The sequence below is a fragment of the Chanodichthys erythropterus genome, chromosome 5 (genome assembly GCF_024489055.1).
Source record: "Chanodichthys erythropterus isolate Z2021 chromosome 5, ASM2448905v1, whole genome shotgun sequence".
NCBI classification, from domain to species: Eukaryota; Metazoa; Chordata; class Actinopteri; order Cypriniformes; family Xenocyprididae; genus Chanodichthys; species Chanodichthys erythropterus.
This window is the reverse complement of record NC_090225.1, coordinates 5,773,008-5,917,186: the sequence shown is the minus strand read 5'-3', so window position 1 is coordinate 5,917,186 and position 144,179 is coordinate 5,773,008. Positions and strand designations below refer to the sequence as shown.

Below are 144,179 nucleotides of genomic sequence, written 5' to 3'. Positions count from 1 at the left end.
AGTCATGTGATTTAGGGCATACGTTTAAGATTGTAAATGAAAAATGGAACAGGGTGGACTGGAGTTTGAGGCACATAAACTTATTTATTGGTTTACACACTAAAATGTATTTTATGTTGAAGATAATAAGTCAATGATTATTTAAACTAATACTCTAAATGGATAATTTAGAAATATTTTATTTCAAAATGAAGTTAAGAAAACATGATTACGGACATGGGAATTTGCCTGTCAAGTGCTTCAAAAAGAAATTATTTTTAGGTACTAATCGTAATGAATTTGTGTTAATTGGGGTACATGCATGAAAAACCATGTGGGATTAAAGTTGATTAACATTTTGTGTAAAAAAAAAAAAAATATGATGTTTTATAAACGTAGTTCAGGAGGAACAAGTCAAATAAGATACCCAATCATTACATCATCTTAATCATTATGTCATCTCAACCAGCTGTCAACAATCTGTAATCAACGTATCTACCCAATCGGCATGAGTTCAGGCCTGTATATAATCATAGTCAAACTCACCCAAGGATCCTCGACAGTTTCCAATTACGTTTACCAAATACGTTTACCAATTAATTTACCTGACTTATTTGTAAGTGTGAACTCGTGAAAGTATAGTTTCATAGGGACATACAATCCACCAAACTGTAGAATGACCCAACTATGCCAAGTAGTCATAATCATAATGGGAGTCATTTACAAGTCTTAAAGGTACAGAAGCAGAAGGTCAGAGAAAGGGTAGAAAATGTAATTGTAAAATGTAAAATGTTAAAAAATTATAATTGGTTTTGGTTGGAATTAAAGGGACAGTTCATTCAAAAAGTCATCATTTACTCACAGTCATGTAGGTCCAAACATGTATGATTTTCTTTCCTTCTGAGAAACATAAAATAAGATGTTTGAAAAATGTTGGCAACCAAACAGTTTCGGTTCCCATTGACTTAAATATGGTCAGTCAGGGGAGCAGCCCAAGCTTTAGCCAATCAGAAACAACCTCTGGCCATCTGGCTATTTTGTGCATGCAAGTTTGCTTACACTGGATTTGCTGGCATGTTTTTGAAGGACAGGGTTTTAGACAGAAGTGTATGATTGAAGTTGAAGCAAATGGCTAAAATCACTTTTACGAAAGCTAGTAGCTCCTTCTGTACCTGTGTGCAGCAAATACTGTTCATTGTCATTTACGGTAACACCAAAACAAACAGTAACAGGATGGATGAACGTACTCTGATCTGCTATATTACAGTATCACTGTTTCTAACATGCACCACTCTTATTCAGAACATTGTGCAGTTCAAGGGTCTCGGTAGAGCACCTGACTTTGACAGAAGCTTCAGTCTAAAAATAACAGAATTGAGCTTGGATCTTTTTCAGTAAGGACAGGAAGTGGCAGACCCTAAGAGTGCTGTCCACAGGAAGTGGGCTGATTTATGTTGGCCCATCATCACAGAGCGAAACGGCCATGTGCTACACACATGCTCATACTGAGGAAATGTACATCCGCTTGAAATATACAAATATTCCCTTTCATATCTCTCTCTTCTGCTGTCTGCCTTACTTCTGTACATCTCTCTTTTTGTAACCCAGTTTCCTGACTCGCCTGTTCCTGTTTCTCTGTAATGTAATGTTTTTGTGTAAAGACATACAGTATACAGACCTAGTATGTCTTAGTACTGTATATCACACTGTACATATAGTCACACGGGTCTGTGATTCATGTTGCAGCTGATACCAGATGCTACAATTACATGTGTCATTAGGAACGAGAGGTGGGGACAAATGAGTTCACTCTGATGGTCGGTGTTCATGGACACATAGAGACAGAGCGATACGCGTCATAATCTGAAAACCACGCCGACCGGGGGGGAAAACAATCCAGCCGTCTCCATTGACTTTGTTTTGCGTGAGGCTGCCTCCTTGTCATTTCTGACTTATAACAAAAAACAGAACAATGTCTAAAAGCTGCTGTGTGACAAGGTGTATAGCAAACAAGCTAAAACAGAATCAAAAACCCAGAAGTTTTTATAAGCTGTCAACCCAAAAAAAACGAGCGTTTAAAGGGATAGTTCACCCAAAAATGAAAATTTGATGTTTATCTGCTTTCCCCCAGTGCATCCAAGATGTAGGTGACTTTGTTTCTTCAGTAGAACACAAATGATGATTTTTAACTCCAACCGTTGCAGTCTGTCAGTCAAATAATGGGAGTGAATGGGAACACAATAAGAGTCGAAAAAACATGCATAGACAAATCCAAATTAAACCCTGCGGCTCGTGACAACACACTGATGTCCTAAGACACGAACTGATCGTTTTGTGCGAGAAACCGAACAGTATTTATATCATTTTTTACCTCTAATACACCACTATGTCCAACTGCGTTCAGCACTCGGTTAGTGAGGTCTGATCACGCTCTGACAGCGGCAGTGATGTCTAGCACTCATTGAAGTATAAGCGCGAGACATCACTGCCGTTGTCAGAGCCGCAGGGTTTAATTTGGATTTGTTTATGCAAGTTTTTTTGACTCTTATTGATCCAAGTTCCAGTTGTCATTTGACTGACAGACAGCAACGGTTGGAGTTAAAAATCATCATTTGTGTTCTACTGAAGAAACAAAGTCACCTACATCTTGGATGCGCTGGGGGTAAGCAAACATCAAATTTTTATTTTTTAAAACTATCCCAAGTGGATACAGGTGATTGAGACAGAGCGTGACATGTCATACTATGAGAACTACAGCCACTGGAGGGTAACGTAATCAGCGACAGGAAATCTAATATATAAAACTGACATTTGGATATTTGACTCAACAGTGACTAAATGTTTACTGCACACGCTTACTGAGGCATACTGAGTGTCAGGATCCCAAAATGTATCCATTCTTCCTGCTGATGCTTCACATCTTATTGCCTGTATCCACTTTTGTCTTCTTAAAGGCTGGCTTTTATGGTTCGGTAGCTTATAAAAACTTTTAGCTTGTTTGCTATACACCTTGTCACACAGCAGCTTTAAGGCATTGTTCTGTTTTTGTCAGAAATGACAAGGAGGCAGCCTCACACAATACAAAGTCAATGGAGACGGTTGGATTGTTTTCCCCCCGGTGTAGGCGTGGCCTAAATGTGCTCTGTCTCAGTTTCAAAGATAAGGCTTAAGCTAGTCCCAAACTAAAATGCATGTTTGATCTGTTTTAACTGAAAAAAAAACTTGCACTGACATATCTTAAATTATGTCAGTGCCATTGTTTTGTCTCAAGATGCACACAAGTAATGTGCTTTTCTAGTGAACGTTTATAAAAGCTACTTAAATGAACTAAGGCCTAAGCCTGGCTTAGGCTGAGCCCTGTCTGTAAAACCAGGCCATAGAGCACAGTACAATACATGAGCACTTAAAGAAACAGTTCACCCAAAAATTATCCCAAAATTTACTCACCCTCAAGCCATACGAAGTGTATATGACCATCTTCCTTCAGTCAAACACAATCAGAGTTTTTAAATAATATCCTGGCTCTTTCCAGCTTTGGATAGGCATTTTGAAACTCCAAAAAGCACATCCATCCATCATAAAAGTAACCCAGTAGGTTAATAAATGCCTTCTGAAGCCAAGCGATGGGTTTTTGTGAGAAAAATATCCATATTTAAAACTTTATAAACTATAATCACTGGCTTCTGGCAGTGGTACATGCATTCATGAGAGCTGAGTACATAGCGGAAGGGTGACTTCTGATCCAACGTATGATGTACAAAAACCATGTAACTCTCCCGTAAACACACGTACAACAGTTGCCGGAAGCCAGTGATTATGGTTTACAAAGTTTTAATTATAAGTTAAGTTTTATATATTATTTTCAGGATTCTTTGATGAATAAAAAGTTCAAAAGAACAGCATTTATTTTAAATATAAATATTTAGTAACATTATAAATGTTTTACTGTCACTTTTGATCAATTTAATGTTTCCTAGGTTAATAAAAGTTTTAATTATTTAAACAAAATAATTCTCACTGACCCCAAACTTTTGAACGGTGGTGTATGAATGATAATTTAAACTAAGAATGCATTAATAATACATGATTTTAATATATTGTAGGAAAAATGATTAATAAATTTCTGAAAAAATTATCCCACAATTTCTACCACACAGAACAAATTTTGCCTGTAATATTATAAATCATATGGAAAAGGGTTAGTGTGAGATGAAATACATGAGATGTGATGTGCGACAAATATAGACAAAATAAAGAGAGATATCATAGAATGAATATTCAATCTTTAATTTTCTCCAATTATGCAAAATTATGCAGCCTTAGTAAGACAAATGGGTCAAGAAAGTCTATTCACAACAGAATATTATTAAACTACATCATTTGAGATGTGATGGAAATGACACTGCTGTGGGAATTTTCTAGATGTTTCAGAAAAAATGACAAAATGGAAATAAATAAACTAGTGTACAGTAAAGTATGAAAAGCGTATATTATTCTCTAACAGCCAAAAGTGCCTCTAGTTGAAGAAACACCCCATATTCTCCAGCAAAATGCAATCTGAATCTAACATATACTCAGATGCTTGGTCAGACAGTACACAGAACTACTTTCTTCGCTTCCATTTTCCTCTTCTCTCGCTCCCTTTCTTCATAATCACAGGAAGAGAGTTTTCCCGCTCTCCATTCATCCTCAGCTCAACCCAAACAAGAACCCATTTCTCCTTAAACACTCTTATTCTCAAGCCTATAATTTAGATTTAACTTAATGTATCCACCAAATATTTCCCAAATTCAGCAAATCAAAATGATATCCTCCATCTTGGAGTAATTATGTGTTCATTTTGTTTTTTCCAGCACGACCACAGCTTGAGACGATATGTCTCGATCTCCACCATCAATTCCCCTGAGAAAACAAGCGTGTTTGCGTTGAGCGTGTATTGTATGTGTGTGTTTGTATGAGGTCACATCGCCCTCCATCGTTCTAATCCCACCTCTGCGAAGCGACAGATCATCAGAGGAAGACCAGAAGCATTCACAGAGCAATTGTGAATGAAACTTTACCCAGCACAAAAAAGTAGAAAGACGGAATGACAGAAAAAGAGAGGGAAAAAAGCAACTGCATGCTCGAAACCACAGCCGGGCTTGAGTTTTATGGGAAAATACTTCAGAAAAGTCTGATTCCACAAGAAACAGACTCACAGGCGAAGACAATACACACAGACACGACATTTTTGAAACCCTCAGGGCCGTAGACACACGCACTTTGTCACTTCACATGCAAAAATGCTAATTGAGCAACAGATGTTGCTAATTTAGAGATAATTACAACTGTCCAGTCACAAACAAACTTGAACAACAACTTGGAATGTTGGGAAATCTGTGAGGATTCACACATTTGGGATATTTGGGTTTTGTCATCTCACTAAACACAACCCATTTTGCCACAATGGGTGTGAAAAACATAAAATAAGAATGAAAAGCGTGTGTATGGCAGTGTTGGGGAAAGTAACTTTTAAAAGTAATGCATTACATTACTTTTGCGTTACTTTTTCTCACCTGCCTGGGCTTTCTTGTTTTTGTTTTTTTGTTTTTTTTTAAAAGACAAATAAAAGTTCTATTTTTGGCAAATGTTAAGGCCCTTTCACACCAAAAGTAAAATGAATAAGCCTCAGGCTGAAGAAAATGCATATTTACTCCTGTACAGTAGGGGGTGCAGCTCAAACAAACCTTTCAGCTGTGCTGCCATTCTGGATTAAAGAAGAATAGGATACAGGAGAAGGATTTCACCTTATTTCTAAATCTAATCTAAAGTAATTTTTGCTTATTAGTATGGTTGAATTAGATCATTGAGGGTCAGCAGCAAAGACATTGGTTAATAAAGTGAGATTAAATACATAAAGTATATTTGTGTAATTTAATATAGTTAATTATTACAGGTTTGCATAAAATTTCAAAATTGTATTTTACTGTTTTTATACATTTTTAAGGAATACTAAATGTTTTCATGCAGGTGAGATGAGTAAATGCATGTTCACATTACGTCTAGAACTACAGTAACCATCATGTTCTCAACATGGCAACAGGAGAGCTGTCAGTCAATAAATGAGAAAAAGTAACTTGCATTACTTATTTGAAAAAGTAACTTAGATATGTTGTTAGTAATGCGTTACTTGACTAGTTACTTGAAAAAGTAATCTGATTACATAACTCAAGTTACTTGTAATGCGTTACCCCCAACACTGGTGTACGGTAATATTAAAGGAGAGAAACGGAGAGCGATTCTGTGACAGTGAAGATGGGGGTGTGTTTTGCTGTGTGTGTGTGGTTTTAATTATCTAGACTGCAGAGCTGCGGGTATGCGTCTGTATCTGTGTCAATGTGTGCGCGTCTGTGTGTGTATATGTGCTGTGGGTATGTGACTTTGCCAGGACGTCCCATGAGGCAAAGCGCTGACGCCTCGCAGCCCTGCCAAAGCAGCCACAGACTCCCCCCCCCCCCACCCACCCCACTCACTCACAGACACACACACCCACACAGTGAAAAACAAGGCACGGCCCAGCCGCCGAACTCGGGTCGCCGTAGCGGAGGAGCAACGACGGGGCCACATCACATCTGACAAAACAATCATATAAGTTCAAACAAACACACACGGGTCTGAAGACTATACGAAGTCATTATAAAGGAAGAAATGTGTTTATACTTACGTCATTCTCTCTCTCTTCTCTGAGAGGTGGGACAGAATGAGGCAGACTAAACATTGGGAGGAATATTCGATATGCACTATCATTAAATCTGCTGTAAATGAACCCGTTCTGAGAGATGAGCTGGAGACGTAACACTTATCGAGTCTTGAACTTGAACTACAAAGCAGAGAGGCTATTTGATGCTCATGATATGCAGTTATAGGGGCTGCTATACATTAGGCGTCTCCTCTCGGGCTGGTAGATCTATAGTACTGACAGCTATAACTACAGATAGTCCAAATGGAGCTATTTTCGCACTAGCTGTGATCCGGTGACAGGCCTGTGTGTGTGTGTGTGTGTGTGTGTGTGTGTGTGTGTGGTATAGGGTGTTCACTAATGAATACCCAAGAGAGATTTTGCTTTTGGAGAGCAGACGAAAAGTATCATTGTGCAAATGACACTCATATATCCTTTTATGTGTGTAAATATGCTTTGCATACACACCACAAGCATACAGTATAAGAAAGAGAATTCGATGGAAGAAAAGGCCACACGCAAAAACAAGCGCATCCCTCCTCGCTGATTATATGTTTGGACAAACTGGTTTTGTTGTACAAAGCGAATCCAGACAGCTGTGGTGAGGCATTTCATGCTGCTTGTGTATCATATCTGTTTGTGACTGAATAACTAATCTAAACTTGCTTGTTGTTCATTTTATGGTGAATTGTAAATAAAGCCTGAAGCCGTTTGTTTGAAGTGTGCGAGCCAGTGAGCATGTAAGCATATATGTGAACAACTGTTTCATTATCCAAAAAGAAATACCATGTTGAGAATGTAGCTTTTGTCAACACATACAGTGAAAACCAGTTTCTGCTCAAATGCATTAGGGTGGTTTGACACATGGGTGGTGTTCATACTTTAAGGATGCACTGGGACAAAGAAACAGGCCGGGAATTAGGCAAATTTAACTATTGCCTGTTCCCTTATGAAACAGAAGCACACTTGAACATACTTCTCCAAAGAGTACTTATTACATAAATAATATACTTTAAAAGAACATATTTAAATACTTAAACATATAATTAAAATAATGTAATGTTTTAATTATTATATGCATTGTGTTATATTAAAGGGGACCTATAATGCCCCTTTCACAAGATGTAATATATGTAAGTCTCTGGTTAACCTAGAATGTGTCTGTGAAGTTTCAGTTCAAAATACTCCACAGATCATTTATTATAGCTTGTCAAATTTGCTCCTATTTGAGTGTGAGCAAAAACACACCCTTTTTTGTGAGTGTCCCTTTAAATGCAAATGAGCTGCTTCTTCCTGCCCCCTTTCCAGAAGAGGCCGGAGCTTTAACAGCTCACGCTTCGGTTGCTCAACAACAACAAAGCTGGAGAATCTCACGCAGACAAAATGAGGATTGTCAGTAACGGTGTTCAGCCTTACATTGTTCAAACCGGAGTCAACACTGATGGAGAGACTCAGAAAGAAGTTACAACTTTTAGAATGAAACTGGACGTTTCTGAACGGTTAGTGGATAATTATGTAGATGTAGTGGAGTTGATTCAACTCATCAACTAGCATGTGCCGTCATGTTCATCTTTTGAGCAAATCTAGCAATGATTTGACCCTCTTTGTTTGTGAAGCAGATGCACAATGATGAACAAACATGAAAAATAGTATATTTATAAATGTACATAATAATAAATGCTTATTGTTCATTGTTAGTTCATGATGCATTAACTGAAGTTAACATATATTAACCTTTATTATAAAGTGTTACCTTCAGGACTGTATTGAATATCCATCCCCCCTGCTTCTAGCAGGTGAGCAGAATCATGTGACTGAATTGATTTCATGTGCTCATGTGCAGACAGATAGCAACAGAAGTGGGATGTGGCAGCCGGCGTCGGGGAAGGAATACATCCGTCACTATGGTTTAAATGGCCGGCATTTTTTCCTCTCTTAAAAACCTTTTGGGAATTTACTTTATATCTAAATTTGGTTTTGACAGCCGGCAAGTTGACAGATCCAGGGCCTCCCAATTGCCAGTTGATCCATGATGTGACCTGACACATTGTGAAAGTCAGACAACCTAGGTTTGGGTCTGGCTTTTGATTTTATTATTCTTTCTTTTCCCTATATTTCCTCTCTCCTATAAATAAAAACATAAAAAACACAAAATGTCAAAGTGACAAGCAATAAAAGTAAATGCTTCACCCAATGTGAATTTTAATTAGTTCAAAATTCTGCTCCACGTAAGCGTATATTAATCAAGTATATTCTGATTGGCTGTGATTGTCCACACTGAAAGCAAAAATGCTGTATGAGTGTGTTCATCCGAGTAAACCTGTGATGAGAGGACTAAGAAAGGGAGAATAAAAAAATGTGGAGAGGATGGGAACAAATGGTGTGACAAAGACTGAAAGAGAGATTGATGGAAGAAAAGGGAAGAGGGAAGAAAAGCGAGACTGTTAGAAGTTGGCTGGCAGGGAGTATATTTCTGAGGGGGTGAATGGATCTTTCTTTATTCTGAGAGGAAAGTAAAATAGATGAGAGATACACAGAGGACAAAAAGAACAGAACAATAAGGAAGAGCCGTAACTCTGCTGTTTTATTCAGACAAGCATTAATATTTAACATCAGCCTGACACGTCAAACACACATGGATGTAATGAGAACGTGAGAGGCAGAGAGAAAGAGCTTTTTCCCAAAACCTATGAGCTGCCTCAATGCCTACTACCTAAATAGGCAGCATTCTGCCTTCTTAGGCAACATCCCAACGGAAATCTAGTGTAGCATTAGTTCTGGCAGGTCATGTTAGTCATGCTTGCATCAGCTGATCCACATCTACCTATAGGAATTCGATGCCACAGCATCCCTATATAATGTTCATTCAGTATTATCAGCAGCTTTATCTCGTTGCTCAGGAGATAATTACCCCCCTCCATCCCCAGCTCCTCCTCCCATCCAGGCAGGACTTGGCCTTCGGACTCATTTTCTTGAATTATGTTGTTACATTAAAATCATTGTCATTAAGAGCATTAATGATATCACAATACATTTATGTTGATTCTGTTCTGGGGGTTATCGCTGCTCTCCCTTCTCTTATCCATCCTAGGCTGCATGGATGGGCAGTGAGTTCTTGTTTTCACAGAACAGAACCATACCGCCAATCCAAACTATGTGCTAATTGTCATTCATCTTTGATGATAATGGTCCTGACAGAAATGGCTTTGGTAATCAACTTGGAGCACTTTACATAGATAGCAACTCTGTGTGGCACACAAATAACTCTTCACACAGGAGATGTGTCATTAATAGCATTTTTCATGTGGCTAAGATAATGCTGTGCTTCCTTAGAATTTGTCCACAATGAGGCAGCATAATTGCAATGCCTATACTTGGGCGTATTGAATACATTTTAATGTGTTGAGAAACAGTTATTCAACAGGTAAATATCTGTGTTTCAGTTGTTTACTCTACAAAGTAATGGTAACAGGTTTGTTCATTTTTGAAGGTCTTATGCAATAGTTCATTACTTTAAAAGTGGACGAATACACTGATCAGGCATAACATTATGAGCATTGACAGGTGAAGTGAATAACACTGATTATCTCTTCATCATGACATCTGTTAGTGGGTGGGATATATTAGGCAGCAAATGAACATTTTGTCCTCTAAGTTGATGTGTTAGAAGCAGGAAAAGTTGGCAAGCGTAAGGATTTAAGCGAGTTTGACAAGGACCAAATTGTTTTGGCTAGATGACTGGGTCAGAGCATCTCCAAAACTGCAGCTCTTGTGGGTGTTCCCGGTCTGCAGTGGTAAGTATCTATCAAAAGTGCTCCAAGGAAGGAACAGTGGTGAACCGGTGACAGGGTCAAGGTTTATTGATGCACGTGGAGAGCGAAGACTGGCCCGTGTGGTCCGATCCAACAGACGAGCTGCTGTAGCTCACATTGCTCAAGAAGGTAATGCTGGTTCTGATAGAAAGGTGTCAGAATACACAGAGCATCAGTTTGTTGTGTATGGAGCTGCATAGCTGCAGACCAGTCTGACCCATATTGACCCCTGTCCACCGCTGAAAGCACCAACAGTGACACGTGAGCATCAGAACTGGACCACGGAGCAATGGAAGAAGATGGCCTGGTCTGATGAATCACGGTTTCTTTTACATCACATGGATGGCCGGGTGCGTGTGCGTCTCTTACCTGGGGAACACATGGCACCAGGTTGCGCTATGGGAAGAAGGCAAGCTGGTGGAGGCAGAGTGATGCGTTGGGTAATGTTCTTGGGTCCTGCCATCCATTTGGATGTTACTTTGACATGTACCACCTACCTAAGCATTGTTGCAGACCATGTACACCCTTTCATGGAAATGGTATTCCCTGGTGGCTGTGGCCTCTTTCAGCAGGATAATGCCACAAAGCAAAAATGGTTCAGGAATGGTTTAAGGAGCACAACAACAGGTTTGAGGTGTCAACTTGGCTTCTAAATTCCCCAGATCTCAATCACATCGAGCATCTGTGGGATGTGCTGAACAAACAAGTCTGATCCATGGAGGCTCCACCTCACAACTTACAGGACTTAAAGGATCTGCTGCTAACATCTTGGTGCAGATACCACAGCACACCTTCAGGGGTCTAGAGGAGTCCATGCCTCGACGGGTCAGGGCTGTTTTGGCAGCAAAAGGGGGACCAACACAATATTAGGAATGTTATGCCTGACCGGTGTACGATGGCAACAGGATTACATTTTGGATAAAATACATGATCAAGATTACAGAAATCTACTATATTTCACTACTGTAATGGGTGGAGTCTTAATGTAAGCTATTGAATGTGATCCACACGAGGAGAGTAATCAGATGAACTAAATTTCATTTTTCTAGAACAAAGGGTTCAAAAGTTATAACCATTCGAAAAGTGAATTTTTGAACTGGTTATAGAGATGGTCCGAGAGACCCCAAAGATGGTCAGATAACTATTCATTGCCATCACTACAAGTGTGCCAATTTTATTCTTTTTATTTTTTTTTATTATCATTTTCATATGTTACATTCATAGGGCTGCCATAGACTCAATAGTATAATAAAGTTTAATAATAAGAAGAATGCGAACAGATACAATAGGGGCTTCGGGGTCCAATTCTCACTATTAACTAGTTGCTTATTAGCTTGCATATTGCTAGGATATTGGCTGTTTATTAGTACAAAGCACTTATTAATATCTTATTCTACATGACATTCTACATCTCTTAATCCTTCCCAATACCTAAACTTAACAGCGATCTTACTAACTATTAATAAACAGTAATTAGGAGTTTATTGAGGCAAACATATTAGTTAATAGTGAGAATTGGACCTTAATCTAAAGTGTGACCAATAATTATTATCATCATTATTAATATTAACATTACTTTCCACCATGGCATATTTGCTAAAATAACAAGGACAATTAGGAAACACATGGATGGGTCAGGCCAAGGACGTTAATGGCATCTGTTCTGTAGAATAACCCATCTATGATGCCTTGAAATGCTGAATGTGTAGGCAGCTCGCTAGGTTGCTGGAACACCGCCATTTTTTCATGTACTCTTTGTTCTTTATTTCAAAGAACAACCAAAAACTCATTGTGTGCAACTCATCCGGCTTCAGGTCAATATTTTTCTCATATCGTAGATTATCTGAAGAGAAGCACTTTAAATTAAAGCTGAGACCATGAGGGAGCTGTATAAACGAAGGTCAGACTGATCCTCAAACCTCAGCTAAGCACCACGATAAAGAAAAGGAGTTTTCCGAGAAGAGGCCTCTTCTCTTTCTTTTCTTTTATTTTTCATATCCCTCCTCACACCTGTTTACTACAGGAAGCGATGATGTCAGCCTCTCAACCCTCTGGCAATTGGCAAAGAGGGGAAAGTGTGTGTGTGTGCGCGCAAGGAGGGTTTATTTATCAGTAATCCTGGTTTTTTATTTCCTCTGCGCTCAGACTCGCACAATAACACTCAACTGTGCGAGTTTATGCTTTGCCCCTTTCCTCTCTCATTCTCTGTCTGTCTTTCTCTATCACTCTCCCTTTCTTTCCCCATTTCCCTCAAAGAAATGAATTTCTCCTCTTTACACGCCTCTGTCTAATTACTTTGGAGAGGAAGGAGGAAAAAAGAGGGAGAGACGAGAGAGGGGTTACATACAAAAAGAGAGTGAAAAAAGAATACGCCGCATTCTTGTACTGCTCTACACAAACGCAATAAAGAAATGGGGGCTTGAGGGGCACGACGGTCTATAAAAAAAAGACTCATTCCAGCAGGAGAGGCAGGGGGAGGGGGCTCTGAATAAATTAATCAGCACGATTGGCTTTTTGGAGGCTGGAATCGAGAGCTGTGATTGGTCGAATGACTCTGAGGAGCTGGCTCTGATTGGTCGATGGGGCTGTGAGAAAGGGGAGACCCTGACTAGCCTGTGTTACTCCGAGGCTACGCGGGCTGACCTTCAGCACACACATACGCCCATACAAACACGCAGAAGCATCACACCTCTGTGTGTCTGGAGAGGGGTAATTAAAACTTCAGGAGGAGGGAGGTGAAGAGGGAATCGGGAGAAAGGTGGCCAAAAAAAAGCAAGTGTGTGTGTGTGTGTGTGTGTGTGTGTGTGTCCCTGCTGTGTCAGCCCTGCAGACAGACATCTGCCTCATTATCAACAGCACTTCACTGCATGAGCTCCATTATCCCTCTCTCAAGTGTCCCTGTGTGTGTGTTCGTATGTAGTGGCTGTAAGCAAGAGAATGTTCCAGATAAATGAAAATATATCATGCTGATTTCCATTCATGCGTCTGTTGGAGTGCTAGTAACACATTTAAATAGGTTCAAATATTCAGAAAATCACTCCCCTCCAGCAGTTAGCTGCTTGTTTGTATGAGTGTTATGTGAATATCTAAAAAGTTTTTTGATGTCTGTATGTCATTAGATAATTAGGCCGTTAAACAATGACGCAAGCAAGTGCACTTCTGAGGATGACAACGAAAATGAATTGGTTAGACAGCAGCTGGTAATATTTGAATGTACTGGTTTTATTAAAGGGGACATATCATGAAAATCTGACTTTTTGGGTCCCCGGTGCATCTACCAACCCAAGAAATGTGAAAAAGGACAACCCTGTAACTTTGTTTTGGTAAGCCTTTCTCTGTGAAAAAGCACGTGAAAAAACGACCCACTCAGATTTCGCTGCCCTAGTGACGTATAAAGGGGATCTTCTTATAATATTACCACCCCTCAATCTGCACATTTCCACCCATGGTGCCGCTATTTTGTTTTCGCAAGCGACAACGGTGTACCAGTTCTAATAACGGCATGGCAAAAGTTCGAGCTAAGCATGCTAACTGTTCTGTCGCTGGCAGCACAGAACATTATTTAGAGTCTTGTTACCTTGGATAGCCTGCCAGTTGACCCTGGCAAGCTTGAATGCTAAAAAAGGAGCGTTTCTGTCAGAGGGATATTTTGGAAAAATATTAGACCATTCACAGCATTTGATAGCAATCATAAACCTTAGCCTGTGTGTATGGCTCTGTTTCGGCAAACATGTACACTATGTATTGTGGGCGTCCAAACGGGTTTTGCACAAAAGATTAACATGACGGCACATGCTAGTAGAGGAGTCGAATCAACTCCACAGCAACCACATATATTTATCCACTAACCATTCAGAAACGTACAGTTTCATTCTAAAAGTTGCAAGTCTCTCCATCAGTGTCGACTCCGGTTTGAACAATGTAAGGCTGAACACCGTTACTGACGATCCTCATTTTGGCTGCGTGAGATTCTTCAGCTTTGTTGTTGTTGAGCAAAAAAAGTGCGAGCTGCTAAAGCTCCGCCCTCTTCTGGAAAGGGGGCCGGGAGCAGCAGCTCATTTGCATTTAAAGGGACACTCACAAAAATGGTGTGTTTTTGCTCACACCTAAACAGGGGCAAATTTGACAAGCTATAATAAATGATCTCGGGGGTATTTTGAGCTGAAACTTCACAGACACATTTTGGGGACACCAGAGATATATTACATCTTGTGAAAAGGGGCTTAATAGGTCCCCTTTAAGATGATTTGATATTACCAAACAAACCTGAGTACATTGGGTTACATTAAGGAAAATCATTTTTGAAGGTATAGTTCACACAAAAAAGAAAATCTTTCATCATTTACTCACCCTCTATGACTCTACTTTTTTAGCACAAAAGGACTAAAGCTGTGGTCACATTAGACTTTGAGTTGTAATATGACATCACATCATCTTTTGGAAGCATAATTCATCATAGGGTACAATGGGGTAAAAGGCGCCTTTCATTTTATTTTCCTCTAAACCACTAGATGGCACAAAAACTTGCCGTAGCTCTTTTAAAAACATCCGCTTTTGCACATGCACGATCACGGGCAGCAGCGCAAAGTTGATTCTGTGCTAATTTGATATAATATTTGATGTTTTTTAAAATGTTGTAGATTTAGGTAGCAAATGAGGATCACTAAAAACATTGAATATATTTTGAGACAAAGGTTTTGTTAATGATTTTCAGTTTTGTTCAAGTTCAACAGTTTTTCAATAATGGAAGAATATGTAAGAGTATGGTATTTGGGGTAAAAAGAAATACCCCTGCTGTTGGGTCTAAAGGCACAATAATTAAAGGGTTAGTTCACCCAGAAATAAAAATTCTGTCATTAATTACTCACCCTTACGTCGTTCCACACCCTTTAGACCTTCGTTGCGTTGGACCGAAGCTCTAACGAACGAACCTGGAAGCGCTGAATGTAAACAATGTAGGATAATGACACAGAAGATATTGTTGAATAAAGTTGTTATTTTTGTTTTGTTTTTGCGCACAAAAAGTATTCTCGTCACTTCATAAAATTAAGGTTGAACCACTGCAGTCACGTCGACTGTTTTAACGATGTCTTTAGTACCTTTCTGGACCTTGAAAGTGGTGGTTAAATTGCTGTCTATGCGGGATAAAAAAAACTCTTGGATTTCATCAAAAATAACTTAATTTGTGTTCCGAAGATGAATGAAGGTATTACGGGTGTGGAACGACATGAGGGTGAGTAATAAATTACAGAATTTTCGTTTTTGGGTGAACTAACCCTTAACATAACAAATAGATGGCTGAATTTCCATTTGTTGACATGAGAAGGTTAGATTTAGATGGTAAATATCATATATTAAGTTGGGTGTCCACCTCCAGGAATGTGGTTGAGAACCTCTGAGCTAACCCCTTAAATTTCTCTTTCTCTCATAATACAGCATTATGTGGAAGGTCACTGCTAGTATATTCTTCAACATTTCTTCTTTCATTTAATCTTACTTAGAAGAAAGAAAGTCAGGTTTGGAATGTGATTAAATGATCCTAAGTGAACTATCGAGTCAACAACTGCATGTATTTTACAGTATACAGTGCTATTTTACACCCTCAGCTTTGAACTGTGATGTAGTTTTCTCATAGCTTTGTCATTATAAGATTTGCTTTACACTTTTTCTTTTTTTTTTTTCTTCTTTTTTTCCATCTTAGTGGTCACCGTACTGACTGAGACACCAGGCAATATCCAGCAAGGTTAAATGAATCAAATATTTATAATTACAGTTCTCATTTTGTGTTGTATTTCAGATCAATAGTTGCACCATAAAGATCATTGAAAGACATAAGTGCGTTTTCACACACCATATGTGATTTGAATTAGATAATAGATCTTCACACCTGATCACTCAAAAACTCTTAGATTTCATAAGAACGTTTTATATCGATTTTACCATTTCATATCTGCTAAAACTACTAATACGGTGGTGGTCAGGATTATTGGCACCCTTGATAAATATGATCAAAGATGACTGTAAAAATAAATCTGCATTGTCTATCCTTTTGATCTTTAATTCTTAAAATTAGCAAAAGTCTAACCTTTCATTGAAGAAAAAGAATTGAAAGTGGGGGAAAGTCACATTATGAAATAAAAACACGTTGGCCACAATTATTGGCACCCTTCAATAATTTTTGCAACCTCCTTTTACCAAGAAAACAGCTCTCACTCTTCTTCTATAACGCCTGATGAGTTTGGAGAACACCTGAGAAGAGATCAGAGATCATTCCTTCATGCAGAATCTCTCCAGATCCTTCAGATTCATATTATTGCTTCTTCTCTTCACTTCACTCCACTCATTTTCTTTAGGGTTCAGGTCAGGGAACTGGGATGGCCATGGCAGAATCTTCATTTTGGGCTCATTGACACATTTTTGTGCTGGTTTTGATGTTTGTTTTGGATCATTGTCCTGATGGAAGCTCCAACCATGGCCCATTGTTGGATTTCTAGCTGAAGCGGTCAGGTTTTGAATTTTTATCTGTTGGTATTTGATAGAATCCATGATACCATGTATCTGAACAAGATGTCCAGGACCTCCAGCAGAAAAATAGGCCAACAACATTAAAGATCCAGCAGTATATTTAACCGTGGGCATGGGGTGCTTTTTATCCATGTGTGCACCAAACCCATCTGGTGGGTTTGCTGCCAAAAAGCTCTTTTTTTAGCTTCATCTGACCATAGAAGCTGGTCCCGTTTGAAGTTCCACTCTTGACTGACAACTGAATATGCTGGAGATTGATTCTGGATGAGAGCAGAGGATTTTTCTTGAAACTCTCCCGAACAACTTGTGGGGATGTTGGAACTTCTCAATTATTGCCCTGATGGTGGAAATGGGGATTTTCAGTGCTTTAGCTATTTTTTTTTTACAGCCACTTTCTATTTTGTGAAGCTCAACAATCTTTTGCTGCAGATCAGAACTATGTTGTTTGGTTTTACTCATTGTGATGAATGTTTAAAGGAATTTGGCCTTTGTGTTTCCTCATGTTTATACTCTTGTGGAACAGGAAGTCTCGGCTGGACAATTTCATGTTCATGATCACCCTGGTGTGCTAAAAAAAAATGTAAATATGAATGGGAATATACTTCAGAGATATTTTACTCATAAAATATCGTAGGGGTGCCAATAATTGTGACCAAAGTGTTTTGGAGAAAAACATTTATTTCATAATCTGATTTCCCCCCCACTTTCAATTCTTTTCCTTCAATTAAATTTTAGATTTTTGCTAATTTTATGAATTAAAGATCAAAAGGATAAACAATTCAGATTTATTTTCACAGTCATTTTTGATCATATTTACCAAGGGTGCCAATAAGTCTGACCACCACTGTAAAACAAATTCAGAAGTGAAAGTGGTGTTTGATCTCAGACCGCACAGCTTAATAAGCCTAGTGTCAGTACAAACACTGCAAGCGCCTGAGATAAAAATAACTTCTTCCATGCAAAAGCCTTGAAGATGCAACTAGCAATGACATCTCGCTCAGAGCTGACGTCAAAACGACCGCGCTCCTTTAAAGGGCAGATTTGGTGCGAGCGTCGCTGCTGCCCATCTCAGTGAGCGTGTGTTAATGTGTCAAGGTACACTGAGCAATAGAGTAGAAAGAGGTTTTTGTAAGCATGTGTATATGAGTGTGTGTGGTGGAATTCTTTGCCGTCAGTAGAAAAGGAGCACTGTGAAGGTGAACTGGGGAGGAGACCAACGAAAACACCCCTTCCCACACGCACACACTCGGCCGTTGAGCGTCAGTAGTGTAGAGCTGACTCTCAGTAAGGCCCTCTGTCGAGGACCGAGTTAGTCAAAGGAACATTTCAGCAAAAAATGGAAAAAAGGAAATAAGAAAAACATGCCAAACTTCCCCTGTGGCGTCAGCTACCTTTAAAGGTGAAGGCTAATGGCTGAAAGGGGCTGAGCGTTCTTCTTCCTCAGGAAAAAAACCCCACAAACAAATCACCTTGGATTCCTAATTCATGTCTATAAAAAGACAACACTTTTAAATAAAGGACCTGATTGTGACTTGTTCATGGTTCAGTTTCTGTGCGTTGCTTATTTCCATTGTGATGTGACGGGAGCTGATTATGTCTGACTGGTGCTTTATTTCATTGGGAGGCGACTGAAGCTCCTTTGAGTTTGGGTTCGTTTGGGCAATTCCGTCTGGACCCTCTCCACACTCCTGCAGTGTTCACAGCCTCCACCGAGACAGAAGGAGCCCACACGGCACCATTAAATATCCAGCCTCAGAAATTCACTTTATATCTCACTTTTCAACTCTTTGTTCTAATGCTTCAAAGCTTCTTCTAGCTTCGTTTTGAAAGATGGTGTGAGAGAGGTGTGTGTGTGTTTTGTCTGAAGTTGAGGAGAGAAAGGCCACTAAAAATACAATATAAATTCAATATATGCTTTAAAAAACATGAAGGCCATGAACAAACATGGTAGTGTTTCTGAAAAACAGGGAGATGTTTTAATGTGATTCTATTAAAAAAAATCAATTTAAAGAGCAAAATGTCAGTGGATGAGGAAAATGATTTATTTGCGACAACATGCTTTTGCTGTTTCCTTTGGTTACATTTATTTGACCTTTCATTACAGGACCAGGGGAAACAAGAAGCGACACATTGATTTTCATTTAATCTTTGTTTTTTCCATTACAAGTTTTGATTACCAGGAACAAACTATAGCCATATCTCCAAAATATATATTTTTTAAATAGATTATTTCAGACTTGCTTGTTTCGAAGTTGTCTGTCATGTTGAATCCTCTAATATTGCTAGGAAAAGTAACGGCTGTGTCAAATGCTTATTCCGTCAAAACACATTGACATTGCTGACTCAATTTAAGTATGTAGGTCTCAGCTGTTTTTGCCAGGAAGACATCAACTACCCTACAGGCGGTTTATGAAGGATTGTTCAATTCTGATCAGAGTCTTTGCTGCAGTCCAGGACAAGCTTAGCATGAGCTCGTTCTCTCTCTCTAAGCATTTATTTACATTGACATTAAGTTCTAAACCTATGCTTAGTGACATGAAGTGAATAAAATGAATGCATCATGTTAAACAGCAAATATGAGTTGGTTCAAAGTCAGGGCAGCAGCCATTTTGGTAACAAACAGAGCAGCTACACTAGTGTTCTAGAGTTTAGGGTCGGTAAGATTTTTTTGTGAGATTTAGGAAGGACACATTCAATTATGGAAGCTTGTTTCTGCCACTGCATAAAAAATGTAATTGCGACTTTGTATCTCGCAAATTTGATCTTTTTTTTCCTCAGAATTGTGCAAAATAAACTCAATTGCGTGTATAAAGAGAAAAAAGTCAGTCTTTTTTTCTTCAGAATTGGACTTTATGACTTGCAATTTCAAGTTTATATCTCACAATTATGAGAAAATAAGTCAGAATTGCGAGATATAAACTCACAACATGTGAAAAAAAAGTCAGAAGAATTGTGAGATAAAAAGTCACAATTTTCTTAAAAAATGTATTCTGTGACAGAAACAATTTTTCATATTAAATTAATCAAAAGTGACGGTAAGGACATTTATAATGTTATAAAATATTTCTATTTCAAATAAATGCTGTTCTTTTGAACTTTCTATTCATCAAAGAATCCTGAAAAAAATGTAATGCTGTTTCCACAAACATATTAACATTGATAATAATAAATGTTTCTTGAGTATCAAATCAGCATATTAGAATGATTTCTGAAGGATCATGTGACACTGAAGTGTAATGATAATGAAAATTCAGCTTTGATCACAGGAATAAATTACTTTTTATAACATATTCAAATAGAAAACAATTATTTTAAATTGTAATAATATTTCATAATATTACTGTTTTTTTTAATCAAATAAATGCAGACTTGGTGAGCACAAGAGACTTCTTTCAAAACATAAAAAAAAATGATTCATATGATAATATCTAAATTAACTCAATTTTTCATTAACTCGATTTTTACTCAAATCAAAAAGTTATTTAAATCAACAATATCATTTCGACTACAATGGACCTTTTTCACAGACTGTGATCAAAAAGGCTGGATTTAGCAGGTTATGGCTAAATTCATCTTACTCTTTAAAAGTTTTTAAAAACATAAAAAACATAATTTAATGATTTTCAAATTATTGTTCTGCTTTTCCACTGTACATGTCGTCAGTCGGTGGGGCTCACAACGGGTTCAGCTTTATTGCCAGATAGTATGGATGCAACATGGAGAAAGAAGGAATGGGAGAGAAGCAGAGAAACAATAGAAAGTGTGCAGCATACACAATTCATCAACATTCCGAGAAAAAAAAAATCTCAGTGGTTTATAGCACCCCTGGGTTACCAGCACGCCAGAAACGCTTCCACTGTACGCTTGGCACTGCCAGCGTGTCAACAACACGTACACAAATATGCACACAGCAGTAAAACACAACACTCCTACTTGTGTGTGTGCCTCTATATCTTTTTTTTATTCTGTTTGTGAGTGTGTAAAATGATATCCGAAATTGCTTCTGAATCTAAATGTGTGTGAGTGTGTCTTTGCCTTGTTAAAGTTAATGGGCTTAAGTTGAACAGCAGCCCATCCAGAGAAACAGCTGTAAAATGAAGCAAATTACATCACACAGGAGCCATAACAGCTACACACACACTCTCTCTCTCTCACACACACGCATACGCAAACACACACCCAATGGGGTCAAATGAATTAGATATATGCTGCAATGCACACTTAATATCCCTTGCAAAGAAGTACACTACTTTTTAAAAAGAGTTATAGAAATCATATATTTTCAAAGAATGTACACTCTAAAAAATGCTGGGTTAAAAACAACCCAAGTTGGGTTGAAAATGGGCAAACCCAGCAATTGGGTTGTTTTAACCCAGCGGTAGGGTTAAATGTTTGCCCAACCTGCTGGGTAGTTTTATTTAACTCAATTATTGTTTAAAAATTACTGTATTGCTTATAATTAAAATTAACCCAAAGTATGTTGGAAATGAACATTTATTAATGTTCAATGAATAATTATTAAACAATAAACATTAATTAAATTGCTTATTAATACATTTATATTAATAAACAAACTATTAAATTTATATTAATAAAATATTAAATCTTATTAATAAACATTCAGCTTTTGTCTATTATTGTTGTCTCTAATAGCATCTGTTTTTAATTTCCCAACTATTTTGGGTTCATTTTAAGCTAGCCATATAGCAATTTTTAAACAATAGTTGGTTTAAATAAAACTACCCAGCAGGTTGGGCAAACATTTAACCCAACCGCTGGGTTAAAACAACCCAATCGCTGGGTTTGTCCATTTTCAACCCAACTTGGGATGTTTTTAACCAAACATTTTTTAGAGTGTACTTAAGTGTGAATTTAATGTAATGTTTTTGAACATTTAAAGAGACAGTTCACCAAAAATTGAAAATTCTGTCATCAAAATGACTTTTGTTCATTTTCAGAACACAAATGAAGATATTTTTAATGAAATCTGAAAGTTTTCGGTCTCTCTGTTGACAGCTATTCAATTACCTAGTTCTGCCATGAAACTCTAGACGGTTCAGGGTAGCGTTTCCCAAAAGCATTGTAAGCCTAAGTTGATCATAGCTCCATTGCTTTCAATGGAGCTACGATCAACTTAAGCTTACGATGCTTTTGGGAAACGCAGCCCAGGCTGACAGGTCTTTAACTCATTTGGTAGCGATCACATCATTATCTATACAGCACAGCTGATTGGTTGCAGTTGCATCAACGGCCAATGAGCTTGTTGCTCAAATAATGAAATACTTTTTTTTGCTTTGTTTGCTGTTAGCAATCTGCAGCTCGCTTTTCCTCCTTCCCTAGCTCCACCTGTGTAGATCTGCTACGGGGGTTAATTCATGTATGTTACATGTGCAGCAGCATCAACATGTCTTACATGCTCACAGTAATGTCTGTGAATGTATTGGCAGTAGCAAGTCTCTTTACTTGATCTGCAGCAGCAGCAGTGTAGCAGATCTATTATGCCAAGACCAAATACATCAACATTATCATATCCATTAACATGCCAATCTCAATTACCATACCAATCTCCCAAGAGTCGTCATGACAGAACTACCATTTTGACGCTTTAAAAAGGTCATAAAGTGTTCGTAAACTAATCCATACGAATTGAGCGGTTTAGTTTAAATTTTCTGAAGCTTTGTTATGTCATAAACGAAGTGAAATTTTAATGGTTCATGTGACTTTGGCAGTTTGATACACCGAACCACTGATTCGAAACAAAAGATTCGTAAAGCTTCGAAGCTTCATGAAGCAGTGTTTTGAAATCGCGCATCACTAGATATTGTTGAATAAAGTCATTATTTTGTTTTTTTGGCGCACAAAAATTATTCTCGTCGCTTCATAACATTAAGGTTGAACCACTGTAGTCACACGAACTGTTTTAAATATGTCTTTAGCTTTCTGGGTATCTGAAAGTGATAATTAACTTGCTGTCAATGGAGACCTCACTGAGCAGTCAGATTTGATAAAAAATATCTTAATTTGTGTTCCGAAGATGAACGAAGGTCTTGCGGGTGTGGAACGACATGAGGGTGAGTAATTAATGACAGAAATTTCATTTTTGTGTCAACTAACCCTTTAAGTAGAACTTTAAGTGCCCCTATTATGCTTTATCGAAAATTACCTTTCATGCATAATATACTGTAGCTGTTTGTGAATGTAAAAGGTCTGGAAAGTTTTAAAGATCAAAGTACACAACAAATAAAAACTTAGTGTCTCCTAAAAGAAAGAAACAATTTTGAGCGCCCAAAACGAGTCGTCAGCAATTCCAGTCTCACTTACGGTCACATACCTACTAAACAATGTAACAGATTTGCATAATTCCAGCCTGTGGTCTTCATTGGCTGCTTGAGAACGATGTCTACTTTGACCTTTAAACACTGTAGTTGTAGCTGAGGCCTGGAAGAGTTTAGTTTGTCTTGTAAGTAATTATCTGCAAGTACATTTTTAAAAAAAATTTACTTTTTAGAATGTACACTACAAATGCACATTCAATACAACTAAGCTCACTTCTTTTTCACAAGGGATATCATGTACTAAAAAGCAATTTACCAGGGAGTGTGATGGAAATTATTTGTCTACAGTAAAAGTGCATAAAGAAAAATAAAATGAAATGCTTTTATTGAGCATATTTATATATATATATATATATATATATATATATATACACTCTAAAAAATGCTGGGTTGTTTCAACCCAAAATTGGGTCAAATATGGACAAACCCAACTGTTGGGTTAAAAAAATGCATTTAAAAATTTAACCCAATGGTTGGGTTTGTCCATATTTGACCCAATTTTGGGTTGAAACAACCCAGCATTTTTTAGAGTGTATATATATATATATATATATATATATATATATATATATATATATATATATATATATATATATATATATATATTTATATATATATAAAAATATATAAAAAAATATATATAAAAATAGAAAAAAGAAAGAAAGTTTGGTAGCCTGGGAGGTTTAAGATTTGTATATTCGAGAAAGACACAAGACAAGAAGAGCAACATTTGCTTGGCCCAATCGACACACACTCACACTCACAACCGGGCACCTCATGTGCCAACCACTGTAAATATTTAGAGGTCAGCAGTCACTGAGTGGAAAATCAAAGCTCTCAGACATGTGTATGTGTATACGCACATCGTGAACCGCTCTCACTTTCAAAGAGTTCTTTTTAACTCCCTTCACTGACAGGGAAAGAAAGCAGTTATCTGTCTGGATGTGTGTGTGTGTGTGTGTGTGTGTGTGTACTTATCTGCACTGTGCCACAGCACTCAGGGCACCACATTAATCAAAATGTTAGAAAAACGTTTCCAGTTTAAATAAACAACACAACCCAGAGCAAGACTAAGTGCACCAAAGCGGACAGACATACACACATTCACGAACCACTAATCTCTTTGGTGTAGCTCTATCTCGGCAGAGACGGTGTGTGTACGTTAGTGGCCAATATCTACATTGGAAAAAAGAAAGACAATGACAGGGTCTGATTTCAGAAAATGTGTAGAGCAGAGTGTGTGTGTACTGTATGTGGATGTTTCAATGTTCAGTAAAGAGTTTATGTTCTTATTAGTGCTGCTTGTGAAGCAAAGCATCAATACAATTCTTTTTTTTCACTACAAATCTTTTTTAGGACCAAACTTTTGCATATAACTCATCCCACGAGGTTTGTATACAGACATCAGTGATACCTCAAATCATGATGCTTTTTAAGCAGAAATGTGCTTGATCGGCTCTGCGATTTTCACCTGGCGAAGGAAAAAACAGAAATAGATTTTAAAGTCCCCCTGTAGTCAATAAATGTATCCCTTAAAACTCATCTTTGATCACCAAAATGACATTATTTAAATATTTTTTCCTGTGAAAAAAATTCTTCATACCTTTAAATGGCTTAAATGTAACTCTACACCCTTGCTTCATTTAGTATACACGGTTCCATGAATATGCAAATTAGCCCAACCTCCACTCACTCACACCAGCTCAGAGATCCACTCAGTCAACTTTACTGTAGTAAACACTGCACAATTGCAAGTGGAAATACTGGTTTAATTCAGCCATATATGTTTGAATTCAGAAGAAGTGGAAGAGTGAATTACACAGGCTCGTCTACAAAGTCGATGTATCAGAATTGTAATGCATATTATGTATCGTTCTTTACAACGTCGGACACATAACGGTAATTGATATTAGACTTTGGCTTGACTACGTTATCAAACAGTTAATAATGTGATGCTGTTAATGTGTTCCTGTTCGTCATCTCAGAGTCAGACAGATGACTTTTAAATATCAATATCCTTAGAAAGTTAAACAACAAATGGAGAAAGGCATACAGTTCATCATAACATCATAATATACATCATATACATAATTCACCCACTACTGTATATTGCTAAATGTACCCGATTTTTCATATCAACAGAAAAATATACAGAGATATACTGGCTTCTCTTGAGACTCTCCTGCTTCAGAGCAGTCATAGTTAAAGGTGCTAAAGAGGATGTTTTGTTTTATACATTTTTGCAATATTACTTGAAACTGTCTTTACTAACTGATAAAAGACTATTTATTAGGTGCACTGAAAGGAATAATATTAATATACATCATCTGTGCATGAGGTAGGGCCTTAAAAACATCAACCAATCATTTATGCAATGATTGACCCTCTGGCTTGTCAATCACTGCCGTGACGTTCCTTGTGAGAGACGTGCGCGGCTGCGCGCTCCAGTAACTTTCCACACTCCACAGGCGCCGCATGCAATGTTTTTGTCAGGAGACAGGAGTAACAACTGCAGATTATGAGTTACCTGCGGTGAGTCCGACATAATGAATCCACTTACACGACACAGCGAATGCCGGTGGTAACACTCGTGTTCCAATACTTGTGCATGAGTTTTGGGAGGCGTTCCCTTGAAATGAGCTGTGAAGGAGGGGGGCTGTTCTTACGCATGCGCTCATTTCAAAAACTCACTAACAGTCTTTGGATTCTCAGTCGACGAAAAGATCCTCTTTAGCACCTTTAATGATATGCCAAACCCGCCCACATGTTGACGTAATTGGTTACAATGTAGTTTGTGACGTAAGAAACAGCAGCGATTTCAAACTGCGATTTGAGTCTGTCTTTGGTCTTTAAAACTAGCATTATTTTTTTTATAGATTATGTTGTTACAATAGAATGTTTTTTATTTGCACATATAGCATAGCATAAATGTAGCTACATTTACTATATTTATTTTAATAGCCTTCAATATGAACATTGTTTATAGGATACATTGGGCTTATATGTGCATATATTTCAACATTGAGATACGTACCATATACGTACCAGAGATGTGATTTTTGACCATATCACCAAGCCCTGCTGACCAACTAAAACACCCTAGCAATGACTAAGATAAACCACCCATAACACCCTAACAACTATCCAGAACATCCAAGCAACTGCCCAGAACACATTAGCAACCACCCAGAAGATACAAAAAAAAAAACTGCACACTTTAACATCTGGCCATTAACACCCTAGCAACCCCTCAGAGCACCTTAACAACCCCCAGAACACCATAGCAACTCCCTTACAATGTGCCAACAACTGCTAAGCAACTGCCCAAACATCTGATGTCTTAGAGGTTTGCACAGACAGTCTCCACTCACATGGTCTTCTAGTCCTACATGTCCCTCATACGTGTACGTCGACTCAGTTTTGCATCTCTGGCAGGCGGCTAAGTGAAAGGGTGCGTGTGTTCTCTGAACCCCACTTCACCTCCATACATTCTCCATCCGTCATAGCCACCATTTAACCATGTATGTTTAATGTATGCCACAACTCAGGAAAATCTAAATGCGGTGTGTATGTTTATGTGTGGAGTTTCAGGGAAATCTAAATGTAGTTTTATATAGGCATATGTGAGAGTGTTTGTGTGTGTGTGTGTGTATGATTGTCTGTTTTTTTGTGTTGCGGCAGGTCACCCTCTCTCTCGCTGGACCTCTCTCTGGAAGCCTACCATATAATTTACTTTAAGCCAACCAGTCGCTATTTTTTTCCAACCACTAATTAATTATAATTCTGCGCAGTTTCATACAGTCAGTAAAAAGGCATGCAAGAACCTACCAAACGAGTTCAGAGAGGGAGAGAGGAAGAGAGAGAAAGGGCTCTTGTGGTTTTGTGTTAAAGCATTTACCCTGCCTGTCGTCTTTGTGCCTCAAACACAAACTCGCTTTCAAGACTTTTCACATATTGCAAAAGGGCTTAAAGCAACTGCAAGATAACCAACTGAGACGGCGATGAAATCAAGCAGAGAGAAGCAAAAAAAGACTGTGTAGTATATATAAACAAACTGTGCACTGACACACAAGCAAACACAAGTCTCAATGAAAAGGGAAAGTAGTTGTTTTAATATGTCGTTGGTAAGGAAATGTGCAGATTTAGACCCAAGTAACTCATAATTATGCAAACCACTTACAAAACAATCTGGTACGTGTACAAACAAACCACATTTTCAGATGTTATTCATCTCATATCAGTTATGTAACTACCATTGTTCCAATTAATATGACATTTAGCCCGATCTGGAACATGTCTAAAACTCTGATTTGTCTTATTTTGTTATTTTCTAGCAATAAACACTGAGTTAAATATCAGATAAACAGTCAAAATTAGGACATTATTGTATGATTTTGTGTCAGACCCAAAATCCCTATTTTAAGGGGAACATTTTTTCATTATACATTCATTTTCCATGTATTTATTTATATAAACTTTATTAATACATTTTATGGATGGATGTTATGCCTTCATATGTCTGTAAGCTCTGAAAGTGTTTCTCCGTTTGTGTGACACCCAGTCATTAAAGTTTGAGTGTCTGTAGGTCCACCTCTTGAAAGAGATTTACTGAGCTGCTTCCCTCAACTGTTTTTGTCTTGATTCATCTGTCAAAGCATAAGCTGACAGATGAGACTAAGCCTAAATATTTAATAATACTCCTAAGCTGCCACGACAAACATCAATGACATTTAAAAAGTGAAATTTGTTGACTCTACAAATACCTGCATTTTAGAACTGACATACATCTAAATGAAGTTGAAACTCAAAAAAGATCTCTGGACTAGCATTGCAAAAATAATATGCATAAATAAAGTAAAATTTGTCCCAAAAAAATGGATCACTGTCTAATCGAGGGAAAGATCTACAATCCCATAAAACACTGCAAATTACATAATCAAAATAAAAACAATGGATAAATATAAAACTATTGATTCAGTAGGCTATATTATACATTTATTGCAAAATGTGCATATTACCCATACAAATATTTAAGTGCTTTGCGAGTGTAGAGAGACTGTTATTTTCAGTGCTTCATAGGAGTGGGTGGGCACTAAAGAGTCCACGGTTTACTTGTTTTGACTCTGATTGGTGTGGATTTCTATGCAGAATCATGGGTAATGTAGTTTTTACCTGGAATTCCACTGATGGACAAGATTAATAAGTTGAAATGATGCAGGCTGATGGCTTCACCAAAAGAATATACCATTGATTAACAACCTTGCTGCTCACAGTAGTTCTGCTTTAAATGTTTATAATTTATCGTTAAAATTCAGTTCCTCTATGGAGAATATGAATGGCATTTTTACTTCTGGATCCCAACCTAATTTCTAATGTAAGATCAGGTGCAGCCATTTGTAACTTGAATGTGTGAAGTTTGCGGGTGTCATTCGCTTCCAGTTATTTTAGCTGTTATTTTAGCTTTTTGATATTGCAAACTGGTATTTCTTATCATACTATAATGTATTATCGTAATTATAAACACACTGGCTTACAACGCCAATATAGTTTTAGTTTACTGCACTATTATTCATCTAGTTATTTACCTATAGCGACTAATGAACTGAAATCTTGCACATTTACAGAAAGTAGCTTACTTCTGCGTTGCAAAATAAGGTGGATATTAATGTGGCAAGTGATTGCTTGGCAACCATAAATTTCCTTTATTAAAGTCAGCATTAAACGGAAGTTGCAATAGTCTTTTTTTCCTCTGTTGTGACATAAATGTGAAATGGCTTCTTGAACAAGAAAAAATGTTGGACGGGACTTGGTTTTGTCCATTGGGAATCGATTGGATGGTTGTGGTTTGCTATTGCTGTGATCTCATGTGAGAGACAGCTGCAAGAGTGAGGGGAAGATATTTTGATTAAAGATTATGAGGGCCCAAGAATTAAATAATAATAATAATAATAATAAAAAAAATAGATGCGAGCAGCAATTATTGCGGTTTAAAGTATTTAAGCACATGCATAAAAAGGTATTACTGTATATTTTAATTATAAAGCCTGTAACCATCTCGATCATAGATGGAAAAGATAATTTACAGCCAATTTACCATAGTAAATACATGGTTTATAAAGCTTTTTAACAGTTGTTGAAGTTGAGCCAAAAACCTAGGACTAGTTCACCAATGTAACGATGTATGCAGGATATCCAAAGAAGGCAGAGGAGTCAGGTTATCAAAAACTCAAAAAGCTTTAATTCAAATCAAAGGCAGCCAATTTAACAGTCCAAACACATCTAAAGACAACAGAGACTAGACAAAGAGTGCAGGGAAGAGTGAAGGTTAGACAGAAACGAGACGATTAATGACGAACAGCTGAAACAGCTAAAATAATGATGATGGTAACTATGGATGGACACAAAGTAGTGGCAGTAAACTGAACAAAGGAGCACAGGAATGAATCAAAATACAATATACAATCCTTTAAGTACATGAAGAATGTCTTGAGGGCCGTGAGTTTAGGGCCGTGACTCAAACAGGCCCTGCGAGTTTCGTTCCGATCAGCTTCCGACTTCATTGGTCGTCGCCGGCCCCATTTTTCGAGATGCGTGAATGTCCTCAAAGGCAGTTTTGGCAGCCTTGTCAAAGACACTGCGTGCCAATTTTGGGTTGCGTAGTTATAGCCATTTCATTCCATGTTATAGCGCCACCAAGTGGCCAGTCGCAGCATTCTTTTTTCAAACAACCACAGAATGAGTTCTTACAGACGTGTACCAAGTTTGGTGAAAATATCTCAATACATTCACAAGTTAAAGCCATTTTAGTAAAAGTGACTCCGCCAACTTTGAACGTTTTGGCGGCCCTTAGAATCGAAATTTCAACTTTTTTTAATAATTGATGACTCCAGGGAATCTTGCTGCACTAGTTTGGTTTCGGTCGGGCCAAAAACCTAGGACTAGTCTGCAAAAGTAGGTTTAACAGAAAAAAAAATCCAAAATACCCGAAAATTTCACGACGATCGAATCCGAGGCGTGCATTTTGTCCGTCTTGAGTCAAGGATACCAATAAGACACTTGAGGTTCGGTCTGCCTGATAACTTTTAGAGGAGAACGCTGATCCTTGGAAATGGTGTCTTGATGTCTTATTTAACACAGCCTCTCATAGCTTATTGCTTTAGTAATGCTCATAGTTGTCCTGGTATAGTTTGAACAGATAGCCTATATATAACTTGGCCTGCCACATAGATGTGCCCACAGCCTACACAGATATTGAATGTTGTTTGGCTTTTGATCAGCTAATACAACCGGAAGAGTCAGAGGACAAAAGAATGGTATATTGCTTTGAGCCTACATTTTGCATCCTATATAATAATGCTGAAAGCGGCAGTCCACCCACAGAGGCTCCGCTGAAAGCACTCAATATTCCATGAGCACATTGAGATGTTCAAAGTGTTCAAACTCGTAGGAATAAATCAAAGTGAGTCCATGCAGTTTGGAGAGGATTCAGCTGTTCTGCCCTAAGCTGTGCCTGAAGACATTAACAAGACGCACTTCCATCTGTACCTGAGACAATGACGGCACTGGGACAGCCTGTCAGAAAGACCTGTAGAGCTCATATGTCCCCGTGAGGACATGATACTTTGAATGCATCTGTCCAAAGTGTTGGCTGTGCCTTTTTTAAATACACAGACCGTTACACCTCAGTTAACCACTTTTTATGGTGACATTAAACTTTTTTCCATCTTAGCACATAACAGCCCCTGCAGTGAGAGAAAACAAGAGAAAAAGAGAAAGAGAGAAGCATTTAAAATATTTATTCAGTAAATCTCCTTCCCTGAAACACATTCCCACACTGTAATGTCATACATCAAGCTGTAAGCACACAAAATACAATTTAACTCTCAAATATGAAAGCTTGTCTTCATTTGGTTACCTGTGCCAATACTCCTCCATCAACTTTATGTCCTTCTCTCTTCATTTCTCTTGCTTTCCTCCTTCTTAAACATTCAGGCCCCCTCCTTTTCCTCATATACTAGTCTTTGCTAATGCTGCTATTAAGTAAATATGTGCTGCTGTTGTCAGAATGTTCTGTGACTCATGGGCCACAGAAGAGGGCAGAGCAAGTGAGAGTAAGCTGTTTGTTTGTTGAGTTTCCATTTGTTTGTTGCCATATTTTTTTCTCTCCATAACTGTTTAATGTGTAGTTCCTATTCAGTAACGTCTTATATGGAAAACACAGTGTCACATAAAATTCTGGCATGTTAATGCATGCATTCCCTTGTGAAAAAGAAGTACACTTCTTTAAAATGATTACTTATTACAAAAATAATAAATTTAATATACTTAAAGGTGTTAAAGAGGATCTTTTCGTTAGTAAGTTTTTGAAATGAGCGCATGCGTAAGAACAGCCCCCCTCCTTCACAGCTCATTTCGAGGGAATGCCTCCCAAAACTCGTGCACAAGTATTGGAACACGAGTGTTTACCACCGGCATTCGCTGTGTCCTGTTAGTGGATTCATCATGTCGGACTCACCGCAGGTAACTCATAATCTGCAGTTGTTACTCCTGTCTCCTGACAAAAACATTGCATGCGGCGCCTGTGGAGTGTGGAAAGTTACTGGAGCGCGCAGCTGCGCACGTCTCTCACAAGGAACGTCATGGCAGTGATTGACAAGCTAGAGGGCCAATCGTTTACGCGATTGGCTGATGTTTTTAAGGCCCTACCTCGTGCACAGATGATGTATATTAATATTATTCCTTTCAGTGCACCTAATAAATAGTCTTTTATCAGTTAGTAAAGACAGTTTCAAGTAATATTGCAAAAATGTATAAAACAAAACATCCTCTTTAGCACCTTTAAGTGCAATGTTGGCTGTAATGCATTACTAAGTAATTAATTACCATAATTAAATTACTCTTCTCTTGAAAAAGTAAAATAAGGGATTACTCTTAACTTTTCTGTAATTTAATTACAGTTAATAATGATGAAATTACATTAAATACTAGACTATGAAATTTTCTGTGGATTTAACATCAAAATTTAACGCCAAATGTTAAAATGTATGTTTTGAATTAAAATTCTGTCATTTATTACTCACCCTCATGTCGTTCCACACTCGTAAGACCTTCGTTCATCTTCGGAACACAAATTAAGATATTTTTGATAAAATCCGATGGCTCAGTGAGGCCTCCATAGACAGCAAGATAATTAACACTTTCAGATGTTCAGAAAGCTACTAAAGACCTATTTACTAAAGAACAGTTCATGTGACTACAGTGGTTCAACCTTATGAAGCGACGAGAATACTTTTTTGCGCTCAAAAAAACAAAATAACGACTTTATTCAACAATATCTTGTGTTGGCCAATTTCAAAACACTGTTTCATGAAGCTTTGAAGCTTTACGAATCTTTGTTTCCAAACAGTGGTTCGGAGCGTGTATTAAAATGCCAAAGTCACGCCCCCCAGTGGTGAACCATTGAAATTTCAAAACACTTATCACGTAGCGAAACCTTGTCTACTGAAATCACGTGACTTTGGCAGTTTGATATGTGCTCCGAACCACTGATTCGAAACAAAAGATTCGTAAAGCTTCGAAGCTTCATGAAGCAGTGTATTAAAATCATTCATCCTTAGATATTGTTGAATAAAGTTGTTATTTTTGTTTTGTTTTTGCGTATAAAAAGTATTCTCGTATATATAACTGTCTGGTTGTTTTGGTTTCAAAATAATAAAAAAACATAAATGTTAAGATGCACTAAATGTGTTACTGTGTCCACAAATCCTTCATTATAATCTTACACCTTATTTATAAATTAGCATGAAAATATAAATGCTGTAAAAAAAAAAACATACTGTACATACTGTATAAATGCATATGCAAACCATTTAATGCATATGTAATATACAAAACCTTATTGTAAAGTGTTACTGAGCTTTCATATTAGATCATTTTCTCATGTCAAATTATCAGCATTCAATATTGGTTGAATGATATTACAAAGTGTGCTTTTTTGTTTTTTTCTTTCTCTCATTTCAGCTCCAGAAAGGATCATCTATGACTAAAAACCCCCATGTGATGGAAAACATTTTGTTCACCTTACGTAAGAGTGCACAATATAACCTAGGACATCAGCAGATTACATCAAACATCCCTGCATTTAGCACTAAACTTTCACCTGACCTTTGACCTCTCTTTTGACTCACTGAACAGCGGCGGGTTTCTTTGCAGTCTCCCGGTTATTTTGAAGTGGTGAGTTATCATGTCACGGCTAATCCCTGGAGGACAGATGCTTTAAAATAGTGCTTGGCACTGGATTAAAACAGTCAGCTAGTTCCCCGCGGTGGATTGAGACGCCCCTTGAGAGTGTGTTTTTCACCTAAATTTGGTTTATATTTAGCTGTAATTGCCTGAAGTACAGTAGTGTTGATGTCTTTTATAAACACTGTAACCTCTCACCTCTCAGACTGCAGCAGTAATCAGAAAGGAATCTGTTGGGTGCTAGTCGTTAGCTGAGACGCTAATGCTGGGTATGAGGAGGCAGGGCCTAAGTGAACCGTTTGCCAGAGATAAACTCAGGGAAACCTCTCCATATCTTGCAACCACATACTCCATAAAGGGCACATATCATGAAAATCTGACTTTTACCATGTTTAAGTGCTATAATCGGGTCCCCGGTGCATCTACCAACCCAGAAAACATGAAAAAGGACAACCCTGTAACTATGTTTTGGTAAGCCTTTCTCTACAAGCATGTGAAAAAACGAGCCGCTCAGACTTTGTTTGACAACGGTGTACCAGTTCTAACGCCATGGCAAATGTTTAAAGGTGCCATAGAATGTGTTTTCAAAAGATGTAATATAAGTCTAAGGTGTCCCCTGAATGTGTCTGTGAAGTTTCAGCTGAAAATACCCCATAGATTTTTTTAATTCATTTTTTTAACTGCCTATTTTGGGGCATCATTAAATATGCACCGATTCAGGCTGCAGCCCCTTTAATTCTCTCGCTCCCCGCCCCCGGAGCTCTCGGCTGCCTTAAACAGCATAAACAAAGTTTACACAGCTAATATAACCCTCAAAATGGATCTTTACAAAGTGTTCATCATGCAGCATGTCTAATCATGTAAGTATGGTATTTATTTGGATGTTTACATTTGATTCTGAATGAGTTTGATGGTGCTCCGTAACTAAAGCTAACATTACACACTGTTGGAGAGATTTATAAAGAATGAAGTTGTGTTTAGATTTATATAAGGAGGAGGAAACAATGGTGTTTGGGACTCACTGTATGTCATTTCCATGTACTGAACTCTTGTTATTTAACTATGCCAAGATAAATTCAGTTTTTAATTCTAGGGCACCTTTAAGCAAAGCACGCTAACTGTTCTGTCGTCGGCTGCACAAAACATTATTTAGAGTTTCGTTAGCTTGGATTGCTAAAAGAGTGATGTTTTGGAAAAATATTAGACCATTCACAGCATTTGATAGCAATCAGAAATGTCAGCCTGGTGTGTATGGATCTGTTTAGCAAACAGGTACGCTATGTATGGTGGGCGTCCAAACGGGTTGTGCACAAAAGTCTCTCCATCAGTGTCGACTCCGGTTTGAACAATGTAAGGCTGAACACCGTTACTGACAATCCTCATTTTGTCTGCGTGAGATTCTCCAGCTTTGTTGTTGTTGAGCAACTGAAGCACAAGCTGTTAAAGCTCCACCCTCTTCTGGAAAGGGGGCCAGGAGCAGCAGCTCATTTGCATTTAAAGGGACATGCACAAAAACGGCGTGCTTTTGCTCACACCCAAATAGGGGCAAATTTGACAAGCTATAATAAATGATCTGTGGGGTATTTTGAGCTGAAACTTCACAGACACATTCTGGGGACACCAGAGATATACTTATATTACATCTTGTGAAAAGAGGTCCCCTTTAAGATTAGACAATCAGTAAATTTTGCTTTGTACCGACTCAACTTTGAACGGATAAGACATGTAGGGAGTTAGATAAGTGAATGAAGCTTAAATACATTGTGTTTTAGTGTGTCACAGCTGAAGTTGTGCTCATTACACTGAGTGTTTGGTTTGCCAACTAAAGCTTGTTTGTTTTCCAAATCGCAGAGCGGCATTACCGTATTCAGCATTGTATATATATATATATATATATATATATATATATATATATATATATATATATATATATATATATATATAAATATAAAAGTGTGAGTGCTGTGTTTTGAAAATCTCATTTTAAGAGATTATGCGAAATGGATGTTGCAATATTAAATTGAGCTCGCAGCTGCATTAAAATTGCATGTTATAAACTGTCTCGCCACACTTTTTTGCCTTTCCTCCCCCTGTTTCTGTTTCACTCCTCTTCTCTGTCAGAGCGAGAGGAGATATATGTGCCAAGCAGACATAATAAAAAAAGAAAGTCAGGGGAGGGTTGGAAAAACTTGAGCGGGACACACTTTGTCGTTCTGTTGCACATTTTGAGTTTCGGTGTCCATGAATCAAATCATTATTGAAGCAGCCGTCACACAAGCCAAACAGACAGGAATGCTGTCTTTTTTAAGGCCTTTCAGGAAACAACTCAGAACCATTAACACGTTTATGTATGTTTCATAAGCACGTTTTATGACAATGAACGCTGTGGTTTCAAAATGCATTCAGAACAATTATTATAATTACAGATGACACAGAGACTGTATTGTATTAGTGTGTTCAAGGGAACGGTTAATATGAGTTACATGTAAACAAATGAGGCTAATGGGGGAGACTGAGGCTTGATTAGAAAGGTTATTAGTTAGGAGTGGGGGGAGTGAACACGAATGAGAGGATGTTAATTTGTCTTGGTCTACATCTTTCTTCGCATAGCGTGTTAATCGCCCAGACGCCATGCTAACGATTTTACAACAATAATGGGGCGGTTTAATTGAAATAAATTGCCATCATTACAGAGTGAGCGCTGCCAATCTGATGGCTGTGGGCAGCAGTGTTGGGGTCAGTCTGAGCGCACTCTCTCTACCTTCCCTCAATTCACTCTTTCTCTCTAGTTTTCCTTTCTTTTGCCCCATTTCTTAGTATTGCATTGCTTTTTTTAGGTTAATTTCTTTTCCATTTTCTTTTATTTTCTCTCGTGAGATGAGATATCCTTTGGTGTTGTTATGCTACTTCATTAATGCTTACTATTTATTTTTACTGTTTATTTAGGGTTTTAATTTGTTTTTGAATTTTTTCAAGAAGGGTGGCTCATTATTGGCCAGATTTTGTGTCAGCTTCACTAACATGCGTCATTGTGGTCACGTGAACAGTGTCGGCCAATACTGAGCCGGCGTTCTGACGTAGAACCTGGAAGCACCGCACTGTGTTTACTACATCAACAGCATAGGAGACTGACAGGAAAGACATTGTTGAATAAAGTCATTATTTTCATTTTGTTTTTGTGCACAAAAAGTATTTTCGTTGTTTTATAATTAAGGTTGAACCACTGTAGTCACATGGACTATTTTAACGATGTCTTTACTACCTTTCTGGGCCTTGAAATTAGTTTTGACATTGCCGTGTAAGCTCTCGGATTTCATCAAAAATATCTCAGTTTGTGTTCTGAAGGTGAACAAAGGTCTTGCAGGTTTGAACAACACAAGGGTGAGTAATTAATGACAGAAATTTCATTTTTGGGTGAACTAACCCTTTAAATCCTGCCAAAGCCTAACACACTTTATGACTGTTTTCAAACAAGTTTCCTTAAACACTCCTCTCATCTGCCATTGGTTAGACAAACAGAGCCACGCCTCAAACTCACACCATTTGTTGATATTGTCAGGCAGGTTGTAATGAATTTGATAGCACCACAGAGACACAGTGTTACTCCTTTCAGGGAAATCAAATCTTATATTTTCTCTGCATATTAAGGTATAGGGGAATTATTTAAACATGAGAAAAAAACACTTACGCTTAAATGTAGGGCAAGAGAAAAGCAGCTTTCATAATTGCTACCTTTTCAGCTTCTGTAGGAAGTAACTTCAGAGTGAAAGTTAAACACCAGGAAAAAAGTAGGAGCTATAAATAGCTGTGTGTTTTTAATCTTTCTGAACAGCTAAGTTGGCATATCGTGTTTTGTCACAATTCAAGTATTTACTTTGTTCAAACAGGCTCCTTCATGTTATTTTTCTGTTTTATCTGTCTCAGACAAGAACTAATGAACTGTCAGCTAAGACTTTCCAACAGGGTGCAAGACAGAAACTGTTAATGAATGATAACTGTGAATACAAGCACAAGCACGCACACAACGCACACTCAGAAAAATAACAATGAAACAATTTCACCATGTATGAATTCCTATTTAATTTGCAGGCACGGCTCGTCTTGAATGGTGTGGAAACACCACATTCACGACTTACAGTAAGTCAAGGTCAGATCTCAATAACGCAATAATGCAGTGCGACCTGCCAAAACAACGTTTGGTTTCTGCACAGCTCAGAGAGTTTTTTAACCATTACAATGTAGTAAGCCTAGTTGTGTCAGGTGGTAATATGGGGGTACTTTAATGGACATCATAGTAGTGAATAACTACCCTATATGTACATCAGACTCCAGATTTTAAAAAATATATACACACACACATATATTATATATATATATTATATATATATATATATCATTGCAAATAAGCATGTTTTTAGCACGGTGTATTAAAGGTCACACTTTAGTTTAGGGTCCTATTCTCACTATTAACTAACTATTAACTACACTTTTTGCTTCAATAAACTCCTAATTACAGCTTCTTAAGAGTTATTAAGGTAGTTGTTAAGCTTAGGTATTGGGTAGGATTAAAGGAACACTCCACTTTTTTTGAAAATAGGCTCATTTTCCAACTCATTTTCCAACCCTAGAGTTAAACAGTTGAGTTTTACCGTTTTCGAATCCATTCAGCCGATCTCCGGTTCTGGCGGTACCACTTTTAGCATAGCTTAGCATAGTTCATTGAATCTGATAAGACCGTTAGCATCGCGCTTAAAAATGACCAAAGAGTTTTGATATTTTTCCTATTTAAAACGTGACTCTTCTGTAGTTAAATCGTGTACTAAGACCGGCGGAAAATGAAAAGTTGTGATTTTCTAGGCTGATATGGCTAGGAACTATACTCTCATTCAGGCGTAATAATCAAGGAACTTTGCTGCCGTTCCATCGCTGCAGCAGTGCAATGATATTACGCAGCGTCTCTCACAAACGTCTCCATGGTTGCAAGGCACGTTCCCTGTGCAAGCAGGGGCTCACGGGCGCTGCGTAATATCATTGCACTGCTGCAGCCATGGAACGGCAGCAAAGTTCCTTGATTATTACGCCAGAGTATATAATTCCTAGCCATATCAGCCTAGAAAATCACAACTTTTTATTTTCCGTCGGTCTTAGTACACGATTTAACTACAGAAGAGTCAAGTTTTAAATAGGAAAAATATCAAAACTCTTTGGTCATTTTTAAGCGCGATGCTAACGGTCTAATCAGATTCAATGAACTATGCTAAGCTATGCTAAAAGTGGTACCGCCAGAACCAGAGATCGGCTGAATGGATTCGAAAACGGTAAAACTCAACTGTTTAACTCTAGGGGAGTTGGAAAATGAGCCTATTTTCAAAAAAAGTGGAGTGTTCCTTTAAGAATGTAGAATAAGATCATGCAGAATAAGGCATTAATATGTGCTTATTAAGTACAAATAAACAACCAATATCCTAGTAATTTACATGCTAATAAGCAACTAGTTAATAGTGAGAATTGGACCCAAAACTAAAGTGTTACCATATTTTAAAAAAACAAAAAAAACATATTACCATGGTTCTACTATGATACATTCAACATGATTCAGTGATAAGTTTTAATATGATACGTGGATTAGTGATGAAATTTTTGGCCGATGCGATAACCGATAATTCTTCACATTTGAAAGCCAATAACCGATATATTGGCCGATAAATCTAAATTATAAATCATTTTTATGAAATTTTTGAGAGCCTGGTAACAAAAACAAAAGTCTCACCATTAAAAGCCATGTCCGAAGAATACAATTATAATGTTCTCATCATAATTTTAATTAACATAATTAGCCTATATGACTATACGATTTTCAATCATATTTCAAGCAGTTCAAAATTATCATTGCGAAAAGTGTGCATCTGAAGTGTCTCAGCTGAAGGAAGTAATCCATTGTTTATCGAATTTAATATATCGGCCACATGTTCTTATTAGGCCGATAACATTAAAATTAACATACATCGGCCGATACCGATATTGTGGCCGATATATCATGCATCCCTATTGATTTAACTATGGTACATATAAAAATGGGGCAGTATCTTAAAGGATGGGTTTACTTTTATACGTCTATGCTGTGCTACCTTTTTGTTTTTTTGTGCTGCGTCTTGCCCAATCTCAGAGCTTCAATCATTGCACAATCACACAAGGGTTCTTAAAGGGATAGTTCTCCCAAAAATGAGAATTCTGTCATCATTTACTCAGCCTTGTGTTGTTCCAAACCTGTATGACTTTCATTTTTTAGTATAACACAAATGAACATATTTTGAAGCATGTTGGTAACCAAACAGTATTGGTGACCATTTACTTCAGTTGAATGAGCATTAAAGGATTAGTTCACTTCAGAATTAGAATTTCCTGATAATTTACTCACCTCCATGTCATCCGAGATGTTTATGTCTTTCTTTCTTCAGTCAAAAAGAAATTAAGGTTTTTGAGGAAAACATTCCAGGATTATTCTCCTTATAGTGGACTTCAACATGCAGTTACAAATGGGTTGAAGGTCCAAATGGCAGTTTCAGTGCAGCTTCAAAGGGCTCTACACGATTCCAGCCAAGGAATAAGGATCTTATCTAGCGTAACATTTGATCATTTTCTAAAAAAATTTAAATGTATATCCTTTTTAGCCACAAATGCTCATCTTGCACTGCTCTGCGATCCGCCACTCATTACGTAATCACGTTGGAAAGGTCACGCGTGACATAGGCGGAAGTACCAATCCAGTGTCTACAAAGCAAACGTGCAAAGACTAAGTCAAACGGCCTTTACAAAAAAAAGGTAAAACAACAATGTCAGATGATTCTGAAGTTGGAGGAGAAAATGAACTATTCTTTTAAAGACTTTCACACTGCTGATGTTAATCTCAGTCATTTGGCCCATATGTTGTACATGCGCTGCGGTGGGAGTCTGTGGACCATTGAACAGCCTGAAAGTGGCGAGAATGTGCAGAAGGCATAACAGTCATGGTGTACCATATACACTACGAGTTTATCTTCTGGAGAAAGGTGTTTATTAGCCAGCAGAGCCCGAGGGTCTGTGTTTACTGCTGGCCCTCACACTGAGTAAACACACACATGGATGAATAAATATACCAAATGAAGAGAAACAAAGAGAACTTGCAACATTCATTTACAAGTAACCCGTGGCATGATTTTTGCTTTACTTTTTTCCATTCCTGTACAAAACCATGCAAATAATATGCAAAACAGCCCTAGATGATGTATTAAATGAACCCTCTCTGTGTCCTACTTAGCTGACTTTCTTTCTGAAAAAATGCATTCCTCTTCCATTTCATGATGAATGAAATCTGGTGAGATAAAAAAAAATCTCTGCAGGCAACAAACTTATTTGCTACAAATTACCAGTCAGAGGTGTTAAAGTGATTGTTTCTGAGACAAATTGCAAGTTTAATAAGATCTTCAAAGAACAAGCAGCCCATTTAAAGCCCACTGAAGTGTTTATTTTGTCAAATGACAGGTAATAGCAGACGTATTTTGCTGCACGGCATGTCAGCGCTCTGACATTAAGGTGTATGAATTTCAAGAATGAGGAAAATGTCTTTGGCTTTTCACAATTATTTCCCCAGAGATAGGTCTTAAAAAGGTCTTACGTCTACGGATGAGGTGTTGTGCAAGGAAACATATCCAGACTTCTTCAATGAACCAGCGAAATCACTAAAGAAAACCCACAACCAATACTGCAAACAGGAAAACATTCACACTATAATTAGCAAAGAGGTGGAAAGTGTAACATAATTATGCTTGCTATGTGAGTTACAAAGGGTACAACAAAGCATAAACACACACACGAACAAACAGCCGACAAAAACCTTGAGGCTTAATGTTTTTTTAGAGGTTCCGTTTTTATGTTTGAGCTCAAAGGGAATCAAGAACAAAGAAATAAAAATGGTCTCTTAATTTCTCTGGGGCAAAATTATCTTGTGTACTGTGAAATTTAAACAAAGGGATTGTGTTTCTCAGCTTACAGAATTTACAGAAACATTCAGAAACCTCAAATCAGACTCAAAAGGGTAATCTATCTAGAAATAAAAATTCTGTCATCTTTTACTTTCTCTCATGTCATTCAAAGCCCAATGATCTTTTTTGTCGTGGAAAAACAAAAGGAGATGTTTTGCATAATGTGTGAGCTGCACTTTTCAATGACACTTTGAGAACCTCTGGTTTACCTGCACTGGATGGAAAAGTGCAAATCAGGCATTCTGTAAAAATCTGTTTCATAGAACTGTGGGTGAACTGTTCCATTAAGACTCTCTGTTTCAATTACTTGTCTCAGACTAAAGCTGATGACTCTTTAAAGCTTTGTCATAGGCCATTTTTCATTTGGACAGGTGCAGCAAATAGAAAGAACAAATTTGCTGTCTGGATTTGTTTGATAGTGAACACTGTTACCAATTAGCGATTTGTCAGTACTTCTATCAATATTATTATATTCATCACAACCACACTGACAACTCATTTGTCATTAAAAGCTCACAGGTACACAATTACCCAAGTACTGCTGGCATCTTGGACCTTGTTTTTGCACTGGGGCCCAGTCAGGCTGGAATAGAAAAGGGCTTTCTCCAAACTGTTCCCACAAAGTTGGAAGCATAGTATTGTCCAAAATGGAAGTAACTGGAACTTCACTAGAAGTAAGGGGCCAAGCCCGACCCCTGAAAAAGTCCCATACTTTTATCCCTCCTCTATCAAACATTACAGTTGGCACAATGCAGTCAGGCAGGTAACATTCTCCTGGCATCCGCTCATCAGATTGCCAAAAAGAGAAGTGTGATTTGTCACGAGTCCAGTGGTGGCGTGTGTGACGAGCAGGGCGGGCAAGAGCCGTGAGGGAACGGCGCGAGGCCGGTGACGCAAGTGATAATGAGCATTACCTGCGAGGCGTGCCAGCCTCGAGTCTCTCACGGAGGAGCTCCGGAGGCATAAAAGGAGGAGCGACGACAGTGAAGGATGACAGAGGACCAGGCCTGGACTTTATTGTATGTTTTATTATGTTTGTGTGGCCGGCAGACGTCCGCGAGGGTCTGCCGGCATTACTTTCGTTTTGTTCTTTGTTTATTTACATATTAATGTTTTGTTGAATGTTCGCCGGTTCCCGCCTCCTTCCCACATCTACGAACCACGTTACATTGGTGCCGAAACCCGGGAGGAAGGAGGGACATGCTGTCGGAGAGCCCTCGCTGCTGAGAGGGATCACGGTGCTGCGGAGTTCGGGCAGTGCAGGAGTGAAGACCGCGAGAGGCTGCCCGAGGCGGTGGTGCTGGAGCCTTGTGAAAGGTGGGACGGAGACCCGGATGCCGTGCTCCTGGGACGAGGTGGGGGGGCTGCCGTCCAGAAGGGAGCGGAGGAGTCGCCGCCGTGGGCCGCAGCCTGCTGCCGTCTGCCATGAAGGGGAGGAGCAGGGGACAGGGAACTAGCTGCCGGCTGCCCTCAACCGGAGGAGCCATCGCCGGCCGCCAGGAGGCGGTCGAAGATCGGGCCGTCCACTGAGCGTCCAGTGCCACCGCATGGCACCGCAAGGAAGAGCCTCTTGGCAAGCTGAGGATCGAGAATACGGACCCAGAATTATTTTTTTTTGTCTTTTTCCTCTCTCCCCTCTCTCGTCCTCTCGTTCCCCTTGCTTCCGTCTCCTTTCTCTCATCTCGTCTGTCCTTACCCCCAGGTGCTGCGGCCGCCGAGACAGGCCCCGGGGGGGAGAAGAGCGCAGTCTCGGGAGTACCCCCCGGCCTGCGAGGGGCAATGGGGGTATGTGGCGACCAGGGCGGGCGAGAGCCGTGAGGGAACGGCGCAAGGCCGGTGACGCAAGTGATAACGAGCATCACCTGGGAGGCGCACCGGCCTTGAGTCTCTGACGGAGGAGCTCCGGGAGCATAAAAGGAGGAGCGACGACCGTGAAGGACGAGAGAGGACCAGGCCTGGACTTTATTTTGTTTTATTATGTATGTGTGGCCGGCAGACGTCCGCGAGGGCATTACTTTCATTTTGTTCTTTGTTTATTTTGAATTAAAGTTTTGTTGAATGTTCGCCGGTTCCCGCCTCCTTCTTCCTGTATATACGAACTGTGTTACAGCATGCTTTACACCACTCCATCAGACGCTTGGCATTGAACTTGGTGATGTGAGGCTTCCATGCAGCTGCTCGGCCATGATAACCCATTCCATGAAGCTCCCGCCGCACAGTTTTTGTTCTGATATTAATGCCAGTGGAAATATGGAACTCTTCAGCTATCAGCAGAGCGCTAGTGACCTTTACATATGCATCTCAGCACTCAGTGACCCCGCACTGTGACTCCTCCGACGTGGTCTTCTGCTTCGTGAACGCCCATTTTTTCACAAATGTTTGTAAATGGAGACTGCATGACAAGGTGCTTTATTTTATATAACTTTGACAGTGGGTCTGATTGAAATACTGTCATACATTAAAATAATTTAATGTACCGCTAGCCATGGATTATCCCTAAATAACCTTCAGTTGCTGCCTTAGATTTTTAAGGATAACCAAACTGGCTCTGCAAGTCATTTCAACTTAAATTATATTAAACTGACTTCAGGATTTAATCTCGTAGAATTTATAAAAAAAAAAAAAAAAAATGAAACTGCTTAAATTATTTTGATGAGTTAAAGTAATGTAAAAACATATGTTGTCATGACTTGGCTACATGGATGAAATACTATGTAGCCCCAGACATGACATGCAGGAAAAAAATAGTAGGCTAAATCCATTCCCTCAATTTACTAAATCATGTGTATAATTTATAAATTGAGGGAAAGAAATAGTAAACCGTGCGCATGATATAGCAAATCGAGGGAACAAAATAGTAAATATTCCACATGATGTAGCAAATCAAGGGAACAAAATAGTAAATCGTGCGCACAATGTAGTGAATAGAGGGAACAAAATAGTAAATCGTCCGCATGATTCAGTAAATCGAGGGAACAAAATTGTAAATCGTGCACATGATTTAGTAAATTGAGGGAACAAAATAGTAAATCGTGCACACGATGTAGTGAATCGAGGGAACAAAATTGTAAATCGTCCACATGATTTAGTAAATTGAGGGAACAAAATTGTAAATTGTGCACATGATTTAGTAAATTGAGGGAACAAAATAGTAAATTGTGCACATGATTTAGTAAATTGAGGGAACAAAATAGTAAATCGTCCGCATGATTCAGTAAATCGAGGGAACAAAATTGTAAATCGTGCACACGATGTAGTGAATTGAGGGAACAAAATTGTAAATCGTCCACATGATTTAGTAAATTGAGGGAACAAAATTGTAAATTGTGCACATGATTTAGTAAATTGAGGGAACAAAATAGTAAATCGTGCACACGATGTAGTGAATCGAGGGAACAAAATTGTAAATCGTCCACATGATTTAGTAAATTGAGGGAACAAAATTGTAAATTGTGCACATGATTTAGTAAATTGAGGGAACAAAATAGTAAATTGTGCACATGATTTAGTAAATTGAGGGAACAAAATAGTAAATTGTGCACATGATTTAGTAAATTGAGGGAACAAAATAGTAAATCGTGCACACGATGTAGTGAATCGAGGGAACAAAATTGTCAATCGTCCACATGATTTAGTAAATTGAGGGAACAAAATAGTAAATCGTGCGCACAATGTAGTAAATTGAGGGAACAAAATAGTAAATTGTGCACATGATTTAGTAAATTGAGGGAACAAAATAGTAAATCGTCCGCATGATTCAGTAAATCGAGGGAACAAAATTGTAAATCGTGCACATGATGTAGTGAATTGAGGGAACAAAATTGTAAATCGTCCACATGATTTAGTAAATTGAGGGAACAAAATTGTAAATTGTGCACATGATTTAGTAAATTGAGGGAACAAAATAGTAAATTGTGCACATGATTTAGTAAATTGAGGGAACAAAATAGTAAATCGTGCACACGATGTAGTGAATCGAGGGAACAAAATTGTAAATCGTCCACATGATTTAGTAAATTGAGGGAACAAAATTGTAAATTGTGCACATGATTTAGTAAATTGAGGGAACAAAATAGTAAATTGTGCACATGATTTAGTAAATTGAGGGAACAAAATAGTAAATCGTCCGCATGATTCAGTAAATCGAGGGAACAAAATTGTAAATCGTGCACACGATGTAGTGAATTGAGGGAACAAAATTGTAAATCGTCCACATGATTTAGTAAATTGAGGGAACAAAATTGTAAATTGTGCACATGATTTAGTAAATTGAGGGAACAAAATAGTAAATTGTGCACATGATTTAGTAAATTGAGGGAACAAAATAGTAAATCGTGCACACGATGTAGTGAATCGAGGGAACAAAATTGTCAATCGTCCACATGATTTAGTAAATTGAGGGAACAAAATAGTAAATCGTCCGCATGATTCAGTAAATCGAGGGAACAAAATTGTAAATCGTGCACACGATGTAGTGAATTGAGGGAACAAAATTGTAAATCGTCCACATGATTTAGTAAATTGAGGGAACAAAATTGTAAATTGTGCACATGATTTAGTAAATTGAGGGAACAAAATAGTAAATCGTGCACACGATGTAGTGAATTGAGGGAACAAAATTGTCAATCGTCCACATGATTTAGTAAATTGAGGGAACAAAATAGTAAATCGTGCGCACAATGTAGTAAATTGAGGGAACAAAATAGTAAATTGTGCACATGATTTAGTAAATTGAGGGAACAAAATAGTAAATCGTCCGCATGATTCAGTAAATCGAGGGAACAAAATTGTAAATCGTGCACATGATGTAGTGAATTGAGGGAACAAAATTGTAAATCGTCCACATGATTTAGTAAATTGAGGGAACAAAATTGTAAATTGTGCACATGATTTAGTAAATTGAGGGAACAAAATAGTAAATTGTGCACATGATTTAGTAAATTGAGGGAACAAAATAGTAAATCGTGCACACGATGTAGTGAATCGAGGGAACAAAATTGTAAATCGTCCACATGATTTAGTAAATTGAGGGAACAAAATTGTAAATTGTGCACATGATTTAGTAAATTGAGGGAACAAAATAGTAAATTGTGCACATGATTTAGTAAATTGAGGGAACAAAATAGTAAATCGTCCGCATGATTCAGTAAATCGAGGGAACAAAATTGTAAATCGTGCACACGATGTAGTGAATTGAGGGAACAAAATTGTAAATCGTCCACATGATTTAGTAAATTGAGGGAACAAAATTGTAAATTGTGCACATGATTTAGTAAATTGAGGGAACAAAATAGTAAATTGTGCACATGATTTAGTAAATTGAGGGAACAAAATAGTAAATCGTGCACACGATGTAGTGAATCGAGGGAACAAAATTGTCAATCGTCCACATGATTTAGTAAATTGAGGGAACAAAATAGTAAATCGTCCGCATGATTCAGTAAATCGAGGGAACAAAATTGTAAATCGTGCACACGATGTAGTGAATTGAGGGAACAAAATTGTAAATCGTCCACATGATTTAGTAAATTGAGGGAACAAAATTGTAAATTGTGCACATGATTTAGTAAATTGAGGGAACAAAATAGTAAATCGTGCACACGATGTAGTGAATCGAGGGAACAAAATTGTAAATCGTCCACATGATTTAGTAAATTGAGGGAACAAAATTGTAAATTGTGCACATGATTTAGTAAATTGAGGGAACAAAATAGTAAATTGTGCACATGATTTAGTAAATTGAGGGAACAAAATAAATCGTCCGCATGATTCAGTAAATCGAGGGAACAAAATTGTAAATCGTGCACACGATGTAGTGAATTGAGGGAACAAAATTGTAAATCGTCCACATGATTTAGTAAATTGAGGGAACAAAATTGTAAATTGTGCACATGATTTAGTAAATTGAGGGAACAAAATAGTAAATTGTGCACATGATTTAGTAAATTGAGGGAACAAAATAGTAAATCGTGCACACGATGTAGTGAATCGAGGGAACAAAATTGTCAATCGTCCACATGATTTAGTAAATTGAGGGAACAAAATAGTAAATCGTGCGCACAATGTAGTGAATAGAGGGAACAAAATAGTAAATCGTCCGCATGATTCAGTAAATCGAGGGAACAAAATTGTAAATCGTGCACATGATTTAGTAAATTGAGGGAACAAAATAGTAAATCGTGCACATGATTTAGTAAATTGAGGGAACAAAATAGTAAATCGTGCACACGATGTAGTGAATCGAGGGAACAAAATTGTAAATCGTGCACACGATGTAGTGAATCGAGGGAACAAAATTGTAAATCGTCCACATGATTTAGTAAATTGAGGGAACAAAATAGTAAATCGTGCACATGATTTAGTAAATTGAGGGAACAAAATAGTAAATCGTGCACACGATGTAGTGAATCGAGGGAACAAAATTGTAAATCGTGCACACGATGTAGTGAATCGAGGGAACAAAATTGTAAATCGTCCACATGATTTAGTAAATTGAGGGAACAAAATAGTAAATCGTGCACATGATTTAGTAAATTGAGGGAACAAAATAGTAAATCGTGCACACGATGTAGTGAATCGAGGGAACAAAATTGTAAATCGTGCACACGATGTAGTGAATCGAGGGAACAAAATTGTAAATCGTCCACATGATTTAGTAAATTGAGGGAACAAAATAGTAAATCGTGCGCACAATGTAGTGAATAGAGGGAACAAAATAGTAAATCGTCCGCATGATTCAGTAAATCGAGGGAACAAAATAGTAAATCGTGCACATGATTTAGTAAATTGAGGGAACAAAATAGTAAATCGTGCACACGATGTAGTGAATCGAGGGAACAAAATTGTAAATCGTGCACACGATGTAGTGAATCGAGGGAACAAAATTGTAAATCGTCCACATGATTTAGTAAATTGAGGGAACAAAATAGTAAATCGTGCGCACAATGTAGTGAATAGAGGGAACAAAATAGTAAATCGTCCGCATGATTCAGTAAATCGAGGGAACAAAATTGTAAATCGTGCACATGATTTAGTAAATTGAGGGAACAAAATAGTAAATCGTGCACACGATGTAGTGAATCGAGGGAACAAAATAGTAAATCGTGCACATGATTTAGTAAATTGAGGGAACAAAATAGTAAATCGTGCACACGATGTAGTGAATCGAGGGAACAAAATTGTAAATCGTGCACACGATGTAGTGAATCGAGGGAACAAAATTGTAAATCGTGCACACGATGTAGTGAATCGAGGGAACAAAATTGTAAATCGTCCACATGATTTAGTAAATTGAGGGAACAAAATAGTAAATCGTGCACACAATTTAACAAATCAAGGGAACGAAATTGTAAATCATTCTTTTTTCTTGCATGTCACGTGCGTGGCTCCATAAAATACAAATCAAAATGGTGAAAGTCACAGCACCTAAAAATACACTTTCTCTAATACATTGCCAAGATTTTACCCAAAAAATCTGATGTTAATTTTTTTTTTTATTTGTCAACAACCTGTTTGTAAAATACAGTAAACGTATGTAAAACAGAAATGCAATTACATTGGAAATCTATTGGGCAAATACTGTCCGCTTGCCTAATAACTGTTTTTTCTGTGCTAATTAGCAGCATGCCACAAATACTGCTGATAGGGCTTGCATTGACAAAGTCAACATTCAATTAAAACTGACCCTATTTACTTTCTTAATACATGCATGCTAAAAACGGCTTTGAAATAACTTTTCACCCGATGTCACCAAACCCTCTTATTTTTCAACCCATCTAAACTCCCATTTTTACTTGACGATATGTCAGAATCCATTACTATTTCACATTCCTAAAACTGATAATGCACCGAACCACAGACACACACACAGAAAAAGAACATGACATGTATAACAGAACTGTTTTATTGATTTCCCATTCCCATTATTCAGAGACTTTAGCTCCCACTAAGGCCTACTAATTGTGTCCACACACACAGTGTTTTCTCTGTGGGGACCCAGTATTTCAGGAGTAACTGGCAGACACATGTGCTACTGTATGTTATGGCCTTGGTCATGCAATACTCCCAAAGTGACATTAATCCAGGGGCACACACACATACACCGAGACACAGACCGCTGCTTCACTAAAATGGCTCCGGTAATAAGACACTCCCTCAGAGACCCAACACACGCAGGTAGACACACATTTTGGAAACATGTGAGAACATGCACATGCATGCAGATACTGACAGAGAAGCTCTTTACTTGAGAGACCATCCACTTCAGTATGCTTCGGAGAAGAGTTGTTTAAGTGCGGCACAACGGCAGACGGGGGGCTTGAGTGGAGGAGTGAAAGATGGGGGAACCGGAGGTGTGGAAAGGCAGTAAGTGGAGCTGAATTCAGCAGGACAGTAATTATTTCTCACTGCTGGTATTTGACACCTGCCAGGGAACGTCTGTAAAAACCCTGTAGCAAGTAGAACAGAACGACACCGAGAGAGAGAATCTCAGTGCTTAGGGTTTGATTGATAACTGTACTTACTCCACTCGACCTTTTACCCCCGGGCACTGAAAAGAACAATGAGACACTTCTTCACAGTATGTGTAAGTATCTGTGAGAAAAAGTGAGAGAATCCGCCTCTGTGCGAGTGTGTGTGTGAGCGGCCTCGTGCACATGCATGTTTCCGTAGACGTTTGCTTTCTGGATTGTAAATCACTATTACACTCTGCTATTGCAATTTTATAGTGTCACCTCACAAATCCCACCCGCTCAATTCAATCACACCTATTGTTCATTGGCGGGTCCTGCTGGGGACGTGATATTCCCAGCCAACACGACACTTCTGTCATGCTGGCTTCATAAAGAGCTGTACAGCAACATTTCTCAAAAACACAATTTGGATAAGATTCCCGCAAGCAGCAGTCTTGAAAATAGCAACACTAATCTGTAGTTTGGTAGCTGACATGACATTTTAAACACTGCATAGTTCAACTAAAATTAAGATAGTTTATTTGACCATGAAGTTTTTTGCATTTTCATATGACACACATTTGACCATTAAGTTGTGTGAAGAGTTTATTCTGCCAAACTGTTTGTTTTCTTATGTGAGGTTTTTTGCATTTTACCATGAAGTTATTTGTGTGTTTTTTAAGGGGTGTAACGGTACATGTATTCATCCCGATCCGTCACAGTACGGACGTCTCGGTTCGGTTCATGCAGCCAGACAACGAATACAGTCAGTCACCACACTCCAATCCAGAAGGGGGCGCGTGCAGTAATACAACACTGTTTGCTAACCGCCACAACAGGAAAAAGCACAGAAGAAGAAGAACAGATGATCTAGATATGCGTGTAATCTCTCAACCATTAATAAAACAGCTTGAAAATAATATCTCACATAGCATAACATTTACCTCAGGCAAGTTATTTAGTGTCCACAGCATGTTAGATCACTAGAGAAATTAACTCTAGAGAGGGGCATTTCACGATATATGCACTATATTACCTTATATATTCATTATATTTGCTTTACCTGTCTTAATTATCTAATATATGTTTAAATAAATTTGTCATGAAAACAAGTTATGACAGTAACTGTGTAAATCATTATATTTCAAAAATTAATTGGATTAATCATTTTATAATTAGATTTATAAGTTACTGCAAAACCTGCAATTTACACGTTTGTTTTTTGTTTTGTTTTTGAGTGTTGATTATTATATCTAAAAATAAATAGCAACTGAATTGTATAGCTTGGGCTCTGATATTAATTGTAACCTTTTAGTTTATAGTAATGTGCAAGAAAGGGATTCCTGTATGTATGTATGTATATATATATATATATATATATATATATATATATATATATATATATATATATATATATATATATTGTCCTTAAGGAAATGTTAATTATAATTTAATTTATTTAAAAGAAATACACCATTTGTTCAATAAACCACTGTTTAATAAAAAAGAAGGAAAAAGAAGCAATTTTATGTTTAGTTGTGTTTAAAGAGTATGTTATTTGTGGATAAATACTTACATTTTCTTAGTTATGAACCATAATTATTACAATTTAATCCTTTAAATTATACGGTTATGAACTGTAAAACAGACAGTAAACCTGAAATGTTGCTACCGTATTTTTGTGATAAAGTTCTGGCAACCACAGCTGCCGATTTTTTTACAGGATTATATATATATATATATATATATATATATATATATATATATATATATATATATATATATATATATTATATATACATACAGTGGGTATGGAAAGTATTCAGATCCCCTCCATGGAGTCCTTCAGGTGTTTTTTAGCAAACTCCATGCAGGCTTTCATGTGTCTTGCGCTGAGGAGAGGCTTCCGTCGGGCCACTCTGCCATAAAGCCCCGACTGGTGGAGGGCTGCAGTGATGGTTGACTTTCTACAACTTTCTCCCATCTCCCGACTGCATCTCTGGAGCTCAGCCACAGTGATCTTTGGGTTCTTCTTTACCTCTCTCACCAAGGCTCTTCTCCCCCGATAGCTCAGTTTGGCCGGACGGCCAGCTCTAGGAAGGGTTCTGGTCGACCAAACGTCTTCCATTTAAGGATTATGGAGGCCACTGTGCTCTTAGGAACCTTAAGTGCAGCAGAATTTTTTTGTAACCTTGGCCAGATCTGTGCCTTGCCACAATTCTGTCTCTGAGCTCTTCAGGCAGTTCCTTTGACCTCATGATTCTCATTTGCTCTGACATGCACTGTGAGCTGTAAGGTCTTATATAGACAGGTGTGTGGCTTTCCTAATCAAGTCCAATCAGTATAATCAAACCCAGCTGGACTCAAATGAAGGTGTAGAACCATCTCAGGGATGATCAGAAGAAATGGACAGCACGTGAGTTAAATATATGAGTGTCACAGCAAAGGGTCTGAATACTTAGGACCATGTGATATTTCAGTTTTTCTTTTTTAATAAATCTGCAAAAATGTCAACAATTCTGTGTTTTTCTGTCAATATGGGGTGCTGTGTGTACATTAATGAGGAAAAAAAATTAACTTAAATGATTTTGGCAAATGGCTGCAATATAACAAAGAGTGAAGAGTTTCAGGAAAAATACTCATGTTGTTCAGGTCAAGTGGAGTAGCCCTGAGAAAAATTAAGACCAATTTTTCATCAGGTTTTACCTTGAAAAAAAAAAAAAGGTTTTGAAATTAATTCACTCTCATGCAGTCAAGGTGCAAGAAAAGTATGTTAATAATTTTTACTTGATAGTTACACCAGTTGACATTTGTAGAGTTATTAAATCAAACTTTTTTTGTGGAAAATGCTATTAACATTTCTGAAAAATGTACAAAAACCAACAAAGACTACATTTCTAAAAACCTGGCTAATGCGTCTAAAACTACATTTTTAAAAGAATATTCTCAAAAATCCTTATTTGGCCTTGACACTTGTGCTGTACATTCATGAGGATTATGCAGCAGAACAGAAAACATGGTGTAATCCTATCTTTCCCTTTAGAGCGTTACAGATAAACATGAGAATTAAAAATGTTTCTACTATTCAGTGTTTAATTCAGTACATTTGTGTGCATTTATATACGTGTGTAAATCTGGGTGCTTTTGTAATGCAATAAAGATTAGGTTTTCCACAGTGCTGCTGAAAGCTGCTTTTGTCTGGAGCAAGAATGACACACACACATACACGCACACGCACACACACACATACAGATGTGTGTTATTCTTTCTTCCAGACATATTTTTTGAAATGTGATCATCCTGTCAAAACATGTGCAGATTGCAGCATGCACAAAAATATAAATGTCTGTCTTTATTAAATATTATGTTTCCCTCTCAGTGCATACATACATGCTTACTGTAACACTATTTTTAAGTTTTCTTGGTGTTTAGCAGCGCAGAGATGGTCAGAAGATCCTCAAGTGACATTTGTTGATGGCTAGGGATGAAAGAGATTAGTTGAAAATTAAAGGCTTTCATATTTACTCTGCTGGTGTTTTTCTCTTGTTGTGCCGCTCTATAAACCCGGGCGCTTTGCAGAACGTTTCTTCAGAAGTTCGTAAGCCACTGCCTCTGTATGTGTGCTTGTTTTTGCAATCAGAGCCTGTTCTGTGGCTTATTGGTTTAGTGTAATTTGGGAGTAGCTCTATTAAAAGAGATGCTTTTGTTTACACAACATTTCGACAGCGTTCCCCTGCCCCTCCCAGAACATTATGGTTACCGTGTGGGATACAGGCTTCATATAGCTGCATGAAGACAGACTTGAGGAAAGTGACCACACGACCATCCCTCTGACCATACTTAGACACGGTAACAGTGACTTTACTGCAGGAGAGAGCATGTGTGTGTGTGTATGAGAGAGAGTACAGTAGCAGTAGCTTTCTTGCTTGGGTTGGCATGGTCTTGGTGAGCGAGAATTAAACATAGCTCTGCTGACAGAGAGAAATGCCTTATACAAACAAGATCCACTCTCAGAGAGATGGCGCAAGGGAAACATCAAGAGGAGAGAAATAAAATGACCAATGACCAGTTTTTTAGATCATAATCCTAAAATGCCCACAAAACAACATAATTAGCTAAAAAAAAAATGTTGACCTAACTAAAAAAAAATAAAGCAACATATTACAGTCAATTTGTTAGGTTAACTCAACTTTAAAGACCCCCTGAAGTGCCTTGAAATGCACAGCTTTATTCAGTGTGTTGACGTAATTTCCACTGAAACATAAAGACATATCGAACAGCTCCTCCCCTTTTTTAAAATAGCCAATAGCGCTTTGTTTATATCACAGCTCAGCCAGAGCTGAGCTCGGTAAAGCCGCACTTTCCTCCTAATCTCATCCATATTAGTTTAAAATAGAGCATTCTGTGCAGAATTCAAATTGGTCTGATAAGTTTTCTGGTAATGCGCCAACTTGCACATGTGATCCGCTTGCTGCGGCGGTTTGCGTGACACTAACATGAAACCAGACTTCATTTTCCCCAATGGAAAGCATATTTACACTGTCTGAATTGTTCCCTATCCCCTATATAGTAATAAGTAGTATAGTAGTATATTAGTATAGTAATTAGTAGTATAGTAGAAATTAGTAAATGTGTGAACAAGTGACCAATTTTAGCCGCAGCTTCTGCGTCTTTTTATAATGTAGTGGGCGGTACGCTTTAGATTCTAGAGAGCATTTGATTGGACAGAAGATTTGATGAGCAGCTGAAGTGCAGGGTGATGTCATCAAAATCATTGATCCCTATTGGCAAACTGTAAGTTTTGAATGCTTATATCTTTTTAAAGGATTAATTCACTTTAAAATTAAAATTACCCTATAATCTACTCTTCCTCAAGCCATCCTATAGGTGGTTGTATATGACTTCTTTCAGACGAACACAATCGGAGTTATATTAATAATCACCCAAATGCTCCTAAGCTTTATAATGGCACTTCACGGAAACCACCTGTTTGACACTCAAAAAAGTGCATCCATCCATTATTTTTTTAAATTATTTTTTTATTTTTTTTCATCCATCCATTATAAACGTACTCCAGGGGGTTAATAAAGGACTTCTGAAGTGAATCTTCAGTTACATCGGTTATGTAGTTATGCTTATTTCGTAAGTTTAACAGGGAAGGGATGTAGAGTAAGCGTTTTGAACTGTGAGAGGTGTTGCACTTTCTTCCTAAGTTGAATACGGAAGGCAGTCTGGCGGATTTTTTTATAGCGTGTTATTTTATAACGTGTTAAATATGGATATGGATATTTTATAACACAAATGCATTGCTTCACTTCAGAAGGCCTTTGGATCCAAGTTGGATTTGTTTTACAGTACAGTGGTTATTTGGTTGATTTTATATTCATGCTTTCAGTTAACAATAAGACCTGCAGAATTTCCTCAGAATCTAAAGCTTATGCTTGCATTTTCTATGCTGATTTCAGTTTAGATGCATTCACTGTAACCTTGGCTCCAGGACGCACTGGGTGTATAACCTCTGTATGATCAATAAATTGTTCTGTCATGGATTTATATGATATTTAAGCCCTCAGCATTTTGAAAGAATCATTTTATTCAAATTAGTCTTCAAAGTGAGACAAGGACAAATCCAGCTGAGGAAAGTGACAAGCAAAGTGATCATACTAGACACTTTAATTGTGTGCACCAGGAAGATTGGTATAAGGTGTTTTAATGTGGAACACTAAAGGAGATTTGAGTTTATATATTTTTGATATATATATATATATATATATATATATATATATATATATATATATATATATATATATATATATATATTTATATATTTATATATTTAAATATATATATATATATATTTTTTTTTTTTTTTTTTTTTTTTTCAGTTTAATGCATCCTTGCTGAATAAAAGTATTATATTTTTACTGACCCTAAACTTTTGAATTGTGCAGCATATTATTCTGAAAAATTATTTGTTTTATATCATAACATTTCACATTTTACATTTTTTAAGAACCAAAAACGTTCACTATTTTTCTCCAGGATTCAACAACAATTTAAATCCCATATTTCCAATATAGTCTCAAAAACTTCTACCACTACACCTGATTTTGCAGATGTATACATCTTTTAGACAGTGTAGATCATTTAATATGTTCTCACTATATTAGTGAGGGCATTGTTAAAATTTGTATAGCCAAAATTTTATGCATCCAGAAGATACAGCACATTTACATGAGAGTCATTCCTCAGTTCCAGTGTATACTTACTTAAGCTCTGTCTCTTTCCTTTCCCGCTCTCTCTCTCTCCCTGTCTGTCTGTCTGTCTGTCTGTCTGTCTGTCTTTCTCTCTCTCTGTCACACACACACACACACACACACTCAGGCATATAGTCACACCTGGTCTTCATCAGTCAGTGGGCTCTTCAAAGAGCGGCTAATGCCCAAGACTAGGAGAAAAAACACAGACCTAGACAATCTGGCATCCAACAGCTTTCTCTCAGGTTGGCACAGAGGTGAAAGGTTTACAGAGGCTCAGACAGCTCTTCCCTCTGCACCTCCGTCTGTGTGAGTGTCTCCATGCGTTCCTGCTTTAATAAGTGTATGCAGGATACGGTCTTGCTTCATACACCCCCACAGCCGCATCAGTATGGATCAAGGACACCTTCATAAACACAAGGCTATAGAAATGTGTTCCTTACTCGTGTTACATTAAAAGAGGAAATCCGCTAAAATAGTGCCATTTATTTGCTCATGCTGTCTATGTTATGAGGTTGCTAGGTCATGGAGGATGCAGCAGACTGCCACACTGTGCCAGTAGGTTCAAACAGAATACACGTAATAGTCAGGTTAGATGCTATACTAAATGAAAACAAAGGCCCATACTGTATAAAGGTCCTACAGCCCTTACAAAAAAATAAGTATACTTCACATTTATTATTTAAGTATATTTAAAGTATGCTTCAAAAGTATACTTGAACTTTACTTATGCAGCAAGTATACTGATATCAATGCATTAGTAGGATAATTACTTGGGACTAAATTGGCCCACTTTTTAGTGTATAAAAGTATACTTTTAAGTATACGTTATGTAACAGTAGTAAACTTTGAGTACCTAACTTTATATCGCAATCATACTCAAGTGAATTTAGGTATACTCATAGTTTAAATGCATTTTTTTAGTTTATGAAAATAAACTTTGAAGTATACTCTTAGTTTTATACTGCAAGTAAGTTCTTGTTAGTGAATCAAAGACATACTGCGCAAGTTTAACAATCAAATGGCTCTATTGAGCCGGATCTCTTAATAAATCATTCGCAAAGATTCATGTAGAACCGGTTCGATTCTCGATTGATGAATCTTTCATTGAATAAGTCCAGTGTACTGAATAAACAAACCAAATCAGTGTTAGGTTACTGAATCAACATCTGACTATTGTTATTTTAGTGATGTCCATCTCAAAACTTGACAAGCGTCACAACTCAGAAACCTATAGGTTTTTTAAAAGTGTGCTCCACTTCACAGCACGTCAGAATATATGTTATAGCCTAATGCTCTTTGTCATATGATCATTATTTAATGAATTACTGCTGCCATGATCAATAGAAAATTCACTCAAAAGTCTCTTTAGAATGAAATTTTCTTTAACACCTGCTTTCCGTGGCCATAATAGCACTATGTTAATTAAAATAGTGCTGAATTTTCTCAATTAGGTGTGATTTATAATGAGCCTAATTTACATCGAAAGGAGTGTGTTTGTGCTTTATTTAATGACTTTATTTACATACTCATATTGCAGCGCTATTTCAGCACATTTTGCGCATATTAAACTGGATTGTGAATGGTTAATGATTAATATTCTGATTATTTGAGCCTTTATATTGCAGTTTCTGTTTATAGTTTTAACAAAGTAAATCAAAATCTTACACCAAAGCACAATTAAATGGTTAGTTCACTCAAAAATGAAAATTCTGTCATTAATTACTCACACTCATGTCGTTCCACACCCGTAAGACCTTCTTTCATCTTCGGAACACAAATTAAGATCTTTTTGATGAAATCCGAGAGCTTTCTGTCCCTCCATTGACAGTCTATGCAACTACCACTTTGATGCATCAAAATGTTCATAAAGAGATTATAAACTAATCCATATGAATCAAGTGGTTTAGTCCAAATTTTCTGTAGAGACTCGATTGCTTTATATGATGAAAAGTTTGAATTTAGGCTTTTATTCATATAAACATTCATCAACTCACGCATCAATTATGGTAAACGGAAGCTCAAGCATGTTCAATTCAAGAGCCAATGAGGTTCATTCTCGTGTTATGCAGCACATTTGAGCTTCCGGAAGAGGTTTGCTCTTGTCGGTGAAGCAGGTTCAGTTAAGCTTTTCTTTACAGCTTGCTGATCAATGTTTACAGTGGGTACGGAAAGTATTCAGACCCCCTTAAATTTTTCACTCTTTGTTATATTGCAGCCATTTGCTAAAATCATTTAATATTGACATATAAAACACAGAATTGTTGACATTTTTGCAGATTTATTAAGAAAAGAAAAACTGAAATATCACATGATCCTAAGTATTCAGACCCTTTGCTGTGACACTCATATATTTAACTCAGGTGCTGTCCATTTCTTCTGATCATCCTTGAGATGGTTCTACACCTTCATTTGAGTCCAGCTGTGTTTGATTATACTGATTCGGACTTGATTAGGAAAGCCACACACCTTTCTATATAAGACCTTACAGCTCACAGTGCATGTCAGAGCAAATGAGAATCATGAGGTCAAAGGAACTGCCTGAAGAGCTCAGAGACAGAAGTGTGGCAAGGCACAGATCTGGCCAAGGTTACAAAAAAATTTCTGCTGCACTTAAGGTTTCTAAGAGCACAGTGGCCTCTATAATCCTTAAATGGAAGACGTTTGGGATGACCAGAACCCTTCCTAGAGCTGGCCGTCCAGCCAAACTGAGCTATCGGGGGAGAAGAGCCTTGGTGAGAGAGGTAAAGAAAAACCCAAAGATCACTGTGGCTGAGCTCCAGAGATGCAGTCCGGATATGGGAGAAAGTTGTAGAAAGTCAACCATCACTGCAGCCCTCCACCAGTCGGGGCTTTATGGCAGAGTGGCCCGACGGAAGCCTCTCCTCAGTGCAAGACACATGAAAGCCCGCATGGAGTTTGCCAAGATGGTGAGGAATAAGATTCTCTGGTCTGATGAGACCAAGATAAAACTTTTTGGCCTTAATTCTAAGCGGTATGTGTGGAGAAAACCAGGCTCTGCTCATCACCTGTCCAATACAGTCCCAACAGTGAAGCATGGTGGTGACAGCATCATGCTGTGGGGGTGTTTTTCAGCTGCAGGGACAGGACGACTGGTTGCAATCGAGGGAAAGATGAATGCGGCCAAGTACAGGGATATCCTGGACAAAAACCTTCTCCAGAGTGCTCAGGACCTCAGACTGGGCCGAAGGTTTACCTTCCAACAAGACAATGACCCTAAGCACACAGCTAAAATAACAAAGGAGTGACTTCACAACAACTCCTTGACTGTTCTTGAATGGCCCAGCCAGAGCCCTGACTTAAACTCAATTGAGCATCTCTGGAGAGACCTAAAAATGGCTGTCCACCAACGTTTACCATCCAACCTGACAGAACTGGAGAGGATCTGCAAGGAGGAATGGCAGAGGATCCCCAAATCCAGGTGTGAAAAACTTGCATCTTTCCCAAAAAGACTCATGGCCGTATTAGATCAAAAGGGTGCTTCTACTAAATACTGAGCAAAGGGTCTGAATATTTTCCATACCCACTGTATATGTGAATAAAAGCCTAAATTCAATCTGTTCATCATATAAAGCAACCGAGTCTCTTCAGAAAATTTGGACTAAATCGCTCAATTCATATGGATTAGTTTTATAATCTCTTTATAAACTTTTTGAAGCATCAAAGTGGTAGTTGCGTAGCTGTCTATGGAGGGACAGAAAGCTCAAAAAGATCATTAAGATCTTCATTTGTGTTTCAAACATGAACGGAGGTCTTACAGGTTTGGAACGACATGAGGGTGAGTAATTAATGACAAAATTTTCATTTTTGGGTGCTATCCCTGTAAGTAATGGGGTAACTGGAAAATATACACCTCTGGTGATTACCATGCATGTCAAGACAATTAAAATCTTAAAGGATGAGAGGAGATTATGCCCAGAAATGTCAGAATTACATTTGATTCATTTGAGGTCGTCATTCTCAACCTCTTTTTGTGGCTCGTTCTCCTTTTTTTAGGGAGTCAAGATAGATGAGGAGTGAAAGGGAAATTTTGATGTAGACCACTGGGAGAAGCCCCGGAGGGAGGGAAAGACAGACAAAAGAAGTGAATGAAAAAGAGAGGGAGAGTACTGGGAGATGTGTAATTTGTATTTTGCCAACAAAAGCTCTAATCCCTATACAGTCCACCTTCATGAAGCCTGCAGTTCGCACCTCCTACTATTGTTGGCCAGAAAGCAAAATACTGAGTGAAGGAGGGAGAGAGGCTGTGTTAAACAGAAAGAGAGATTTGGGACTGAGGTTGCTTCATTGTCAGCCTCCTACCGTTTTCTGCCTGACAGAGTTTATTTAGAGCTAATCTCTGCTCTTTCATCCCCTCTGGACTATCTTTCTTTTTTCTCTCTCTCACGCTCTCTAACACACTCTTTGGCTTGCTGTTTCTCCTGTGGTATGGGGTTAGAGGTCGGTGGGAGGGTCGCAACGGTTGTTGGACTCGTTTAACACGAGCTGCTGATGAGCTTTGTGACAGGAGGCGGTCAAAATAAAGTTGCCAAACTGTGACACAAACATGTGCACCCAACCAACAGGTTCAAACAGGTCTTGAATTAAGGGGAGAGTGTGTTTTGCACCCAAACTGTGAATACGTTCTCACAGCAACAGAATACAGTTGTGTACACTGCTATGAAATCCTATTCTTCATGAGTATTTTTGTCTAATTTTCCAACATAAATTTTCTTAAGAAGCGACACAGCATAAGATGTAAGCTTCCATCACTTGCAGCTGCACATGCATTGTGGTAGCAGAAAAACAGTGGTCACAAGTTGGATGTCGGAAAAGATAGTCTTTTTTTTAACTGCCTATTTTGGGGCATAATTAGAAATGAGCCGATTCAGGGTGTGTGGCCCTTTAAATCTCGTGCTCCACACCCCAAGAGCTTGCGCTTGCCTTAAACAACATAAAAAAAGTTCAAACAGCTAATATAACCCTCAAAATGGATCTTTACAAAGTGTTCGTCATGCAGCATGTCTAATCGCGCAAGTACAGTGTTTATTTTGATGTTTACATTTGATTCTGAATGAGTTTGAGGCTATGCTACGTGGCTAAAGCTAACATTACACACTGTTGGAGAGATTTATAAAGAATGAAGTTGTGTTTATGAATTATACAGACTGCAAGTGTTTAAAAATGAAAATAGCGACGGCTCTTGTCTCCGTGAATACAGTAAGAAATGATGGTAACTTTAACTACATTTAACAGTACATTAGCAACATGCTAACGAAACATTTAGAAAGACAATTTACAAATATCACTAAAAATATCATGATATCATGGATCATTATTGCTCCATCTGCCATTTTTTGCTATTGTTCTTGCTTGCTTACCTAGTCTGATGATTCGGCTGTGCACAGATCCAGATGTTCTGCCCTTGTCTAATGCCTTTCATAATGTTGGGAACATGAGCTGGCATATGCAAATATTGGGGGCGTACACCCCGACTGGTACGTAACAGTCAGTGTTATGTTGAGATTCGCCTGTTCTTCAGAGGTCTTTTAAACAAATGAGATTTATAGAAGAAGGAGGAAACAATGGAGTTTGAGACTCACTGTATGTCATTTCAATGTCCTGGACTCTTGTTATTCAACTATGCCGAGGTAAATTCAATTTTTGAATCTTTTGAATCACAGCTCAAGCAGACGCCACTTTCAAACCAAGCAGCATCCTGTTGAGGGAACATTTTTGCCCTCACACGAGACTCCCGAATGTGCAAATTCAATGGAATGACTCGATTTCACCCACAAAATTTCACCAAGCAACAGTAAATGTGACTGCACCTTAATACAGGTCAATTTGAATGATTACAGCTGTCAGCTCCAAACACTGACTGTGTGAACATAGCCTGCTGTAGGTAATAAACTTGTGATATTATTTTTGAAAAAGCCCAAAAGTGATGGACTCAAACTGAATGATGGGGCACTGGGACAAGCTGTGTCATCTGAACCAGATATCTCAACCAATCAGATAAAACAAACTCTCAGCTCCTCTTCATATTCGTGTATGTGTGGGTAAGAGGTGAATAAAAGGAGCAGAGAATGGGGTGATTGCAGCTTTTTGAGTAAAGAAACAGAACGGGGGAAGAGACGTGGCTCTTTGTCCACCCCCTCAGTCATTAGTAGTAAGAGAAGAGTCCTCTCTCAGCCTCTTTCAGTCTGTTTCATCTAACTCCCTCTCTCTCTCTCTCTGTCTCCCTCTCTCTCGAATGCGGCAGATTGCATGTCACTTTCAAACTCCTGTTCTCTCTCTCTCTCTTTCTCCCTCGCTCCCTCCTCTATCACTATTTCTTTTTGATGTTGGCCTGATCAGTGGGGTTTGAACTGAAAAATCCAACAGCTAAAAATAGAACTTGAACAAGCTGAAAATTGGCTTTAATCTGCTTGCGTTTTGTAAAGGATGTGTGTGTATGCGAGTGTCTCTCTGTGTGTGTGTGTGTGTGTGTGTGTGTGTGTGTGTGTGTGTGTGTGTGTTAGGTTACATTAAGAATCCTAGTGTGTAAACATGCATAATAATCATAGATTAATTCTGACCGAGAGCAAGGTTATGAGTTTACATAAACCTCAATAATAATTCTCATGTGTCTTGTGGAAGAGCCAAGATTCTCTGTCTCTTTCATAACCGTGAAAATGAATCATTCAGCATTAGCTGCATGTGGGATATGTGGTAGCAGTAAAGGCTGGATTTATGGTACAAGAAGCATCAAAAGCAAGGGTATACTGTTGTATTAGTAGCCATGTATATACAAGCAGCAGAGTATGAGAATATAATCGGTGTACCAGAAGTACAAGGATGCATGGAATCTGTTCGGTATACTGTGTCTACGGCATTGCATACATGTACATTTCATACATGCATACACAACAAAAATATACTTCTGTCAGGACCACTATCATCAAAGATGATTGACAATTAGCACACAGTTGGATTGGCGGTATGGTTCTGTTCTGGGAAAGAACTCTATATAGGGCATGCCTAGCATAGATAAGAGCAGAGAGAGCAGCGATAACCCCCCTTAGGGTAAACAGAACTGAACCAACAAATGTATTGCAGATATCATTATTATTCAATAATTTAATGTACTACATAATTCGAGAAAAATTAGTCTGATTCGAAGAGGAATATCAGAATACCAAGTTCTGGACGACAGGAGGAGCTGGGGATGGAGGAGGGTAATTATCTCCTGAGCAACGCGATAAAGCTGCCGATAATACTGAATGGAGCTTATATAGGCATGCTGTGATAGGCGTCATATTCCTATAGGTAGATGTGGATCAGCTGAGAGTCAGCTGGTGTGAGCTGCCAGAACTAACGCTAAGTTTGATATTTCACACACATATACTTTCTAATGCTAAAGCAGAAAGTATACTTTTTTTTTTTTAATGTAACTCTACACCCTTGCTTCATTTAGTATACGCGGATATATGAATATGCTAATAGGTTGTTTGCAATCACGTGGTTCTGCTGACGCGCGAAATTCCGGTGGAGGGCAAGCAGTGAAAACTAGAATGGAAGAGATGGGGAAAAGTCCTTTTTTTGTTGGTTTAGAAAGGTATAAACAGAAAATCACAACATATGTTGGACACGATCCTTATGCTATGAAGAGGAGCGACTTTTCCACTTGAATTAAAATACTTTCCTGCCATCGAGGAGGCAGATATAGAGGATGTGAAGCTGCCCTCATGCCATGCTCAGTTCTAGTCTGGGTTTGTTTATATCGCGCTGCCTTTCTACTAGTGAAGTTAGAGCAGTATTTTGATTTTCTGTCGTAATTGTGAAAAATGTCGCCATCGTAGGTCATTTATGCTGAATCGGGAATTGTAATAGGAACTCACGATATCGTTCGTGGAAAAAAAGGACGGTAATACATTTTCGCCTTGGTTGAGAAGGTGAGGGAAGACGACTAGCAAATGTAATAATGTCACTAAATAAACCCAATGCCTTTCACTCAAAATAATCACACACTTTGCTTAGTTTTGTATTTGGTTTTTGTGTAATAATTAACATGTTTTAGAGTATGATCACTCGGCTTGTGAATGATTATAACTTGCACACAGCCACTTCAAAACTGTTCACGAGCTTCTATGGGATTTTGGTTGTCATTGGTGGAAATAAATACAAAAATACAGCGTGTCTGTGTCCTGAACGTGACCCTCCGATTCTCCTCCGTGGTCATATGGGAAAGTGAATATTTACAAAAACAACATTTAAACTAGTTACATTTACACGCTTCCAACAAATAAATGGATCAACTTCTGTCAGCTTGTTGAACAAATTTATTTTATTTGGACATTTTCTACCATACGATGGCTGAAGCAGCAGCGCGTGACACTGTTCTCATGGTAACCAGATCAACATTGTGAACAGAATACTACAAAACTGAACTGAAAATACCAAATTATAATAAAATATCTTCTCCCTGCAAACGGTAGCATGAATGTGAATATTTAACCAAGTCAAAAAGGTAAGCAAGTATTCATATGCATTTACCTTAAGTATCAGCAGACGCAAAACGCTATAAAAGGCGACAACTTTTAAAATTAAAAAACGAAATAAGTTATAAAAACCGGTATAAGTTATGTAAACGATATAAACACCTTCTGGGTTCTCGATTGTATCGATTTGAGCAACCATAAACGATGCAAAACATGCGAATTTTGAGTTTTTGATAGGATTCCTATATAGAAACATCACTCCCTGCCCTCCAGACTCATTCGCGCTGCTGCTGTGAGGTCATGTGCAAACAACCTATTAGCCCCGCCTCCACTCACTTGCACAAGCTTAGAGATCCACTCGGTCAACTTACTGAGGTAAACGCTGCACAACGGTATCACTTTTTACAATGTCGGACACATAATGGTAATTAATATAATTAGCCTTTTGCTTGACTATGTTATCAAACAGCTAATAATGTGTTGCTAATGTTACACGACTCCCTTGCTTCAGAGCGGTCATAGTTAATGACATGCTAAAGCCTGACCACACGGTGACGGGATTGGTTACAAGGTAGTTTGTGACGTCACAAACATCAGCGATTAGATCACTGTTTTAAAGACAAAATACGCAGCAATGGTGATGACTTATGAATTTGCACATGGTTTGTCTAATAGCATATTAAAAACACCACATAGACATATACAACATTAACTTGATTTTCACCACAGGGGGACTAAGAGAAAAGACAGGTATAATCCAGATATATAAACCACCTAGTGAGGTATAATCAATCTCAAGACCCACCACAAACTGTTTAGAGTGAATTTTTTATTTATTTATTCTCTTTTAGTTCAGTTTGTCATATTATTGTCATAAATATTGAAGTAGACTAATGATTCATTGACATGGAACTTGCAGTTCAGTGAGTCATATGTTGGATTCAGTAGCTGCTCTGATGGATTAGGTGAGTTTATTCAGTGAAGTATTTGTCAAACTGGCAACTTATACATTTGTGAGCCTTTCTGAATGATTAATTAAAAGAACAGAGTCATAAAAATCATTTGTTTGTGAAAAAAGCCACTGTGTGACTCAGTGTGAAAATTGCTGTTAGTTTGTACTACCACAGTAGAATGAGCTGTTACACTTTCATATAGAAATGTCTTACATAAAACAAGAGTGAACAGATGACAGATGAAATCAAATCCTTCTCCATCCTAATGTATTTATCAAACTATAATTGATAATATTCACCTTCAGGTGTTTATGTACCTCAAAGACGTCATGCACAGTGCTAAAAAGACATGCAAATAGATGTGCTTTTGGCATATTGAATGTTAACATGAACATGAACATGATGTTCTGAATATTTTACAAATGTAAAGTTTCCCAGTTCAGAATCTTTGGAAATCTTTTTTGTAGTTTTGCACTCGTGATGTGAAAACCAAACTTTGAGAAGCAAAAATACTTTTTTCATAAAAGATCAGATAGAACTGAAATAACTTTAGAGAGCTGTGAAATATTTAAAAGGATGATGTCACCGGCTTATTGGATTGGCTGTTAACTGTGACATGGTTGGCGCTTCTTCAAAGACAAACACACATACACAAGGACATACTGTAACTCTCCCACCCAGTGCATGGTTAAAAACAGAATACTTGTCTGTACAACAAAGGTAAACACTGTATGCAGTGGAGATTAGTGCTGTATTTGCATTCTGCCTCATAATTCACTGCTAGCACGATGGCCATTCATTTTACTATAACTGCAGATCATACTGGAGAGTTACTCAATACACCTGTGACTGTACTGATCACAACTAAATAACAACTTAAAGTGATAGTTCGTCCACAAAATGAGTACACTGTAGCATACCTTTAATACTTATTTCAGACACTTACTTGCTTGTTATTTGCAATTAAATGAAAATGCATTATGGTTTAAATGTATCTTAAATGCAGTTAGCTGAACTTTAAAGTGTTTTTGACCCAATTAATTGAGACTTAAACATATCTTTATGTGTAATTTCATAATTAGTTTTCTTTGACATATGGTTAAAGTGTACTGCCGAATGTCATTTCTATTGAAACTTGTATGTCATGTATTCAAATATACACCGATCTGGCATAACATTATGACCACCTTCCTAATATTGTGTTGGTCCTCGTTTTGCTGCCAAAACAACCCTGACCAGTCGAGGCGTGGACTCCTCTAGACTCCTGAAGGTGTGCTGTGGTATCTGCACCAAGATGTTAGCAGCAGATCCTTTAAGTCCTGTAAGTTGTGAGGTGCGGGGCCTCAATGGATCGTACTTGTTTGTTCAGCACATCCCACAGATGCTCGATTGGATTGAGATCTGAGGAATTTGGAGGCCAAGTCAACACCACAAACTCTTTGTTGTGCTCCTCAAACCATTCCTGAACCATTTTTGCTTGGTGGCAGGGTGCATTATCCTGCTGAAAGAGGCCACAGCCACCAGGGAGTGCCGAAAAGGGTGAAAGAGTGACCATTGTCTGCAACAATGCTTAGGTAGGTAGTACTTGTAACATCCACATGGATGGCAGGACCCAACATTGCCCATAGCATCACACTGCCTCTGCCGGCTTGCCTTCTTCCCATGGTGCATCCTGGTGCCATGTGTTCCCCAGGTATGTGACGCACCCAGCCATCCACGTGATGTAAAAGAAAATGTGATTCATCAGACCAGGCCACCTTCTTCCATTGCTCCGTGGTCCAGTTCTGATGCTCACGTGTCCACTGTTCCTGCTTTCGGCGGTGGACAGGGGTCAGCATGGACACCCTGACTGGTCTGCAGCTATGCAGCTCCATACACAACAAACTGATGCACTGTGTATTCTGACACCTTTCTATCAGAACCAGCATTAACTTCAATTTGAGCTACAGTAGCTCTTCTGTTGGATCGGACCACACGGGCCAGCTTTCGCTCCCCACGTGCATCAATGAGCCTTGGCCATCCATGACCCTGTCACCGGTTCACCACTGTTCCTTCTTTGGAGCACTTTTGATAGATCCTGACCACTGCAGACCGGGAACACCCACAAGAGCTGCAGTTCTGGAGATGCTCTGACCCAGTCGTCTAGCCATCACAATTTGGTCCTTGTCAAAATCGCTCAAATCCTTACGCTTGCCCATTTTTCCTGCTTCTAACACATCAACTTTGAGGACAAAATGTTCACTTGCTGCCGAATATATCCCACCCACTAACAGGTGCCGTGATGAAGAGATAATCAGTGTTATTCACTTCACCTGTCAGTGCTCATAATGTTATGCCTGATCGTTGTAATTACATATTTACATATTTGTACTGATGAACTTTTTAATGTAATGTAACACAGTGAAAATTATTATAAAAATAGAAGTATTTTGTGTTTCACTATTTTAGTTAACACATCAAAATATGTGTATTCTTTAAAGCAAAACATTATAATTTAAAGTGTACTTTACAGTAAACATTTAAGTATTTAAGTGTGTTAAGAAACAGTCATGAAAGTGTGCTCAGTTTAAGTACACGAAGGTGGCCTTTTAGTTCATTAATATTATATTATCTGCAAGTACATTTTATACATTTAAGATTTGCACATTAAATAAAATGATACTGTATGCTTCTTTTTCACATGGGATCCCTCTAAACTTCAGTCTGTTCCTCATACTGAGCTATTCAGAAAACTTAATATACAGCGCATGAATCAATTTCATGTTGCTTTTATGTTTCTATATCTTTTTTAGAGCTTGATTGACCTTAACTGTCATAGTATGACAAGAGCCGTTAATAAGTAAGACATTTGCACCAAGTTATTTGATAACAAGCGAGTCTATCTCAGATATTTAGAGCAGCAAATTCAACTTTTAATGGTTTTAATCTCTTTCTCTCTGTTGTGGCAGGTTTTTGTCAGGCTCTTTTAAGGCCGAGCACTGTGTGTACAGTGGGGTCTATAGAGACCGGCCAGTAATCCTGCTCTCTCTTAAGGCTCAGTCTGAATCTCAATAGGAATGTAGGGGGCAGATTTACTCCTAATTCCGTTGGTAAACATCGCACCGACGCTGCTCTCTGAGTACCAACAGGTCTCCTGTAATTGTTCTCTGTGTGTATTTGTGTGTGTCCGTGTGAGTGTGTATACAGCGGAGGGTGTTTCTTTGTTTGTTCTGGTGACTCAGAGTTCTTGGCCCACTCGCTTATTGAGTTAGATGCTAGGCTAAGCTAATCTCTGCGAATGGAACACAAGCACATGGAGAAATGCATTTGTTCTGCTTTTTTTTGCTGTTGTTGTGGAGTTATGTGACCCTTACAACTATACGTTCTGTGTCAGTGCCATGGTAAAGTCACGGTATCCATGTTATATGTCCAAAAAACATGGTAAACATACTTTTTTGTTAATGAATGCTAAGCTAGCAGGACAGCACATGGATTGCCTACTGGTATGTACCTGTACAGTGTTGGGGAAAGTTACATTTAATAAATAATCCATTACAATATTGCGTTACTCCCTAAAAAAGTAACTAATTGTGTTACTTAGTTACTTTTTTTGTGTTACATTACTTTGGCGTTACTTTTCTCACCTAGGCTGGGCTTGCTTGTTAGTTTTTATAACGACAAAAAAAGTTGCCAAATGTTAAGGCCCCTTCACACCAAAAGTGAAATGAATAAGCCTCAGGCTGAAGAATATGCATATTTATGCCTGTACAGTAGAGGGCGCAGCTCAAACAAACCTTTCAGCTGTGCTTCCATTCTGGATTAAAGAAGAATAGGATACAGCAGAAGACAATACTTATTTCTAAATTTAATCTAAAGTCATTTTTGCTTATTAGTATGGTTGAATTAGATCACTGAATGTCAGCAGCGAAAACGTTGGTTAATAAAGTGAGATTAAATACATAAAGTATATTTTTGTGTAATTTAATATAGTTAATTATTACAGGATTGCATACAATTCTGAGATTGCATTTCATTGTTTTTATTCATTTTGTGGAGTACTGAATGTTTTCGTGCAAGTGAGATGAGTAAATGCATGTTCACATTTAGTCTAGAACTACAATAACCATCATGTTCACACAGCGCACACAACACCTCTGTGCTTTATTTCTGTCAACATGGGGACAGGAGAGACAATAAATGTGAAAAAATAACTTGTGTTACTTATTTGAAAAAGAAACTGTCGTTAATTGAAAAAGTAATGCGTTACTTTATTAGTTACTTGAAAAAGTAATCTTATTATGTGTACCTGTAATGTGTTACCCCCAACACTGAGTACACTTGTGTGCCATAAGATAGTATAAGGGCAGGTCAAATCATTAAACGACATGACGTTGCATCATGCATTGAAAAAGATGTGGTATTTGTGTGCGAAAGCCGCAAGCATGTGCTCTAATGGTATCTCAGATATTGAGCTACAATGACCATAGATGCAACATATAACATCTCTGCTCCTCATCAGCGCTGCTGACGTCCGATGCTTCAGAGACATGCATTAAACTCTTATCAGTGGAGAATGTGGCGTTAATTCAGGGTGTCTGAGTGGGAGATTAGGAGGAGATGGAGCGGGGCTTTAGGGTGAGCGGGAGGACGGGAGGGGAGCAGAAAGCCGAAATTCCAGGGATGCCTACTGGATCAGGGCTGAGGGCTGCTGTGTTTGGATATGGATCAGCAGCAGTTGCACAGGCCTGGGACCAGTGTCCATCTGCTCTGTTTTAGATGAACAAATCCAGCTATAGCCTTTAATAACAGTGCATCATCGGGCATGATAACACACGTCTTATGAATCCAGTGGAAACTGAATATTATTAAATCATTTGACTCTTATAAGTCGTGTTGAAGGGCTGGATTTCAGTGCAAGTGAAGGTGACATCATTGTGATCTCCTCCCTGTATTGTGCAGACTGCTTTGCTTGTCACTGACAGATTTATAGGGCATCCCTGCACAAATATGCATCCTCAGAAAGACCCTTGAATACATACATACAAATTGAGGGGTGAGATGAGAGTGGTGCGTCTTTCAAAAGGATAATGGGAAACAGAGTGGGAGATGGGAAAAAAGATGCTGATGGGAGAGATGATATGTGAAGGATAAACAGGGGCTCTCATGTACACACCAGACACCAGTGACGCGTGGTCAACTTCTGAAATGGGAAGGCAAAGTCCTCTATTTGCCTTTGGGGTTTTTTAGTCTAATGTAAATTATTATTTTCTTTGAAGTTTACATGGTTTCTGAAAGGCTCGTAGGAGAATATTTTCCTCACACTGTAAAAAAAACACACAAAAAAAAAACAAAAAAACAAAACAATACTATACTTTTTTTTATTGATCAAAAAGTGACAAAAACATGTATAATGTTGCAAAATATTTATATTTCACATAAATGCTGTTCTTTTGAGCTTTCTATTCATCAGAGAAACAAAATAATAATAATAATTATCACAGTTTCCACAAAAATATTTATGAGCACAACTGTGTCCAACATTGATAACAATAAAAAATAGGATCTTGTGACACTAAAGACTAGAGTAATGATGCTGAAAATTCAGCTTTACCATCACGGGAATAAATTACGTTTTAAAATATATTAAAATAGAAAACATTATTTTAAATTGTAAAAAATATCTCACAATATTACTGTTATTGCTGTATTTTGATCAAATATGAACATAAGGAACTTGTGCTGTCTTTGAGCACATTTTTTATTTAAAAAATAATAAATACAGTAATACTGTAAGAGTTTTTTTAGTTCAGTTTTCCCTAAAGCCAGATTAACTAAATGGGGCAAATTATTCCACAAATGCACCGATGGGAGAGGCAAGTTTTGCGAATGATCTACTGCTGACGTGCAAATTAAAGAACACAGACGCAGTCAAATCATTTACATAACGACCAACGCAATCTACCAAGAGCAGCGCAAATTAGCATTGGGTCGCAAATAAGCAGAACTGATGCTCATCAGGTGTGGGTCGACACAGGTGCAACTTGTCACATGTAATCTGACAAACACGTACATATATATATTATATAATTTTTTTTTTTTTTTTTTTATATAGGCCAACATGGCTTGGCAAACGATATGTTTGGATAACGTTTTCCTCTGGCATTCCAAAGAAATTAATACGAGTGGAAAATATTTTCTCCCTTCTAGTACAAGCTCTCTGTCCTCTGCATTGTCTCCTCCTAGCAGCAACAATTGCAGCCATGTCGCAAAATGGGTTAAGACATGCTTTTTTTGGGCCTTAAATAATGGCGCAAATACCAGTAAATTGACGAGCACAAACATTAGTAAATTGCTTTTCATGTTTCATTTAAATACTCTCTTCCCATAAATTTTGCATCTGAAAGAGAATCGCCTATAAATGCATATGAAATAAGGCCAGCCACAAAAACAACTCAGTCGACGCCATTTTAGCGCTAATTTTGCACTGTGTGTCTTTAGTAAATCCCGACAGTAGTTTATTAACGCTAAAAGGGGGTTTGTGCTGGTGAAAGCTGTTAGTAAATCTGGCCCATGTTTCTTGTTTGTTTCCATGGTTTCTAACTGAGTTGCACACCTGTTCCCTGTTCTGTTGATTTTCTTCCCCTTTAAGCCCTTGGTTTTCCTCACTTCCTTGTTCTGCATTAACGTTATGTTGAAAGTGTACAGTTATTCTTGGTTCCTATATGTTTATTAAAAGTCTATATTAGTTGTTCTTCCTGTATCACACTTGTCATTGGATTATTTAATATTCTATTCCATTACATATTATCTTTTATTTATTTCTACTAACTGTTGTTTGGATAATGTTAATAATAGCATTTTGTATTATTTGTTTTGACATTTACCCTTGTCTCCTTGGAAAAGTGGAAAAATACACCCCTGCCAGAAACTAATTTCAGCACTTCTGTCCTTTATGCTCAAACTCTTTTTCACATCTCACTGATACAGTATCTAATTGATTATTCATTACAGTACCAGCAGGTAACAGCGTACATATACTGTATGCAGAAATAGAACTAGTGACACAGATATGCCAGTTTCCTCTCTGTATCGGGCAGAAATGCACAAACCCAAGTCCAAAGACAATACCTTTATACTCATTTTCCATGAGAGCATTGCACACGGATCCGGGTGTGTATATGTGTGTGTGTTTGATTTTGTGTATCTGTGTGTGTGTGTGTGTGCAGGTAATGGTCTATAGAGGAAGTATAGACTATGTATACCTTCATGAGCAATACGCCTTGCGAACGGTAACTGAATTCAGATTGGGAAGGTTTGCACAATGTTTCTCAGTATATTCTGTAGCACTGGTGTCGACTTAATTAGGATTGGGATAGAAAGTAAAATGCAATCATCTTCACTGCTGCTGTCATATCTGACACGTCTGTCTTCGAACATGACTCGTTTTAAATTAAAGATTTTTCTCTAAAATTAACTTATAACCAATTCACACACATACACACACACACACACACAATCAGTCAAATACTTAGTCAAAATGGAAAGAAACAAAAGAAAACAAACATAATGTTATCAGCTCTTTAGGTTATCAGTAAAAGAATGCACACTGATAAGAGCCGAACTAGATCTTAAATGCTCTCTCTCTCACACATACACTCTACAGACTGTCTTACCTCTCCTGTCTTCACGTTTCACACAGTTTAAAAGCCCATGTGGTGTACCGATGCTTTCAATCTCATGCTCAACCTGGACTGTTTTTAGGGATTTAGCCACATCTGTAATCAATGTGGGAGTTATTGATTTGTGATTATCTCCTACCGCTCACAAAATCACAGCTCTCTGATGTTGTGAAACAAAGCCAGTAGGTGCTCACAAAAGACCTTATGGATTAGAGGCATCCATGAAAAGTGTTTTTCAGGGGATAAATGCAGCCCAGTTTAATATTCAACCTCTTGTGAAGGGAGCCCCTCGTCCTCACCTCCGCTCCATTGTGTGTTGTAGCCAGAGGCTGGGGTTAGACTGAGGGGTGAAGCTGGGGAGAGAGTTCAGGGGTTCACTCGGCCCTTGGGGTGGGAGGTCACCCATTCGTTCTGTTCCTCAGCTCTCAGAATGTCTGATGATGCATTCTGTAAGGCCTTGGGCTGTTTATTCCCCCATACTACACATATGTATTTTTAGGTTTAAAAAATGTGTGTGGGTGTGTGTGTATAGATATATTATATAATATTAGATCATGAAATTGTCATTATTATCTATTATTAACATATTCTATTTGATATTATATATTTATTTACTATTTTATATTTAAAAATGTAATTTTCAGCATCATTACCAGACATGTGTCACATGATCCTTCAGAAATCATTTATTCTTATGTGTTGAAAACTGTTTTTTTCAGGATTCTGTGATGAATAGAAAGTTCAAAAGAACAGCATTTATTTGAAATATAATTTTTTTGTAACATTATAAATGTTTTTACTGTCACTTTTGGTCAATTTAATGCATCCTTGCTGAATAAAAGCGTGAATTTCTTTCCAAAAACAAACAAACAATCAAAAAAAAAAAAAAAAAAAAAAAAAAAACTTACTGACCCAAAACTTTTGAATAGCATTGTAATATGTTACAAAAGATTTCTATTTCAGATAAACACTGTTATTTTGAACTTGGTATTTATTAAAGAATCCTGTTTTCAACATTAATAATAATCAGAAATGTTTCTTGAGCAGCAAAACATCATTTCTAAAGGATCATTCATGTGACACTGAAGACTGGAGTAATGATGCTGAAAATTCAGCTTTGCATCACAAAAATAAATTATAAATAACTATTTATTCAAATAGAAAACAGTTATTTTAAATTGTAATAATATTTCACAATATTATTGTTTTTACTGTATTTTTAATTAAATAAATGCAGCCTTGGTGAGCAGAAGAGTCTTCTTTGAAAACATTTTTTAAAATCTTACCAATCTCAAACTTTGTGTATATATATATATATATATATATATATACATATACACATATACACATATATATATATATATATATATACATATATACATATTATATATATATATATATATATATATATATATATATATATATATATATACATATATATATACATATATACATATACATATATATATATACATATATACATATACATATATATACATATATACATATACATATATATACATATACATATATATATATATATATACATATATACATATACATATATATACATATACATATATATACATATACATATATATATATATACATATATATATATATATACATATATATATATATACATATATATATATATACATATATATATATATACATATATATATATATATATATATATATATATATATATATATATATATATGTACATATATATACATATATACATATACATATACATATATATATATATATACATATATATATATATATATATATATATATATATATATATTAAATTAAACAGTTTACACTACACCAGATACAGGGCTAAAAACAGTCCTTTTTTTTTTTTTTGTGATCAAATCACTGAAACCACATCCATTCAAGTCATTGAAAATACATTTTAGTCATTGACCACATTTCGTCTCCCTCTTTCCGCCTTTATGCTTGTAGCAGTCATTTTTACCACATGCTGCCAACAAGCCACTAAAATTCCCATAAACACCCTTGCCGGGGTCAGAAGTCCTCACTTGGAGCGCTGCATCCAACTTGTCAATCAATAAAATCAATATTCTTTCTCAAGCCTCTAATAGATATAATGATAGCGACACTGCATTAGTATTCACAGAGGATACCATTTTGAAATAGGCTAACAGGGGTTATTATTGAATGGGAGATGTTTATGTGTCTTTTTACTGAATGTCTTTAACCCTGGTGTCAGAGAACAGAGTGTTGATGTGACTGAGGATCCTCATGTTTGCATGCTGATTTTACCACTTGCAGGCTAACAGCCCTCCTCTTAAAGCAAACACAGATGGACAGCTACTAAGGACGCTCTGTCTCTGCTTCCCTCACACACACAAGACTCCTCTGGTAATTAAGAAGAGGTTTCTTCTCTTTATGGTCTCATAAAGTTCTCTCTGCAAACACGTTTGTAGCTTTAAAAGTAATTGAGTCTTTGTTTTGGTGCTTATTCTACAGAATTACGGCTCTCGTCGACACTTGGCGCACTGCTAATCAGCCTTCGGGAGACACATGACAGCTTTATGAGACGAAAAATCAACACACACTGACAGAAACACACACCTGCACAGATAAATAGGCAGAAATACCTGATCACACAACCTGTAATTACACACACTTGCACTTCTAGTTTCTGTTGAAGAAATGACAGCAGCATGAGATGTCTGCAGGTAAAAGAATCAAAACAAAAGTTTGGGGGTATAACATTTCATTTAAATCTAAGTAGGCTAATTGGGAGAAGAAGAACAAAAGGTCCAATAAATGTTCAGCTTTGTGCTTTTATTCTCTTCAGCATGTGATTTGTCAGTACATTAGTCAGAAACATGAAATGACAGATACAACCAGAAACATTTTTGCTTTTTAAGTTCATTTTACCGAACTTAAATAGGCAGACTCTCCTGTGAGCGACAGGTTGTCCCGCCCCACGGTTTTCCCGCGGAATTGGGCTACTTTTACACTGTTGCCGCGGTTTGTTTTTCGTGTCCGTGGGTTGAATCGACCCAAAATAACGCGATATTTAGTCCCTGGAATGAGAGTTTTACCAGTGGAGCCCTGCCAAAAAAAGCTAATTTTACCCCTGGAACCCAATTTTTACTGTGGGGCCCCCCTGAAATGTCATTGGGCTAGTTTTGGGTTAGTTTTGAGGAGCAATTGACCCTTTGCAAAGACCCACCCCCCTTAGTTACTGTTACTGTTGCTTTGTCCGACAAACCCTGGCGCTGTCACACCACACGCAGTGAAAAATACATCGTGGAGCAAAGAGGACACTGACAACACATCGACAGGCAAGACAGAGTAGGTTACTTATAATATTAAACAATGTCCCAGCTTCCAAACTATGTAGTTTTTAAGAAATTCAAACAATAAAAACCGCTTTGCGGCTCTTTAATGTGTCGTGACAGATCGCTGTAGCACCTCAGCTCAAGCGGCTAGTGATCCGATCATCTCTTCCTACTAGTTCATTTATAGCATCAAATAAACATGAATGAACATGAGAATGAATGTTGTTTCAAACGTGGAAAGACGTCAATACACAGCATTTTTCAAGTTTAAATCCACCAAGGTTAATCTTCTAACTCCTGACTGCTTTGTCGGACAAAATGGCGGATTCGGCATTCTGACTGGTTAGATCGCTTGTCAATCAAACTCCCTGTGAAGGGTCAACCTCGGTGGACTTAAACTTGAAAAATGGTGTGTACTGACGTCTTTCCTCGTTTGAAACAACATACCTTCTGATGTTCATTCATGTTTATTTGATGCTATAAATGAACTAGTAGGAAGAGATGATCGATTCACGAGCCGCTTGAGCTGAGGCACTACAGCGATCCGTCACGACACATTAAAGAGCCACAAAACGGTTTTTATTGATTGAATTTCTTTAAGAATAACACAGTTTGAAAGCTGTGACTTTGTTAATATCATAAGTAACCTACTCTGTCTTGTCTGTCGACGTGTTGTCAGTGTCCTCTTTGCTCCGAGATGTATTTTTCACTGCGTGTGGCGTGACAGCGCCAGGGTTTGTCGGACAAAGCAACAGTAACTAAGAGGGGCGGGTCTTTGCGAAGGGTCAATTTGGCGGGTTTTGTTGTGAAAACCTGGCAACCCTGTCCCGCCCTCGCACCAATTAACACGTCATCAGAGAAGAGAAAGGATGTCTGCAAGAGGGAGGGGAAGTTATTAAATTTATCACATTAATTTAAAAAATAATTATGTGCACAATAAATAAATAAGGCTATAATAAATACTCCAATATTCCATAAAAAAAATTGTCAATTTTGATTTCATGGTGACTTTAAAACATGAACAGTGTGTGAATTATATAATGACTGTCAGAGGGATTTCATTTTCACTCTTTTGTCGCTATTAATGCAGTTACAAATCGCCTTAAAGTTGCTTTAACTACACATTAATTTTTGTGATATATTTCTGCTATGTAAATCTATAATAACTTGATAAATAACAAACAATGGCAGAGTCTTCACAGGTTGTTAGCCCTGACTGACTTGTATTTAGTGCTTACTGAAATGTTGTCATACCCCTCAAACCCCGCTATAATTCGCACCATGAAAATAGTATGAACAGCAAAATCTTTGCTATTTTTAATTGTTTTTCTGCTGACTCGCTCCACGGTCCATAGCGCGGTTTGGGTTCGCTGAGCGCAGCTAATTTGACAGTGAGTAAGTTGATTGAATATTCGGGTTTGGTGTGGGAGGCGCCTGCGGCTCTCTCTCTCTCTCTCTGCCCTGAACTCGCGAGGGGGGCGGCAGGCGGCGAGCACCGCACTCGCAGCAGGGACGCGGTTTGAAATCCGATCCTAGTTAATTTTTTTCCCCCTCTCTCCAGAGCCCGGTGCTCAAACTGTTAGTGGGAGTCTGTGAGCCAAGCTTTCACACAGCACCAAACGCCCTGCACTTCACAACCGACCCAGCGGCGCAACGGAGCAGTTGTGCCCGGACAGCTCAGCGGAGAAGAGCGGAGCCCGATACTCTCTCACGACCAAATACTACACTGGCGCTCCTTTAGATGATACATTATAGTGCGGTTTTGATACACTTTTGAAGGGTTTAAGGACTGGACAGAGTCGGACAGCTCAAGGCTGTGTGGTGAATACAGCTTCTTCTCAAACACTCCACTGACTGACTTCACGTCTGTTCAGATTTCCTTTACGCCTGGATTTGAAAACTTCAGTGTATTTGGATGATTTGCCCCCTGAATGTGATTCACGAAACATCTGGAGGGACTTCGCACACCAACCTTTCTCGAAAAGCCGATCAACACATTTTATTGTGATCTCGAAAAGGATTACTGTCAAGAAGGAATTTGGTGAGAAGTTTATTATTATGATTATTTATCATTATTATTTTGTATTTACAATTTCAGAAAGAATATTAAGGAATGCATGGTATTACATTACGAATATAGCCTGATTATGACATTAAAATATACAAAAATAAAAATTGTAAAATAACATTTAAGGCTGCACTCATGCTGCATCATTCAGCTACATGGACGCAAAGCCGCGTCAGAGCCATCTCTAGACTACTATAAGGGCTGAGGTGGATCAAATCTGCATATTTTACTAGTTTTTATGTGGCATTGCGTTTTGACACAGAGGGAGACCCTTAATTCAGCGGTGTAAAAAGACGCATTTGGAGGTATAGGAAACAGTCTTATTACTCATATGTCGTTGTTTCCTTGTTCCAGCTCCAAAGCGTGTTTTTCAATTAGTCTATTGATTCAATCAAAGCCTTCCGAATGGAAACAAAGTTTTAGTGTAGAAGTGAGCTGCGGTGACATGTGGTGTGTGCCCGTATCGCTTACAGTCGGACAGGTGTTGCGCGGTGTGTGTGTGTGTGTGTGTGTGTGAGAGAGAGAGTACCGCGTGCTCGAAAGCTGCTCTACCAGTCGTGAGGAGCAGCCGCACCTGTGCTGAAATACAGTACATTTTCATTAAGGCTCAATTAAAAGTGTTTTCAGTGTCGATTTGAGCTGTGAAGCTTGACTACTCCTTTCCTGAAACGCGAATCTAGCCCATAACTGATCAGCAGCCGGTCTTTGTCATCTAGTTGTAGGTGTTTCAATGGTGCCGAAACCCACCGTGGGATGTGAGGTGACGGAAAACACAGTCAAGGGCGCTTATACTGTATCAGCAGATCTTCCCGGTGAGCGCTCGAGCGCTTTTCTGCTGAGCTTAAACAAAAAAAACTGTTTAGCTATTCCCTTTAGACAGCTTATATAGCGCTATTCACAGTACAGTATGTTTTTACCTGTTGTAAACTCCACTCGTTAACAGTCACTCGGTTGGCGTGTCTTTCAGATGAGAGACTAAGCCCTTTACAGCTTGGCGTATGACGCATTTTAAAACCAAAATGACATCAATTTCTTCTGCGGCCACCTCAGCAGGCTTCATTTGTGTTGTTTTTAGCTCACGCTGAAGCGAACCTAACCAGTTTTTCATCCGCTGTACCCACGGGCCATCTGAAACCAATTGTAGCTATCGGAGTGAATTAGAGTCTCTGGAGGTGTTAACGCGGGCTACTGGGGGCAATTAGCCACCTCATGTACCGGAGTCATTCAAACCCGACTGGAGTCCATGGTGAGAACTCAACTAGGATGTAAACTGTTAGGTTTTCACCTAATCTTGATCATTTCATTACTTTTAGCAAATCTATTGGTCTTTTTTTGGATTTAATGGCAGATTGTCAGGCTATCCCGATGACATTTTGTTGTTGAACTTAAGCCTTGTAAATCATTTTAACCTACTAAAATTCAAACGTTTAATAGCTGCCTTAAATTTTTAAGTGCTGGTTACAGTCATAATACTTCTGTATCTTAAGTTGAATCTCTGAAAAGTCATTAAAAGAGTAAAAACACTAAGATGTTGAAACCCAATGAAGGCTTTGTCTGCAGTGTTTGTCATCTCCTACTTTTAGAAGTTAATTTTTGGAGACTTTTCTAGTCATGTGTCCCCTGCACTTTTCAAACCAGCTCTGGTTGATCTAGTAAAGGTCTCTCTAAGACATTCACACAACTCAAATATGAGAGGTCGTGTCAGCAGGGAAAAAAGAGTCTCTTTTCAGTTGAAACCCTCTACTAATTGTGACCCTAAGCGGACCAGTGCCGGCTCAAAATCAATACACGGCTCTGTGGACTGTCAAAAGTTTGAGAGTTGAAGTCCTGAAGAAGTGTCATTAAACTTTCTCTCTCTTTTGCTAAAGTTCTTCATTCAAAAAATGTGCACAAGATCATTTTAATGCACAATGCAGTTTAAAAGGGCTAAAAACAGCATGAATGAAAACGAGCAAACAATAAACAATGTGCTCTTTTATTCTCCTGTTTTCAATACCCATATGATTTTCTTTTTCTGTGAACGGTTTAGTGGACATGCCATGTAAGCATATAAGAAGATGAGTTTAATGCTAGAAAACACAGCAAAACCCATAATTTCACAGTGACAAATATCTGTGGTTTGTGAATTGCTCTTGTGCATGTGATTTGTGATGTGTTCCTCTCTGGGGATGTTTAAAAAAATGGGTTAGTGAGTTCAATTCTCACCTTTATGCAGTTGTCTGTACACTGAAGCATTGCACAAACCCGCAGCCGCACACAATCCCACACGCACGCTGACAGAGCTGTGAGAGAGCCGCAGGAGGGCGAGTGAAGTCCTTGGAAGAGGATTACAGCCAAACTCTAATAGAGACACCTCAGACTTCAGCTTTTCATCTGCTGTCTCTCTCTTTTACTTTATCTCTCTTTTACTCTGTCTCCCTCTTAATCCCTATTTTCATTGGCAGATTTAGGCTGGGCTGGCCGTTGACATGGCTGCACAATTACTGGAGATTACTGACATTTTTGAGTCCCAGATTTGTTGCAAGGTGTGACTAGCGTGTGATGGGATTCCATTAAAACCCTCTTTCACCCGAAACTATTAGACATTACACGCATAAATGCCCAGGATATGACAGCATATCCTCGCATGGCCTTGTTCAGGTCTGTGGTTGTTTGAATGTCATAGAAAGAGTGTTGTATTTTTTAGACTTAAATATCACAATTGAGTGAGGGGTCTAAAAGTAAGAGACAAAGAAAGGGAGATGCAGACAGTAAAAACATAGTAGCTAATGTTGATTTACTGACTCGACTGATAATCATAAAATTTCAATGGAGTCCAAATCAAATTCTTCAGTAATCCCATAGATAAACACTGACTCTTCTGAGAGAGTTTTACACACCACACGGCAGCGCACTCCTGCATATCAGTCATGTCACACAATCCCAGCTGCCTTTAAAGTTTAATCTGCAAAAAAGTATATACAATTAAGTTTGGGATCATTTTAAAGAAGTTAATACTTTTGTTGTGGCAGGATGCAGTGACAGCAAAGACTTTACATTGTTACAAAAATATTCTGCTTGTTTTTAACTTTATATTCATCAAAGAATCCTGAAAGCAAAAATATTAAGCAGCACAACTGTTTTCAAATTAGTCTTCAGCATCAAATCAGCAAATGAATCCAGCTTTCCACCACAGAAATAAATTACATTTTAAAATATATTAAAGTCCCCCTGTGGTGAAAATCAAGTTTTTTAATCAAAATTGTAATGTTGTTTATATGTCTTTGTGGTGTTTTTCATATGTTTTAAGACAAACCATATGTAAATTCATAAGTCAGCATTGCTGAGCATTTTCTCTTTAAAACCCACAGTAAACCAAAGTCAAAGCGGTTTGAAATCGCTGGCGTTAGTGACGTCACAAACTACCTTGTAACCAATCGTGTCAATGTGCCGGCGGGCTTTAGCATATCATTAACTATGACCGCTCTGAAGCAGGGGAGACTCAAGAGAATATATCTCGGTATATTTTTCCGTTTATATGAAAAATCAGGTAGATTTAGCACCCGCTATGTGTATGATGTATATTACGATGTTATGATGAACTATATGCCTTTCTCCACTGACTGATGTTGTTCAAAGCATTTCTAAGGACTGATGTTTAGAAAACAGCTGTCTGAGTCAGATGGCGTACAGGAACATGGTTTATGTAACGTTAGCAACACATTATTAGCAGCTGTCAAGCAAAAGGCTAATCACATTAATTACCGTTATGTGTCCGACGTTGTAAAAAGCGATACCATTGTGCAGCGTTTACCTCAGTAAGTTGACCGAGTGGATCTCTGAGCTTGTGGGAGTGAGTGGAGGCGGGGCTAATTAGCATATTCATAGATCTGCGTATATTAAATGAAGCAAGAGTTTTGAGTTACATTCAGGCTATTTCAGGCTACATTAAGGCATAAAGATTTTTTTTTTTTTAATATGTCACTTTGGTGATCAAAGATAAGTTTTAAGGGATAAAATAATTGACTACAGGGAGACTTTAAAATAGTATTTTAAATTGTAATTATATTCCACAATATTACTGTTTGTACTTTATTTTTAATCAACTAAATGCAGCCTAAGTGAGCATAAATGACTTTTTCAAAAATATAAAAAAATCTTACAGAATAGTAATGGTGTTAAAATGAATACATGCAGGCAAAGTTCGATGCTCAAACTACAACATGTTGGTTAAGTAACAGATAATACAATCATTATTGCAAAATAAACTGACAGGGTGATCAGGGCTGTCTTGTATCACCCCAAAGAGGTTTATTTTGCGATAATGACTGGCTGACTGTACATAGCTTCTCGCCAAATAAATAAATAACTGGACATCAAATGCTGATCTAAGTTGAAATCATAGCATTAGAAACTGTATAGTTTGTCTAGCAGAACTCAAAGATTTGTTGCCTGGTCAAAAAAAAGTCGATTATACAGCATAGTGGTCCTTATTTATAAAAAAAAAAAAAGAAAAAGAAAAAAAAGTGACCACAGATTGCTGTGATTGACCAATCAGAATCAAGTATTCCAAAAAGATGCATGATGCATAATAATATAAGGCCATTTCTAAGAATATATCAAAGTTTATTAAGGCCTCTCTCCCATTTAAAGCTGTGTTACTGTAAGATAGTATGGCTCCAGAAACATGCTCTAAAAACACACCTACGGTACACACTCCAGAAATACGCTCCACAAATAAACCCTTCTCTCCTACAACAGCCAGCGCTGATACACTATCAGCCCACGGCGCAGTGCACACTCCTGCTCTGCCGGCCAGAGAAAACACTGAGTTACTCAACACACCGACTCGGCTTCTCTCTCTCTCTCTCTCTCCACTATGTGCTGACCAAGAATTAAGCGTCTGCTCGTCAAGGGAAAGAAAAACAGCGCCACACTAGCCTCAGGAGAGTTTGTGCGTCCGTTTGAGAAGAATGCCACCGTTTAAAGTTAACGCAAACATTTTGTGTGTCTAAACCAAGGCTGTTCTGAAATAACAGGAGTTCAAGTTTAAAGCAACACAGAGTTCTCTCATATTCTCAACGTCTTTGAGAGAAAATCTCTCAGCGGGGAACCAAACCGTATAGCCTACACTACAGTATGTTTGTGTGTGTGTGTGTGTGTGTATTTAAAGCACTTTACATTCCTTTTATTGTGACTAATGTAAACTCTCTACGCGGCAAGACAGACAGACACACACCCAAGTCACAGAGTGTGAGGGGAGCATATGTTTTCTTTAGAGAGATAAGTGTGTTTGTGTTAGCTTAGTGAAAGACGTGTTTCAGAGTAGCCCAACCAGAGAGAAGGAGAAAAAAAAGGGAGAGTAAGAACGCAAAAGAGAGTTTACAACAAATCCCAGTCTCGTCTAAACTAGCGCAGGACACAAAATATGAAATCACTCCATTTCATGCGCTCGTGGCAGTTGTGTGTGGTCGTCGCACTTTATTTTTCAATTTACAGTATGCGCAGAGAGCCTGCTGTAGACATTTGCACGTCAGCATGGCATCTCTATAGAGTGCTCTGAACAATTTGTCAAAATAACAAGAAACAGGCATATGTTTATTGAATATAGGTGACCGTTATTATTCTTCACCTCCTAATAAAATGTTTGTTCAGTGTTCCTTGTCTGTTAGACCATCTCTTGTAATTGTTTAATGTGATCTTGCATTTCAGGTTGGGGACAGGCAGCGTTTCTGACAGGAGTGAGTTTGTGTGTGGCAGTGCCACATTGACAGCATGTGTGGAAAGGTGGAGAATGTCTGAGTCTGGTCTCCGTAGTGAGGACACTCGTCCCCGCGTCGCTCTGCCCGGGATGGTCCTCCTCCTGTACCTCGTGTCCCTCATCTTCCCCTCGGTGTACAGCGCCCACCTGCTGTCCCCAGAGCCCACAGGTCAGACATTACACTTCACCTTCTCTGTCTTACTGTCTGCAGGGTTCCCACAATCACAAAATCCTGGAAAAATGTACACTGTTTTCTATGCCTGGAAAAGTTACAGTGTTGTTTAAAAGTTTGGGGTCTGGAGTCTCTGATGCTCACCAAGTCTGCATTTATTTGATCAAAAACACGGTTAAAACTATGGAAGCGTGTTTCCGCTATGAAATAACAAAATAAAAAAGGTAACTGAAGTCAGAATTGCGTGATGTAAAGTTAGAATTGCAAAAATTGGGAGATAACATCGCAATTTCCGTGTTATAATGTGCAATTGTGAGGGAAAAAAGACGTTTTTCTCAGAATTGTGAGTTTCCAGCTCACAATTCTGACTTTATAGCTCAAAATTGCATGTTATAAAGTCACAATTGCGATTTTAAATCTTGCAAATCTGACTGAGACAAAATTGCTAGTTTATATCATGCATTTCTGAATTTCTAAGACACAATTGTATATCTTGCAATTCTGAGAAAAAAAAGTTAGAATTGTAAGATATAAAGTCAGAATTGCCTGATAAAAACTCGCAGCTGCAAGAAAAAAATTCTCTTGCAATTCTGAGAAATAAAGTCAGAATTATGAGATAAAAAGTCGCAGTTACCTTTTTTATTTAGTGGCTAAAACAAGCTTCCATTAAAAACAAATATTGTTAAATATTTATGCAATTTAGAATAACCTTTTTCTATTTTAATATTTTAAATTGTGATTTGCTTTTGGGATGAATTTTCAGCATCATTAGTGTCACATGATCCTTCAGAAATCATTCTAATACACTGATTTAGTGCTCAAGAAACATTTCTTGTTATGTTTAAAACAATTATGCTGCTTCATATTTTCAATCAATTTATTGTGTCCTTGTTGAGTAAAAGTATTAATTTCTTTCAAAACAAATCTTATTGACCCCAAACTTTTGAACAACAGTGTATATTTTGCTCTGAAATATGTGGTTTAGATTTCTCTAATAATTCTTGATTTGTCAGTGTATTATTCTTGTAAACCGAATTTTTTCAATGAATCTGTGAAACCACTAATTGGTCTGAATGATTAATTAGTAAATCATCTAAATCTGAATTATTTTTTAAAAAACATTCAAAGTTATCCCAAATGACTGGAAAGGTCATGGACATTTCTATAACGAACATTCATTTTTACAGTTAGAATTTGCTCTGAAATATTATGTTGTCTAGATATACAGTAGGTCTTGTATAATAAAACTTGTTTGCAAGCCACCGTGATGTTTGATTGGTAAATGAATGTGTTGATGAATCAGTCAAACTGTGTTCTGGTCTGAATGATTCATTTTAGTTCATCTGAATCTTTGCACCTCCTCCTTGTGAAACCTTCTTGAAATACTTAAATTATCCTAAAAAAAAAACTCCTTCAGAATCAGAGTACTGTTTGCTACTATTTATCACATGCTGAAAATGAAAGTGTTGTCAGTGATTCTGTTTTTAAGGAGCTCGAGTTACAGCCTCTTCGATTGGGCAGTGAGTTTGTACAGTGGCACAAAGTGGGTATTGTTGCAATGAACACTTGTGTAGCTGATATTATGTAAACACACTTTGTCCTTGCCATTGATTTATTATCCCACAGTTGACGGATGAGGCCCTGCAGAGTGGATTACATGGCAGCTAAGTGTGTGTGTGTGTGTGTGTGTGTGTGTGTATTGAATAAAAGATTACCACTCCAGGCAGGTAGTGTCTGAATTTTCTGCATATGTGGGCAGGTATGAAAGCCCATAGTGTTGAGAGAGGTGTTGATCATTATCAGTTGTTTGTTAAAGACAGGTTTCTTGGCTGAGTTCACCTGAGTCTCTGTTGTGTTTGGATTCTAGATGGGTCTAGCTCTACTAAACACGTTACAGTCACTTAGAAAATAGAAAGGAGCTTGATGCTTTCTTGGCCCATTTCTCAGCTTTTGGGAGAGATCGTCTGATTGCCGGTGGATCTGATTTCTCATACTGATAGCAGGTAAATATTAGGAGACAGCGAGAGAATTACAGTTAATGTTCACACATGGTCCAAAGGAGTGAAAGTCTTCAGTGAAACCACAGAATAAACAAAGAGGGATCGTTATGAGACAAGAACCTGCAAACACTTCACCACCCAGCTCTTTTTCACTCTTAATCCTAACCACCAAATCCCCTGTTTTTCTCTCTCTTACTTTCTATTCCTCTATTTATCCCATTCTGTGTATCCAGTGACAGTTAGTTTAAATTGATCATTTCAGACAGACAGATTAAAGCAATAAGCCACAAGAGGCAGTGCATGTGTTCTTAGGCACAGCACGAAGCATGGTAAAATGGCAATTTTGCAATTTCCTCTGATTATTTATGGACCCTTTGCACATGCATGTGAATGTTTTCTGTTCTATGCTATTAGTTGGGGTTTGTTCACCTCATTAATGATCTCTGAAACTCACTGCAGGTCATCAGACTGCCGTTTATAATCACCTGTTGACACACACTTGGAGAGACTTCCTTATACCAGTACCTGCACAGTAATGTACACACCTACACACAGACTGAGGCAGAGGCGTGTGAAGCACGTACACACTTGCTGGCCTGTCAATCTGTAGGATGGGTGTCTTCAGTGTAATTATCAGTTCCCCTGAAGGACATTACTTGGATACTTACATAAAAGTCATAAGTGGTAAAACAAACGGCTCAGTGTGTGTGTGTGTATATATGTGTGTATATATGTGTGTGTGTGCATCAGAGAGCAGCAGGACTTGCTTCATTTCTGACAGACACCACAGGTTTGTGCTAAAATGTTGTTCCTCTTGTTAGAAAATGTTGTTTTTGAAAGTTACTTTTAAAAGGGTTAGTTCACCCAAAAATGAAAATTCTGTCATTTATGACTCACCCTCATGTCGTTCCACACCCATAAGACCATCATTCATTTTCAGAACACAAATTAAGATATTTTTGATAAAATCTGATGGCTCAGTGAGGCCTGCAGTGACAGCAGTTACAAAAAACATATTTAAAACAGTTCATGTGACTACAGTGGTTCAGCCTTAATGTTATGAAGCGCCGAGGATACTTTTTGTGTGCCAAAAAACAAACAAAAAACTAAATAACGACTTTATTCAACAATATCTGATGGGCGGTTTCAAAACACTGCTTCATGAAGCTTTGAAGCTTTACAAAACTTTTGTTTTGAATCAGTGGTTCAGAGCTTGTATCAAACTGCCAAAGTCACGTGAACCATTGAACGAAGCCTCGTTTACTGAAATCATGTGACTTTGGCAGTCGATTCACGCTCTGAACCACTGATTCGAAACAAATGATTCGTAAAGCTTCGAAAAGTATTCTGATTACGTAACTCACATTACTTGTAATGTGTTACCCCCAACACTGTTGATTTGTATGTTGAAATGCTGTTCTTTTGAACTTTCACAGAATTCTGGAAAAAAAAAATGCATCACAGTTTCCTAAAAAATATTACGTAGCACAACATTGATAATAAAGAGAAATGTTTCCTGAGCAGCAAATCAGGATCACGTGACTCTGAAGACAGAAAAATGGCTGCTGATAATTAAACTTTGCCATCACAGGAATAAATTACATTTTAAAATATATTAAAATTAGAAAAAGCTATTATAAATTGCAATAATATTTCACAATATGGCTGTTTTTGATCACATAAATGCAGGTGAACATAAAGAGACTTTTTTTCAAAAACATTCACAAATCGCACCAACCCCAAACTTTTGAACGGTCATGTACTGTTCTAAAAGGTTTTCCTGTAAGGGTTTACAGAGTAAGAGTTAGCCTATATTAATTATCATTAGGTTTTATATAAAAACAATAGAGGTCTATGGTATGCCGTCACTTAGCCAAGTCAACGTGTTTGTGTGTGTGAGTGTTGCTGATTTCCCTCAGCTCTCCTATACCACTTTTGGCAGTCATGAACAGATGGCAGAAGTTATGTGCTGCAAGAAGTCCGACAAACACACACAGAGACATGTACACTTCTCCTTTACCACCCATGGAATGAACCTCTGCCTTGGCAATATTCCTGGTCTAACACATACCATCTCACACAGACACATCCACGACAAACCAGCGCTTGATTTGTCACAAAAACAGCAATCCATCAATCAATCACCTCGGTTTGATTTAAGCTTTAGGTTAGTCTCTTGTGTATTAGAGTCCTCAGGAACACAGAGAGTCCTGTGTGGAGGACGCTTTCTCTCCTGGGATGCTTATGAATTGTTTATAACGCATTAATAATGTATTTATTACAGTGTAACAAAGCTTATGCCGCACACTGATCAGTTTGTAACTGAAAGTGATCAAGTGCTGGCTTTGTTTAGCAGTGTGAGAGCATAATAAACTGTTATAATGTTACACAGGGACAGCGGACCCTAAGAATTTTTTGGTTTCAGTTATAAGCAGTTTATACTGTGCGATAGACTAAACAGTCTGTCACATGTTTAGGGGAATCTGTTTTTGTTTATAATTTTGAGTTATAAATGGTATTGCATATTCATGTTAATACACTCAGACTGTGTGTATGTGTGTGTGATTTGGGATCTTTCGGAGCAGCTGTTGCCAGTTGCTTCTGGGTATCATTGGCTGGAAGGAAGCAAGGCAGAGGATTAGTACTTTTCCTGCCCAGTAATACCCCATCTCTCTCTCTCTCTCTCTCTCTCTCTCTCTGAAAATGCTATATTTCTATTCATAATAAAAGACAGAGGGGATAAAGGGGAAAGGGCAGAGGCCATGGAGAGGTGATGTGTTTGTGTGTGTATTTGTTTGATCTCTTGTGTTTTCCTTGAGGGCAATTTGAGGTCACAGAGTTGAAAGAGTAACATCTCACTCAACTCATTTCTTATTCTGTCATCATCACAATGACATTATTTTGCTTTGTTCAGAGAGTTCAGACAACATATCTGGCTTTACAGCACACATTTGGCATACAACAATTAGTGATAGACCAATATACAGTATTGGCCAGGACGATGAATCAGACAATGATTCGCTATTTTGAGGTTATCAGCAGTGTTATTTCACCTTTTTGAGTTCACACAATCTTCCAACAGCTTAGTCAATGGATAAGAAATATGCTCTATATCAGCATTATGTTGGTCCTCGAAATGTATATTATCAGATATAGTTATTAATCTGCTCCATTGTTAAATAAGACTGTATAGTCTGGATTCTTAAGTGGTGACTAAATAATCTATTGGGCACTTGATCACTTTCAGTTACAAACTGATCAGTGTGCGGCATAAGCTTTGTTACACTGTAATAAATACATTATTAATGCGTTATAAACTTTTCATAAGCATCCCAGGAGAGAAAGCATCCTCCACACAGGACTTTCTGTTCCTGAGGACTCTAATATACAAGATACTAACCTAAAAATAAATATTGGGTTACACTTTTTGGTAACACTTTATTTTACAATGCCTTTGTTACATGTTACATGTAGTTACTATAGTAATTACTATACATTGTGCTTAATTACATGCAACTAACCTAAACCACATAACCCTAACCCTATAGTAAGTTAAATATTACTACTCAGTACTTAAATTATTATAATTACACTGTAACACGGAAACCTTAAAATAAAGTGTAACCCACTTTTTATGCTGTCCTTGTTACTGTGTAATTATACAATGAAGTATTGAGTAACATTACTTAACAACATGTATTTAATTACTATAGGGTTGTGGTTAGGATTAGGCTTTAGTGTAGGGTTTGTTGCTTGTATTTACATGTAATTTACTGTTATTGCTATAGTAAGCACATGTAATATGTAAAATGTTACCAAATACTACATTCAAAGGATGTCACCAAATATTCAAAATTGGGGTGGGACCAATTTCATAATTGTCAAAACCCATATTAGTTGACTACTAATGTGAATATTGAGAGCATGTCCTAATGTATTGAACAAGAACAAGCCTTAATTTCCACTCCTTACTAAATGTTCAAAAGATCACACAACAAGTTTTGTTAACCCCACTTAAGAGACAAATTTTTTGGGAAAAAATAAGATTGTGAAATATCCAAAGATTTGCTGATGTTACTTTAGATTAAGAGCATGTGTTCATTATTTTACAAGCTGCTTCAGTGTGTTTTGAGTGTGTGTTCTGTACAGTGTGTAGGGTTTGAAACTAGGCCAGTTCGTCTATGGAATGACAATTAAGATGGTCCAGTCCCTGATTACAACCTGTGTTTGCTGCAGTGTGTGTGTGTGTGTGTGTGTGTGTGTGTGTGTGTGTGTGTGTGTGTGTGTGTGTGTGTGTGTGTGTGTGTGTGTGTGTGTGTGTGTGTGTGTGTGTGTGTGTGTGTGGCTCGTTGACACTGTAGATGTGTATTTTGTGTTAAAAAAAAAAAAAGATGAAGCAAAGTACATGTATATTTATTTAATATTTGGATGTGTATGTTCTAAAAGAGTTTGGCTCAAACTCTGGATGGGGTCTGGATGTTCAGAACATCCAGCTTCCGTTACTAATTAGAGCACTGATGCGGGAGCGTTTGTGTGTATGTGTATAGACAAGGCTTTATTTTTGGAAGCAGCAGCTTTCTTAAACTTTCCTCAAGGGCACACTGTCTCTCACACACACACACACACGCCTCAACAGGACAGAATAAAAGAGGTAACAAGCTGCAAACTCTTCTCCGCCCACCCCACTTTTTGTCGTAATCCTAATCGCTGATTGCTTCTTTTTCTTTTTCTCTCCTGCCAGTCTCATTTAGAGGAGGATCTGGCTCAGAAACATGAGAGGTTTACATATGGCATCTGCATCTCAGTGGACGCAGACTTCAGCTCCAGAAAGATAGTCCTTTAACGCAAGCAGATTGTAAAATGTTGAGATTGAGGGAGCGGAAAGGAGACTGCATGTGAGAAGTGTGCATGAGACTGTGTGTTGTGTTCAGTCTGAAGGTCAGATGACTGTAGGGGTTGTTAACTGAGTGTGTCACGCCAAACGACTGAAAGCAGCGGGAAACGGCAAAAGAGCAGACTGGCACAGCTCAGGTTGGTGTGTGTGTGTGAGTAGATAAAGGTGAAGACTAATTACCTGCTATATATCAGCTGCATGTATTGATTACACTGTGTAACAATGGATCATGTACCTGTGCTTTCAGCCATGACTGTGACTGAGTGTGTGTGTGTGTGTGTGTGTGTGTGTGTGTGTGTGTGTGTGTGTGTGTGTGTGTGTGTGTGTGTGTGTGTGTGTGTGTGTGTGTGTGTGTGTGTGTGTGTGTGTGTGTGTGTGTGTGTGTGTGTGTGTGTGTGTGTGTGCTCTCTATCCTCCCCCCTAATTCTCTTGTTTTAACCTGTCGCTTTGCTGCAACACCCAAAACAATTGGAACCAAAGACTGTTAGTGGTTCATACATTTATCCCATGCTGTCAGCCATTTGTGTGTATGTGTGCGTATGAGAGAGAGAGAGAGAAAATGTTGAGACTAACAGCATAGCGACTCACTGTACTCTCTAAAAACAACCAAATATATCAAGAGGCCACATTATCCCTCCTCTCAACACAAGTGTGTATATAAATATATATTTTTTTTATTCTAAGAGTCCGAAATGCTTTGTTTTAGGGTTTTAGCTTAATAACAACTGTTTTCATCATTGATGAAAATAATATATTTTTTTTCTATAATTCTTTTATAAAAGCATCAAATCATCATATTAGAATGATTTCCGAAGGATCATGTGACACTGAAGACTGGAGTAATGATGCTAAACATGCAGCTTTGCAATCCAGGAATAAATTACGTGTTATATATTAAAATATTTATTAAAATAGAATGCTGATTTTACTGTATTTTTGATCAAATAAATGCTGCCTTAGTGAGCATAAGAGACTTCAAAAACATTAAAATCACACAGACCCCAAACTTTTGAACGGAAGTGTGTAAAAAATACTAAAAAATGCCCTTCTCACTCAAACATACAAAGTGTTGACCTGTTTCATGTTTCATAAAAGCAGTCAGATATATTCCTGCTGCTGTGTTGCCCATGGCAGCAGGTTTAAAAATCACATCTCACATATTACCCCTCACAACTCTGGCAAAACACAAAAAAACCTTTCATCTTTTCCGCTTGATCAAAGGAAAACTGTCCTCAATACATGCAAGTGTGTGTGTGTGTGTGTGTGTGTGTGCTGAATTTAAATTGGTGCTTGAATCTACAGTGATTATGAAAATACATGAAGCTGATTATTAGTGGTTCAACAGATCACAAAACTCATGGTTTGGATCATATCACGGTTATTAAGTCATGGATCGGATCATTTTTTGGATCAGCACCAAAAAAAAAGGGGGGGGGGGTAGTAACTTTGCATTTATTACTTAGCCCACTTTAACTACTCCGATACCACAGCAGAAACTACTAGCCTAACTAATACATTATTAAAGGAAAGTGAACAGACTGTAAAAAGAAAAAAATACTGTACACCAATTACAAGCATAGATAAATACAACTTAGTTACAAATAAATTACACAGTAAAATCCCCAGAGTTAAATAAACTAGGCTCAGAGTACATATGGTCCCTCTCTAAATAGTGTTAAAGTAACACTGAAGCAGAGTTAAAGTTAATGAGATAATTAAGCAATTAATAAGGCTGTGACTGAAGTCAGTTCTTGTGTTTCTCTTTTCTTCAGTGATTCTGCTTGCTAACAGCAGGTGTTCATCACTAATGCACAATCATCATGTAATTAATTGCTTAATTATCTTATTAACTTTAACTCTGCTTCAGTGTTATTTACACTATTTAGAAAGGGGCCATATGTACTCTGAGCCTAGTTTATTTAACTCTGGGGATTTTGCTGTGTATAAGGTCTAAGGTCTGTAGTATTAATTTTCGTGCACAGAAATGTAATAATCAAATGTGAAATGACACTGTTCGCTGTATAAATTTAATATAGATTAATCTTTATTAAAGCTGTGTTTTGTTGTTTGATTTACATGACACACAACAGCAGTATTTATAGGTTGCTGTCACTTTAAGAGTAAGACCCCATGCACACACACATCCGAATTCTCACCTCGTTCAATTAAGACATAACCGAATGCGTTTACGAGAATACTTGTTGAGAGGGGTATTTTGACTGACATAATGCATGTATGTGTCCATCCAAGTGCATTGAGGATGCGAAAGAGAAATCAATTCGGAGTTCGTAAGCTATCTGAAATGCGCCTCTCTCTCGCTCTCTGTGTGTGCGTGCGAGCCTTGTATGTATGTGTGTCTGTGCGCACCAATAACAGCGTGGTGTGCGATACCAAATTAAATCTTCTTTTGCCTCTTCTTGCGCTGGAATGGTTTTATATCTATTTAACATGTAAACTAGCAAGACAAAACACGTGCATGATAACCTTTCACTCTATTGTGGTTAAACTTGCAATTGATCCACGAATCACATGCGTGCCGAACCGTGGGGCTTGGTCCGTACGGATCACGGATCAACAACGATCCGTTTAAACACTACTGATTATAAAGTATGATTACAGGCTTTGGAGGAAGGTAGCATTGTGGTCACATGGACATTTGTGTGTTTTATGCCAACGGATCACATCCAGGATGGTTGACCACTGCTGAATTCTAGAGATCTAGTCTTGCCTTTAGCCAATCAGTGTTGTCAAGATGTCATAACCTGTGGCTCCAGAGTGATTAATCACATGGCATTTACGACTCAAAAACAGCAGATTTACAATCACATACTTCACCTGAGCAACTGCATTAATGGAAATGCTAACAGATACATACTTTGCAACACATGAGGCTTGAGTAGCCTTATGAAGCCAACCAAGGCTGTAAGTCTTCATTAAAGCCAAAATCTTGCCTGATCTGTGGCCCTCAAGAGGTTTCTATATCAGCCCTGTAAAACCTCAGCGCTCACACTGGCTCTATTCTCCACACTCCTCCTGGGAAATATGGGAACACACAGTAGCCATTTATGATATTTATTTATAACCCCTTCCCCCACGCACATTAGTGTCTTTCACTGCATATGTTATACAAACGCACACACTCCCTCGCTTTCAGAGGATATAGAATGGACACACACACACACACACACAGCGGCATTTTATTCACTGAAGGAGCCGCCATCTGATGTCAGCACTGTGGTACCTTTGGATTTGAGTGGTATAGAGTGGGGAAGAAGTAGAGAAATAAGTGAAAGACTAGATGAAAGGTAGAAAAAGAGGACGGAGAAGCAGATGTGACAGCGTCAAGAGTGAAACACACAAGAACTGATATGAGAAGTGATCAAAGAGATATTAACACTTCACGTGGCCTTCAGACAGCCTCAGACTGAGTGGTGTTTTTGGACTTTGCACTTAACAGCATGTGTGTATGCATTCACATGTAGCGGGCGATCTATAATTCATATGCCCAATTCTGTATTCCACTCAAGCTTAGTCTTGTCTGCAAGCCGTCTGCCAACACACTCCTGACCTCATACACATACATACACACACACACACACAAGCGTAACATCTATCAAATATATCAATCCTTTGTAAGTCTGTCACCGCTCTTCCCAGAGATGAATGTCACTTTGAAAAGAGAGAATAAGAGAGTGATAGAGACGCTACAGAAACCAGGTTTTATGGAGGAAAATGAAGGAAACTGTCAGGTGGGGTCTCCATGGTGTTCACCGGGGTGGTTAATAAACATATTTGTTTGTTTATTTTTCCTGGTGTGCATTTGTGTGATTTTAGATTCGTCTTGTAGCAAGAATGTAGTGATTTTTTATTTTATTTTATTAATCATAGTAATGATGGAACTTTGGGAAACACACCCCTGCCTGTCAAACTCTACTACACTCTTAAAAATAAAGGTGCTTTATTTGCATTGATGGTTCCACTGAGAACCTTTAACATTCATGGAAACCTTCCATTGGACCAAAGTTTCTTTATAATGGAAAAAGGTTCTTCAGATAATTAAAATGTTCTTCACATGAAGAAAAAATGGTTCTTTTAAGAACTGTTCACTGAAAGGTTCTTTGGGGAACCAAAAATGGTACTTCTATTGCATCGCACCCTTTTTGGAACCTTTGATTTTTAGAATGTAGATTACAACAGTAACTATGGTAATAAAGGGTTCGAGTGACATGCTGGTAGAGCATGACGCTAACAACGGCAAGGTCATGGGCTCAATTCTCAGGGAATTTATAGAAAAATGCTTTGTATGCGTATAACTTATCATTATTAAATTAGCTACTTAAATGTTAAACCAATCAGCTGCACTCTATAGAGAATTATGGGATTGCAATAGACTTGTGCCGATATTCGGTAATGCGATAAATCGCGATAATGAATATGAACGATATTGTAATCGTCGGCACTTCAGAATACCGTAAATAATAATTTATTACCAATTATTCATTTTTTTATAAGGCAATTAAGAATACTTTACCCATCAATCGTATAAAATGCACAACACCGCTGTATTCTGCGTCAAAAGAACACGCGCTCAGATGTAAACAATCCCAACGTGCACGAGAAGCACATGACTGAACGAGTGAAGGAGACGCGCTGAATGAAAGTGCGCGTTCACTCTCTGACAGCAGAGGGCGCTGATGGAACAGCAGTGTGCAGCAGTTACCACGGAAACCGTGCAAACAAAGTAACTGCGCTAGTGAAGTTTTTAAAATGCTTCAAACAGCCATTCATTGTTTTGTAATCTCAGTGTTGTTCATCACAGCACCAAATACTGAATACTTAAAAAAGACTTAAAGGATATTTATTTTCAAACCTAAACATTTTTATATTTTAATCTGGACTACAACAAGCCCTAATGATTAGAAATGTTCTGATTTTTTGTTATTGTTCAGTAAAACTTTAAAAACATACAGCTTCATTAGTTAACATGTTAATTCATTATCACTAAACTGACAATAAAAATACTTATAAACTATTAATTATTATTAATTAATGTTAATTTCTTAGTTACTATTTAATAACATTACTAAAATCAAAATAACTTATTTAATGGACCTGAGATAAAACTAACAATGATCAGTTGTGTTTCTAAACTAACACTTACAAAAAATAACACTTTCTGTAACAAATGTAGCTATTGCTCAATCTTAGTTAATGCATTAAATAGAGTAAAGTGTTATCTGTTGTTCTTTATAGCCTAATTCTTTTGCATTTTAATGTTTGAAAATTTCAGTCAGAGTTGTTTTTGTTTTATTACAAAAACAGTTCTTAAACCTGTTAAACTATGACAAAAATGGTTTTGCAACTTATTTTAATATCGTGATAATACCGTATACCGTGATAAAAGCTTCATCAATTAATCGCAACATGAAAATTTGAGACCGTCACATGCCTAGATTGCAAGCAGATTGAGTTAAGGACGTATCAGCCTACTACGCCATCTAGAGTTTCATGACAGAACTTTGTATAAATGTAAATATAATTTTAATTATCGGTACTTTCGTTAACTGCAGATTGAATTTACTCTCTCTCTTTTTTCTCTCTGTTAGACTGGGTGTCGAGTGAGATGGAAGTGTTTCTGGAAGACTACGTGGCAGGAGTCGGGGACACCGTGGATCTGTCCTGCACACCGCATGACTTCCTGCATCCCATCGTGTGGCAAAAAGACGGCAACGCCGTGTCTCCTAGCAACCGTACGCGGGTGGGGCAAAAAGTGCTTCACATCATCAACGTCTCCTATGAAGACTCGGGGGTGTACTCCTGTAAACACGCCCACAGTAGCATGCTTCTAAGCAACTACACCGTCAGAGTCACTGGTCAGTCTCTCCTTCTCTCTCCTAATAATACTTAAGTGGCAGTCTTGTTGTTCTTTTCCTACAGTAGACTTCGGTGCACAAGCTCAGGCATGCAGTACATTAATTGGAAACTCACCAGTCAGACTTGTTCCCAACAGGCAAACAGGTCTTGAGACATACTCTCAGCACACACCTTCAGGCTGACTTGACGTTTATCAGACAAGCACAATAACACACACTCAAAGGCAGAATGTTGTTCAGTATTACACAGTAATAGGGCTGTTTTAAACTGACTATGGCTTTGCCTGGATAAGAATAAAGGTGTTATAAAAATCCTTGGGGAAGTAGGGTGGAAAATAGCATATTTAGGTCAAAACATATCAAGTTGGGTTGAAAATGGACAAACCAAGCAGTTGGGTTAAATGTTTGCCAAACATGCTGGGCAATTTTATTTAACTCAAATATTGTTTAAAAATGACTATATGGCTGGCTTAAAATTAACACAAAATAGGTCAGAATTTAAAAATCAGACATATAATTACTAGAGGCTACAATAATAATCAAAAGGTGAACATTTATTAATTTAATAAATGTTTATTGTTTAATTATTATTCATTAAACTTGTTCATTTATTAAACACATTAATACATGTTAATTTACAACATATTTTGGGTTCATTTAAAGCAATCAAAACATTAATAGTTCAGTTAAATAAAACTACCCAGCATGTTGGACAAACAATTAACCCATTTGCTGGGTTTGTCCATTTCCCCCCCCCCCCCCAACTTGGGTTATTTTTAACCCAGCATTTTTTACAGATCAGATAAAAATCAGTGTGATTTTAGTATATTCACTAGACTTGTTGTTTGTAAGTGCATCACAACATTGAACCGGCCTGTCAGGTATTATTATCTTTTATTATACAAACATTTCACTTGTCACTGGTTATGTTCAGAATGGAATCTGAACACTGATTACTCCATGAAAATACTGTATAATGTCTGTTATTATATAAAAATAGTATGTGATGCAGTTTGTATTATGCAGTGCTACACATTTCAATGCTGGCATGCTACATTTCTGACACAGGATCTCAATTTAGCAGGTGCTGTTTAGTATAGACCTAGTGTAAGTAATTAATTTTTAGTTCATTAATAATTAATATATAATAATTCATATAATTAATTAGTGTTAGTTAATTATTTAAAATAAGAACATTTGTTTATTAGAATTAAATAAACAATTAAAAAAAGTTAATCTTTTTAATTATGTAAAAATAACGTTTGGCAGTCCAATCACATGAGTAAAAACAAAAAAAAACATGTTGAAAACAATGTTGAATACTGCAGAATAGTATGGTAGTATGCTATTCCGAACATGTTCATACTTTAACAAAAAAAAAATCATTAAACTCTTAAGACAAACAGACATTACATGATTGAATGCAGATTTTTTTTTTTTTTTTTTCGTGGGGCGCGTGGGTGTGTTTGTAATGTGTGTTTAAATGGTAGTATGGAGTGATCTTTGGTTCTGTAAACTCGAGGACACAAGCTGAGCTGCTCATTGACAACTAATTAGAATCTAATTATCTGGAATCTCCTCATCATTTAAAGCAGATGGAAAAAGTATGAGCACAGGGAGAGAGTTTTTACCAACATGTGTTTGGCGTTAGGCCGGGGCAAATCGGCTCTCATTCTCGCCAGCGTCTGGAGAAAGACCGTCAAAAAAAGTGAAACAGGCACACAACCTGCACCAATTATGGCATGCCGATAAAATGTCCACAAGACAGCAATATCCTGTTCTGCACAAGACACAGCTACCAGAAACACTGACAGACAGCAACATGCAAACATCTTTGCAGCGATAGTTCGTATTAAAAAAACATCACTAATTACTGACTTTCATGTGTGGAACATGTTTTACAGAATGTTCAAGCTGCTCTTTTCCATACAATGAAAGTGAATGGGGACTAAAAATGACACTAAAAGCAGTGTACACATTCCACAAAACAGTCCATATAACTTGTGTGCAACATTCCAAGTCTTCTAAAGCTTTTTGATATGTGTGAGGAACATACAGAAAATAAAAATGTTATTTGCTTTTATTCCTCATTTGGCCTTGCATATATTATTGGCCTTGCATATATAATTATGTGCCTCAAGATACTTCGTGCCAGGTTTGACGTCAGTGACATGAAACATCATTTTAACTTTTAGGTGTATTAAACCTTTAAAAAACATGTAAAACCACAGAACAACACAAACCATCATAACTCAAAACATTTTATAACAAACCCCCAAGAGCCAATGAAGATTTTGAAGCCACAGAAATGTGAAAATATAGCATAAATCTGATGATTAGGTGCAACTAACACTGTGAAAGCCAGCACACACACACACACAAAGAAAGCTTCAGTGTCCCAGTAACAGCATATCTTTAGCACTAAATAGGCCTAGTGTTGGATTTCACGCTCCGATGGTATTTTAGGAGTGTGTGCTGTACAGTTTTACCTGTGTAAATGTTCAGAGAGGAGGAGCTGAAGACAGAATAATCTCTTTTTCAGGGTCACAGCGTAGTTTTTTCTCCTTCTGAATGAGTTCATTTAGAAGCAGGATACGGGAGTGTGTGTTTGTATGTGTGTGTGTATTTCAGGACATGTGTGTAAAAATACAGCTGTTGTCAGAAATCTCAGAGACGTTTTACTCACTGAATCTCTGCAAACATCTGCCATCTATTAACCGCTGTGTGTGAGTGTTTGAGGGTGTGTGTGTGTGTGTGTGTGTGTGCACGTGCAGTAATTGGTTTTGATTTGTTATCAGTTTATTTTCCTCATTCTGCAGATCATATGAATAGGTTCATTGTTCATACAGAAAGCCCACTGTGCTGTGTAGTAATAAGATCGCTCTCTCCATCACCCTGTCTCTCTTAGATTCGCTGTCCTCTGGTGATGATGAGGACTATGATGAAGATGAGGACGATGCAGGTAATGGAAATGGTGTGTTTCACCTTCTTATTTCTCATTTCATTCCTCTTTTTTGATTGAGATTTCATGAGGTCTCTCTGTTTTGTAATAAATGCATGCGATTGCTGCCTTTCTTAGCTGGGGATGGGTTGCATTTCATTTCATCAGCTGCTTTTCCCCTCACTTGATGCAAAAACACAAATTCTCACGAGAGATGGAGATAGAGGAAAGGAAAAGAAGAGAAATAGTATAAAGTCTAATGGCATCAACTGAAATGTGACTAAAATCTCAGAAAATGCCACAATATCTTCAACTATGTGTGTAAGAGCTATAGAAAGAAACTAGAGGAAGATTTTATTTCTCAGTGTTTTAGTGTTAAGTCCTCATTTCAGTGACCCAACTGATATTTTACACACATTAAACACATTTTGATAAATGTCTATGTAGGAAAACATGTTAATATACTGTAGCAACAGAGACAGAATCACTGATTTTATCCATATTTCAAATCAGTTATGACCAAAGAACGATTCAGTGATTTGTCAAAAATGGTTTGTGAACCAGTTTCAGAAGGTTCATTGAAAAGGATAATTTATTTTACAGTGTCATTGTTACGTGTGTAACATGTAGTTACTATAGTAATAACTATAGATTATGCATAATTACATGCAACTAAACCTAAACCAAATCCTCATTCTAACCATTAACCTATAGCAAGTATATGTAGTTAATTATTATTACTCAGTATATAAATGTATAATTACACTGTAACACGGACACCTTAAAATAAAGTGTAACTGAATGATTTGGTGACAAATCAGGCATGACTACAAACTTTATTAATTCTGCTGAGCTTTGAAAAAGCAAAGATCTCAGTTATGTTTTATATAGGTATGAATTTTGTCTCAGATGTTTCTCAAAAATCCCTATAGGAGAAATAAAAAGATTGACAAATGAGAACATTTTTTATAAAAAATAAGTGTATAGAGCAAAACAAATAAATAATATGAATAAAAAAAAAAGCTCAAATTAAATAAAATATAAATATTAGATGGAAACTTAACCTTGAAAAGCTAAAACAATAATTAGAAATGATGCCTTGGCAATTTACTGAAATGAGTTTAAGTTGAAGTATTACAATTACTAAAACTGAAATAAAATATAAACAAAAGCACATAAAAATTACTTAAACATTGAAAACTGCAAATTAAAGCTAATTAAAAATATTAATAAAGAGTAGAATAGTAAACAAATAATACTAAAATAACAGGATCTCTGAAACTCTAAAAAATGCTGGGTTAAAAACAACCCATGTTGGGTTGAAAATGGACAAATCCAGCGATTGGGTTGTTTTAACCCAGCAGTTGGGTTAAATGTTTGCCCATCCTGCAGGGTAGTTTTATTTAACTCAACTGTTGTATAAAAATTACTATATTGCTTGCTTAAGATGAACCCGAATTATATCGGAAATTAATATTTATTAATATGTTTAATAAATGAGCATTTAGTAATAAGTTCAATGAATAATAATTCAACAATACATTTACTAAATTGCTTATTAATAAATGTTCACCTTTTGATTATTATTGTTGCCTCTAGTAATTATGAGTCAGATTTTAAATTTCTAACATATTTTTGGTTCATTTTAAGCCAGCCATATAGTAATTTTTAAACAATAGTTGAGTTAATAAAACTACCCACCATGTTTGGCAAACATTTTAACCCAACTGCTGGGTTAAAACAATCCAATCGCTCCATTTTCAACCCAACTTGGGTTGTTTTTAACCCAGCTTTTTTTAGAGCGTAGATGACACACATAAGATTGCTGGGGTCTTTTTCTGAGGGAAAAATTGGAGATGCAGGAGCCATTCTTCATTTTATCTTTATTTAATCTCATTGCTTTGAGGAGAAACAACTGAGATTTGAAAGAGATCTCATTTGTGATTTTTCAAAAAGAAAGAAAGAGAGCGGGATGGGATGGGAAAGCTAACACATCTGTCTGTTGCGGTGGGATCGGGGTTGGGGGAGGGTCTCAGGGTTGAGGGGAGGGCATGAAACGAGGGATTAAGCAAAAACCAAAACCCCTTTAGAGTTTAATGACCAGTAATCCAGCTCTAATTAAGAGAGAGAGAGAAAGAGGAGCTGGGAGCTGTGAGGTCTGCGCTCTCTGGAACATTTGAGAAGAGTTGAGGTCGTGTGACATCTGATGACATCATTCTGTAATATCTTAATGATGCAGTGCTGGTTTCTGCTCTCAGTTTGGCTGACTGAAGCAAGCTGTGCGTAATATCAGCTGTGTGGAGTTGAACTGCACTTTGATGGCTTTTTTTTTCTTTGGCTGTAGAATAAAAGTAAATGGAAAAAAAAAAGTTGGGTCACTGCAGATTCGCAGTTCCCACTTCAAAGCTCAAATTGTCTGTATTGAACTCTATAAAACTGCAAACCACACACACACACACACACACACAAACACATACACATAGGGGCTAAGTCGACTGTTGGGTACAGACCCATGTTGAGTTTCCAGTTCCACTGACCATCGGAGAATGCAGAGAAGAGAGCGAGAGAGAGTGTGTGGTTATGCCAAAGGAAATGCCAGCCTGCCAATCACCCTTCACATTCACAATCTGATAGTGTGAGCAAATAACAGCCGAGATAATTATATTCAGTCAAGTTAATGGGTTTATTGTGTGTGCATGTGTGTGCGCGCTCACAGATGTGTGTTTGTGAGCTTGCATGTATGTCTGGAGCGAAATGTGGCGTCTGTGGGTTTAATCGCCAAGTTCTCGGGTTGATCAGATCTGGAGTTAATTGTTTGAGGAGGGATGAAAGCATGTTTACTCAATCTCTTAAAGACACACACACTTCCAAAGTACAACACGTCTCAGAAAATGAAAATAATGACTATTATTTTAGCTAAAGAATGTTACCGTAAGTATTTATGCTCTGATATTTGGCATTAGCTACAAGGAAGCATAAACACAGACCTGACCACATGACAGTCAACATTATATACTAAATTTGTGGGAAGATTAAATGAAGGAAAATTGGTCCCTTATTATAATAGGCTGTTATTATTAGGACTCCGCATTGTGCGGTCAAGGTTTTGTGAAGGATTTAACACTGGGAATCTTTTAGCGTTCTGTCTGCAAGAGCATAAACACGCCTCACACTCACGTAAGAGTGTATGTAAGCGTGTTTGCTTTTCCAAACAAATTTTAATTCAGTCTGGGAATTAGGCAGCCAGTCTGACGCTGCCACAGAGCACACAAGAAAAATCTTTCCATAAACATTCACCCACACGAAGACTCCCGGAGAGGGAACACCCTACCCCCTGAAAAATAGCGTTGCATGTCAACATACACTTATATGGAGCTCCTATGGATTCATGTACTGTGCATTTGAAATGTTTTGGTAAACATTCATAACATCGTTTTCAGCAGCATCTGATTTTATTCTCATATTTCTGACCAACAGAAGCTCCATTCTGGACCCGTCCCGACCGGATGGAGAAGAAACTGTTGGCCGTTCCTGCCGCCAATACGGTGAAGTTCCGCTGTCCGGCTGCTGGCAATCCCACACCCACCATACATTGGCTGAAAAATGGCAAGGAATTCAAAGGAGAGCAAAGAATGGGCGGGATTAAAGTAAGACAATAGGAATATCGATTAAGAACATGTGAGTGTGCAAACGTGATTGTGTGTATAGGATTACAGATAATAAGAGTCTGCAATTAGTAATAAATTTACACAGATCCCCAACATCTGCTCCTTCAAGAGCTCTCTCTCTCTCTGGATTTTATTTGCTTGTCGCCTCTAGAGGATACGTCCACCTGTTGCTGTTCCTCTGTGAAACAGCAGAGGAACACAAAGTTCTGTGTGGTCTTGTTATTTATGTGTTGATACGTTTGTGTGCGGGTGTTGTTTGTGACGTGTATTGGAGAGCGTTCTCTGATTCTTTAGATTATTTTTATTTGTTATTACCATTATTCATCTCTCAGGCCTGTTGCTCCTTAGCACTTAATGTTCCCCCACACAATTAAAGAGATAGTTCACCCAAAAAGTGAAAATTCTGTCATCATTTATTCACCCTCATGTTGTTTTTTTTCAAACACGTATGACTTTGTTTCTTCTGTGGAACACAGAATTTTTTTTTTTTTTTTTTTTTCGGTCAATGGTGACCAAAACTGTTCAAAGTCGTACAGGTCATACAGGTTTGGACCTACGTGAGTGCGGGTTAATGATTCATTTTTGGGTGAACCATCCCTTTAAATACAAAGCATTATTTATTGCAACTTTCCTTAATTGATTTACTCACTAGGTGTATATGACTATCTTCTTTCAGACAAACACAATCGGAGATATATTTAAACATTTCCTGGCACTTCCAAGCTTTATAATGGTAGTAAAAGGGGGGTGAGATTTCGAAGCCCAAAAAATGCAACCATCCATCTTAAAAATAATCCACATGGCTCCAGGGGGTTAATAAAGGCCTTCAGCGAAGCAATAGGTTTTTGTAAAAAAAATAACCATATTTAAAACTTTATAAACTAAAAAAAATAGCTTTGGCAGACAGAAGGGTGAGTAAATCATGGGATAATTTTCATTTTTGGGTGAACTATCCCTTCAAATTTTCCCACAAATTTTCCCCATAGGAATGAAAAATCACAAATTAGATCTCTTCATTATCTCAGTTGTTACTTCTAGATAGCATTGAGAACAAACTGAGACTTTTACTAAACACATTTACAGAATTTTCTCTCCAGAGAAAAGACACCAGTACTTTCATACATCTCCTACAGAGTTTCAGAGATCTAAAACTGTAGTAGCTTTTAGTAGATTCGCCAAGATATGAAAGTCAATAACACTTTAGTATATGGAACACATATAAACTATTAACTACAACTTTTCCCTCAATAAACTCCTAATTTACTTCTTATTAATAGTTAGTAAGGTAGTTGTTAAATTTAGGTGTTGGATAGTATTAAGAATGTAGAATATGGTCATGCAGTCGTGCAAATAGCCAATTTTCTAGTAATATACATACTAATAAACAACTAGTTAAAAAACCCTAAAATAAAGTGTTACCTGAAATTAAAGTATTTCTCACCAAGTTCTTCTGATGCCATACATTCATTTTATAGCTGTATATACTACAACTGCATGACAATTTCTTAATTTGTTTCTAAACTAAAAGGATAGTTCATCCAAAAATTATCCCATGATTTACTCACCCTCAAGCCATCCTAGGTGTATCCTGGTTCTTCCGAGCTTTATAATGGGAGTGAAGGAGGGGGGGATGGATCCATCCATCATAAAAAGTAATATGAATCTGTACAGCTCCAATTAATAAAGGCCTTTTGAAGTGAATCGATAGGTTTTTGTAAGAAAAATATCCATATCTAAAATTTCATAAACTAAAATAACTAGCTTCCGGCAGATGACTTGAGTACAGAAGAGGATTAGGGCCAAGCAATAATAAAAAAATAAAACCATCTCGAGATTAAAGTTGTTAAATTTCGAGAAAAAGTTAAATTATGAGAAAAAAGTCATTAAATTACAAGAACAAATTCGTTAAATTGCGAATTTGTTCTCATAATTTAACGACTTTTTTCTCGTAATTTAATGACTTTATTCTCATAATTTAATGAGTTTATTCTCAACATTTTATCTCGACTTTTTTCTCGAAATTTAATGAGATTTTTCTCATAATTTAACAAATTTGTTCTCGTAATTTAACAACTTTTTTTCTCGTAATTTAATGACTTTATTCTCAACATTTTATTTCAACTTTTTTCTCGAAATTTAACAACTTTAATCTCGAGATGTTTTTTTTTATTATTATTGCTTTGCCCTAATCATCTTCTGTACTTGAGAGTAAGTAAATCATGGGATAATTTTCATTTTTGGTTGAACTATCCCTTTAAGAGGCACAAACTTTCCCCATTAAAAAAAAATAAAAATAAAAATATTCACAAATTCGATATCTTCAGGATCTCAATTGTTTCTTCTAGATAGCATTGAGAACTGAGACTTTTATTAAGCCCATTTACAGAATTTTCCCTTGAGAAAAAAAACTTCAGAAGAGATCTCAAACTGTAGTCGCTTTTAGTAGATTTGCCAAGATATGAAAGTCTTAATATGAACTCAAGTATTTCTCATCAGGTTCTTCTGATGCCATTCATTTTATAGATATATACAACAAATGCATGACAATTTCCTCATTTTTTTCTAAATTATCAGAATTTTAAGAGACAAACCTGACTTTTTTTCATGCACACACATTCACACATTCAGATTCTTTAACACAGCCATGCTTTGCATTGACCTGTTACATAGAATATAACCAGTGTCTCCTAAGAGAGACATTTAGAAACAAAACATTGACCTCTCCACCTCTCCATGGCCATAGAGTGACCATGCCGCCCTTACAAAAACACACACGTATACACACACCAGGGGTCCGCACTGACCCAGGGTCATCCTTTATACCAGACCTGCCCTCCGCATCAGCACAGTCTCTGTTGGCATAGAGATGTCTGACAGCATCATAATAGCTTTATTTAACACTCACATACACAGGGGCTTGATGGCTCACGCTAAATGTCTTCTGTCTCTATTAAGACCAAGGCTAAAAGTCACGGCTCTTATATGTATGTGTGCTCCCCTTGTGTGTGTGGATATGACAGGCCTGATGGCTTGATAACGCACTCAACGATGTGTTAAAATGCAGAACGTCATGCGAAATTAAGCATGAGGAGTTCCCTGGGAGATCGGCATAAAGCTCTTTTCTGCATGGCAAGGGGAACAATAATGCTGCGATTATGTTTCTATTGGCACTGAAGCCGGTTGTAAATTTGACTACCTCTCTGGCGACGTTAATTGCCGACTAAATGCGTTAAGATTGTAGAATGAGTTTTAAATGCAAGAAAATGAGTCACTTGCCAAACTCTCATTGTTTGAAACTATCCATGGCTTTGTTTAGACAGTTGACTTTCCCACAGCTTTCCCCTTCAAACAGCCACACACACATTAACACAAACAGACACACACACCTCAGACACTTTCTGTCCCTGACTGGCAGGGTTCTAAGGTCAGAGGTCACCTCTCTATTGAGTCATCAGAAGGGGGAGGTTCTGAGAGGGTGTTGCCGTGGCGATTTAGACGTCTTGATTGACAGGGGGAGGCGTGGCTTTTGTCATGCTCACATATGGCAGCCGAAGTCGCATTGTTAGAATGCTAATCTGCGGCACCGTGGGTTAGTCACACCTCACGCACACATACACACTGACGTTTTGTGAAAACGCTGCATTCGAGAGTGCGTGCAGCTTGCAACATATTCAACAGCTCAATTGACGAGCGAGTGAAGAAAGACTGTTACGTCCTGCGAGAGATGACTCAATTTCAGTCGCAGTTCTCTGTGGGACCACCAGCGCTTTAAATTCTACATGCTTGGAGAATCGGTAATGAAATGCTGAATCTCTAATCCACCGACAAATGTGCCTTTTGTCTGAAAGCCACAGCAGTATATGTCTTTATTAAGTGCTTGGGTGCAATTAGTTATTCATTTATGTGTAAATATGTTTAAAGGTCAAGTGTGTAATTTAGCTCCCACTTGAATGTTCACTATTCTCATGTAGCCTGATTTTTGCTTATCGACATAAGGCTAGTCTTTTGCAGCTTTTTCTGCCCAATAAAGGTGCTGGTTATAATAGTGAAAATTCTGGGGAAAAAAGGTCCATTGTCTTACCACAATAGTAGAATAATACAGATTATTCAAATATTTATTATTATTAGAAATATATACACTATAGAAATGCTGCTCATGTATGTTTAGCAAACCTGCTTAAAGGGATAGTTCACCCAAAAATGAAAATTATCCCATAATTTTCTTACCCACATGCCATCCTAAGTGTATATGTCTTTCAGCGAAACACAATCAGAGTAAAAATTATCCTGGCTCTTCCAAGCTTTATAATGGGAGTGAATGGTGCCCAAGATTTTGAAGCCCAAAAAAGTGCATCCATCCATAATAATAGTAATCCATACAGCTCCAGGGGGTTAATAAAGGCTTTCTGAAGCAAATCGATGTGTTTTTGTGAGAAAAATATCCATATTTATAACTTTATAAACTAGAATCACTGGCTTCTGTACGTCAATTCTAGCAGAAGAGTAACCTCTGACCTGACAAGTCGTATTGATGAAAGTGGCAATGCAGCGGATTGAGCAAAGCAAAACACCGGTCACGAATTAGAAGTCTAAAATGAGAATATTTAAAGAGAAATGTCGGAGGTGCTTGAGTTTGTTTGAAATGTGAAAGGTGTCTACTCTCACCTAACTTACGCTACTCCTACATCCTACGTCGTACGGCAGAACTCGACTCTTTCATGAACGCGCAAACGGATGTTACCGGAAGCTAGTGATTCTAGTTAATAAAGTTACAATTATAGATATATTTTTCTTACAAAAACACATCGCTTCACTTCAGAAGGCCTTTTTTAACCCCTGGAGCCGTATGGATTACTATTATGATGGATGGATGCGTGTTTTTGTGCTTCAAATCTTGGGTACTATTCACTCCCATTGTAAAGCTTGGAAGTGGCAGGATATTTCTTAATATAACTCTGATTGACTGAAAGAAGAAACTCATATACAACTAGGATGGCTTGAGGGTGAGTAAATTATGAGCCAATTTTCATTTTTGGGTGAATTATGCCTTTAAATGACAAATAAAACTTTAAAAAAAAAAAAAAGTTTGGAAAACCTGTTTGAAATATTTATTTTTCACAATTCAATTAGCTGCCACTAGATAAACTTCACCTTTAAGTGGTAATAGTTGTTATGTGAAAATAATGTGGAAAAGCCGTGTTTATTTCTTTGTGCTTGAGGTCTTTATGAGTATGAACAGAGTGATGTCTTTCATATGAGCACGTGTATGATTACGGGCCCCATCGTTGAACGTAATTTCACCAATTACAGTACTTACTTGGCAAAATCATGGTGACCTGGGCTGTCTGTACAATATCGATGGCTTCTTTTAATGGTGAAACAGTGTTTCCAGTAAGACTACTGTGCCATTTTCTATTGACAGCGAGATAGAGAAACAGTTTTGTCGTTTTAATGACTAGCCCTGGGGTCAGTTGTTTTTGCTTCCTGTCTCTGTGGGTCAAATTAAACAGCACCGCTGTCGGAACGAGCCCGTACCGTTTCGACACAGCTATAAATCCTGGACATACACATACAAACACACAGAGAGACCTGAGCTTCTTGAGTCCCTTTACTCCCAATATTCTCTGCAGTTCTGTCACAAATGAGTTGAACTGAATGAATATCCACCGCATTGGTTTTAACTCCTAACCCCAGTCTGACATCAGAGTTAAAGAGGCTTAATATGTTAACAGCGTAATGCCGGGAGGAATTTGAGCAGTGCTTTTCAACTGATTATCGGACCTTGGCTTGGGTCTTTCTCGTGACGTTTTTTTTTTTTTTTTTTCTGTATCTGAATCAGCAGGGTACAACATGACATCACAACACTTTTCAGCTCTTATCTTTTGAAGAAGGATGGGATAAATGTACTATCCCTCTCCTCCCGTTCCCTCTGGATAAAGAGCTCGGGTAGATTGAAGAACAGCTGAGAATTCCTCACAGCATTTCTTTTCAGCAGACACATTGAGATAAATGTCTTACACTCATACACGCAAAATGTCAATGTCAAGTAAGATAGGGTCCTAAATTAAACTCTCGCTCTCTCATACTCCCACTGCACATAGGTAGCTGACATTAAATACTTTTGGGATGTTAACAAGGCGAGTCTAGGATTTCAGTCCAAGGGGACTCCGCTTCCAACCTGAACATGAGCTGATGTAGCTCAGAGGAATATTTCTTGCCTTTAGTCCAAAGTTTTAAGTGGGTCACGGAGTGTGCAGTCAAAGAAATGACAACAAACGTAATTCTGTGTTTTGTTTTGATGATGCAATACTTTTATTTTGAAAGACATGCATGAAAGCTGTGGACTCTTCTCATCTATGCTTGTAATTGGTGTACAGTATTTGTTCTTTTTACAGTCTGTTCACTTGCCTTTAATAATGTATTAGTTAGGCTAGTAGTTTCTGCTGTGGTATTGGAGTAGTTAAAGTGGACTAAGTAATAAATGCAAAGTTATTTATTATTATTTTTTGTGCTGATCCAAAAAATTATACGATCCGTGACTTCATAACTGTGATATGAACCGAACCGTGAGTTTTGTGATCTGTTGAACAATATAATATAATATAATATAATATAATATAATATAATATAATATAATATAATATAATATAATATAATATAATATAATATAATATAATATAATATAATATAATATAATATAATATAATATAATATAATAAATATAATATAATATAATATAATATAATATAATATAATATAATATAATATAATATAATATAATATAATATAATCACAGATTTTAAGGTTTAATTTAGGATTATTTTAGGGGTGTGAAGCCCTTCTTAATATCGTTTAGCAACAATTATGGAAGTTTATTTCATTTAAAACTATTTGAACAGCATTTTGCTAGTTCTTTTATTATTATTATTATTATTATTATTATTATTATTATTATTATTATTATTATTATTATTATTATATAGACCTCTTAATGGTTGAGATTGTTGTAATTTTTAAAAATTCATTTGTCTCAATGCAGGATAATTTAAATTAACTAAAGTTGATTACAGGACATACAATATACTGTACTTTCCCTTATACATTTACATTCATTTGAACCTAAAATCTTGATTTATAAAAAGTCTTATGTCAACTACTCCCATACAGACATACGCTCATACTGTGCAGCGTTTCAATCGGCGAAAACCAAAGCCTCACTGAGTGAGAGCGAGCTGAGAGGAGGTGAGGATCCAGAAGACAAGGGGGAGGAGGAGGAGTGCAGGGGGCACAGGCGGCCTTGCCAACTTTCTTAGGCATGTGTGTTTGTCTATGTGCGTGTTGCCCTCTCAGGCAGTGTTACCATGCAACTGTTCAAAAACACAGCCCATAATATTTACACAGTTACATTTTTTTCCACTCAGACCTTCAAAGTGCATAGAGAAGGAATGAGAAAGAGACAGAGCGCAAGAGAAACAGAAAGAGGCAGAGAGAGAGAGACGTATGCAATTAAGAGTGTGCTCTATGAATGAATGGATATGTGTGTGTGTGTGTGTGTGTGTGTGTGTGTGTGTGTGTGTGTGTGTGTGTGTGTGTGTGTGTGTGTGTGTGTGTGTGTGTGTGTGTGTGTGTGTGTGTTGAAAGGAAACTTTGTGACCCATCTCCTCATTTTCTACATCTGATGATGTTAGAGGAATTCCAAAATAAACCCAAAAATGTGATTATTTAATCATCCTCATGTAGTTCTCGATCTATCGTCTGTCTGTCTGTCTATCTAGAAAGGCTTAATATGGTATTATGTTTCTAGTTTAAAACTCTGATTCATTCATTTTAATCCTACTACAATTCTGCCTCCTGTTTGGTACTTTAATTCTAATTCAATTCAGATTTTTCAGCACAGACACCAAAATTTTACCACCTGCTTTTCTTCAGCTAACAGAAAAACCTGAGGAAGGATTCAAGTGGACTTCTTATGTAATGTCATACTTTATGAATAAAACCCTCTCTCTGTCTCTCTCATCCTCGCTCTCAAGTTGAGGGATCAGCAGTGGAGTTTGGTCATGGAGAGCGCCGTTCCATCTGACCGAGGGAACTACACGTGCGTGGTGCAGAACAAATACGGGACAATCAAACACACTTACCAACTCGACGTGCTGGGTATGAACACGCAACACAGACACATTCAACATTTAACTTAAACTTACCTTCATATCTGACTAGCCCCATCTCTTGTCCAATCAGAACGCTCTCCTCACCGGCCCATCCTACAGGCGGGACTCCCGGCCAATCAGACGGTGGTGGTTGGCAGCGACGTTGAGTTTCACTGTAAGGTGTACAGTGATGCTCAGCCACACATCCAGTGGCTCAAACACATCGAGGTGAATGGAAGCCAGTATGGGCCCAATGGCTCCCCCTACGTCAACATCCTTAAGGTACAGTCATCTATATGGGCACATCAGAAGAATTCATGAATGAACTACTTTGTTTTCTGTTTTGCACATCAAATACTTTTATTATGAACATTTTGTTTTTCAAAAACGTTTTAATTAATATCATGATAATTATGATTTCTGTTTCATTGATTATGATTTAAAAGTTTGGATTGTTCAATCAAAAAAATTAATTGTTGAATTTACTTAAAAAAAGCAGCGTCAAGTGGTTCCACGCAACAATATTGAGTAATTTGTACAACTAACAATTTAGTTGTATGAACAAAAGAAATTCGAGCTGATAAAATTTCTGTGAGTGAATACAAATCATTTGAATTTGTCAGTTACATAATATTTATATGTGCAAGTTTATTATGTAAGGTGACCACATTTATTGATTTAATTTACCTTATTAAATTAACTATTTGCTCTACAAAATGCACTCAAAAAAAATAACTCATTGAACAAACTCAATTTAAGTAAAGCTGACAATACTCATACTCAGTTAAATTAAGTTAATGTAGTTACATGAGTTTAAGTAATGTGAACAAGGATGGTTTGAGTGAAACTAATAACACTAAAAGATACAAAGATTTAATTATTATGAAAACATTGTTAGCTTGTGCTTGTTAGAATAGTCCTACATTGTCGAAGGCATTTTTTCGAAATGTGTCCAAGTGCAGCTTAAATTAAACCTCATATTAAGTCTCATGTGAGCTTTGAGTGACTTTTAGAGCACCTCCCTCAAACTCCTAATCCCACCCATGTTAGCATCTCACTATAGGCTCTGCAACTGGAGAATTAGGGGTCTCTCACTCTCTTTTTCCTCTCAGAAGAGTGAGAGAGGAGGCAGACATCTGTTTTGGGCTAAGCTAACCGCCGCGGTGGCGTCGCGCAGGGAGACAGCCATTAGCTGTGCTGCCCCACTCTCTCTTCAGAGAAGGAGGGAGGGAACGAGGGAAGAGGCTCCCGAAAAAGCCATGGAAAAAATGAGTGCGGGAAGCGAGGGAAGGGCCGAGTCAGCAGGCAGAGGAGGGGAGTGCGTCGGCTGGCCAGACCGCCACGCTATTTTAGACTCCCACATAATTGAAACAGTATTTTACTGGGAGCCGCGCGCCGGCTTTTCCCTTCCCCGCAGTTTCATCTGCGCACCCTCTAAAGCCTTCCCCAGCCCTCCCAGACCGAGAGTGCTGAGCGACAGATCATGTGTGGCGCAACGCCTACGATCAAGGGAAAGATCGGAAACAGAGAATAAAGCAAATGAAACATCTGAAAGAAATACAGAAACAGATACTGTATGTGTGGACTAAGGGGCTAAAGACAACATTTAAGCGTTTAATTATAACATACAGTGACGTCAGAGGCCTAGCAGTTAGCGTGTTGAGCTGTGGCGCCAATGCAGGTGAAAGTTTCAATCCACCTAATTTATAGTTTTAAATAAACAGCCATAAATATCTGGTGACAGCATCTTCATGGGTTAACATCTGATAGTGTTATTAGCTGATAGCTGAAAATGGGCCCTATCATCACCCGGCGCAATGCAATTTTTTTTTTACTAGTTCAGCCTGATGCAGTTATCATTTTCACGTCCAGAACCCACACTGTTTAAATAGCAAATGCATTTGCGCCCATTTGTGCACCCATGTGTGTGCTGGTCTGAAAACAAGGTGTGTTCAGGCGCATTGTTGGCGTGTTGCTATTTTGAGGCAACTGAAAACTGCGCCATTGACCAACAAAAACCTGGTCAAGTGTCAATGCAGCAGTATTTTTTATTTAAACGGTGCGTTAGTAATATGCGCCTATAGGAAGGTGCACAATGTGCGTACACTCCGCTTATCACACACACAGGGACAGCACACAAACATGCCAAATATTCAAAATAAAAGGATTACAATGTAAACGATAATTATTGTGCACATATAAGATAAAAATTCCTAATGGATAGTCATTGCATGTATTAGAATTACTTATTTGCAGTAATGACGAATGAAATTGGCTAATTATTTGACCAATCGTGGCAATACACACATGTATTTAAACAGACTCATCAGGTTGAAAGTGTCTATATTCCACCATGTAAATGGCAATCCGCCATGGTGCAAGCGCACCTGGCCTTTAAAGGGAATGGGAGATGACACTCAGGCACGTTACGCCCAAAACACACCCATGACTCATTAAGAGACTAGGTACAACCCTTTTAGACCATTTTTTTCCATTGTTAAACTAGCAAAAGTGGATTCAGACTAAATGCACCTGCACAATGCGCTTCAGACATGCGCTTAGATTGTTAAAATTAAGTTTTGTAAATAAGCCACAATCTATAATAAGTCTAATTTATATGAAAGGGGATGTGTTTGTGCTGAAAAGAATGACAATGAGTTAATTTAAATACTCATGACACACAACGCTATTCACCATTCCGAAATAAATTCTTCAGATTACAGTTCAATTCCTGCGTTTGAACTGAGGTTGCAAACAGGAAGTGTAATTGAAATTTGAATTTGACTTCAGGTCAAAAAAATATAATAATATATTTTAACAAGAAAATAACCTTTTTTTTTTTTCTTTTGAAAATTCAGTAAATCTTCAATTCAAAAAAATTCAATTAATTTACACTTTACATTCTTGAAACTAAAGGTTTTTTACTGGCATCAATGGTTCCATGAAGAACCTTTAACATCCATGGAACCTTTCTGTTACATAAAACATGCAAAAGGTTCTTTAGATTATTAAAATGTTGATCACGCTAAGAAAAAAATGGTTTTGTTTACTGTTTACTAAAAGGTTCTTTGGGGAACCAAAAATGGTACTTCTATACCATCGCTGTGAACAACCCTTTTGGAACCTTTATTTTTTCGCCAGGTTAAACTGGATTGTGGGTGGTTAGTGAATAAGATATAAGATTTTGTACTGAGTGGCGAATATGAACTGTTTTGTGAATATGAAATTGTGTCAGTATCTTAAAAAAAGTGGTAGATCAAGCTGCGGGAGTATTTTAATCATTAAGTGTGTGTTCATGTGTGAACGTGCTCGCCTGACAAAGTGTGTGTGTGTGTCTCTGCAGAGTTTTGTCAGTAATGTAAAAGAGGCCCACGATACGCTGACTCTGTATAATGTGTCAGAAAAAGATGCAGGCCAGTACTGGTGCCGAGCCCACAACTTTTTAGGCATTTCAGAGAATACGTTCTGGCTCACAGTGTCCCAGCCAGGTAAATCTCTCTCCAAACAGCCGCTGTCAATCAAGACTTTGGTGGCGTAGAGTCAAACTCCTCTAAACTCTCTCTGTTTCTCACTGCACTTCTCGCCCCCTTCTCACAATAAATAAGCTGACCTGATTCAAGGGCTTGTTATGTAAGGCGAGTGTATGTCTGATTCATTTAAATGCTCACTTCTTCTTCTTCTTCCCCAATCAATGCAACAAGGGCATGTTTAATAAGGAGCCGAGACATTCTTATTGATTTTCTCATATATCCTACTGCTCTCGAGTATTGGGACACACACTTCTACATAAATAGGTGTCAGTTTTATGTAGTGAGAGGTTAAATTAAGCTTAAAGCTGGTAATATTCTTTTTACATTTTCTTTGCACCTCAAACAGATGTTATGGATGTGAACCCGCTGCTGCTGATGGGGCGTTGAATTTTCCACTAGGGTTTAGGGTTTTACTTTGCTTCTAGGTCATCTCCTCATAAGCAGGACTGCGGGATCTTTGGGTTCCTGGTGATGGGTTAACTGATCTTTTCTCGTTCAGATCTTCCTCCCGGGTGTTGGGTGCTGTTCCTTTCTCAAAGGTTGTGCTTTACGCATCTGTCTTTCTTTCTCTCCATCTCTCCCTACTTTTCCAGACTGCGGGAATAAATACTACGGATAAAGAGCTGGAGATTCTCTACTTGACCAATGTGTCTTTTGAGGATGCGGGGCAATACACTTGTCTGGCAGGGAACTCGATTGGCTATAACCATCACTCTGCTTGGCTTACAGTTTTACCAGGTATCCTAGTTTCACTTTCTGGGGTTTCTTTTCACTCCTTTGTTCTCAAGTCTCTATACTTCCTGTTTTCCCTATTGTCCTTGCATGTTTTGTTCATAGTTTTGCAGTTAAAATGTTTTTGAAATGTTTTCATTGATAATCTCTGTGGACTTTAAAGGATTAGTTTACTTCAAACTTAAAATTTCCTGATAATTTACTCACCCCCATGTTATCCAAGATGTTTATGTCCTTCTTTCTTCAGGTGAAAAGAAATTAAGGTTTTTGAGGAAAACATTCCAGGATTTTTCTCCATATAGTGGACGTTTCAAGGCAGGTTCAAAGGGCTCTATACAATCCTAGCTGAGGAATAAGGGTCTTGTCTAGCGAAACGATCTGTCATTTTCTAAAAAAAAATAAAAATTTATATACTTTTTAACCACAAATGCTCCTCTTGCACTGCTATGCGATGCGCCACGCATTACGTAATCATGTTGTAAAGGTCACACGTGACGTAGGCGGAAGTAAAGATCCAGTGTCTACAAAGCGAACGTGCAAAGACTAAGTCAAATGGCCTTTACAAAAAAAGGTAAAACAGCGATGTTGGATGATTTTGAAGTTGGAGGAGAAAATGAGATGGAGTTTTTCGCCCTACCGCAGCACTTCCGCCTACGTCATGTGTGACCTTTCCAACGTGATTTCATCGTGGCGTGGTGCAAGACGAGCATTTGTGGTTAAAAAAGTATATGCATTTTTTTTTTTTTTTTTTGGAAATAGACCGATCGTTTCACTAGACAAGAACCTTATTCCTCGTTTGGGATCACGTAGAGCTCTTTGAATCTGCACTGAAACTGCAATTTGGACCTTCAAACCATCGGTAACCAATGAAGTCCACTATATGGAGAAAAATCCTGGAATGTTTTCCTCAAAAACCTTAATTTCTTTTCGACTGAAGAAAGAAAGACAAACATCTTGGATAACATGGGGGTGAGTAAATTATCAGGAATTTTTAATTCTGAAGTGAACTAATCCTTTAATCACAGCAGTCTAGTTTTTGTTCATGTCAAATTAAATATGCCACCAGGACTAAAGTGCTCTGAGGAACAACCTGGTAGTTTGTAATTGTTTTTAGATATAAACATGACATATGCAGTCTATGAGTTTTTCCTCATAGACTGTTTCCACTCGATAACACACGCGCTCATGATGGAAGTGCTTGTCGTGTTTACTGGAGTATTTACTGATGGCACACAGTCCCAGTATCTGGGAGGCCCCGATTCATTAATTCTTACATCCTCCGCGCTCATCCTGTTATCCAGCTCTCCGTTCTGCTGCTGTAATTAAAATCGCTCGTCTCGTGTAGAGCCACTGAACTCTATCTGTGGGGCTCATCACACAAGTGCCAAATAAGCCTCCCGGAGAGAGCAGCATTATGGGATGTTTGTACCTGCATGGGGGCGCGATAGCATGTTAATTAGTTTGTAAGGTTGCTGTAAATTAACTGCAGGCTTTCTGTTTTATAACTTGGAACAAACAAACTAATGATTGACTTAAGATGATCTCTAATCGAACCATTAGTAGGGCTTGTTTTCTAAAGTTGCTCTTAGTTTTTAAATCAAAGTCCTGAGGCTGTAGTAGTTAATGGCCAACGAAACTGAATTTTATGTGTATTAGAAATAAACAGGGTCCAAAATGCACACAGGTGGATGAATTGAGAAAGTTTACTGGCCATAAATATTTCTAATTAGCCTTCAGCTGTTAACTTTATAATTGTTTGCGGTGGTGATTTTATATTCCACGTCACCACATTTAGCTCTAGAAAATTGACATTTAGGCATCCCAGATAAACCTCTGATGGAAAATTTTCCACTGAGGTGTATGTCTGAGTCGTTGCATTGCTTACATCAGTAAGGTTCAGACTATTAGAATTCAATTTAAGCCACAAATTATGTTGCAGTCACTTATAAAACTTCACTTATTTTCTTATTAAAGCAAAACTTGACCAAGTTTGCTTGCATATGGCATCTCATTTTGGATCCTAATGTCAGACAACACTAATAGAAAAGTGGGCCATTTTAAAACTTCTCAATCAATGGCTGTCAGAAATCGCATACTCTCTTTAGTAGGTACTTCTTTTGAAAAAACAATTGCTTCTCAACCATTTAAAAAGTACATTCTATATATAGTAGTATGAATGCGTGTCCGTATGCGCTGCATCCATCATGATGTCATTGTCATGTGACCTACAGCGTCAGTCGCTTCACTAGCATTCACAACATTCATAGTTTCACCTACAGTGCAACATTTCTCTCATAATGTCATCACACACGTCTAAACTGTGCTCTTGTGCTCTGTGTCAGCGGTGGAGATGGAGAGAGAGGACGACTACGCGGACATTCTCATCTACGTGACGGGCTGCGTGCTCTTCATCCTCACCATGGTCATCATTATCCTCTGCCGTATGCGGATGAACACGCAGAAGACTCTCCCCGCGCCGCCAGTTCAAAAACTGTCCAAATTCCCCCTCAAGAGACAGGTAACAGAAAGTAGATACAAGATTTGATCAGCTCATTTCTCTTTCTTTCTCTTTATATCCTCTCTGAATTGCCACGAATGCATCATTTTCACACTTTTGTAGTGTTTGGGCTATTTGTGTGTATGAAGACGTACTGTGGATGCCATAGATGCGATGTGGCAGAGGGATATTCATGCTCTCCCGGTGACTGCCAGTGTTTAGATCATGTTTCTCTCCTGCTGAAACTCACTCTCTCTCAGTTGTTTTAAACATTTTAAATCGCAGCAGCTGCAGCTGAAACGCTGTCTCTCTAATCTCTGTTGCTCTCTCCATCACTTCTTTTTCCCTCAAGTTATTTTCAGCAATCAAAGTCTGACAATGTCACGCTGGAATCAAGTCAAGCTACATAATCGTGTTGCAGTGGGTTTTTTTTTCTCTTTCTTTTCTTCAAATAGCGTCTGTGTATTTTGAACTAGTTCTGATTTTAGAAAATATTGAGATATCATTGTCAGACAGCTTGATCTTCCTGCTGCTGACATACTTTCTCAGTGTCTCATGAAAGTCTACATAGATTTGCATTTCCTAAAGGAAATAGCAATGCTTGCAAGGATCTAAAAGTACAGTCCTCCAGTTACAAGCAAACTTACGCACTTGTCGTCCTCATGACATTCATCACACTTTATTTGTTAATTCTTATGCAAAGACAGTTATAGATGGCTAAAGAGATGCAAATTGATGCAAGAAAGAAGACCAATCACAATTTGATTTGCACATTTATATTATGATGATGTGCATGGGTAGCACATTTTTCCAATTGTTTTCAATTGGAGCGCCGCGTTTTTAAAACGGCAGGAACATAACGAGGCGCTGAGCATCTATTTCACGCTGAAGCACTCGTTTTTTCTTGTTGCCTCGATTTGAAGGATGTTCAACTTTGGGTAAAACGCAGCGCTCATCACTCACTTTTTACCCAGCCTTCCAATCACAGTGGAGGAGGGACAGGACAAATACCACACCGACCAAACGCCACATTCTGCTTGTACAACATCAACAGATGACGACAACAACAACAAGCATAATAATGGAACAAAATAATTTCAAACAAGAGCCAAAGCAAATACTTTACATTGTATCGACATTTTTATATAGAAACAATACAGAAACAATCTATATGTGAAATGAGATACTAGTAACTCTTTATTCCATATCATAGCAAGCGAAGCATTTCAATTGAAAAAAAAAAAAAAAGTGCCAAGCATTTTCAGCTGGCTAAAAATGCTTTAGTGGTCACACGGCCAAACTTTATCTATGGAAGAGGATTAGGGCCAAGCAATAATAAAAAAATAAAACCAAATGTTGAGAATAAAGTCATTAAATTGAGAAAAAACTTGTTAAATTTTGAGAAAATAGTTGAAATAAAATGTTGAGAATAAACTCGAGAAAAAAGTTGTTAAATTACGAGAACAAATTTGTTAAATTAGGAGAAAAATGTCGTTAAATTTCAAGAAAAAAGTCAAGATAAAATATTGAGAATAAACTCATTAAAATAATGAGAAAAAAGTTGTTAAACTACGAGAACAAATTCGTTAAATTAGGAGAAAAATGTCGTTAAATTTCAAGAAAAAAGTCCAGATAAAATATTGAGAATAAACTCATTAAAATAATGAGAAAAAAGTTGTTAAACTACGAGAACAAATTCGTTAAATTAGGAGAAAAATGTCGTTAAATTTCAAGAAAAAAATCCAGATAAAATATTGAGAATAAACTCTGAGAAATTATTATTTCTCAGAGAATTAAAATTCTGAGAAAAAAATTACGAGAACAAGTTCCTTAAATTCTCATAATTTAACGACTTTTTTCTCATAATTTAATGAGTTTATTCTCATAAACTTTTTTGTCTCAACTTTTTCTCGTAATTTAATGACTTTATTCACATAATTTAATGAGTTTATTCTCAACATTTTATCTCGACTTTTTTCTCTAAATTTAACTACATTTTTTCTCATAATTTTACCGAATTTGTTATCGTAATTTAGCGACTTTTTTCAGGTAATTTAATTACTTTACTTTATTCTCAACATTTTATCTCGACATTTTTCTCAAAATTTAACAACTTTAATCTCGAGATGGTTTTATTTTTTTATTATTGCTTGGCCCTAATCCTCTTCCGTATTTATCTCTGTGCATCAAATGCAAGAAATAAAGAGGGTAGATGAGCTAGTGGCTCCCAAGCACCCATTCAGATGCAAGACAACAAGACAGCAAAACTCCAGATTGTAGCTGTGTGTGCATGGCAGCAGGGAAATGTTGCTTCACACACTCTTCTGTGGTCTATTACGTGGAGATCTGACAGTTACAAACCTTTCTCTCTCAGGAGCACTCCTCTCAGGAACAGTTTCTGTCTGCAACACAACACTTGAGTAGATGATCTTCTTAAAATAGACATCTTGATTCTTCTTCTTCTCTCTCTCGCTCTTACTCTCACTGTCTTGTTCTCTTTCAGAGACAATAACATGCTGTTTTTATTCTTTACCCAAGCAGGTGTCCTTGGAATCGAACTCTTCCATGAATTCAAACACCCCATTGGTCCGGATCGCCCGCCTGTCATCCAGTGATGGGCCGATGCTACCCAACGTTTCTGAGCTTGAACTGCCCTCTGATCCTAAGTGGGAATTTCCACGTACAAAGTGAGTTACAAGCTGAAGTGAACATCAAATGACCAGAGAGTTTTAGTTAAGCAAACTGTTCCTTGCTCACTGCAAATGGCGATTTGGTTACAGACTGACGCTGGGAAAACCATTGGGAGAGGGCTGTTTTGGGCAGGTGGTGATGGCTGAGGCCATTGGGATTGACAAAGAGAAACCCAACAAACCTCTCACTGTTGCTGTCAAGATGCTCAAAGGTGAGTATGTTTAAATGCTGTAAAGCATATATATATATATATATATATATATATATATATATATATATATATATATTATATATATATATATTATATATATTATATATATATATTATATATATATATTATATATATATATATTATATATATATATTATATATATATATTATATATATATATTATATATATATATATATATATATATATATATATATATATATATATATATATATATATTTTTTTTTTTTTTTTTTTTTTTTTTTTTTCCCAATTGTAGTCTTTTGACAATGTAGTGTCAAAAATATTGATTTTTTTATACATATTAATACATATTAATACTGAAATATCTGAAACGCTTCTAATACTCATTTCCGCAAAATAGATACATGATACGAGCTCGCTTTCTCTCCCTCTCATCTCTCCATCAGCGAGTTGACGCACAAACCTGCCTCATTTACATTTGCTCCGGATGAATATTGTTGGGCTTGAATTTCGCTTGAATTTCGCCATGGGGTTGCACATAATTTTACTCATTCCCGCAGATTTTGTTCTCATACCTAAAGTACACACATAAAGCCGCCTCTCAGTACTAAATTGAGTTCTTTTTCACTGCTTATCATGCTTAAACAGCCAAATACACACTAAATAATGGCAAAATGCTGGTCTTGTAAACAGTCAATTATGTTTTAAGTGGACGTAAACCATTGAGAAAGAAAATGCATGTGTAAAGGTATAATGGATCAGTGCATCAGGTGTTAAAGTGACAGCAGCCTAATATACCTGCTGCCAAATGATGAGATGATAAAAAAAATCTCATTATCATAATGCTTTAAAAAACACAGTAGATGTGCTTAACTGATGTTAATAATATATGCACTACCATTCACAAGTTTGGGGTCAGTAAGATTATATATATATAAATATATAAATATATAAATATATAAATATATATATATATATATAAATATATATATATATTTATATTAAGAAATTAATACTTTTGTTCAGCAAGGATGCATTAAACTGACAGTAAAGATGTTTATAATGTTACAAAAGATTTCTATCTATAATTTATATTTGTAAAGTCTCTAAATCTATTATAATTGCTGTTCTTTAGAACTTTCTATTCCTCAAAGAATCCTGAAAAAAAATGTACCACACTTTCTACAAAAATGATAAGCAGCAAAACTGTTTTAAATATTTATAATAAGAAGAAATGTTTATTGAGCACCAAATCAGCATATTAGAATGATTTCTGAAGAATCATGTGACACTGAAGACTGGAATAATGATGCTGAAAATTCAGCTTCGCATCACAATAGATTACATTTTAATATTATTATTATTTTTTTTTTTAGATGATGGCACAGATAAGGACCTGTCGGACCTTGTGTCTGAAATGGAGATGATGAAGATGATTGGAAAACACAAGAACATCATCAACTTGCTGGGAGCGTGCACGCAAGATGGTCAGTGCACACACACACACATAAGATCACAGCTTTGATGTTTGGCTTTGATTTTTCCCACTGAATTGTTTCTGTGTTCATACAGGTCCTCTGTATGTGCTGGTGGAATATGCCTCTAAAGGGAATCTTAGGGAATACTTGCGGGCAAGAAGGCCTCCTGGGATGGACTACTCATTTGACACCTGTAAGATTCCAAACGAAACTCTGACATTTAAAGACCTGGTGTCCTGCGCCTATCAGGTCGCCAGGGGTATGGAGTACCTGGCCTCAAAGAAGGTAACGCATCTACTTATCTTAGTTTGTAAACTCATTTGAATGGAAATAATGTTGTAATGTTTATAAAGTTTATAAATGCTGCCAGTTATGATTTTCCAAGTGTGTAAGTCATAGTGTGTATTTATCAGACTTGTGCATAAAGGATGGCCCTCTTTCTGTTTGTGTTGCCAGTGTATCCATAGGGACCTCGCGGCCCGGAATGTTCTGGTTACCGAGGACAACGTGATGAAGATTGCAGACTTTGGCCTGGCTAGAGACGTGCACAACATTGACTACTACAAGAAGACCACCAACGTAAGTCGACACTAATTATCAATCTCAGAATGCTTGAAGGATAGTGCTCTTGGGTGGCATTGGATTGAAGCACTGAGATGTAGTTACGCACTGTATTTTCAAACGTTAAGCCTGTAGGTGTCAAATGAGTGTGTGCAAGTTCAGGAACTTCAGAAGGTGCCTTTATGAGCAGCTTGTCATAAACAGATGAACTGTTAAATGAGGTCTGGAGTTGCTACTAAGAATGTGTGGGTATTGGCGAGGACTGGATGGTATTGAACACATCATGATTTACCTGGCCCACTGTACTGGGGTGTAACTAGAGTGAATGAACAGCTCTCTCCTCCACTCTCAATACACACAACTGAAGTGCCCTTGAGCAAGGCACCTAACCTCCAATCAAAAAAAATTAATTCAGACATACTACTCGGCCCTATCCTACAAGTGTTTTATGCTAGTTTCAGTCCGACGCAGTTATCATTTTCACATCCAGTGCCCATAGGAAATACACTCACGCCCATCATTCAGCCCACGTTGTTTTTGGCGTGTTGCTATTTTGACGACTGCACCATTTACTGATTGGTTTATTGCACATTACGCCTAAAACACACCTATGTCTCATTAAGAGACAAGGTACCCCCCTTTTGGACCACACGCCTGGCACGCCGACCACTTTTCCCATTGTTAAACTAGCAAAAGAGGATTCGGACATGCTGTAGGTACACCTGCGCTTCAGACCATGCACTTAGATCGTTAAAATAGGGTCCATACTGTTTTTCGCCTACTACATAACATGGAAGTAGTTTAACTACCTGAAATTAGTTTATAGTAGCTTGTAGCAAGATCAAACAAGCTTCCTAACACTGGTAAAATAGATGGCATGTGTTGGATGAAACTGTTAGATGTTGTGACGGCGGGTTTTAGATGTGGGGTGGGGTTGGTGAAGTATTTGGATATTCGATGGGACAGTTGGAGATTAGAGCACATTGGGGAATGGGACGATATTGATGTGAACTGCCGAAGTGTATTTATATTAGATAGGACAGTAGGAGATTAAGCTGCAGGCCTGTTGATGTTCATTGGGCGTCTGTATATCTTGCCGGGTCAGCACCGCTGTTGTTCTGACTGATCTGTGTCCTTTCAGGGTCGTCTCCCCGTCAAATGGATGGCACCAGAAGCACTGTTCGACCGCGTCTACACGCACCAGAGTGATGTGTGAGTTTACATTGCCATGCGTGCCTCTTCTTTTTTCCCCTCCATCACTTCATGCCATCTGTTCATAAAGTTCATCAAGCGGTAAAGGAATGCATGTGAACACCATAACACTGCAACAAAAGCATCAAAGCCATCCGAGAGTGTGCCAGTGTTTCCTGCACCGGAATTCACTGGAATTCACCGGAATCGGAGGCATGAAAAAAAAAAAACATATTTTTAATCAAATGTAATGCGTAAAAGGGCTGAGAACTGATCAATTAAAGTCAACTGTTTTGGTGTCTTTGGTGGCTGTATTCAACTATAAACAATACATATTCAACAATACACATAGACCAATTCAAAAGGAGTTCTTTTAATGAATCCACCAACTTTAAGCGGCTAATGATTGTAATGATCCATAATGATCACTTAACTCATCAGAGCGGTTAATGAATTAATAACTTACTGACTGAGGGTCCATTTACACAACACTGTTTTCAACATTTACATGACAATGATGTTTTAGGGAAATTAAAAATGGGTTTTTAAAGTGCAAGTTTTTGAAAACGATACCGTTATTGTCTCTGTACAAATTACAAAAACGTGAATTTGTGAAAGTGATGATGTCATGAATCAGAATTGTCAGAATTGCGAGTTATAAAGTCAGAATTGCATGATATAAACTCATTTTCGAGAAAAAAAAGTCAGAATTGCGATTTTGTAATCACGCACTTCTGACTTAAGTCCCACTCTAAAAAATGCTGGGTTAAAAACAACCCAAGTTGGGTTGAAAATGGACAAACCCAGCGATTGGGTTGTTTTAACCCAGTGGTTGGGTTAAATGTTTGCCCAACCTGCTGGGTAGTTTTATTTAACCTAATATGGCTGGCTTAAAAATGAATCCAAAATAATATAATAATAATTACTAGAGGCAACAATAATAATTAAAGGTGTACATTTATTAATAAGCAATTTAATAAATGTTTATTGTTTATTATTCATTATCTTATTAATAAATGCTCATTTATTAAACGTATTAATAAATGTTAATTTCCAGCATATTTTGGGTTCATTTTAAGCAAGCTATACAGTAATTTTTATACAACAGTTGAGTTAAATAAAACTACCCAGCACGTTGGGCAAACATTTAACCCAACCACTGGGTTAAAACAACCCAATTGCTGGGTTTGTCCATTTTCAACCCAACTTGGGTTGTTTTTAACCCAGCATTTTTTAGAGTGCAGAATTGCGAGTTTAAATTTTGCAATTCTGACATTTTTTCACAGAATTGTGAACTCACAATTGCGTGTTATAATGTCCAATTGTGAGGGAAAAATGACGTTTTTTTTCTCAGAATTGCGACTTCATATCTCACAATTCTGAGAAAAGTTAGAATTGCATGTTATAAAGTCAGAATTGTGAGATATAAAGTCGCAATTACATAATTACTTTTTTATTTTTTTATTTAGTGGCAGAAACAAGCTTCAATATGCTGATTTGGTTCTCACGAAACATTTCTTATGATGAAAGTTATCATAATATTTTTGTGGAAACAGTGACCCTTTTTCCTCAAGGATTCTTTGATGAATATAAAGACATTAAAAATATTGCAAAAGATTTCTAATTCAAATAAACAATCAATTTTGATCAATTTAATGCACCCTTGCTGAATAAAAGTATTAATTTCTTTCAAATAAAAGATAAAAATCATACTAACCCCAAACTTTTGAATGCTATTTCATGAGAGTGTGTTAGCACACTAGTGTGTGTACTTGCACAGCAGGTTTTGATTAGTATGTTAGTATATTGCACACTGTCTCTCAGTAGACCGAGCACACATTCATCACACTCAGACTGGTACACAGAGCTGCACTTTCCAATATGTCTAAATACACTTTAATCACAGCTGGCCTGAGACAGCAGTAATAAAATAATATCTCCCTCTGCCTATAGGCTCTACTTATCCTATGATATATGAGCAGTGAGCCTTTCATTCACTGTGTGTGTGTGTGTGTGTGAGCACCACGCTGATGGTCATAAATGAGATTTGACTCCGACATAAAGCTAATGAACGGATAGTGATATAATGACGAGCCAATTATTCAGCCCCCATAAGGCTTCTAACTGACTGTGTGTGTATGTGTGTGTGTGTGTGTGTGTGTGTATTTGGCCGGGTAGCATTAGCTGGCTCATAGCTCCTGTTGTCTCTTAGCGTGGCTAATTTGATTAGCACTGCTCAGTGGTGGCGTGGGAGGAATGGGGCCAAAACAAAAGAGCCCTGAGTTAACAGAGCAGCTTGTGATAACACACACCCACATACACATATGTGCGCACACACACTCGCTCTAGTTTAATAGACTCACGTCTCATATCACAGACATACATTATAAGCCTCAGTGAGAACCAACAAAACTCCTCTCTCACATCTGCCAAGTATCTACACCCCAGAGAGAAACAGACAGATAGAGATAGTGAGAGTATTGTTACGCCACTATATCAAGCCCAATCAGGCCTAACAAGTGTTTAGACACTTTAGTCACTGAATTAGACATATATTTTGCACTGTCCCATATTCGCTCTGAACTGTGACCTCTCTTGCATCTCAGGTGGTCTTACGGGGTGTTATTGTGGGAGATTTTCACACTGGGCGGCTCACCGTACCCAGGTATCCCAGTGGAGGAGCTCTTTAAACTGCTGAAGGAGGGCCATCGAATGGACAAACCTGCCAACTGCACTCATGAACTGTATGTTTATGATTTTCTTTGCATTTTAATGTAGAAAAACTCTTAAAATAATGTTGCTGAGTCAATAATAGCATATGACAGCCATGTACGGTAGAACGCGTAGAGCTGTATAATCTAAAGGCCCATTTACACCAAGAACGATAATTATCACGATAACAATAATGATATAGTTTTAAAATCATTCTAAATGTAAGAAAATAGCAGAGTCCACATTACATCTATAACAACAACTGCACAGAGGAATGATATTGTTGGTTTTTTATTCTAGCTGATAACAAGCCAATCAAAATCCATCCTGCTTTAAAAACTCATCTTGCGTATTGTTTGTTGGTGTTAACGCCAATATAGTTAGCGTTATAGTTATCTATCGTTCTTGGTGTGAACAGGCCTTTAGCAGATTATTTGCGATGTATTCTAGCAGAATGTTTATTGTTATATCTTGTGAATTATTTACAGGTACTCTTGAATTTAATATTGGTTTGATTTTACAAGTAACAGCTGTAATTGTTCAGATTCAATTTAATTGAGGTACACTTACATATACAAATTACAAGGGGGTGAATATTTGCGGCACCATCTCAGGCCATGTCGCAAATATCGTAATTACTATATAACAACCCAGAAATTAAACTCGACATTATGTTTCAGTGGCAACACTTTAATGCCAACATTAATCTGTTCATTTGAGTAATCAATAGACAATACAACAAACAACAGTTGTTATGCAAATTATTATAAATGATAAATTATAATCAATTTATAATTTATTTAGCAGTTACTTCTAGCTACATTAAACTGTATTATATTGTCTTTCATTTACTTGCAGATTAGTATTGCATTATTAAGACATTAACAGTCAATTATAGGAATTATTATACAGAAATATTATGATTTTGCTGCTGAAGCCGCAGCTATTTTGGGTGTTTCCGCATGACGTTGCAGCAGTCAGGTGGTGCGAGTCTGAGTTCTCCGAAAATTCTGTTATAATAAACTAGTTCTGCGAGATTGGGGATGCTTTTTGCAAGTCAGAATATTGTAATTACGGTAATTACGGTGGACGCACCTGTGCGCACTAGCTATGTTTCCTACCAAAGTTGCAAATTCAACTTGTGCGCAAAATTGGAATATCGCATAAAACATTTGCGAATAAAGCAGCGTTTCCATCCAGTCGAAGAAAATAAAATCATCACTGTCTGATAAACTGGTGCTAAATATCACTAAGGAAAGTAGGAGAAGCCACTATATATAATTATTTTCATATATAATGAATTACTTAAACTGTTTGGGAATGATCTGGGAGGGAATTATACCAAACCACTTTGACGACAAACTTTGCTCAGGCATTTCAGAACAACCAAAATGGCATTTCAGATGCTGTGCAACGAGATAGTCCCCTGGTTAGTCAGTTATGCCATCCCATTGCGCAAAGTCATTTTTTATGTGTATGGAAGAATTTATTCGATAAACATGTTTCTATCGTAGTTTATGCGCAGGCACAAATTTATCCAACTCAAATGAGCGCACGTTTTTTATACACATTTTTAGGATCTTGCGCATCTTGGCATTTTCATCCAGAAGTTTTTTATGCGATATCCCAAAAAAGCACATAAAAATAGGTGGATGGAAACATAGCTACTGTTAGCTACATCTGCAGCACATGACACCTGTATGTACTGTAGAGTAAATGCATATATTGTTTTGGATCATGTGATTTGCACAGGTACATGATTATGCGGGAGTGTTGGCATGCCGTTCCTTCACAAAGACCCACGTTCAGACAGCTGGTGGAGGATCACGACAGGGTTCTTTCCATGACCTCCACTGATGTAAGAGCTCTAGCGCATCAAACCAAACACCTCAACTCTTATAAACCCAACTGTTAAAGCCGATTCTGATGTGTATGCGTTTGATCGTTTAGGAGTATCTGGACCTGTCGGTACCGTTCGAGCAGTACTCGCCTACCTGTCCGGACTCCAACAGCACCTGTTCCTCCGGCGACGACTCAGTGTTTGCTCACGACTCCTTGCCTGACGAGCCCTGCCTCCCTAAACATCACCACCACAGCAATGGGGTCATAAGAACATAAGGACACTCGATGGTTTGTGAGGACCTTTCGGTTTGCTGCACTGGACCGGCACGTAGCGGCAGCGCAGACGGGGCTCCTGGCTCAGTGTGGATCTCATGAAACGCTCAACGAGAAGCTTCAGACTATCCAACTGTTCACGGGTCTGAAGGATAGATTTCGCTCCTGTCCTTCAGCTCCTCCTTTTCTTCCAAATCATTATTCAGCTTTTTGTCTTCGAAAAGAGAATTCCTATTTTTGTATTCGGCCAGTTTCGTTTTTCCTTCGCGCGAAGCAGTCAGAAGGGACAAACCATTCCGTGCCTACCAAAAAAAACAAACAGACAAATTGCTGGACGGGATACTAAAAGAACGGATCAACGCTGTGTAACAGCACAGTTCTAGCAGTCACGTGTGGACAGGAAGTGTTTTTACAGCAATATCTGACTGGAGTGAGAATCAAACCCATGGCCAGTCTCTCCTCTCCACTCCTCACAAAGAACGTTTTCATCCTTTTTTTAATAAGAAAAGAGAGAAAGGTCTCCTAGATGTGAGATTTAATTAGAAGATATATAACTGTGTGCTTTGTATGTATCTTAAAGTTTTTATTGTAAATATATAGATATAAATATGTATCATATTGCAGTCAGTAGCAGTGTACTTTACAAAAAAAAAAAAAAAAAAAAGAAATAATGACATTTTAAGAGCAAGTGAGCATACACTGTTGAGATCATGTAAACATTTAATCTCAAAAAAGCAAAACAAAAGTTTTATTTGAATTAACATGTATATTTGTAAAGCTATTTATAGACATAAGGTTTTTAAGGGGGTCTAAAATTATAGTTGGGTTTTGGTACTGTAAACAAAGGGTTTTTCTTCTTTTAAATTTTGTAAGTTATTTACCACAGAAGTGCAAGATTTTATTTTTGCTTTTTTTTTTCTTCTTCTTCCATTTCTTAGTTTACATTGACAAGAATGTATGAGAAACTAATTGGCGATATCAGCAGAGTAAAATGATGAAATGATGAATTCCGAAACATGAAATAAGTTGCTTTGCCCGTATCTCAGTATTGAATTTCACGATAAAAGGACCACAAGTGCTTCTGCTCTTCATGAGAAAACTGCACTGATTTTTAACTCCTGTCAGACTCACACTTAAAGCACTTTTCATCGTTTTTGTATATTAAAAATCTCCATATTTGGGCTTCCATGCATGAAACATAAGCAGATCTGTTCACCATAACAGTGTTGGTTTTCCCTGAAGATGGGCGCTGTGATCCTTTCATCCATCTCTATGATATGAAGGAGTGCTATGTGGGTAAAACCCAACATGGCATTTAGATATAGATATGGTGAAACCATATTATGAGTTCGTTGCTCTTATTTGCTCTTTTGCTAATGAATATGTATAATAAGATTGAGGTAATCCTCCGGGTCGGTATGTTTGCAAAGTGCCAAAATCTTTCTCTCTGCTCTGAGTTTTATGTTAATGAGTACAGAACCGTTATTGCCATTCAACTCTAGCGTGCATGGTTGTCAGATGAGTGTCTCTGGCCCTGCGAATCGAAGCGAAGCATTATGGGATAGCTTGGTCGTGTCTCAGGGTGTCCTCAGACAATTGCATTCAAGCAGAACGCCGGCAATAATATATAATGGGGAGAAAAAGAGGATGATTCGCTTGCTGCTAAACTACGAAAACTGTAGATTTGATTTGAGATGACTGTACAGGTGCCGAGCGAAGCAGTCGCTCCCTCCTCCCGCAAAACGTTGAATTTTTGTACTTGTTAAGTGCCTGGGAGGGAGCCGAGTGGCTTAATATTGCGACGTACGGTTTGAATGTACAGCCACATCGATAAAAGATAAGCAGGGTGTTTCTTAAAACGATAAAGTCGATATTTGTACGGCACTTTGTTACCTTAATTCTCAGATTGGGTTCTCAAAGATATGGATGGCGTTGTTCTGTAATTTCTTCTACCAGCTGAGGGACATCATGTTCTGTTGGATACAGTGTTTTGTCCGTTATGTGTTGAGTTCTTCGTTTACTGTTTGGTGTGGGATGGCAGGGCAAGCGATCGCTCTCAGCTTCCTGTTTGTGTGCAACCTGTAACCTCCGGCTCACCTCCACATCCTCCGCTCTACTACTGACAGCCCTCTTGCATTGTTTCAAACATATCAAACAATGTTGCTGGTCCTTTTCCCTCCTCGTCACAAATCGACATTATTTATTTCCTTGTATTTATGTTTTATTTTGTTTTTCTTTATCCGTTTCCTTTCATGACCTTGTCTTGTTCAAAAGGCCAGCATTCCTTCATGCTTTTGTGTTTTAGGGATGGAGGTAGAGCCGAGATGCATTTAGGGGTTGAAGAAAGTTTTCAATGTTTACAATGAACATCCAGACAGTGTCAAAGGACAATGTGTTTCCCCAGCACTTTTAAAGTGGCTGGATGATGAGCAATACTGGTCTGATGTCAACACTCAACTTTCATTTGACGCATTTGTTCTTTTCCTCTTAAGCTCTATTTGATAGTGCCATTCAGCTCTTATTAGAATTAAGATATTAAATTAAGTTATAGATTTAAATTTGCAAATGGTTGTTATATGTCGATTAGATTTTATATAGGTGTGTTTTTTTGTTTTGTTTTAATAGGGATGAAAGCTTCTTTACAGTATTTTCTTACAGAAGAATTGCATTGCATTCCAGGTAGATTTCTTTCTTTACGCGGTGAGGTAACGTTTGCAGAATTAAAGTCATTCAGCATCTGCATCCCTCTCTGTTTAACAAAAGAATGGAATAGTTGACTAACAGTGTTTTGTTATTTTTCCATATCTCTGTATATGTGGAACATTCCGTTCTGTTTCAGTTGTGCCCCTTACGAGCTGTTAAACCTCTTTACACTCTATCAGTCTGTGCCTGACGGTATTATGCTGTCAATCAAAACCTTTTCAATAAACACAACAAAATGAGTGTTTGCTTGTCGCATACTTTTTAAATCAATACTTGCCACATTCACTATTATCACTTTTATTTAGCCAACAAGAGTGGGAGAGAAATTGATAAGCATATTATGACATAATCCTCAGTCATAAGTCTTGAGGAATACTAGTGATGGACTGAAATTTTGGCAAAAAAAAATAAATAAAAAATATATATATATATATATATATATACACACATATCCAAATGTGATGCGAATCTTTTCAAAGTTCACAAAACAAATTAAATTAGGTGCATTTCCATCAAGTTGTTTGAGCAGATGACGGTGGTATTGGTCAGTGTTGGGGGTAACATTACAAGTAACTCAGATTACTTTTTCAAGTTACAAGTAAAGTAACATTACTTTTTCAATTTGCACAAAATATTTATTAAAAAATAAGTTACTTTTTCAAATAAATTACGCAAGTTACTTTTTCACATTTATTGACTGACAGCTCTCCTTAACTTAAGCTCTCCTTTACTCATCTCATTTCATTCAACATTCAGTATTCCTCAAAATGAATAAAAACTGTGAAATGGATTCTCAAACCTGCAATGCAAACCTGTAATAATTAACTGTATTAAATTAAACATATATACTTTATGTATTTAATCTCACTTTATTAACCAATGTCTTTGCTGCTGACCTTCAGTGATCTGATTCAACCATAATAACAAACAAAAATAAAATAAGAGTGTTGAACTTAATTCTCCTGTATCCTATTCTTCTTTAATTCAGAACGGCAACACAGTTGAATTGTTAGTTTGAGCTGCGCCCTCTACTGTACAGGAGTAAACATGCATTTCCTTCAGCCTGAGGCTTTTTCATTTCACTTTTGCCAAGAAAGTGACTTTACATTTGTCAACTTTATTGTTGTTATTAAAAAACAAACAAACAAGCCCAGCACAGGTGAGAAAAAGTAACGCATTACTTTCCATAAAAATGGAATGGCATATGATAATGGCATTTATAATGGCAGTGAACAGAAACAACAAGTATGAAGATCAAGAAAGTGTCTCCATCCATCATAAACATACTCCACGTGGCTCTGGGGGGTTAATAAAGGCCTTCTGAAGCTAAGTGATGCGTTTGTGTAAGAAAAATATCCATATTTAAAAAGTTATAAAGTAAAATATCTAGCATCAGCCTACAAAACTATGCAACAATATGGTTTTTGGCTCTCTCTTTTTAAACTAATGCACGTTAGTAGTTAAGTGGTGCCATTAGAAACTCTATTGACAGCATTACGAGTCTTACTGATCCATCACTGACAATGACAAATGCTGTCAACAGAGCGCAAGTTGCTAATGGAACAGAGTTCGGAATAAAACAAAAAGTTTTAGACTTTGACAAACTGTCACACAAATTGCATTTGTGACTGTGAGTGTTTGTTTGCTGGAGTCCTGCCGGCTCTCCAGAGCTGAAAGACTCAAATATGTCCTGAAGGGGAACATCCTGCTTCCCCAGAGCTCTGAAGAGACTCATTCAGTGTGTTTAGTGTGTGTGTGTGTGTGTTCGTGTGCGTGGACTTTACTCTGCAGCTGAAGAGCTCCTTTCACAAATGTGTTTGAGAGAGCCAGGTCTAAATTGGTGTGTCTGATTCAGAGCTGTGTTTGCTCAGGGGGAGGCTTTGCATCCCTCATTCCTTTACACCTCTTTTTTTATTCTTGCAGGGTTCTCTGACTCCCACAAACCTCAATTTCTCTCATTTTCCCTCCCCAAATGTCATCTTTCATTGCTCTCACCATATTACCAGGTCATCCCACTGTGCAGTAGTTTGGATGTAACTGCTTAAGGTTCACTGAAAATCAGTCACTTACTAGTCAGACTCCTCAAAACCAGACGCTCTATGGGATTTGTCAGATTTGTAACATTTCCATAACTATCTGTATGTTACAAAGCGCTTTACAAACTTTTGGTTATATTTCTGCATAATTAGTTTTGCTGAAGGCAACTTCAATGAGGACATCTGTTTATGTACAGATGCGTAATATGTTTGGTCATGCAGTGGCACTAGTGATGCTGAAGTCATCTTAAAGAGCGCTGAAGGAATGAGCTGTGCATTGCTGCTGACAGCATCGGTGGCATGCTCTCAATGATCACAGAAAATCAATTAGGCAACAATTTAAATTTTCCTTGAGCTTTTCACATGTAAGCGGTCATCATACTATACTATACTAAGAATATCTTATAACTCTCAGAACTGAATACTTCCTTGTTAGTCTAAAAACACGCTTTTATTGTAACAAGCCCAGATAACGACTTGTTGTGGAATGTGCCTATCATAGATAGGTGAAACACCGCCTCCGCAGAAGAAATCAATGCCTACTTCATCATTGCAACGTTAGCCCCGCCCAACGGCGTGTTAGTGAGATGACGAGGAGAGAAGAGCAATACAGGACTAAAAATAACATTACCTTTCAAAAGGATCCTAATGCTAGGTATATGGTTATTTATTTTCAATAATGTGAATGTCTCAGTTGAGCTTTATTTATTTGTATTCGGTACATTTCACTGTGGATTCTTTGGTACATCAATCGCATTTCGGCGCAGGCTTTGCAAGCAGACTGTTACGATATGGACTCGACAGTAATGCAACAACATGTCAGTAACTGTGTTCATTCTTTGTTTCTCTTAGTAGGATAAAAAAAAATCTGTTATTTAACTGTTATTAAATTATATATAGAAAGCAATAAAAGAACACTCTCTTTACAATCGCTTGAGCTGTCAATCAAACAGAGCTTAGTTTATCAGTGACTGAGTTCTGGACTCGCACCAAAACTCCCATTACATTACATTTATATATATATATATATATATATATAATATATATATAATATATATATATATATATATATATATAATATATATATATATATATATATATATATATATATATATATATATATATATATATATATATATATATATATATATATATATATATATATATATTATATATACATACATACACAACAAATAGCAACACAGCGAAAAGTATTTCTAATATGTTGGACCTTTTATTGAGAGTAGCCCATATTTAACTGTTGAGATGTGCCTTCACGAGCACCTGTAAGAGCTTTTGTGACATTTGAGTCGACGGAGGCGTCACATGCGAAAGGTGCATTTGCAAAATATGCTGTATTTTTGTAATTGTAGTATAATTGTAATAATAGTGTCACAGAAACAACATACTTCACCTTTAAACATATCAGTTTAGGACACTAAATCAGAGTAAAAAAAACACCATGGCATCAATTTAAATGTACGCCAGAAGTATTTTTTAACTAATAATTAAAAATAAGTACAACATAATTAGTATTAGCAGCCTATTATAAATAAAAAAATAGAATGTAATTATAAAAAATGTTTTTAATGGTTAAAAACAAACAAAGTTGGGTTGAAAATGGACAAACCCAGCAATTGGGTTGTTTTAACCCAGTGGTTGGGTTAAATGTTTGCCCAACCTGCTGGGTAGTTTTATTTAACCCAACTACTGATTAAAAATGACTATATGGCTGGCTTAAAATGAATCCAAAATAGGTGAGAAATTAAAAATCAGACACATAATTACTAGAGGCAACAATAATAATCAAAAGGTGTACATTTATTAATAAGCAATTTAGTAAATGTTTATTGTTTATTATTAATTATCTTATTAATAAATGCTCATTTATTAAACATATTAATAAATGTTAATTTCCAGCATATTTTGGGTTACAGGGATACAGTAATTTTTATACAACAGTTGAGTTAAATAAAACTACCCAGCACGTTGGGCAAACATTTAACCCAACCACTGGGTTAAAACAACCCAATTACTGGGTTTGTCCATTTTCAACCCAACTTGGGTTGTTTTTAACCCAGCATTTTTTAGAGTGTAGGCTATAATAAATAAAAATATCAGTAGGCTATTCTTTACAAAAAAAAAGTTGAAATTATACAAACGCAGAGACTATCGATTAACATCCTCTGATAGGCCTAGTTACAGTAGGACAAGTTTTGACAAGTTTACATAAACAAAAACAAAAAAAATCCCTATGGAGAAAATGAAATATATAAAATAGATTTAGTTATGATTTTTTTTCCCATTTGGTTAAGTCTAGTTACTTTTGTATAAAAAACAATGTGATTTTCGGTGATCGAGATCTGGCAGCAGCTCATTTTTCCTCTTGGGCAAGCTATCAGCTCACAGCTTATCCTGCCCATGTAATTTGCCATAGACCAGCAAACCAATGAGAACGCGGGACAATGATGACGTTACATAACAAAAGCACGAAGGCGCAAAAGCTGCTGTAGATCAGCTTACCTGGAATTCTCAGTAACTGGCAGATTTAAAGAAAATTACCATCGTTTGGCAAATAAATAAATTACGGACAGTTACATATGCATTACCAATCCTGTAGGCTTTATGGTACACCTCAAACAAGGGATTTAATAGTAATTTATAATGTTAATATTAATTGCCGAGTCCATGAATGGTTTGGGTATGCAGAGCATTCGCAGCTTATATGGACCGCACGCCACTGATGACGAGATCACTGCTTTCATGCACTCAACAACATGTCTGTGACCAGCTACAGTGTTCATCACTGCAACCTTTCATGCCACAATCTAAATATAATGCCATAGATCTAAATGTAATGCTATAATTAACACTTTTCACGATTAATTAACCTTGAGAGCTGTAATAGTAAAAACGTGCTAAAAGAGAGAGTAATACTTAGTTATTACATATGCAAAGATGTTGGCCAATCACAGCAGTGGGCCTTTACATTGAAGTCTCACAGCAGACACGCCCCTTAAAACAGAGCATTCAAATCATTTGTCAAAATGCCTTTTATTTCTAAATTATTTCTTCAATCTTCCAACTGCTTACACAATGATGGTGTTCAAAACCCAAGATGATGGACAGCTCACAGGGCTTCAGAATTCTACTAATGCAAAAGCTATGTGTTTGTTAGAGCTGATGATAGACCACAAGATATCTGTTGGTACTCCACACTGAAGCTTTCACTGTGACTGGATCCCACAGTGCTTCATATGTGGTATAAACACTGTGTAAACATACAAAAAATAGCAGACTCACATGCATTTCAGGGTATACGAGTACACCTCAGGGATCTTTGTAATCAGCAGAACATAATATATGTAGTTTTCAGAATTAAAGAGGTCATATCATGAGAATATACTGTAATATACTGTAACTTTCAGAGCTCAAAACATTCAAAAGACAATCTTTAGCTGCAATAACTTGATTGTTATGAAATCCTTAGGTTTCTGACTTCACAGAGGCTTTGCAAAGAGAATGATGGAGTGATGCAGAATATACAGTATTGGAGTCAATAGCAACTGCAATCATAAAAATCAATTAGATTTGTTTCTCCAAATTGTTCAGCCCAAAGTAATAGTAGTAGTAGTAGTAGTAACTGCTTTATTCACCATGAAGTCAACATGAAACCATCAAGTAACTCTTTTTACAACGGGCAACCTGTCAATCATGAGATCACAGCAATAGCGAACCTCAATGATCCAACCATTAAATCAATTCCCAATGGACAAAAATCAAGATCCTACATTTTTTCTTGTTTGAGAAGCCATTTCATTAGGATATGTCACAATAGGGAAGAAAAGACTTCGGTTTTATGACATCTTTAAAGGTGCCGTAGAACGTCTTTTTAAAAGATGTTATATAAGTCTAAGGTGTCCCCTGAATGTGTCTGTAAAGCTCAAGATACCCCATAGATTTTTTTTTTATTCATTTTTTTAACTGCCTATTTTGGGGCATCATTAACTATGCGCCGATTCAGGCTGCGGCCCCTTTAATTCCTCACGCTCCCCTCCCCCGGAGCTCACGCTTGCCTTAAACAGCATAAACAGTTCACACAGCTAATATAACCCTCAAAATGGATCTTTACAAAGTGTTCATCATGCAGCATGTCTAATCGCGTAAGTATGGTATTTATTTGGATGTTTACATTTGATTCTGAATGAGTTTGAGGCTATGCTCTGTGGCTAACGTCTAATGCTACACTGTTGGAGAGATGAATTATAAAGACTGCAAGTGTTTAAAAAATGAAAATATGACAGTCTTAATAATGACAGACTATGAATACAGTAAGAAACGATGGTAACGTTAACCACATTTAACAGTACATTAGCAACATGCTAACGAAACATTTAGAAAGACAATTTACAAATATCACTAAAAATATCATGTAATCATGGATCATGTCAGTTATTATTGCTCCATCTGCCATTTTTCGCTATTGTTCTTGCTTGCTTACCTAGTCTGATGATTCAGCTGTGCACAGATCCAGACGTTAATACTGGCTGCCCTTGTCTAATGCCTTGAACATGAACTGGAATATTCAAATATTGGAGGTGTACATATTAATGATCCCGACTGTTACGTAACAGTCGGTGTTATGTTGAGATTCGCCTGTTCTTCGGAGGTCTTTTAAACAAATGAGATTTATATAAGAAGGAGGAAATAATGATGTTTGAGACTCACCGTATGTCATTTCCATGTACTGAACTCTTGTTATTCAACTATGCCAAGGTAAATTTAATTTTTGATTCTAGGGCACCTTTAAATGAAATAATGCAAATACATTTTCATGGCTGGTAAAAACTCAAAATGCCTCAAATGCAAACCAGTTGCACAGGAAAATGTTTTCATTTCACATGCAGAGAGGGAGTCTTAAAGGTAAAGCTGCAACAAACGAGCCATTTAAAGGGTCAGAGAGGGGATGGAAAACAGTTATAAACTAAATTATGACTTTTGGCACTAAAGAAGAACTTTGACTAAAATTATATGAACCACAGAGAATATTGTAAGTACTTTTTAATAATGCCTCTAATAAGTTTTAAAAATAAAAAAGACCTTAAAAGCCATAACATCCCTGTAACTATATGACTTGTGAGTTGTGCAAGGATGATTATTGCTCTCTGCTCTCTGTAAAATTGCCGGTCTGTATCCTCAGTTAACACTGAATATTTTTCTGACCAAAGAAAGACTCCAAAAAAGACCTAAAAAGAGAGGGTGCAGGAAATCTCCTCCCGACTGCACTTAATTCATTTGATTTGTGTATATGTGTGTTTGCTGGACTAATGTCATGCCAGACCTTTCTGTAATTGTTGCTGGTTGACTGTGTGTAGTGCACACTAAAGCACACATACACACACACTCATCGGTGGTCTGAGGTATGCAATAACAGGCAGAGTTTGGGAGGCCTGAGCATAATTAATACTTTCGATGTGGTTACAGAAAGGGCAGAGTCACTGACTATTTTTTGCTAAACTTAATAAAGTAAAAACATGTTTTCATGTGCATGTGTGTGCCCGGCTGGCACTGCACTCTGACCAGACAAGATGTTTACCGTTAGTCTGTGGCGCTGGATGGCGGAGCGGCAACATTTTTCAGCCCCTATTAAAAAGCCACTGCAGACACCAACGCTTATGACGCACAGAGCAAAAACGGGAGAAGGGGGAGAGCAGCAAGGCGGAAGGTAAAAATGACAAGAGAGCGAAAAGGAGAAGTTGAGAGAGGAGAGACCTGTCAAGCGTAGCGTCAGTGTGGAGACTCCTCTGACAAGTGGCTGAAGTCCAGACTGAAGCTGGCTGGGGTGAGGGACTCCCCACCATACTGACAGAAGTTTACACATTGAGCTTCGGAAATTTGAACGAGTCTTAACGCCAGCACAGCAGAATGTGAACCCTGTGTTCTGAATGGTAAAAGATGAGCAAGACACTCATGAGGACTGTTCCACACGCTCATTAGAGAGAGATGGCAGTCAATCACTTCAGATTTCTGAACCATGTGGATGTAAATGCAACTGCCAACAAATTAAAGCTACCCTCGTCTAAAGATTTTTCTAGTCGACTAGTATTCATTCATTTAAGTGACTAGTCGACTAATTGCACATTTATATTAATAAATCATAATAGTGAGCCTTAAAACGCCTATATATAATACATAGCCTAATCAGGGCTCAAACACAAGCAAGCTTATAGCAGTGTACTGGCAAAAGAAATAATTATGAAAGTGGCATGAAAAACCAGAAGGAGACTATCTGAACATTTTAATAACGAATTGATAAACTAGTGTTTTGTGTGTTTTCGGCTGCAGAGATGAAGTCGACGATGCTGATTCGTCATCTCTGCAGCAGTGGACTCGCCTATATGCAGGTTTCATGTGGATTACATAATCTGAAAATATTTGTTTTAGATTTGAATTGGTCCATTTAAGGGTGCGTTCACACTTGTAGTTCGGTTCGTTTGGTTCATTTGGTCCGGACCAAAGAAGAAAAAAAACCATTTAGTCCTGGTCTGATTAGCGTTCAGATTGGCAATTTTATCACCAAACCAAAAGATACCGAACTTAAAGGCACAGGGATACAGTCACAAAATAGGCAATATACCATAAAATCTGACCAATCAGGTTGAGACGGAACTTACCGAACATTCAAAACAATGCTGTGTGCTGAGATAAATGCGCTCGTTGTGTGTGTGTAGCCTGCATGTGATGGTATTCTGGCCAGCTGAGAACTTGTGAAGAGCTTATAAAATGTGTATAGGAGTCAAAACACTGGCGGGAATCCATCCGTCACAAACAAACGACCTGCTGCGTGGAGACGCGCGTCTGATGCCTGTGTGATGGGCAAACTCGCGACTATGACAAGAAAAGACGACATGCGTGAGGATTCTGTTCTTTTTAGGGTCTCGTCTTCCTGTTTTTGGTTCGTTCACATGTCTTTTGTCTGTGTTGCTTTCATATATCATTTGAACTGCACCAGAGTTTGTTTGGAAGTGGACCGAGACCCATCTTTTCAGCGGTCTCTGTCCACTTGTTTGGTGCGCACTTGTCAAACATGACAAGTGTGAACGCACCCTAAAAGTAGACATTTCAAGCTTTTCATAGATATATTTCTCATGCCTGTGAGGCAAGTATATGCTGAGTTTCGATTTGTTTTTGTGACCGATTTATATAGAGCAAGCAGACTTGTAAAGTTGCCATTACTTACATTTTTCAAGTGATAAGCCATATTTGAGGTTGATAATGATGAATGATAGGCGAATGTTTGGATTTCCTGCCGTTAAAGATCTGCCCGTCACATACTGCGTCACAAATTGTCTGACCCAATGTATGATGTAGGAGTAGCGTAAGCCCTCTCGCGGTTCAAACAAATAGGGCTGGACAACAAACTCAAGCTCCTCTTCTCTTATATTGAAATCTGACATTTCTCTTTAAAAATTCTCGTTTTAGACTTCTAATTAGTGACTGGTATTTTGTTTTGCTCTATCCTCATCAATACATCATACGTCGGGTCAGAGGTCACTCTTCTGCCGAAACTCTAGACTCTAGACTAGAAGCCAATGGAAGCCAATGATTCTAGTTTATAAAGTTATAAATATGTATATTTTTCTCACAAAAACGCATCGCTTCACTTCAGAAGGCCTTTATTAACCTCCTGGAGCCGTATGGATTACTTTTATGATGGATGGATGTGCATTTTTGGGCTTCAAAATCTTGGATACTATTCACTCCCATTATAAAGCTTGGAAGAGCCAGAATATCTTTTAATACAACTCTGATTGTGTTTGACTGAAAGAAGAAACTCATATACAGCTAGGATGGCTTGAGGGGGGAGTACATTTTGGGAAAATTCTCATTTTTTTATGTGAACTCTTTAAATACCATGAATTTTCATTAGAGCAAAAAAAAAAAAAAAAAATTCTTAAAATACCTTCTTTTGTGTTTCACAGAAGAAAGAGAGAGATGCAAGTTTGAAACAACATGAAGGTGCGTAAATAATGAGGGAACTTTCATTTTTAGATGAGTCATCGCTTAAATAACTAATTAAAATAGTAGTTCCATTGATCACGTTTTATCTCAGGGCACCGAGTGAACACGGATTGGCATTGGTGGCTCCTCAAATTAATAGTTGCATAATGTTTCTGATAGGTGGTATGAGGTTATGAATACAGGAGGAAAAGAGTTTGAAAAAGTCATAATTATAATTCTTATTTCTGCCCTCTGGCTATGGAGGTTTTGTGGCAGCATATTTGGCATCCTTGATCCCTTCAAATTCCAGATGTTTCCACAGAGAGACGCATTCTGTGTGAAAACTTTTGGCTCTGGAACACAACGCCAGAATGTTTCAGGAAAGCAGGCACCGCGGACACACTCAAAGAGCTGCTCAAATGTACCTTTTTATGCTTGTCGTCAGAAGAATGTTCTGGCTTAAATACAGCTCAAGCTGTAACGCCAGCATCTGTGGCATGTTGCTGATTACTCCAGAAAATTATTCTGACTCGTTCCTCAGTCTTTTAAAAACCCATGGACAGTAATCCACTTACAATGGAAATCTAAGAGTTTAAAAGCAGAGATGCGACAAGTCTTTTCTTTTAAATCACTTACACAAATTATTTAGTCAAAAAAAAGTTTATTTAATCTAGATACATGGGATTACTTTTTAAGTGGATGAACTTCTGGTTATCCAGACATAATTTCAATGAGTAAAGTTTGGCTTCTTTAAAAATGCTTTATGGATAGTTTATTGATATGTACATGATTATAACATGAGTTGAATGACTAGATTAAAACTTTGCACATATAATCACACCATTCTCATGCTAACAATGGAGAGTAATGACAGTAAGAGATGCATATTTTTAATGTTCATTTGTGGTGCTGTATAGATTTCCATTTTAAATGCAGTAAGAACACACATCCTTTGTTTTTAAAAACTGATGGACGAGTCAAAATTATTTTCTGGGGTAATAAAGTTTTTTAATACAGCATACTTCTTTTAATTAGTACATTTCGTTTATATCAAAATGATTCTTTCTTGTGCACTTGCTAACACTTTGAACTTTGAAAAGTTCTCTACTAAACAAGTGTATTACAATATTCCCATATTGTGAAACATGATAAATAAAATCAGTTTCTTGAGTCCAAGAGATCAATTATGGATTATTGCATTATCAGTATCTTGGCTTTCATTTGTCAGATCCCCCTGTAAGATATGAGAACTTTTCCCAATATATTAGCACTTTTTTTACAAGTATTACGTATAAACATCATTTCGCAAGTGAGTTCACAGCTGTAACACAACCATAAAAGTTCAAATCTGAGACCACGTTAAGAAAAAGGGACATAAAACCCCGTAATGACTGTGTGTTTGACGTGTGAGTGTACGTCCGTGTGTAATTGTGTAAGCTGGTGTGTGAGAGCTCTTCTCCTGAAACTGGACCTTGGA

General features: G+C 37.5%; 1 protein-coding gene across 4 annotated transcripts; it reads left to right on the top strand.

Moving 5' to 3' along the window:
- The first annotated feature begins 78,130 nt into the window (after window positions 1-78,130).
- On the top strand, window positions 78,131-132,886 carry fgfr3 (fibroblast growth factor receptor 3). Of its 4 annotated transcripts, none has more exons than XM_067385789.1 (18): window positions 78,131-78,800; window positions 84,519-84,736; window positions 97,240-97,506; window positions 100,415-100,468; window positions 103,925-104,094; window positions 112,146-112,269; window positions 112,354-112,544; window positions 116,386-116,530; window positions 118,867-119,042; window positions 121,560-121,708; window positions 121,802-121,923; window positions 123,282-123,392; window positions 123,478-123,668; window positions 123,840-123,962; window positions 125,086-125,156; window positions 127,742-127,879; window positions 129,600-129,705; window positions 129,798-132,886. In XM_067385789.1, exons 2-18 carry the CDS (start codon window positions 84,601-84,603, stop codon window positions 129,963-129,965), a joined length of 2,442 nt encoding a protein of 813 aa, XP_067241890.1. In that variant the 5' UTR covers window positions 78,131-78,800; window positions 84,519-84,600; the 3' UTR covers window positions 129,966-132,886. The 4 variants fall into 4 exon arrangements, with proteins under 4 accessions (XP_067241890.1, XP_067241889.1, XP_067241887.1 ...); XM_067385788.1 differs by having other exon boundaries at window positions 100,415-100,480; window positions 121,563-121,708; XM_067385786.1 differs by having other exon boundaries at window positions 100,415-100,480.
- Window positions 132,887-144,179: the final 11,293 nt, after the last annotated feature.

What these genes read in the sequence shown, in the direction of transcription:
- fgfr3 (XM_067385786.1), top strand. Translation starts at nt 84,601, where the DNA reads ATGTCTGAGTCTGGTCTCCGTAGTGAGGACACTCGTCCCCGCGTCGCT. An exon ending in CTACACCGTCAGAGTCACTG is followed by an intron (nt 97,507 to 100,414) that starts GTCAGTCTCTCC and finishes TGTCTCTCTTAG; the next exon opens with ATTCGCTGTCCTCTGGTGAT. An exon ending in TTACCAACTCGACGTGCTGG is followed by an intron (nt 112,270 to 112,353) that starts GTATGAACACGC and finishes TTGTCCAATCAG; the next exon opens with AACGCTCTCCTCACCGGCCC.